General features: G+C 30.0%; 3 protein-coding genes and 1 pseudogene across 9 annotated transcripts; 1 reads left to right on the top strand and 3 right to left on the bottom strand.

Annotated features, from left to right (window-relative positions):
- Positions 1-5,878: 5,878 nt before the first annotated feature.
- Positions 5,879-57,683, bottom strand: LOC143083780 (uncharacterized). 5 transcript variants are annotated; one of them, XM_076260100.1, is made up of 21 exons: positions 57,556-57,683; positions 42,540-42,949; positions 42,001-42,158; positions 40,086-40,190; positions 39,144-39,254; positions 37,411-37,608; positions 36,578-36,675; positions 34,570-34,645; positions 33,706-33,780; positions 32,334-32,422; positions 30,888-31,044; positions 27,165-27,338; positions 25,969-26,090; positions 24,810-25,018; positions 22,484-23,770; positions 21,788-21,884; positions 20,898-21,034; positions 18,727-18,805; positions 15,937-16,005; positions 13,354-13,462; positions 5,879-6,993 (listed from the first exon to the last, which is right to left on the bottom strand). In XM_076260100.1, exons 2-20 carry the CDS (start codon positions 42,925-42,927, stop codon positions 13,390-13,392), a joined length of 3,702 nt encoding a protein of 1,233 aa, XP_076116215.1. In that variant the 5' UTR covers positions 42,928-42,949; positions 57,556-57,683; the 3' UTR covers positions 5,879-6,993; positions 13,354-13,389. The 5 variants fall into 5 exon arrangements, with proteins under 5 accessions (XP_076116215.1, XP_076116218.1, XP_076116214.1 ...); XM_076260103.1 differs by having other exon boundaries at positions 25,969-26,069; positions 57,523-57,683; XM_076260099.1 differs by having other exon boundaries at positions 57,523-57,683.
- On the bottom strand, positions 7,004-13,374 carry LOC143084085 (uncharacterized; annotated as a pseudogene).
- On the top strand, positions 14,570-64,430 carry LOC143083781 (BTB/POZ domain-containing protein 3-like). 3 transcript variants are annotated; one of them, XM_076260107.1, is made up of 5 exons: positions 14,570-14,709; positions 58,885-59,005; positions 59,651-59,691; positions 62,019-62,308; positions 63,195-64,430. In XM_076260107.1, exons 4-5 carry the CDS (start codon positions 62,052-62,054, stop codon positions 64,237-64,239), a joined length of 1,302 nt encoding a protein of 433 aa, XP_076116222.1. In that variant the 5' UTR covers positions 14,570-14,709; positions 58,885-59,005; positions 59,651-59,691; positions 62,019-62,051; the 3' UTR covers positions 64,240-64,430. The 3 variants fall into 3 exon arrangements, with proteins under 3 accessions (XP_076116222.1, XP_076116219.1, XP_076116221.1); XM_076260104.1 differs by lacking the exon at positions 59,651-59,691; XM_076260106.1 differs by lacking the exons at positions 14,570-14,709; positions 59,651-59,691 and adding an exon at positions 57,743-57,816 and having other exon boundaries at positions 58,895-59,005.
- A 2,419-nt stretch (positions 64,431-66,849) lies between these two features.
- Positions 66,850-99,368, bottom strand: LOC143084284 (uncharacterized). Its single transcript, XM_076260694.1, has 5 exons — positions 98,952-99,368; positions 72,471-72,628; positions 69,186-69,269; positions 68,019-68,165; positions 66,850-67,042 (listed from the first exon to the last, which is right to left on the bottom strand). The coding sequence occupies exons 1-5, from the start codon at positions 99,366-99,368 to the stop codon at positions 66,874-66,876; spliced, it is 975 nt and encodes a 324-aa protein (XP_076116809.1). The 3' UTR covers positions 66,850-66,873.
- Positions 99,369-144,179: the final 44,811 nt, after the last annotated feature.

Consider the following 144,179-nt stretch of genomic DNA (forward strand, 5'->3'; position numbering starts at 1 on the left):
GATATCACGTTTAGAAAATTGATCGTAAATGGCTACTCAAACAAATCTAACAAAAAAAGTTTCGATAAAACTTTTTTTATATAGATAATGGAAATTCGTTGTCAATTTGATTTGATTTCTAATATTTGCTCAACATTGAAATTACTTTTTTTATGTCTAAAAGTGTAAATCTTATGTAATAGTGAAATTAGGCCATTTTGTGCTATTCAGTTCTTTCAATTTATTGATATACAAAGTAATCCAGAACAAAACTAATATTTGAATTGATATATGATAAGCAAATTTTCATTCTGAGTATCAAGTTGACCCTTTTTTCATTTGTCCTTTACTGTTTACAAACACCATATCGATGTGGTCGATAGTGTCATTTATGACGACGGATTTGTTCCAATTGTTGCTACATTCCATACCTTTCTTCTTCGATAGTGACATCAAATGATGAATTTGATCATTGAATCTGATTTTAATTTGCCATTGTCCATTAGGTGTGCTTGGTTTGGGACTATTATACTAATAGTATAATAACCCCATGATTGGTGTCCTTCCGTGTCGTTTCAATGATTGTTGATATCATACTTAGTATTGGAGTGTCGTCGAGTTATTGACCAACCGATGATGACAAATAATGGACACTCGTTTACGACATTGTTCAGTCAAACCATGCATTTGATATGTATTAATTAGGTTTTCTTTCGCAAAAAACTTCCGCATGTGTTTCTGTCAGGGACTCTTTTAAATAAGAAAACAAATATTTCCTAAACGAACATGTCATACAAGTTTTATTTCGCTCATTTGTTTTTTATCATTTATCATTTTGTTTTTTAATTTTCATCTTTAAAGTTCAAGTTACCGACAAGTCGTCCGTTGTAATTAACAGCAGACAAAGATTTAAATGCAATAGTCAAGCTAACACCAACAAAATGAGAAATTCTTAACAATTAACAACAAAACTATATAAAGTTACAAAATACCTAGTATGGTTTGTACACCATAAACGCATTAAAAGAATACTTAGCATTGATGTTGCTAGAAACAACAAACAAGAAACCAAAATTTTTAAGAATTTGGACAGCGACTTTATCAGCTAAGGAATTCTTTAACATAAAGGTTTTTCTTTAGCGAAACTTACTAAACATCTTTTTATCACCGAATACCAGTAACCAGTGTTAGAGTAAACTATTCCGGTACTCAAATACTGAATGCAAGTAGTTATCAAAGGTACCAGGATTATAATTTTGTACGCCAGACGCGCGTTTCGTCTACATAAGACTCATCAGTGACGTTCATATTAAAATATTTATAAAGCCAAAACAAGTACAAAGTTGAAGAGCATTGAGGATCCAAAATTCCAAAACGTGGTGCCAAATACGGCTAAGGTACTCTATGCCTGGGATAAGAAAATCCTTAGTTTTTCATAAAATTCAAAGTTTTGTAAACAGGAAATTTATAAAAATGACCACCTTATTGATATTCATGTCAACACCGAAATCTGACTACTGGGCTGGTGATACCCTCGGGGACGAAACGTCCACGAGCAGGGGCATCGACCCAGTGGTGTAAATAGTTATCAAGGCTAGTTATCCTCAACATGTTTAATTCAATCAGCGACTAACAAATGTGTATTTGCTTATCTTTGAATGTCAACTGTGTCGTATGCTAATTTAATAAAATAACTAATGAAAACTGCGACAGCAGGGAATTAAATATGTGAGCTCTGTTCAAAAATAGTTTGGTTTTGTCGTTAAAAGAGCATGTTTGATGGATTGATTGTTGGTTGGCTATTTTTAAAACGGTAATAACTGTCCTTTTCCAGATTGAGATATTTCGGTTTTACATGGGAAACTCCATACTAAAATTTACGACAAAATGGACGATTATTCGTTCCCTATTGTTAAGTTTCCTTTTTTGGATGATGATGTTCCTTTGGCACCATCTTGCAAAGTTTATATTTCACAAGTCGTTCGCTATGCCCGTGTTTGTTGTGACGTTTTGATTTAAACGGACGTAATCTGTGTATTACTGGTAAATTATTTAGCGAGGGATTTAGTTACCACAAATTACTTAAAAGATTTGGTTTTGAAGTTTGGTTGTACTTGTAGAAAACTTGTTTCAAACGGGATGGCACATCCTCATTTTTACGGATATGCTTGTTACCGTGCTCGGAAATTTAGAAACGATCCTGGTAAACTTATCGAACCTTTAAATAAACTTATTCTAAAGGGTTACCAATTCAGTACTGTAATTAGATCATTGAATATTGTTTTTATTTGTATCAAAATTGATTTTGTTATCAATAAATTAAAAGCAAACTAAATATTATTGTTATATAATATAAACAATCTGTCGACACCTGTACCATGGGACAATGTCGGGTTTTTCTCTGACTGTTTATGACGTCTTTTATTTAAATCCATGTTGGATGTGTACTGATTGATAATTAGTCTTGGAGGCATGATTTTATTATCAGTTAGTAGTGGCTTTGAACTAGCTTTCAGTAACTTCGAATACTCTCAGATCTGTACTAAGTGTCTTTTTGTTGTTGGAATATACTTGTACCCGGCCACGTCCACTCTGTGTAGTATTTCTATTTGTATCCATTTGAGCCTGTTTCAACTGATTTTTATAGCTCGTTCTTATATTGTACTGTGACACCACTGTTCTAGGTTAGGTTGGGATCACGCTAATATGTTTAACCCCACCACATTCAGTATGTATGTGCATGTCCCAAGTCAGAAGCCTGTAATTCAGTGGTTGTTGTTTGTTGATGTGTTACATATTTGTTTTTCGTTAATTTTTTGTACATAAATTAGGCCGTTAGTTTTCTCGTTTTAATCATTTTACATTTGTCATTTTGGGGCCTTTTATAGCCGACTATGTGGTATGGGCTTTGCTCATTGTTGAAGGCCGTATGGTGACCTATAGTTGTTAATTTCTGTGTCATTTGATCTCTTGTTGAAATCATACCACATCTTCAAAGTGGCAAACATATAAAGCGTATTCAGATATCAGGAATACTAGTAGTAATATAATTTGTTACACCCGATCCCAAAACAGCAGTGGTTATCCATGTGATATACATAATGCGTCCTCTTGTTATTCATGTGATTTATATAATGCGTGCTCTGGTTATCGAACTATGAAGAAGCTCAACCTCTCAATTGACCCAAGGACTAAATAGAAATAATAACTACGAACCATATAAAGTGATCAACCGAATTACAAGTTCCATATGTAGATTCAATGCAAATCATTCATCAGGCGATACAAAAACCTATCAACCAGCAACAGAATGATTGAAAACATTCTAATAACTAATAGGTTGTCATGTTTTCAAACCACTCAGTAAAAGACGATTAATCCATAAATGCATGTTTTAAAAACAGCTAGATTATTGTGAGGTGTATGTTATGCATAAATGAACTTTGTGTCTTTTCTGCTTACTTTAATGTTAGTGCTAGGTACACACATATCATCTACATTTTTTTCTTTCAAATTGCTTTATCTAAACATTGATTTTCTCATTCTAATTAAAACTGGTGATAGCATAGCGTACAGAACTATTAGGCTGGTATCTTAAATGAGTTTTTATTTAGTGTTAGTGGTGTTAGTCACATACTAGACTTCAAATATACTATAAATTGTTTTGTCAGACACAAATATACAGATGTTAATCCTTTCAATCGGAGCATGAGGAGTCTTATACACTAGCTATTCATACAAGTCTGTTTAATCTCATGTTACAAAGTAAGCAGATTTAATCTGTTGTTAGGGAGAGCCGTTATATGTTGAAATGCTTTTAAAAGGTGCAAGAGTATTTTAACAGTTCTTTGTCATAGCTGGCACTTTCCTAAAGATAACCTTAGCTGAGTTAGGTACCTTTTGGTCATATGGATTTAAATGTTTTACTTCAATGATTTTCTTTTTTTTTTTATTATTAATTTGAATATTCCTGATGGAGGTTATTCCAGACGAGCACTTTAAGAACACCAAATTAATAAAACGTTATTTCTTATTTTCTGTGCAAGTGGCATTCATATGCTTAATAAGGATTGTCTTTTTCATCATTTTTCAATTTTACATATAAAGCATTTAACATGTTTGACATGACATTTCATATTTAAATTCATTTTCATCACTAAGCAAAACTACATCATACATAGGGCAGTTATTTCTAATACTAAATTATATAACAAATATAGAAACTTCTTGTGGAAACATTCATATGAATAATCTGCAAGAAACTAAATAAAGGTGATGTGTCATACCAAGCTTTTTACAGTAATGCTATTAATAAAGCTCCTACGTTTATAGGTTGTTTTTCAACTCTTTGTTTTTTTGTCTGACTAGACTAGTTGATTAAGTATTTCTTCTGGTCTTTGCACAAAATGGTTTATTCCTGTACTGCTCTAAATGGTGTTGTATGAAATCTTCTTAAAAGAAAAGCAGAGTGTAGATGATATTGTTAAGTTACATTCAGTAACAGTGACCATTCCTTGATACTGTGTAATACTGTTTTGTTTGTATTGGTGCTTTTGTCATCTATAATGTTGTTATTTTAGAGATTAATTTTTACTGTATCAATATTTATTTAATGTTCTTTCAAGTACCACTTGTTGCTTCGCATCACGGTGGGGAGTTATTAGTTTCAGTCGAAATACACGCCATCTTGAATAAATTACTTATCACATATAGATTCTGATTGGTTGCATTATAATGAGGATGAGATACAGCAACAGCTATTGGCTTAAATGAGATAAAGAATTACAGACTTTTATCCTCCAGGATAAGACACCAAATGCCGGAAAATTAATTATGTGTATTTCAGTTCCGATCAACTGTCATTAATTCATGTTCGTTTTATTATGCATACATTTCACAGATAAATTCAATATTGAAATATCAATCATTAATACATGTTTAATTGCTTTGTTACGCTGCAATTTGCACGATTTGCTTTGCTAAACAATGTTTACAAAAATGCATTATCGGTATTTTATAATTCTGACAATAAAGGCACACCTCTAGAAAGGCAAACCTCAAGAGTCGTGTCTAAATTTATAATTGATTTAATTTTCAACAAGAAATTAAAAATTTTTAAAAGCATGGGTGTATAACGCACACTCTTAAAGTACATCCATTTTATGTCAATCAATATCTGAAAATACCACATTTCCAATACTAATTTAACAACCACATGCACACATATAACCTTAAATTAGTGAAGAGCGAAGCAGTCAATAGCTTTTTAGAAAGCTAAAACTTGTTAGTCTTATGATCAAGATTGAAAGGTTTGAGATCTCAAAACTAGTTTAATCCAGTTTCATGTTAGTGTACCAGTTCAAAGTCATGAACCTTCGTCATGAAAGTGACAATATTTTGTCATTTCAAGTGTTAATTGTATTTTTTTGTTCTTTTGGGGTAATTAAGTGTTGGCAGATATTTGATAGTCTCTTTCAAATTTATTCTCAACTTAATTTATATCTTGTAATATTGAATTGACCTGTATATTGTCGAAGACCACATGTTGACCTTTTATAATAAATGCCTTCTTTTTTTGTTGTTAAAATACTGTCATAAACAATACATCATCAGGGCGCACATGAATGACAGAGTTTTTTCTGGTGACGGACAAACTCGAAAGTGGTCTATTGCTTTTATTTGAAAATATCAATTTATTTTTAAAAAGCAGTATCTCAACAGATAAATTAGTGTTAAATAATTTCACAGACATAATTTCAAAATTTTAAAACAAGTTCAAACCTTCAATAAAATAATAAACGAATTTAGAAGACATTGTTTCTAAATTAAAATACTTGTAATATTTATTCTCACTCATATTTTGTATCAAGTTTTCAATGAGCATTGAAAATCATATATATCAATATAGTATTTTTATTTATAACTATACATTTTTTCAGGCAATAGACAAATCTTTAGACTGTAAATAACAACTAAAAAATCTTATTATATTTCTGACACAATTTTTACCTCTGTGATACAGTTATTTCTGACATTCGTGCAATGACTCAGAGGGTAAACTCCCAATAAATAAATCATACATGTTTCTTTTTGCGAGAAATATTCTTCTACATTTAAAGCATGAGGAGCAATCACATTCATTTATGTTTGCATCAATGTCTTTTACTGAAATGCTCAGTAATTGATAAACCCTTTAAACATATATCAAATTTTGAATATACAGTAACTATAATGAATGATCATATTAATTTTGTTTCAAATAAATTCTCATTTTTTTGCTGTGACAGTATATATTATACCTTAAAATAGTATGAAGTGAAAAAACTGCAATACATTATTTATAAAGCAAATTAAATCTAATCATGCACATAAATATTTTTTATATCCTTCACAAAATTAAAATTCTTTTCTAAAAGAATGAATCAATAAACTGCACACAATGGTTGACAAAGCTTAAATAAACAGTTACAGAACGTAATATAAATAATATTGATTTTCAATCATTAAATGAAACTGACATGCCATGGTGGATATTTTAAAATTTTGTAATTAAAATCTCTGCATAAATATCATTCAGAAAAAATAAATAGAACAAAAAACAAACAAATAACACTGTGTTAAACGTAAGACTACAATTTTGTGTACATAATCATTTTTTGTGGTTGGTGAAAACTGAAGTGAAATTCTATCTAGTAAATAATTTACATTGGTGGTTGGTGAAATGGAATTCTGAAAGATATTTGGAAACAGTTGTTTACCTCCACTGAGTAGTTATCCATAAAATATTTCTATTAATGTAACAAGTTCATGAAGTTTTCCTAATTCAAAGATCCTTAATCTATCAAAAATTGGTCAACTGGAATGAAATGCAATGATTTCAAAAAATAAATAATGTCCATTGTAAAATCTGGCATCTAGTTAATTTAAAAAAAAAAAAACAAAAACATGTGGATTCACTATCATATCTGCCAACCAGGTTTTACATTGGATACTGACTGACTTCTTTTAAAATTCCTGAAAAAAAAATAAAAGAGAAAAACATAATTACATATGGGTGTAAAATAGAAAAAGCACAACAAATTGAATACAATTTCAACAGTATGTGCAGGTAAATCTGCTGCAGCAGTCTATTCTTTGAAAGATCAACTCATTTAAAAAAAAACACATCTTGAAAATACCTTATTGTGTCATACTGCAACTAACTCTTATAATAACCACTTATGAATAAAAATAGATGTGGGGTAAAAGTGTCAATGAGACAACAATACAAAAACACAAAGAACCAATAGACAGTTAGAGGTCAATATCAAAGCTTAAACAATAGACTGGTAATTGAGATTTGGTAGATGGTTAAATGCCGTTCATCAGTTAATCAACTCTACAATATTACCTATCACATATAAACAAATGAATTTGTTTCTCTAAATAATGCCTCTATTTTAATTTTTCTTGAACTTGGAGTATTAAGTAGAAAAAAAATAACATATTAAAAGTAAAATGATGTTAAAAACTAGAGGCTCTGAAGAGCCTGTGTCGCTCACCTTGGTCCAAGTGCATATTAAACAAAGGACACAGATGGATTCATGACAAAATTGTGTTTTGGTGATGGTGATGTGTTTGTAGATCTTACTTTACTGAACATTCTTGCTGCTTACAATTATCTCTATCTATACTGATCTTGGCTCAGTCATGCCAGTAGTTACAGTGGAAAATATTTTGAAAACATTTACAAAATATTACAAAATTTATGAAAATTGTTAAAAATTGACTATGAAGGGCAATAACTCCTTAAGGGGTCAATTGACCATTTTGGTCATGTTGACTTATTTGTAGGTCAAACTTTGAGGTACATTATTGCTGTTTACAGTTTATCTCAATCTATAATAATATTGAACATAACCAAAAGCTGCAAAATTTTCTTAAAATTACCAATTCAGGGGCAGCAACCCAACAACAGGTTGCCTGATTGGTCTAACAATTTCAGGGCAGAAAGATCTTGACCTAATGACCATTTTCTCCTTGTTAGATTTGCTCTGAATGCTTTGGTTTCAGAGATATGAGTCAAAAACTGCATTTTACCCTATGCACTATTTTAAGCCATGTCAGCAATCTTGGTTTGTGGGAGGGGTCATCAGATACAATTTTTAAACTAGATACCCTAATAATGATTGTGGACCAGTTTGGTTAAATTTGTCTTAGCAGTTTCAGAGGAAAAGATTTTTGTAAAAGATAACAAAAATTTACGAAAAAAATTGTTAAAAATTGACTATAAAGGGCAATAACTGCTTAAGGGGTCAACTGACCATTTTGGTCATTGTGACTAATTAGTAGATTTAACTTTGCTGAACATTATTGCTGTTTACAGTTTATCTCTATTAATAAAATATTCAAGATAATAACCAAAGACAGCAAAATTTTATTAAAATTACCAATTAAGGGGCAGCAACCCAACAATGGGTTGTCTGATTCATCTTGAATTTTCAGGACAGACAGAAATTGACCTGATAAATAATTTATACCATGTCAGATTTGCTCTAAATTCTTTGGTTTCAGAGATATGAGCCAAATTCTACATTTTACGCCTATGTTCTATTTTTAGCCATCTTTGTTGGTGAGCCGGTTTACCAGACACATTTTTTAAACTAGATAGATACCCCAATGATGATTGTGGCCAAGTTTGGTTAAAGGAGTAGGGGCATTAAGGGTCATTTTTGGCCCATTTTAGAATCATGTTGATATTTACATATGTGTATCATGGTAACATGTACTGATGATATATACCCCAGTTTAAAATATGGTTGCCATGGTAACGGAGGTAGATACGATTTTAACAATAGGTCTAAAAAACGTTGAAATACCTTGAAATCATCAAATCATAATTCATGTGATCAGTAAAGTAGGTATGTATGCTGTGCATTTATTGTAAAATAATATTCCATCTATTAACATGAAACTATTTATTTTGATTTGGTTGCTATGGTAACCGCAAATGTATTTTTTTGGCAATTATAACAATTTCTTCATACGGCCATTTTGACTGAATTGTCATTTTTTTTATAAATATTTGATATTGATGCATAAAATATGTATTCAAATAAAAGAAGGCAATAAAGCTAATTTGTTTATCAGAAATATCACCATGACAACCAAATTCTATTCAAATATTCTTAAGGTGGTACCTAACACTACAGGGAGACAACTCTGTAAAATCAGCAGAACGTTTTAATGACGTTGTGTTCTCAAAGGAATATTAAGCTTCTCAATGATCAAAACAAGTTTTTGTCAAACTGCTATATAACCAGTGTATTTTTTCTGATTAAACGGTTGGTTCAAATTTTTTGAAATTTTTATATTTTTGTCAAAGGTTTAAAGTAAATACTTTATCAAAATTTTAAGAAAAATAAACGAGCCAAATTAATTTTAGTAAAGGTGTTAGGTACCACCTTAAAACAAGTTTAATATGTCTGCATCATGTACATAATAGTCATTCATTTTGTCCTATTATTTTGGTGAGATGTTTTGATAACACAAGGGCTTCATTGATGTGGACACATTAAAAAGTCATATTTGTTGAACTAAAGGAAGATGTATAACGGGTAATGCAAGAGTATGACTAAAACAATGCAATGAAATACGATGACCTATAGTTGCATAAAATATCTTCGTCATTTGTTGAACTCTGGTAGATAACTATCTCATTGACAACCATACCACATCTCCCTATTTTAAAAAAAATCACAAAACTTATCAATCTATATATTTCAGCTCATAAACATTTATAACAAACTTAGCTGAGCTTAAATATATATGAACTATATTTCTACAGGAGTTGGAAATATATGCTGTTAAACTGATGGAATTGATTTCACTGCTTCTTCACGGGAAAGGCGGAGAGTCAATCTACTGTTGTTCAAATTATTTATTTAAATAAACATTTTGTTATTTCTAAGTCAAGTTAACTCCAATCAGATAAGTTATTAAAATGTGTCTTAGTTTAAATATAAGTACATGTTCAGTTAACAATCATAATATTCATAGTCATTCTTCAGTAACTGTAGCTTCATCATCACTTGCATCAATTTCCTCTGGTTCGGGAATATTCTTGGCATCTAATAAATACTGACCCCAGTTGTTAATTCGAAATTGTTTGTCAGTATACCTGCTGAGACCCAAGTACCATATAACTGAAGCAATGTGAGGGCACATACCAACTACACGACTACCAATTTTACATTTACAGTACCAACCAAGTACAACGCACTCATTAAATGAAATCCATAATTGGTAACATTTTGCACTTATATGTCGGCTTTGAATTTTAGCAGAGAGTAGACACTGATCTTCAGCAGAGACCAAAACCTCATATTTTCCTTCAGAGTCAAAGTGTTCTTCAGTGTATGATTTTGCCATCGTCAGTTGATATGTTCCCAAAGTGAGGTTTCTTAGTTCTTCTTCGTTCAGACGTGGAAATTCAATATCAAAATCTGTTGAATCTATCTTGGACCATTTATAACTGCGTTTGTCCAAACCATCATTTTCAACTTTATTTTTCAACTCATTAATTTGTTTTGACAAAAAAAAGCATTTTTGCACCCAACAACTCATCTGCTTCAGGATCACCAATATTCATTGGTTTAAAATAACGATTAATTAAAGAACAAGCAATGTGTACATAGTCACGAATGTATGGAACTTGATTCGTAGGTAAAACTTTGTCCAAATATCGAAAAAAACTTTATCCTACCATTAATTGATTCCACAATCCAACGAAGTTTGGTTACGAGGCGTGTTGTATTACTTTCTTCTACAGAGTGTTGCTTTTCTCCCCTTCCAAGAAAAGATGGCATTTCAGACTTAATACCAGAGATGGGTCCGATTACTTTCAATGTAATTGATTAAATTACAATTACTTTGTCATTTGTACGATTAAATTAAATTAATGATTACATCATTTCTGAAAGTGTCTGATTAAATTAATCATTACATTAGCAAAGTAATCATGATTACATCTGATTACAATGAATTTAAAAAAACAAACATTTTGAATGATATGAATGAATTAACATTTGATACAACTAAAGCACATTTTAGAAAGGAATTTGTTTTATATATTAGAAAATGATAACTTCAAACTTCATCTATTTAATAAACCACAAAAGTTCACAACATACATACATGAACATTGTGTCACTGGTTATTACCCATTACACTTTATCAGCATTGATCTCTGAATTATTTTGACTTCAATTTAATATGGCATTATAAAGAGTTTGATGTTTGTCTCCTGACCTCTTTGAGACTTTATATGTATTTCAAGGTGCAGTTTATGGAAGTTAAAATATGGATGAAATAAAGTTACCAGTTACAAACTATGTAAAATTTTAATAGAATTGTTTAATCAAATTGTTAACAAAATACAAGTCCTACAAATCATTGCATTTTACATGTCCAGTTTAAGAAAATACAAAAATTTGCTTATCTTGAACAAGATATTTGTCCAACTTTTAATTTAGTTTGTGCTAATTAGATCAATTTTCACATGTCTGATTAATCTTTTATCATATACATTGTCCTACAGCTATACTCAATTGCAATAAAAACAAACCTAAATTGGTTTCCTACCTGTAAATTCAAAGTTGACAAAAATCACCATATTAACAAAAGATCATAATTCAGAATTAAAGAAAAGTATAATATTACTTGGATATAACAGTTATTATCAAATATATATATGTACATCTTTAATTGTGAATATATGTACAATATCTTTTACTAAGGCCAGTACAACATATTTTACTAATTGTATTATATGTCTTTTCTTAAAGTAAATGATGACTTTTCAATACTGTAACAGTTTATTTTTTACTGAAGTATACAAATCAATTAAATTGCTTTATAAAGTAAAGCAAACTATCTTAACATGTAAATATTTATTAAATAAGTATAACAAAATTGTTCATTTATTGACCGTAAACACAGTTTAAGATTTTTTTTCATTGTAATCAGAATGTAATCAAAAAGTAATCAGGATTACAGGGTATTTTGAAAAGTAATTGATTAAATTAAATTACATGTAATCAGATTTTTGGCTGATTAATGATTACAATGATTACTTGAAAAATTGTAATCAATTACAGCTGATTAACGATTACAATTACAATTACCCCAAGTCTGCTTAATACCTAACTCATTTAAAAGATCGAGAGAGTCTCGAAAACCACGGTCTACAATTAAAATGTCATCTTCCTGAAGCCAATCTCTTATTTTCTCTATATTTCTTTTCATGATATGAGTCATAATGTTTGCATCATTGTTTTTCCCGTCACCCATATATGGTCCCATCACACTCACTATATAGCCAGACGTAGTTACAAAAACCATAGGCTTTACCAATGGCCTGTGTTTGTGCATGCTAAACGATCTTCTTTGGAATTGAAAATTGCCACTTTTTTGTATATATATATATATATATATATATGTTCCATCTACAACAAGGATAGCAGGATTTGTAATATCACCAAAGAGGGACTGTGCTAATGGACGAGTGTGGTTATTGATTACATTATTCCGTGAAATATGCTCAAACCCAAGATTTTCTGGAACAAAGGTTTCAACTAGATATTTTCTGGCAGATGAAATAGCACGCCGTGTAGCGTCACGACCCAAGTTGAATAAGGTGGACAATAGCCTATTTGACATTCCACACTTAAGTTTAGTTAGAAAAATGCCAATACATTGCCGAATAGTACGGCAGTGTGAATCTCTCATGGGTGAGTCTTGGATCTTTGAACACACATCATCAAAATTAGCCTTTGTCAGCCCAGTTAAATTATAAATATCACTTTCTGAAAGTGAAGTTGGAGAGTCAAAGTCTATACGCTTTTTACTATTTTTTAGAGCTATGTCCCTTATTTGTTTCAATAAATTGGTGATTTCAGTACGATTAAAATCGCTTGATAATTTTTTCTCAACAATTTGTTCACATGAAAAGCCTGAAAAAATTTCGTCTGAGAGATGTCCAGGGCAGCATCTTGCACCTTGTGGTAAAATAATAAATCTTTGTAAGAATAAGTCATATCTAGCAGAATTTGGAACAGTTACAAGTTTTGGCCCATGGCGTTTGCAGACTACACATTGTGCGTGGCTGGCTGTTGTAGATGGAAACTTAAGCTGAATACTTGGGGGTGAACGACAATCAACATAATTTTTACTGGAGCTTCTTACAACTGGAAGAAAATCGGGATCTTTGTCTAAATACTCAGCTTTTCTTTTAGTACTTGGTTTCTTTTGTATTTCTTTTCCACAAAACAATCTACATTTATTATACGTGACACCTTCAATTACTTCTTGCGGACGAATAAATAATTTATTTACAAGATATTTCCTGATTTCTTTATTTTTTTCACCACTTCAATTTCTCCTTTCAGCCGTTTTTGTACGTTTACAACAGACAACACATGGATAACACTTAAGAGGAGGCATGCTGAAAGTAGAAATTAAAACTTTTTTACAAGTCGTCACGAGGGAGAAAAATATATTCATACATTAATTTTTATTGAGGCATAATTTATGTATATATATATATATATATATATATATATATAATCTATTTAGGATTATCGGGGAAATAATTTTGATTTGCTTTTTTTTTTAATGCTTCGTCTTTTATCTTTTGTATGTCCATTAATAAGTTGGTGAACCTGGTTGCTGGTTGGTGTATATATGTATGGTAACCAACAAGTCTACCGTCAATTCCGATCTGTCAGTAATTGTAACATTTGTCATTGAAATGGGCACCCTAATACTTGTGCGGGATGTTTGAATACGCAGTCACGTCTGGTCGAAATCGGGATGAAGCCTCGTCTAAAGAGAGGGTCCAGTATCATACTCTCAATATTGTTAGATTTTAGTTTAACATGATTCTGAGACAACAAACCCGCATTGTTTCTATGTCGCGATTTAAAATCCGCCAGTTCATTTATTCCATCTTCCCTCCATCGGCCGTGACTGATTAAAGAAACTATTTTGAATTCCAGCGGTCTAACTTGAACAGCCTTTTAAAAATATACCTGCTGTGGTTTTTGTCTTGAATATACATGAAATAATTCCTGTGGGACATGAAGCAAGTAACAATCATTGCAATTATTTGCTTTTTGCTAAATCATCAAACTTCTTTATCTTTAAACATTATAAATATAAACGTTTTAGCCTGAATTTAAGACTTTTTTTTTACATGGAAACGACCTCGAGTGACCATCTGAACATGAATCTAAAAATGTTATTAACTTAATCTTAATTGTTAATAACGCTAAATTGAGAAAATCTGTCTTTGATATTCGTATATATATTGATCAATTAGTGCTCCTCTATTTTAAAAGGTTTACAATATTTGCATATATTTTTTGGTGATTGCAATTATTTCTTAATTTGTATAATTTTTCAATATATTATATTGTCAAAATGTTAAGACAAACACCAAGATATGTTATATATATATTGATATTCTTGAAAATAATAAAATAATTATATTTTTTATAACATTCCTTTCGCAAAGATCGATAGGGGAGATAATCGTCATTTGTTTACTGTCTATACAAAGAACAGAAACAGGATGGTTTTTACCAAAGTATATGATATATAATACTTGTTTTGTTATTTTACATACACGAGTGAAATGTAAACCAGATAATGATTTTAACAGAGTGGATCTTATGGTGTAATAATGAAAATGTAAGTCGTGAAATCTCACTGTCACACTGGAGTTGATGTGTTCTGAACTTCTGTACTCGGATCTGTTCTAAACAGCTTTGCACACCTATTAAACGTGGTTTCCTTCTACTTTGAATGAAATAATTAAAAAAACATAGATAATCGACCGTGAATTGTCTCCATAGCAAAATAATTGAAACAGTAAAACGGTATGACTTGTATAACTTTCGAGGCACCAGTTCTATAAATATTCTGAGCATTTGTTTACATGAGATAAATATAGAAAGGGAGATTCCGCGATTTTAACTTTTATTTCAATGTGAAAAAAAACAAGTTTTAAGGACTGTGCTTACCTGCTTTTGTGGTTTGTGCTTCATTTTTTCAACAATATACACATTTTTAATGAAAGAAATATTTCTCAACACAATCTGGCTGCTATCGTCTGCTCTCATGGAACTTTTCAAAAACTCTATGGAGTACGTATTCCGATCTCGCATTCGATCTTGTTTATCAACGACATGCGGACGCAGAGACACAATCATGCAGCAATAAATGTGATTATATTCTTACTACAAATATTATTAAACTAATTTCCGGGCCATTTTTTATTAAATTCATACTGTTTCTATGTTAAGAAATAGGCTAACCTGTTCGTGAATTGACGACAACGTTTAAGAAGTGCAATTGTCCTTTGAAATCAGCTCACATTCCGTTAAATTTCATACCATGCGCATGCAAGAAACAAAAAGATATTTGAGTATGTTATGTGTTTATTCGTTTGAAAGATTGTGTATAAATATGAAGTTGTTTCTTGCATGCGCACATAGTTTATTTAATGTAAATTTGACAAATTTTCATAAATTTTGCGGGAAAACGTCTTAAATAGGCACGAAAACGTTGTTATTGTGACGTCATTGACGCAAAATGTTGGAAAAATAATATCAAAACTTGAAGCTTTCATCCTAAAGTATTCAAAAAGTACAAGTTTTTAATTTTTCATGTGTTTTAAAATTTCCGAAAAAAATAGGCCAAAAAGGGGTCTTAACGCCCCTACTCCTTTGGTTTCACAGGAGAAGATTTTTGTAAAAGTTATCGACAAAGGACTACGACTGAAGATGACGGAACGGACGCCAAGTGATGAGAAAAAATCACAATGCCATTTGGGCCAAGGTAAGCTAAAAAAGGCTGATGGCCTTTAATAATGAATCCAATTTAGATTTTTTTTTACAAAAACATAAATATTCATACCTGTTTTTAATGCACTGGTTGCCTGCAGTTGGTACTCTTGAAGGCTCAAGATTTTCATTATTCAAATGTCTAGAAAAAAACATTTTAATGTATAATTTTATGACAGCACTCATAAAAAATTCTAAATTAGAAACAATCATAATTTGAATACTGTCAAAATGGAGTTTCATTAATGCCAGAGTGTGTATGTTTAAACTGGACAATTTCTTCATTGGTTTTCTTCTGATCATGATCATTTTGTTATCTTCCAACACATTTTTCTTACAGTGAATTATGGTTGTGGCAAGATGTCGCTTGTTTTTCTTGTGTGCGCATCATCTTCCTAACCATTAAAGATTACAACAAAATATTTCACCCATTTGCTCGTTATATACTCAGGATCCTAAGAATAAATTTGACCAAAGCAGGCCCGAGACTCCACATGAAATTTATTTCCCCTTTTGTATTCTAAATAAGAAAAATGTAATTGTAACTGGTAAACCATAAGTGATAGTCTTGAGTCTTTTGAATTGAGGTCTTTGGTCCCCATAAAGAAAATTGGATCAAGATCAGATTCTGAATTTGTATTTTGGCTTAATATTGCTTCTTTTCAGAAGCCGTATAAGATTTCAACTAAATATTTTTACAAAACTGATATTTGCAACATATTTATGTTTCATGCATATTATGGATAAAATGGTGTGTTGACATTTGATTGGAGTTTTTCCCTTCTTATACTGTGGATTAATTATTATTGGTTGGGTACTAATTTTCATGGATTTCGTGGCTATGTATAAACCAAGAAATTAAATGTTCAACAATTGACAGATTTTCATAAGGCTTGTTTGCAGACATCAGCAAAACCACGAAATCAAATATCCACGAACATATAAGTTTTCCTCAATCCACGAAAATTGGTACCAAGGAAAATAAATGAATCCACAATACTCAAAATAAGCTGTGTTGGGAACTCATTTCAGTTACATAGTAGAGACTAAGGGTCATTTGATTTCAGATTCTTGCTCTATGACCCTAAAATTTAGTTCAAGGTCAAAGGTAAAATTGAAGTTCTAGGTTTTGACCTTTATTATAGATTCATTTTTATACATATAACATATAACCTTAAAAATGTCAACCAGAAGTGACCTTTTTAATCCAGAAGTAGCAATTTATCTCCCTTATTTTAAGCAAAAGTATATGGAAACTCTAAATTTGGAGAATCAGAGTAAAGTAAGCTATTTTTTGACACCAGAAGTAACTTTCATTTAACTGGAAACAGCTTATTATCTCCCTTATTTGATAAAAAAAGTTTCTCAAACATTGTATTTTCAAAATCAGTTTGTGTTGAGCTATCATTTAAGGCCATACATATTGTTTTCTTATCAAAATTTTCTTATGTTAACATGGTTAAGTTCATTTGAGTGGAAAGACCTTCAATTGTTCTTTGAACAATAGGTTTTTTGTTTGTTTTTTTATAAAATCTCTATTCAACATTGTTGTTGGCCTGTTTACTCAAATTTTGACTTATAAAGATTGGCATCATTTTAAATACATCCCACAATTTTAACCATCACACTTGATCCACAGAACATGTAAATGTCAAATGTCGTAACTCTATAAAACTTGATCATTCTAAGCCTAAGCTCACCAATTCTCTTTTCCAATATTTAATGATACAAGTTGTCATATGCTACTTGATGAATAGACTTCAATTGGCATGTTATTGAAAACATCAAAAGAAAATTCTATTGATTTGCACAGAATTTGAAATGTATTATTTAAAATTACATAAGTCATCTTTGAAGCAGTTGTTGCATCCAGTCATTAAAGTATTCTTAAAACCATGTCTTAGCATAACAATGAAATTTTACTTAAAACCCAATACATAATTAGTTATGTATTTCTAATGAACAATGAATGCACATTCTTTTAAGTACTGAGAAAATTCATGTAACAACTACTTGTTCTCATGAAATATCGGCTCTGGTCGTGGATGGTTAATTGATGTATTTACATAACCAAACACAATATTGCTTTGACATTTGATCATTTTCCATATGTTATGTAAATTCTGATCATTATCAATATTTGCCTTGATCTATATGTAAAAAAAAAAGAGTGAATGGTTAAAAAAAAGAACTCTTAACATTTATGTAAGAGAAAGAACAGGTTGTATTAGGACAACAAATCAATATGCACCACAACTGAAAAATAAAAACAAGAACAGCTGTTTTATTGCTATTATTTTCTTTATTTTTTTGGTAAAGGAGTTTTGGATAACAGTGATGCAAGTTTTCATGAATCTCTACCTTTTTGGACTTCATTGAAATATTTGTGTCAGAAATCTGTAACACTTCCTTAGTTGTTTCTGAAAAGTCTAAAGAAAAGGCATTCTGATTCTCTAAAATCTGCTAAATGAATTGAAATATTTTTTACAAAGCCTCTGTTGGAGTACATACATGCCATTATTGATTCTTATCCCCTCTGCCAGAAATCTAGAGGCTCGAAGGCGGTCACATTGCTAACCTTAACTCCATCATGCCTAATATAATCTCAAAAATGGCCAACTTCATTCAAAAAAGCTTATTTAGTCGTCTTGACTACTTCAAGTTAATACCATTGTCAGCATTACATGGACTTTTATAGCTGACTATGCTGTTTGGGCTCTGCTCATTGTTGAAGGCCGTACGGTGACCTATAGTTGTTAATTTCTGTGTCATTTTGGTCTAATGTGGAGAGTGGTCTCATTGGCAATCATACCACATCTTCTTTTTTATAATTACTCAGTATTAAGCTATGAATGAAAATTACCTTATTTTAGTTCTATATCTGGCAGCTTTTGTTGGTTGCATGTAGCTTGGCTGCTGTGTTTGTTGATTTCTTGTCTTTCCTGCAATAGAATTGTTTCAAAATTGTCACCACAGTAATTAATCATCTAAGCGATATTTAAAGATAAAGGTTAGGTTGTTCCTGTAAACGTGCATGTTTATATACTTTTTAATGATTCTATTTATACCAAGAAAGATTGTCCTATTACTTATAGTAACGAAAAAAATCATGTGGTAAAATCTAAACACATTTTTTAGGCAGTTATTGAACAGGAAGTTTTCTCATTTTATTTCTTTAACTTTTGTCATTTTTGGGGCCTTTTATTGCTGACTATGAGCCTATGAGGTTTTGCTTGATGTTGAATATAAGTTATATGGTTCGCTACTGACCCCATACGGATCCATAGAGGGTTAGTATAATTCATAGGAGGTGAGGCCGGGAGGCCAAATCCCCTATGGATTTTATTCACCCTCTATGGTCCGTAGGGGGCCAGTAGTTAACCCTATAACAAATTTATCGCACGCTGGACTTTTTCTGCTGCGTTTTGTTGAAAAATAAACAATGAAACACAACAACATTAATAGATGACGTCACCATTAACGCGTCATGAACCCCCTATGAAATTTACTAACCCCATACAGTCTCATAGGGGGTCACCACGTGATGGCGTTAAACCAATCACGTGATATTTTACTCGCGGTGTGATAATGCCATACAGTGATTTTATACCAGATAAAGATCTTCTACCTTCTGGAACAGGAAGCTTTATACAAAAAACTATTGTAATGACCTCGTCACTGCTTTATTAGCATCCTAAAATTTGTCGATCTGAGACAATTGTCACAGGAGACAAAAATTACAGACAAACAAATTGCACACAACATGTTCTGATTCACTTTTGACACTGTGTGTTACTCTTGCACAAATTCATTGAAAATTCAAGTTTGTTTATATGGCATTACACAGTAGCTGATTGGTACATGTAACAAATCTCTTTTAAAACAAATCTATAAACCATCAGTATATGTAAATTTATTAACCCTCATACCCTTCCTAAGGAAAACTATAATACTCAAGGAAACTATTTAAACGGGCACTAGCTACGAGATATATGAAAAATCTAATATATTATTTATTTTTGCTCTATCACCAATGAAACGCAAAATGTGAAATAATAATTCCCTTTTAGCAGCCAATATGGTTCTATTTTGTCAAAATAAGCAAAAAAACATTGATTATGAATTCACTTGCAAGTGAATGATTCGACCTCATTGAATCTGAATTCTTGTGAACTTCAATTTAACCCCTTAGCTTGAGATGTATAACATGTGAATTGTATGAGTAAAGTTATTTAAAGGAAAAGAATGTCAACATTGAAAGTGAAACAAAGGTAAATTATTTGATTGACTGATTCGATCCACACAAAAATATTCTTATACAGATAAAAACGAGGATAAACATTTATTTGTCATCTATAATATGATATTAAATAGACCTAGAATAATTCAACAGCACAATTTTGCTTAATCTATTTATATCTATATTTATGTTTACATCGCTTATATGGATTGGTCATCGGATGACTATAGAGGTCAACTCGATAATTAATTAGATGGCGTCTAGACTCAAATACACACAAAACAGAGCTATGTATGCCTGTGCCCTGTTTATTGCTTAATTTGGACTTTTAAAACTTTGGATAAATGTTTTACATTGTTATAAATCAAATATGAGAATTTGATTAAAATTAGTGAACATGAATTTGACAGCTAGTGCCCATTTAAGGAAAACTGTAATACCCTGGAATACTATAAAGGATAATAAGAAAACAAATAGATAAAAGCACACTTTATTGTAGGTGCATTATGCCATACGGTAGAGGATTTTCTGAAACTTTCTTGAAAAACTTAATAAGTGGTATTAGGCGGGAGATACATCAGTATCTCCCGCCTAATACCACTTATTCAAATTCATAATAATACTCCTAACTACCCATTATTCTGTCCCTTTGCTATGATGTGATTTTCTGTGGATGTGAGGGGGAACTTGGTGAGAGAGGCTTATGAGAGTGGCTGGCAGAGGAAGGTAAGCAAAATACATTCCCCTCTGATCAACATGATTAAATACCCCACAAATGTTATCATTATACTTACTTGGATCAGTATGCCATCTTTCCATTAGAGAAGGTAATCCAAACTCGTTCAGCTTCTTACACGTTTTCTTGATCTCTTCACTGTTATCTCCAAACAAATTCTCTTTCTTCATCATCATCTTACTGCCTACACTTTGTCTATAAATGTAAATGTAAGTAAAAGTAAAATGTATAATCAAATCTCTTTTTATTCACATTGTAAACATAATGACACAGAACCTTTTTTATTTTTTGTAATTGCATGTATCAATCTTAAAATTCAACACATATATTGTCAAAATCAAAAATAATCAAAATTCCAAGGAACATTAATGTTTGATAAAACTTAAGTTTGAACTTCCTCTAGCAAAGTTGCCCTATGATGGTTTTGTCTCTGTTTAGGCCTTATAGGTTTTCGTATTCTAGTGAAAAGTCATGATTTATTAATGTAGTAAACTTTGGTTTTCAAAGATAAAAGTATCAACTTTATATGAATTTTTACTGTGACAGTGCATTCATTAGTTACTCATTGTACATAAATTTTCGTACGTCTTTTGGGTACAAGTGAACCACAAATCTAAATGTTAAAAAAGGTACACATTTCTTAGGCTTGTATGAAGGCATTTGTTAAACCATGGAATCAAATATCGAAGAAAATATAGTTTTTCTTAATTAACGAAAATTTGTTACACATTCTACAATTTTTGTTTTGGGATTGCAAAATACCCGGCTGGCTAAAAAAAAAAAATTGGAAGCTGTGAATGAAATATTTATTGTTGTTTTAACATTCTCCTTAGTTAATGCTTCCATTAAGCAAGCTCCATCATGAATATTTGTCTATAAAATAATCAATGTTATAGCTTTCTGTAAAAAATATGCCTATATTTTTTAGTATGTAGTGTAAGTACTGACCTCAGATTTTGTTCACTTAGTGGTGTGTTGTTATTCATTTCTTTCAGTGGAGTCCTTACAACTTGTGGTGACTGAACGACTTCTGAATAGCTACGTGCTATAATGATAAAGAAAAGAATATACAGCAAAACCAAAAATAACAGTAGGAAATAGTTTCCTCTTACCATCAGGTCATATTTATTACATGTATTATTGGTATCTTATTAAAACCACAAAGATATGCTCTATTGGCAAGTGCTGAGTTATATGATTTTCATTTTACCCATACTCTTTGTTTTCATCTCTGTCAGAAGGGGAAAAAAGATATTGTAATATCAGAACACTCTGGTGAACAAGCTTAAAACGTATCTTTGTTGGTATGCGACATCAATGTTTTCTATTCTTACAATGAAAATAATGGTAAAAGTTTTTGTTTTCTGTATTGTGAATGGTTTGAAGATTACTGCTGGACATAAACTTCCTTCTTTTCATCATTTTCTCAAAAATTAAATACAAGAAAATAAAGAAAAAGCTCTAGGACATTGAAATTAAAGAAAAGGTGCTTCATGCCAAGCAAACAATTTTTTTTATTTGTTGTCACAAAACATTTTAGAAAAGAAAAGACATACTTAAACACAAAAATACATTTATAATTAATTGCGGCCACTGAGCTGTGTTAGCTGTGCTAGTAAATCAAAAAAGTTTTGAATGACTCACCTTTCCTTACAGAATCTGGTGTACAGGGCAAACCACCAAATGTTATGGATCTTACAGCATGACTTTTACTATCAGATGAGAATCCATCAGTTTGAAAGTCTGGTGTTTCCATGGTTACAGTCTGTGATGTTACATATCCTGCTGATTCTAAAGTATCTGTGTTAATGGTCTGGAATGTCAAATTATCATTACTTGACTGATTTGTTCTAGATAAAAAGACAGGTTCATCTGGTGTTTTTCTCACAGCATTGATTAAGTTAGAATGATGACTGGGAGACCTATTTTGTAGACTACATCTCTCTTGTGAGACGACAATATTTGATATTCGTAACCTATCATCAACATTGTTACTAGCTTGCAACACACATGTAGTTCCTGTTAAATTGTTCTGTGACTGGAGAGCAAAACTGTCACACACCGGTTGATACTGAGATTGCAATTCAGTCATTCCATTACTCTGAGATTGTAGTGCAGTCACACTAGCATTGGAGTGTGAATCGTTAACACTAAAAGGAGACTGCAATGTAGACAGCAGACAGCATTGATTATTTACAGAGACAGTGGAATCACAGCCGTTCAAAGCAGCAACATGTGGCTTCATATTTATAGCACTATCAGTATTCTGACACAGACTACTTTGTATATTAGTACTTGTATTATTTACAAACAGTTTTGTATTTCCATTTGGCACGCTAGAGTTACTTTGATCATAATTAAATGACCTTGAAAATTTGTCAGCAATAACTGGTGTCCTTGCTATGATTTCTGGATCCTTGTCACTGGTATCCATCAATGTGAATGTAGAGTTTTGTTCGTCTGATTTATTTTCCTCTAAAGTAAAAGTTGAATCAAGTGACTGACTAGTGTGAGGGACATCACTGTTTTTCACTAAACTACATGATTTATTTTCTAATCTTAAAGCATTTTGAAGCATATGATTGTTAAATGTTAAATTTTGTTTATTTACACTAGAATCTACTGTTAAAACAGAACATGTTGTAGAAGAGCAAGTTATTTCTGCACTTTTTGTACAAGGAACCAGTCTCTCTGGTATGACTGGTACAGTGTTTGCATCATTTGTCTGGTTACATATCACAGTTGTCTCCCTTGAAGGATGAGATTTATTTAGAAATGGTGTATGACCAGCTGTGGATGTTGACTTGTAGCTGTATGAATTTCCTTCACTTTCTGTATCAGTTGAATGTTTCAAAGAACTAATATGTCCAGTCTCTTTATTGCACAATAATGATTCAGATGCTGTACCTGTTTCTGATCCCATTATACACTCTGAAAGAAAGCATTTAAAACATTACAGTAACTTTTCTTTACAGAATATTTGTAATCACAGTACACAATCCTTACAGCGTATGCCAGTAATGATATTACCAAGCTTGTAAATTTTACAATCTATTATGAAAAATTCTGTCCAAAAATGTGTTAGACTTATGGACTATAATTGAGTTTCGGTGGACAGTTGTCTCTTAGGCAATCAAACCATATATTCTTATTTTCATAGTGTTTTTAACCATGGCTAAATATTCAATAATTTCTTGCTCGTTTTCTTTCAAATCTTGTGGATTAGGGTAAATATTTTCCCCCTTTTTTTTTGACAATATATTTAACCTATAAGTAATAATTATCTCTGGCAAACTTAAGAGAAGCTTTCTGTTGCTGTCATTAAGCTCATACAGATTTGCACTGCTAAAATTGGTCACTTTTTTTAGTACATGTACAACCATTACCAGCACTCATAATTCATTGACTAGTCCTGTACAGGACTAAACTACTGCCACAACTCCACAAAAATGTCAAATATTACATTTGATGTATTTGTGCAGTCAAATAAAACTTAAGCTTTAAAACATTAGTTTGTAAGTATTTTTTCTTCAAGAAAAATCATATATAATTAAACTGATGTCATAGAGGCTTAATATTTGTACTTCTATCATCTTTTATTCTATTGGTAAGTATCAAGTTTTCAAAAACCAGTTAGAACATCTGAAAAGAAATTATTACACAAGTCCTAGAAGAAAATATTCATATTTATACGCTAGAAAAGTTTTCTGTTTGCTGAGTGAAATGACAAATGTCAAAACATATTTTTTATCAAACATTTTGGTTATCAGTGACGCATAAACTGTTCTTCATAATTATTACAGATTTCTGAGAATTCTACATAGGACCATACAACATGACCATTTATAATTGTTAACAATTAAAATAGAAAATCTGTGTGCCTGGGTTTACATGAAATAGCAATTTCATCAATATTTCCTATCACACATTTTTATTAGCTCTGATTGATATATAAGTATATTGTTTCTACCTGAAGGAAAGCTTTTGAAGTCTAGGAGACCAGATAGACAGAATGACTGGTTACCAGCTGTGAATGTTTGATCAGCAAATGACACTTCCCTCCCTTCAGCCATGCTTTGGATCTGTTGATATTCCCCTTCCAGATCAGAGGTTAACATACCATATCCTTTGATAATTAAATGTTGCTGTTTCACCAGATGTAACAGGCTGGTAATCATTCTATACAAGTCAAATATTACTATTAGAAAATAAGAGATTTTACATTGATCATCTCAACTATAAAACACTGAAATTGATCATACAATATTTATCTTAACTTTCTCATAAATTTATCTCAGTCACAAGCATACTTCATAAATTTTAATCACATTTCAAAATCATAGATGCAGCAGAGCAACTTAAAGCTTTTAAAAGGAGTAGTTTCAGGTAGGTTCCATAAGGACATAAGGTCCTAAATTGTCTGTATAAAATTTAAAATTAGGTTTAATTGACCTATACCAAAATAAATCAGCACAATATCAAAACATTCTCTCTGTTCTTGACATCACAAATAGCACTCATTTTGATTTTCCAAGAAAATTCAATGAAAATGAATAAATTTCCATTGATTTCTTTAATAGTAAATATAGAGCGCAGGTGTTGACAAAAAAAAATCTGTTAACATAGTCTTAGTTATGGCATTTTACATATCTGACACAAATATTTATTTTGATTAACCCCCTAATTCTATGCTTCCTAGGCATTATTTGGTTGAAATCAATACAATTTTGTCAAATTTTGCAGAAAATCAATGTTTTGACAGAAAAAAATAACCAGCACTTCCGTGTAAAACATTGACAAAAAACTTCTATTTAGCTTCCTTACATGTCTTTTCATCAACTTAAAACATTTTTTATCCTGAGACATTGAACTTAATAATCAGAGCCAGATATGGCCCTTTCCGATTCTACTCCTTTAATCTTTAAAACCTTAAACCTGTGAAAACAAGAAAATCAAATTCATCCTACACTGTTATATTATATTGTTTTTTCTGGTTTGTTTTTTTATGATACCATTAATTGCTCTATGTTTCCTATCCAAGAAATCAATGGAAATGAATCCATTTTCATGGGAAATAAAAAATAATAACAATATACAAACTTTTTAAAGATATCTGAATTGTTATTTACCTTTCTGTTGACTGTATTTCTCTTTCCTGTGACTTCACCACCTTAGTCAGATATTTCACACAATACTGATTTTCTGTTAATGCCATACTTTTCTGATGTAGCTGTAAAGTTAACTTCAAATTCTGCCATAGGAAATAAAAATATCATACATAACAGAATAAAGTTCAGGAATATCTTTGCTAATGGCTGCCGCTTATTATTCAAAATTTGGAAAGCTAGTTCATGTTTGTGTTGTGTAAAAAAAAATCAAAGGTGGGAAAAAATCGTTTATCAACTTTTTTATGCATTGAAAGATATTTCACACAATACTGATTTTCTGTATTTGTGTTACCTGAACTTGTAAATCCTAAAGCACATCTGCAGAGCTTTAAGTTGATACAATTTCGATGACTTTAGAAACAACAAAAATACACTATAGTTGGATGCAATATATTGTGTAAGAAATTATGCAGGACTCTAAATCGCTTCTATGGGTGGCCACTCCCTGGGTACCATGTATGTTTGAATGGAATGCTATTTTGATCTCACATTCTTCAAAAAGTATAGTCAGTTGCAAAACAAATGTGGGTCCATGCACTCATTTGTGTAACAAGAAATAGAAGACTTTGATTTTTAAATGGTAGAGATCGCATTTCTCTTTATGCTTAATTCTTTGCAGTGTATTCTTAATGCAACATCATTCTGCAGCTTTTACCTGCAGTTCATTAAAAAAAGAATTACTGTCATATACAAACTCATTGATGATCTAAAAAGTAAGTCTTTATCTACAGTGGATTCATCATTATTTGTTGGATACCAATTTTTCATGGACTTTTTGGGTACAGGTAAACACGAAATTAAATGTTCAACGAATGACAAATTATATATAGGCTTGAATACAAACCTAGACAAAACATCGAAATTAGATATCCATGGACATGTAAGTTTTACTTTATCCACGAAAATTGGTACCCACGAAAAATGAATGAATCCACAGTACCTTTTATTATATGGGATTTTATTTAACCAATTTAAAGATGTTAGTGATATTTCCATAAGTTTTTTATGTTTATCATTAGCAACCTTCCAGATGCAACATGTTAAATTTGGATGCATTATTATCTGCCCTTTATACTTTAACTATTTATGATTTGTTGGGAAATTTTGATAAAAGTTTGATAGAAATTCTTCATTAACAACATACATGTATATCATACCTGCGTTTCTAGATTATCACCAGAACAGTTATGTTGTGATTTAACACTTTCTTCCATTTCTGCTACAGTTTTCCTATTTTCTAACAAACTTTTCATACATTTGTCCCTGTTGCCATGGAAATTATCCAAACGACTTCTTGATGAGGAAACCATCTTTTTAAGTTTATCTGCTAACTATAAAGAACCAAGAAGATAAACTTATTTTCCAATTTCATATATTAAAAATCATGGCAAGTATTTAGCAGGTGATCAGGTTTTCATCTACAAATGATACATCTTTAGGTTACAAGGAAGTCGTTTGATCTACAAATGATACATCTTTAGGTTACAAGGAAGTCATTTGATCTACAAATAACACATCTTAAGGTTACAAGAAAGTCATTTGATCTACAAATGATACATCTTTAGGTTACAAGGAAGTCATTTGATCTACAAATGATACATCTTTAGGTTACAAGGAAGTCATTTGATCTACAAATGATACATCTTTAGGTTACAAGGAAGTCATTTGATCTACAAATGATAGATCTTTAGGTTACAAGGAAGTCATTTGATCTACAAATGATACATCTTTAGGTTACAAGGAAGTCATTTGATCTAAAAATTATACATCTTTAGGTTACAAGGAAGTCATTTGATCTACAAATGATACATCTTTAGGTTACAAGGAAGTCATTTGATCTACAAATGATACATCTTTAGGCTACAAGGAAGTCATTTGATCTACAAATGATACATCTTTAGGTTACAAGGAAGACATTATTTACATAGGCGACAATGATAGCCTTTTTTGGTCCTGCGTTTTCACTATTAAAGATCCATTGAAAAAAAATTTAAAATCTGAATTATCAACACCTTTGGGTGTATTTGAAATGGAAAACACATCTGGTGCCGCAGCTTTTATGATAGAACTAGAGGCTCTAAAGAGCCTGTGTCGATCACCTTGGTATATGTGAATATTAAACAAAGGATTCATGACAAAATTGTGTTTTGGTGATGGTGATGTGTTTGTACATCTTACTTTACTGAACATTCTTGCTGCTTACAATTATCTCTATCTATAATGAACTTGGCCCAGTAATTTCAGTGGAAAATGTTAGTAAAAATTTACAAATTTTATGAAAATTGTTAAAAATTGACTATAAAGGACAATAACTCCTTAGGGGGTCAATTGACCATTTTGGTCATGTTGACTTATTTGCTGTTTACAGTTTATCTCTATCTATAATAATATTCAAGATAATAACATAAAACGGCAAAAATTTCTTAAAATTACCAATTTAGGGGCAGCAACCCAACAACCGGTTGTCCAATTCATCTCAAAATTTCAGGGCAGATAAATCTTGACCAGATAAACAATTTTACCCCCCATGTAAGATTTGCTCTAAATGCTTTGGTTTTTGAGTTATAAGCCAAAAGCTGCATTTTACCCCTTTGTTCTATTTTTAGCCGTGGCGGCCATCTTGGTTAGATAGCCGGGTCACCAGACACATTTTTTAAACTACATACCCCAAAGATGATGGTGGCAAAGTTTGGATTAATTTGGCCAAGTAGTTTCAGAGGAGAAGATTTTTGTAAAAGATAACTAAAGATTTACCAAAATTGACTATAAACATGATAAAGGGCAATAACTCCAGGGGTTAAGAAATTTTACTAAAGCTCACAAGCCCAGGGCTAATTGGTAGCAGGATTTTACTAGCCCTGTTGAAAGAATTAATAGCCCAACAAAACTGACCTACTAGCCCGAGTATGCCTTCCACATTCAGAGTTTCCTGCAATAAACAATGAATTCTATAAACTTGACAATTTTTATCCATTGTACAGTGGATTTTTTGCGAATTGGATACCCAAAACCCAAAATTAGCAGATATTATATTCAATTCGATAATTGAATACTCATTAAATATACTGTAATAATGACTTGCTCAACTCTCGACATGGTACAAGTCTTGACCACTTCTATACATGGTTATACAAAAGTATTATGCCTGGTATAAAAGGATTGGAGTAATTTTTATCAGATACATCATCATTTTTGTGTAAAAGAAATATCAGCTTGTTACATATAATGCTCATACTTGTTTTCAGTTTTAAAAATTCTATTTATTAAAACAAATCAAATGACCACAAATATATATGTGAATAAATATCACCTTCCATACTTTGTGTCTTTTATAATAGTTTTATAAACGAAGTACAGTAATATCCATATTTACATTTATTACAGGTAAGCTAATTATGCGCTATTAATAGATTCCAAACTGAGCAGTCTCTAAACTGAAATTGTATTTGTTATAAATTTTATTTCTTTAAAAATCAAATTCATTTGAATATCAACGAAGATAATCATAATCATAATGATGAAATATTATTGCATCAAGTTTAAGTTTTCTTAAGACTGTTAATGTATAGGTCATGGTTCTAGAGGCTTCTTCACAGTATGTAAACAAAAACAAAATGGCTACCATAACATGTGCACATGTAACAAATTTATATCTGACAAAGTCGGGTGTCTGCTGTTAAAAGGGGTTCACATTTATAATTCAATAAATTATTCAGAAGGAGGTACAATCTGGTTACATTATATTTCTCTGGTTGCATAAGCAATGTACAATACCCCTGTATTGAAAGTACGGGATCCTTCTACAAAATCAGTTCAAATTCTTGGAATCCCAGATGACGTAGTCGAATCTGATTGGCTCAGATATTATAGTGATGAGGGGATTTTCCACTTTATATTTTGACAACGCCAAGAATTTTTTGTTACTAGTCCGTCGTGCATATTGGGTTACAAGCTTTGGTTGCCCTAGGCCTAAATGTTGTAGTCCCGGGCGTCGGGCTAGTGGATTTTTTAACCCCTGAACTCCTAAAGGGGTCAACTGACCATTTTGGTCCTGTTGCCTTATTTGTAAATCTTACTTTGTTGAACATTTGTGCTTTTACAGTTTATCTCTATCTACAATAATAATTGCCTGCCACTTACTAGTTGTGCTACTTAATTGCCTGCCACTTACTAGTTGTGCTACTTAATTGCCTGCCACTTACTAGTTGTGTTACTTAATTGCCTGCCACTTACTAGTTGTGTTACTTAATTGCCTGCCTCTTACTAGTTGTGCTACTTAATTGCCTGCCACTTACTAGTTGTGTTACTTCATTGCCTGCCACTTACTAGTTGTGCTACTTAATTGCCTGCCACTTACTAGTTGTGCTACTAAACATATGTGTAGTGTATATCCTCAAGGTAATCATTTGTAGACAAATTCCAAGTAAGTATTGTACAGTTATCTCCCTCTTTGTTAGGTATTTTCATGTAGTTGGTTAGAATTTGAGACATGTTATTTTTTTTACATAATAGTATACTAGAAATTGCATGATACAGTTAATAAAGACATTTTGGTGATGCTTTCATTACTAAAAGAGTGATGGAATATGTTTCCCATTAGTAAGAAATAATATTTTTAAACATTCAATTGATTTGTTTAAATTCAGCAGTGCCTGAAACTGTCATAACACATGTCTTATTATTATTGTGCATTGTTAAACCATTCCAATCATAATTCTTTATGTTTTGAAACATTGGCTACCTATCTGAGAGTACCATGCATTACACACATGGGATACATTTATTATTTTTTTTCGTGAAAAGAAAGACTTATGATGCTAGAAATAATGGTTATGTTTACAATTGGTAAACATGTTGAGAATCTATATTATAACATTTACCCCTGAAGTATTATCACTAATTAAAGCCATTCTAGATAGACATTTTTCTTTCCTGTGGATTTTCCACTCCAAATCTCTACTCTTCAGCTCAGCATCTAAAAATTCTCTACAGAACTGTAGCCTAGTACAGAATACACCATCTAATTTTTCTTTCAGTCTGAAAAAAAAGAGATCTATGTTATAAACATTCTTAGAATTTGAATTTTAATACTAAAGAAGCGAATAAACTATTAATCTAATATATTATAAGCTGTCTAAACAATAACAAGGTAAAATTCTAGATGTATCTATATTTAGCTCAGACTCACAGATGTATCTATATTTAGCTCAGACTGACAGATGTACATGTCAATGGCTGTAAAAGTCTACCCACATACAAATTCTCCCTGTATCTATATTTAGCTCAGACTGACAGATGTGCATGTCAATGGCTGTAAAAGTCTACCCACATACAAATTCTCCCTGTATCTATATTTAGCTCAGACTCACAGATATACATGTCAATGGCTGTAAAAGTCTACCCACATACAAATTCTCCCTGTATCTATATTTAGCTCAGACTGACAGATGTACATGTCAATGGCTGTAAAAGTCTACCCACATACAAATTATATGTGTGAAAATTGAATTTAAAAAAATATACTAAACTTTTATTTCTACACTTACATGTATAAAAAAAATAATAAACACATCAGGAAAAAGGTTAAAGTTAAAAAAAAATATTACATTGGTTGCAATTAAATACATTGATTTCCCAGTTAAATAAAAACCCATTTGCCAATGTAATAAAAAGAATAACTAATAGAGGAATTCAAATATTGAAATATTATTCAACTCGTGACCAAATACACTGATAATTAACTCATGCCCTACCCCCATTCGTGAATTAATGTGTTGTTCAGTCACTCATTGAATATTTTTCTCTATTTGAATTCTTCGATTAGTTATTCTATAATTCTCTAAATGTTATGAATGATCTTGGCATATTGACATCATACAAAAGAAAATTCTCAAGCTGAAGGTTTTTCTGCTACTTGTATGCTTTAAATTTGGAAACAATCTACTGTAAATTCAGAAATCTTTGCATGCATCTGTTCTAGCAATTGTTCGTAAAATGGACTTAAATAGATTAATTATAGGGATTTCATGAAAATCTGCATCCAGTTATACAAGAATAATTTTTTATTATTACGATACTCATTCAGTCGCATTATAAAAAAAAACGTGCCATAATTTCTGAATCTACAGTAGTCAAAGAAAAGTTTTTTTGAGGTGGATGCTGATTATTAATCAATTTAATTTAAATGAATCACACATTTATGTTAAGTCAATATGGTGGCGCTCTCCTTATATACAGTTATTACATGTTTTACAGTCAGCAACATAACACTGGCAAGAGTTGGTTTCACAGCATCAGCTGAATGTTTACTATAATATGTAAAATACCTGCAGATTTCTACACTGCTTGTCTGAGTAACAGCTGCCACAAGCTTTCCTTCTTCATAAAATCGTAATTTCTCTTTAAGTTCTGTAATCTGTAATAGACAAAATATATTGCACTGTAGATTTAGATTTAGTTGTGGAACATAATATAAAGGTTTTGAGGTAATGCAACCTGGAAAACCATGAATTTCTAATTTATTTATTTATTTTACATTTTACTTTGGAACTGACATGATCTATAACATACATCACTGTTGATAAATAACGAAATTGTAAAAAGAAACTTCCTCAGGCAAAGTTTCTCTTTGATGAATAAAATTTTCTTTTTAATAATACAGCTATCAATGTTTCAACATATACTTAATTACATCTCTGGCTTTCCATTGTTTACGTTTGAGCATTCATAATGAATGTAAGTCATTGGTTATATAATATTCAAAGTAGATGGGGAGTCAAAATTAAAATCCATAGAATCTTTTTTATGATTTGTGATTTGAAGTTTATTTCATGCTTTTCCCCAAATGATAATTATTATGGGTCACTGGGAGGTTTTTTCACGCTACAGGTTGTGCAAAATTGTCACATTTTGTAGAGATTATGCATGGAAAACCCAATTTTGTGTGATAAAAAGAAAACTACACCATAGCATTTTAAGAGGAGTATATAGGTATATAGCTTTTATAATATGCTTTCAGATAAGCAAAAGACAAATGGGGTCACCTATTGCTACAAATTAAAATAGGATAATTCACAACACAATTATTATAGAAATTATAATAAAATGTTGAGTAATTTTCCTTTATTTCTAAGTTTGCAAAGTTGAAGAAAAAGAATCAAACAAATATATATTTTTTTTTTAAATACAGCAATAAATATGACAGTACACATAATTTTCTATATCAATACGAAGAGTCTTACATATGAGTTATAATACTTTCAAAATTTAAACATTTCATTAAAGCTAAACTGATTGTTATCTGCTATTTCAAAATCCAAAATGGAGGAAGACATCCCAGCTACCTAAGTTAAGTGTTTAATTTTACTTCAATGTTTTGATAAAATTAGATATTTTATATTTTAACAGAAATGAAAAACTAAAAACTGTTAAATACTTTTTACATGAAGTTATATAACAGAATTGGACTAATAACTTTTGTAGACTATAAGCCAGTAATTAAATTTAATGCCAAAATCAACACAACAAATTGTTCAGATGAAGATATGAAATAAGATTTGAAAAGGGACATCCTGTGAGCCAGATTCTATGAAATATTTAGACAACTCTGTCATGTTCTGGAGCAGTGAAAGATATAAAGTGGAACGTAATAAAAGACAGATGAACAGATTAATGTCTTTATATATAAGTTAATACTACCTCCTTCCTCAGCTCCTCTACTATCTCTCCATATCTCCCCACATGGAAATCAACATTTAGTACATTCTTCTTCAGCTGCCAAAAATGTTAAAATGCATTATTTAAAAATATAAAAAATAAAGCATAAACAATTAAACACTAGATTAAAAAATGTTTTTTTTTTTTCAATCTATAAAGCATAAAGGCTTTTTATGACTCTGAGGTACTGTAATTTAAGAAATTATTGTTTTTATTAATGGGAATAATGTGACCACTTGCACTGAGTATCACAGTAATAAGAATTTGCATTCTGATATCAGACATTTACATGCTTTCTTATAACCGCAATCATTAAACTCACCTTTTTTTTAATTTTTTGAAAACAGCAATAAATGCACACAAAAATTTCTGAATTAACAGTATTCAAAGTTTAACATTTTAAATGGATGTTTTTATATTGTTGAGGACTGAATTTTAATCCCTACATATTTTTTTGTTGTTGCTGGTTCTACTTTTTCGGCATATCCACAAATTTAATTTTATTCACATATCATTTCAATGTGACCATTCTTTATATAAGAAGATTAATACACAATACTATGTTTATGCATACCAGACAAAAAGCTTAGTGAGCCTCACTTTTTTTTTAGCCAATGCAAACAATGTTTACACATTTCCACCAAACTGTGCCCATTTTTTTCATAATAAAATTTTATGTAGAAGATCAATTTTAAAGTGTTTTTAAATCTCAACTGTCATCTCTGTCTTTTAAAGAAATTGGTCTCATATTGATTGCTCAGTAGGTTGATCACAAAAAAATAATTATGAGGGGTATATAGCATTTCATGTTTTTTTTACAATTTTCTAATTACTCCTACAACTTACCGTAGACTGAATATTCTTTGCTCTATCAGCATATTTGAGTGTGTTGTAAGTATCTTCATAAGTATGGCCAGATGGACTGAAATATCAAAAATTCTGGTTTTATTCACAAAATAAACATAGTTTATATGTGTTCCTTGGTTTTTTTATATAGATTAAACCCTTGGTTTTCCCGTTTGAATGGTTTTACACTAGTAATTTTAAGGTCCTTTATAGCTTCTTGTTCGGTGTGAGCCTAGGCTCCGTGTTGAAGGCCGTACATTGACCTATAATGGTCTACTTTTATAAATTGTTATTTGGATGGAGAGTTGTCTCATTTGCACTCATACCACATCTTCCTATATTTAATTACTTCAGTCAGAGACATTTTTCTATTATATCTGTAATTTATTGATGTATCTGTAAAAATTTAATGTATAAATGTTCTGGAAAAACCGGCAACTTCATAGAGTTTATGTATAGAAAACTCAATTACTTCTTGGAATTTTTTTCAATTTGACAAAACTGTAAAATTGTAGACATTTATCACAACTTTTATTTTCCTCACTTTTGCATTGTGAACATTCAGTTGGTTACTTTTAATTGGTAATTTTATTAACCATGTGACATAGTACTAACAAATAAAACAATCTACCAGGGATGATTCCAGGTGTTTTCAAATGGGTCCGTTGGACATCAAATTCGGAATTTTTATTCTAATTGGGAATTTTTTAAGCATAAAATCTAAGACGAAATAACATTATTTTCCTGCAAAAACGGCAAAAGAATATTATCAAGTTAAACCTGTACACTAATGTTCATGTAAGTTGTAACATTTTGAATAATTCTGGATGGGCTACTGTTATTACATGAATGTCATTGAACATGATGCACTAGTCTATTATCTTAGCTATAGTTACCTAGCATGCCTAAACCTATTACAAACACATATATTTCAGCTAACATAAACCACTGGAAAAAAATCATTCATCAGGTATTTTTTCAACAGCAGGTCATTACTACCTTGATTCAAATGGATTTCAAATTGAACTGGTCAATTGTCGAATTCAGAAAAGCAATTACAAAAGTTCATATACTTAATTGATAAGATATTTAAAGCATTGAACCAGTGTTCTTTAAAATTATTTGAATCATCTTTAAAACTTTTGAAATAGTTCCATAATGATGACATCGTATTTCATGAATAGTCTATCATCAACATTATTTTCAAAAATCGCTCAAACTTTTGTCTTTTGAGGAAATAATTTCTTTTACAAAACAAGTTTTCATCCTATTATATAACCAGCTCTGCTGGACGATCTGCTTTTACGAGATCGGCGCCCATTAAACTTTATCCATCAATGTTATATCAAAATTTGAATTTTCTCTCTGCCGAGGTCTGCTTTGACACCCATTTTTTATCAACCTGCTGGGCGATCTGCTTTTACAAGATCGAATACTCCTATAACATATTAATCAATTGAATTCGGCTGATAAAATTGTTTGCCACATTTTGACATAATGAAATCGTTGTTGTTGTCACAACTATAAATATGTAGTTTTATGACAACAAAGATTTGATTTGAATTGTTAATAAAATGCGATCGTAAACAGCATTCTTATCCGGATTTTAAAACGTTTTGACAACAAACCATGAAAAATTATAGTTGCCTTAATTGGAGACAGAAACTTTTCCGGAAATATCGATTTTTATTTATTTTTCCTGAATTGGGAATTCATTTTCATGTACATTTTTTTGGGGCCGCTAAGCGGCCCTAAACTATATAGTGGAATCATGCCTGTCTACAGTTATTAATGCACGAATTAAACTTAAAATAAAATGCACATATCATCAAATACTGATACCATAATCAGATTTTTTTTTTTAAATTTTCTCACTTTGTCATGAAGTGTTTTTTTTTTTAATAGCCGACTATATTGTATGAGTTTTTCTCATGATTGCCTAAATCCATGTCATTTGGACTCTGGTGGTTAGATAGTTTATAATGTAACCATAGAAACATGAACATACCTTACTGCAGCTATCATAACAGTTTGACAATTACCACCAAGTGAATCTTTTAACAGTCGGGTTAATTTACTATCTCTGTAGGGAACATGACCTTTATACTGAAAATGTAAGAATGTTAATATATCTGTAAAGTAACTACAATAAAAATGAAATAACTTGTGCTAAATGTCATGTGGATTTGAATTGTGGATTGCTTGAGCAGTACCTTTCACCACACACCTTGTTTTTATAATAATTTGAAAAAGTTTAAAAACGAAAAAAAACATAAAAAATATGTCTGTAAATTCTTATTCTATAAATACAAAAGCATGTACATGTATCATGTGTATTATGAATGGTATTCATTATTGTTCTTAATCTTGTTATATAGTTATCAATTTTGTGAATGCAAATTTTTATGTAAAATAACCCTTCTGAACAAAGTTTATCATAAAAAAATGAAATATTGGAATTACTCTGATTGTCTGGTACATTTAATTACATCATCCAGATACTTTGTAAATAAAAACTTTTTTAGTTTGTTGTTTTGTACATAAATCAGACTATTGTGTTTTGCTCAATGTTGAAGGCAGGAACACACAATATTTTGATAATTGTTTAGTATTAGTTGTAGTGAGATTGTTTAAATGTTAATCTTTGTTGTATCTATGCTATTCTTGACTTATGTTCATAACTGAGGGGTTTTTTTTTTAAATATTTCGTATTTAGTACTATTTCTTCCAATTTCTATTCTTAGAAACATTCACTGATCGTCTTATTGACATATACCAAACATCTCCTTTTATTCATGATCATATTTATATACAAAAAGGAGGATTTTTTAAGAAACAAACCTTTGGATCCGCTAAAGCATTTATAACATTCCCCAAGGCCAATAAAGATCTGTTAATATTAGCTCCCTCTCTGAATCTCTTTCCTCTATTTTTAGTAACAGAGCCTCTTTCTGAGCCTGCTAAATCTACCAGGCAAAGTTTAGCAACTTTGACCTCAGCTGAAATATTTGCTGTCCTGTCTTTCTGTCTGACAAAAACCTAAAAAATATTATATAAATACAAATGAGACAGTTTGGGTGTTGAAAGTTGTGAATTAAATAGTCAGTAGACTTTTTACTAAAAACTGAAAACTTATATAAATGTACTTAAAATTGCATTGATACTGGTTAACAACAATTACAACTTAACAGCATAAAAAGTTTTAACAACAACAAAAATTTGAAGATTAATCATTTGAATCAGTGATTGCTATTTTAAATAAATGTGACAACATCCATTAAACCTAAACTTTTATAGGAACCCTATGATAGTTTTCCATAGATTCACCTGCAAGTTACCTGTCGATTTAAACTTTTGGCAGTTCTATTGTCCCATCTAACAAATACAACAGGTATTGTTCTCTGTATAGTTTATTCACCAGGACCTTTAAATTTCTTCTAGGAGAAATATATCACTCATTGATTAATAAACCTGAACAAAAAATTGAACTGTCAATGATGAAAAAATACTTATACCAATACTAAAAAGGACTCACAAAACTGCATGTGGTGTTGTATTTATTCAATACCAAAAACTTGTTTTTAATGTGTTCAATATTAATAATGATTTAAAAATTAAAAGTTGATTTCTGATCAAATATTCAATAAATATTTTAGTGTGTTTGATAAATAAAAATTTGAATATTATTATTTTTAAATTAAGGTCTTCATAAACATAGTCTATAAATTAACAACAAAAAAAAACATGCAAATTCATTGGAAAATACTAAAAAATGTGTCTAAAATAAACTTTTTATTATTAAATCAGATTTTATATTGAACAGATTGAAAATATATTAATGATATATTGAATAAATACAATATTGCATACAGTTTATGTGAGTTTATAGAAGTATTTCAATAAAAAAACAGATAATTTTTTGGTCAGGTAAATTATAAATGAGTGATATATTTCTCCTAGAAGAAATTTAAAGGTCCTGGTGAATAAACTATACAGAGAACAATACCTGTTGTATTTGTTAGATGGGACAATAGAACTGCTAAAAGTTTAAATCGACAGGTAACTTGCAGGTGAATCTATGGAAAACTATCATAGGGTTCGCTATAAAATAATAAGTGAACCATAAAATCTGGGACAAAACCATAATTAGCATATATTTTTAGAACTGAGTTTCAAGTTTAAATCATGAAATTAAGTGCCTAATGAAATACTTAATTTCTAACAAGCAGATTCAGATTCAGATTCAATGATCAATTTTCACAGCTTCAAAACAATGTCACAATAAAAAATTATCACTTTTCACAGCAAAAATAAAATGGTAATCTCATAATGCTCATTCATGCCAGGCTGAGTGCTGAAAAAAAATTAAAATGTCACATTAAAAATGATAACTTTTCACAGCTTCAAAACATGCCAGGAAATGCTCAGATTGCAGAATTTTGCACGATTTTTCGCCGGCTAGACCCCCAGCCTGAAAAAATCATTAGATATTGTACATAGTATGTATATATAATATATATTTGCTTATGATATCCCTTGGAATTTTCAGGTAAAAATGCTTTAGGACCAATTACCTGAAAAACAGCATGTGATCGTGATGATTCAGCATTAGCATCAGTTGGATGTTGTGTTCTGTTTTTATTTCCATAGTGTAACATGTGTAATAACTCATCGGCATCTTTTGGCTAGAAGTATATAAACACATGTATAAGTGATTACTTCATCTACATCATTTAACTAGAATTACATTAAAGGTACATATTTATTACACTAGATAGGCATTTCTGCAATTAATGTCTCATTGCTGATACTTGAGGCCAAAATAATTGAAAGTCCAAAATATTATACAAACGTTGGTGTTTTCAATGATTTTTTTATGAAAAATGTGTCAACAATTTTTTTTAAAACATCATGTGAAAACTGATCACTTCTTCATGAATTAATTATGCCTGTTTTACTCCAGACCTTCTTTTCGTGCAGAATAAAGTTGAGATTGGCTTAATCAGAAAAAAAAACCACCTATATACAAATAGAATACAATTTTGCATGTTAAAATGTTTTACACTGTTCTATTTCTTTTTATTGTTATAAGGTGTATAGAACATCAACACTTCACATTTAATAAACAAGGGATTTCCCACAACATGAACAAGTGTGCTATATATACCAGACATGTTAAAATCATGTGACTGATCAAAATTCCTAATGCCATTTTTAACCGAGGTACATTGTATGACAAATTGTAAAGGAAGGGTTCTTATCGCTGAGACATTCAATAAATCCTTTGATTTAGTACAGAGCTCTGCAGGTCTGACATTAAAACATACAAATTTATAGTTATTGCGTTTCATTTTACTTACACATAGTTTACATGTTCTGAGATTTATTTTGATATTGATATTAAGTTTTCTATAAAATTCATAAAAACTTTTATTGTCCCCTTTCATTCATATCTATCATTGTCTATCATCATGATCATGTGTTATGATTTTCTTACTATCCACCAGTTTTTTTACCTTATGCAATGACAAACCAGGAATAACAACTCCATTTTTTGCATCTTCACGAACAGGTAAAGTTTTACCTCCCATTAGTAAATCTCGAATCTGTTCATTGTAAACCTGTAATATATAAAACAAAATATTTATGTTGTGACAAAACAGAAACAACAACTTGATGATCTTATCTGTTGATGTAACATTACAACAAAAAACTTACATCATGTAAATACAAATATACTAAGCTAATTGTTTCAGATAAGGGAGAAGGTTTGGTATCATTAAAACGTTTAATCCCGCTGCAATTGTATGCACCTGTCCTAATTCAGGAATCTGATGTATAGAAGTTGTCGTTTTTTTATGTGGTTCATAAGTGTTTCTTGTTTTTTATATAGATTAGTTGAATGGTTTTACACTAGTATTTTTTTGGGGCCTTTTATAGCTTGCTGTACAGTGTGAGCTAAGGCTCCATGTTGAAGACTGCACCTTGACCTTGACCTATAATGGTTTACTTTATAAATTGTGACTTTGATGGAGAGTTGTCTCATTGGCACTCCTATATCTATAAGCTGTCTATTTTGGATATCATATGGGTTGTTCTGTAGGATCAATACCATATTATTGAAAATCACATTCATACTCAGTTATCATGGTTATATCATTAATTGAAAACAGGTTTATAACCTATAATGATTTACTTTTACAAATTATGACTTGGATGAAGAGTTGTTTCATTGTACCAAACCAGGGTTGGCAAAAACCCGGGTTTTAAGAGTATTGCCCAGCCCAGTGGGAAATACTGGGAAAACCCAGGTTTTACTGGGTTTTAGTGGGTAATACTGGACAATACTGGGTATTATAAATTATTTGTCTGAATTTTTAAGAGGATTCAGTGATGAACACAAATGCAATACATTTAATAAGATATTTATACCCTATTTTGTTTGTTTAGCATTTGTCTAGATTGGCAAACTGCAAATAGAAAGCAAATAAATCATTTTTTATCAAATGAATATAGCTCCTATTAAGAATTAACAATTACATGTATTAAAGAAACATCACATTTAAATAATGTATATGTACTGTCACTAATTAATAAGTAATTATTCAGATTAGAACACAGATTTGTATGTAGTTTATTATTAAAGTAAATTTATGTAACAATTATGTAACAATAATCAGTCCTTGCAATTTTATAAGTGTTAACGGCATGACCCTGTAGGGTGTTTACTTAGCAATAGGAATGTATAACAATTAAAATTAACAATTCACTGAAACACTGCAATAAAATGCATTTTTCAAAGTTTGGATTATTGAAACAATACTTGATAATTAAAAAGTATCTTTAAATGTGCACTATTATACCTACATATAAAATTAATAGAGAAGATATGCATGAAATGTATGTTCTATGTCTTTTATGTTTTAATATTTGTATTGTGTATGTTTGTTATGTAAATGTATGCATTTGTCGGTTATAAAAGCTCAGAGAGCTTATGTTTATTTGTTATGTAACATGCCGACTATAAATAAAGCTTTGAATTGAATTGAGAAGAGAATGAAATTGAATTTTCTTGAAATGACTGTCAATGGTTATCTGTATAAAAGTATATATTTAGGTGTTATACTATGAAACTATAACATGTCTTTACTATTTTGTGTTAAAATAAGCTTAAAAAATCCTTTTGCCCAGTAATGCCCACTATTCCCCATTTCTGGGAGTATTGCCCAGCCCGGGAAAACCCGGGTTTTCCCGCCTGGGAATTCCCGGGTGGGTAATACTTTGCCAACCCTGTACCAAACCGTCTTTTATCTATATTTATGATATTAGGTAACCATGGTAACATTCCTTCTGAGTTCTCATGAAATGATATTTTGAAATTAAACAAAAAGGTACATACATTTGTACAGGTTAACACTGAAGCCAATTTACCTCAAGATAAGAGACAGCAATATCACAAGTCTTTTGTCCTTCCACAGCACCAATCCTGTTATATAAATCCATCATAGTTAGGTACATAACTCCTGGCATTGTTGGGTTACCCAACATTGTATGAGTTTTCCCAGCACCTGTTGCTCCATAGGCAAATACTGAAAAAATCATACAAAACTGGTTATATTATCCAAGTTATTCAACTATTTAGCTGTAGAAACTAATGTAATAAAAACATCCAGACCTGTCAGCTGGAAGTAATTTTTGTTATGGTTGACATTTTATATTTGCTTCCATGATTTTTAACTCCCAAAAAGAGGTGGATGATTCCAAAAAGTCCATGATAACCCAACAAAATAATGGAAAAATCCTTACACATTCCAAAATACAGTCTGCAGAACACTTTAAATACATCTGACAGTCAAAATTTAGAAAGAAAAAATAAATTGTGCAATGTATTTATCATGTTAATAGTAAATTTTGGAAGGTTGAATTGCTTTATCAATTTGAGATCAATAATTTTACAAATCAATCATTACCTGAACAGTTGTAACCTTCCATGAAGGAATCTAAGATTTTCTTTGTTGTCTGTTGATAAACTTCATGGTTTGCTGACACGGGATCAAATACATAATCGAAAGCAAATTTCAAGTCTTTATTTTGTCGTTTACGAATGTCCCTTCTGTGATGCCTGTGTCTGTATCCATACTCTGGGGAATTTTGCTCATTTGGGTCAAAAACAAGAACATGTTCATTCATGGCTCTGACAACAATTCTGTGATTCCCACTTTGTTCCATACCATTTTCTGGTCTGATTCGGACAACAACCTTGACATTACTTTTGTTTTCTGTATCATCTCTCTGATCTTTTCTTGGTGTTGCAACAGCAGCATAGCTTGGTCTTCTCTGTCTCATTGCCAGTGTCATACTGTTTCACTTTTGTTTGGACCTGTAAATATCATGAATATTATCAAAATATGTTAAAAGTTATAACTTATATTCATTAATTTATTTCCTACCTTTCAAACTGTAAATGTAAAATATGAACATGTATAATGTGTCTGTAAGGCAGACTTGGGGTCAATTACATTGGAATGTAATTAATTAAATTACACATTACATTGCAAAAATGGTCAATTACACTAATTACACATTACACAGTTTTTGAAATGTAATTAATTAAATTACAATTACTTTACTAAAGTAATTAATTAAATTACACATTACATTTCATCATAATATTTGTTAACCAATATTATACATGTATGTATAATGTATGTGTAAAATATTCATGTAAACATAGTTTAAGCGTTGCATTTGATAATCATGAGTAATTTTAATGTTTTGTCATTTAGTCTGCATCTCTCTGGTCTGTACACTTTGACAGCCATTTTCAAAGGTATTTCTATAGGAGCTAATGTGGCATATATCACTTGATTAGAACATGGAGGTATTATACTTCCATAATCAATAGATGTGTTGATAGAAGGGGAAATTAGTTTCTATTAACTTGCATTAAGGGGTATTTTGACATCTCAGGAGTGAAGTTATTTAAATAAAACATAGCATGAATAAATAAATTATAAATAAATTAAAAAAAAATCACTTTAAAATAATTATTAAAAGGTATGCTTGTCACAACATTGAAAATAATTTTAAGTACTAACAATGTATATAATGTCTATAATTTAGCAATATTTTGCTAATTAGATAAAATACAAGTAATAGTGGCATTGCCCCTGGACGTTTTAATCTGATAAATTGCTGTTTGTTTTTACAGCTGTTATAATCCTTTTGTGTATACTAATTTAACAAAATGATTGTGTGCAGTGATTTTAAATTCTAAATGAACTCTCATAAAGATTTTTCACACATTTTTTTGTTTTGGTTTAACATGGTGATTTATTACTTTTCAATCTATTTAGTTAAAGATCTTTCTTAAAAACATATGTATTTTTTTCAAATCATAAGACTATTCAGAAAAAAAATCTTTTGGTCAAATAAGTTATATAAAAACTTTAGTATAAATTACAGAAAGTACGTGATATCAATATTTGAAAAATAAATATAATTTTACAATTTATATTATTAAACATAAATCCTTATCAATAACACCATAAAAGTACATGTAATTGAAATGTAATTCAAAAGTAATTGAGCATTACATGCTTTTTTCATTGTAATTAATTAAATTACCATTACAAGTAATTCAAAAAATGCTCAATTACACATTACATTCAATTACATGGAAAATTGTAATGCATTACACTTAATTACCATTACATTTTCAATAACCCCATCCCTGCTGTAAGGCTTATTCAATATATCATGATTTTATAAGATATCTTATTGTTCAGGCCTCAACCTTTAAGACAATAATGTGCAAGATTTCAACTTTAAATACACAGTTTGGTGTGATGCCTTAAGCTTCTTGCAACGGTTTCAATAAAAATATCAAAATAGCTTATTATTCTATAAGTCATTTTTCAATATATATATGTTCTAGGATTTAAATATTGTGTATTAAAAGAGAGGGGTGGGGGGGGGGGGGGGGGGGGGTTGTCGTCAAATTTCAGAAATTTATCTTTTGTGACAGAATAATATGCAGGTCAAATTTTCACTTTACATGTATATAATTTTTTGCTCAATGGAAAAATAGTCATAGACATGAAAAAAACACTGTATTGTATTGGTAAAGCTTTAAAGTAAAAGACAAATGTAAATGACTGACAGATAATCAATTACAAATAATATGTGTACTAAATCTAAAATACACATACAGTTCAATTACAAATAATATGTGTACTAAATCTAAAATACACATACAGTTCCATTACAAATAATATGTGTACTAAATCTAAAATACACATACAGTTCCATTACAAATAATATGTGTACTAAATCTAAAATACACATACAGTTCCATTACAAATAATATGTGTACTAAATCTAAAATACACATACAGTTCCATTACAAATAATATGTGTACTAAATCTAAAATACACATACAGTTCGATTACAAATAATATGTGTACTAAATCTAAAATACACATACAGTTCCATTACAAATAATATGTGTACTAAATCTAAAATACACATACAGTTCGATTACAAATAATATGTGTACTAAATCTAAAATACACATACAGTTCCATTACAAATAATATGTGTACTAAATCTAAAATACACATACAGTTCGATTACAAATAATATGTGTACTAAATCTAAAATACACATACAGTTCCATTACAAATAATATGTGTACTAAATCTAAAATACACATACAGTTCCATTACAAATAATATGTGTATGAAATCTAAAATACACATACAGTTCGATTACAAATAATGTGTGTACTAAATCTAAAATACACATACAGTTCCATTACAAATAATATGTGTACTAAATCTAAAATACACATACAGTTCCATTACAAATAATATGTGTACTAAATCTAAAATACACATACAGTTCGATTACAAATAATGCGTGTACTAAATCTAAAATACACATATACATGTATGGAGATCTTTCAATGATCGTTTAACATGTTTAAATGTTCGTTATGGCATGCTAAACTAAAGGCTCTAAAGAGCCTGTGTCGCTCACCTTGGTCTATGTGAATATTAAACAAAGGAATCAGATGGATTCATGACAAAATTAAGTTTTGGTGAGGCCACAATTAAAAATATTTTGGTTTGCCCAAACCCTACCCAAAGGTTGAGACAGTGGGTAGGTAGGTAGGCATTTTCTTTTCTTTTTTTCAAAAAAAGAAATTGAGGTATCAGGTGTTTATTAGTCTTCATGCCTATCTGATTAAAAAAAAACTTCTTCAAATCAGGACGATAAAAGAATTTGAGTAGGCAGCTTTTTTCTGGATACATTTTTAGGTAGGGTTTGGGCAAACAAACCTATTCTTTTTTATGGCCTGATGGTGATGTGTTTGTACATCTTACTTTACTGAACATTCTTGCTGTTTACAATTATCTCAATCTATAATGAACTTGGCCCAGTAGTTTCAGTGGAAAATGTTAGTGAAAATTTACAAAGGAGTAGGTTCAGTAAGACCCCTTTTTGGCCTCAAAATATAGCAGTTTTAGAAAATTGTGAAAATGTAATCGTTTAGATATTTATTGCAAAGTAGAATGCTTCTGCTACATAAATATGGGCTGTTTTTGACAAAACAATGCACATATATATCGGGTACTAGCATCATTAAGTCATGCTAAATTACTGAAATCTTCACAATTGTAGCATTTTAGTTAAATTTTAAACGGTTTCCGTCTGAAATGAAAGTGGCCGCATTCGTGTTCATACATAATCTTGAAATGTAAGTTGTATTTGATGATAATACATAATATATATAAAGGTTGAGGATGAACATTTTCATTTTTGCCAAAAATCATCTGAAAAGTGATGATTTTTGGCATATTTGATAGATTTTTCATATTCAAGCTTGAATCGGGGCGTTTTAAATGACTTATTCAGTTAAAATCTTCCCCATTAACTAATTGAATCAATTGAAATAGACACTTAAGTGTTAAGAAAGTGTCTAAAATCTTTCGTTAGATGAACTTGAAAATTGAGGCTGAAATCGGCCCTTACCGGACCTACTCCTTTTATAAAAATTGTTAAATGACTATAAAGGACAAAACCTCCTTAGGGGTCAATTGACCATTTTGGTCATGTTAACTTATTTTTAGGTCTTACTTTGCTGTACATTATTGCTGTTTACAGTTTATCTCTATCTATAATAAAATTTCCTTAAAATTACCAATTCAGGGACAGCAACCAAACAACCAATTTATTATTAGCCTTGGCGGCCATCTTGGTTGGTTGGCCGGGTCACGCCACACATTTTTTGAACTAGATACCCCAATAATGATTGTGGCCAAGTTTGGTTAAATTTGGCCCAGTAGTTTCAGAGGAGAAGATTTTTGTAAAAGTTAACGACGACGGACGCCATGTGATGAGAAAAGCTCACTTGGCCCTTCGGCCAGGTGAGCTAAAAATGAAGTTTTTATTCAAGTTTGTGCTAGTATAACAGATCATTTTGCGAGCACATGTGTGCAAGTATCCATTAAAATGTCATTTGTTTTGCTTTAATGTTCACATTAAACGCAAAATGGCTTGAATTGTTAAATGCTCGGGTTACCAATCAATAGACGTTAGTAATTAACATTTTTGAACATGTACATTGTAACTAACTGACTTCTGTTTTGTCAAAAGATATGGAATGTTTGATTAGCAATTTAAATATTATAAAAAAAGATATCTTAATTAATTATACACACTCTTTTGATCAAACAATCAACACAAAAGACTCATGATTATACATAAAAATGTAAGCTCACCTTAAGGTTAAAATGAGCATGATGCGTGTACATAAATTTTTTATGTAAACTCCATAATTAGCAGTTTCATCTATGAAATGTTTAACCCTTTCGCTGCCACAGCAAAATTTCAAAATTCTATGTTCAGTGCCAAGGCTTGTTTTGGAAGTCGTTGCGAAGGTAAAAGTGCTTTGTGAAGTCAACAATAGTAGAAAGTTCTATTGAGAAATGAATGATGGTTTCCATTTCTACAGCATGTAATATGGCAATTCCGATATTTCCGGAATAATGCAATATTGTACTTGTCAAAATTAATATCTATATATATAATGTTTATTCAATAACAAATTATATACCCACAGAAACATAAATCAAAATAACACCATATATTATAAACATACAATCATTAAGCAAAGAAAACTTTGTTCAGGGGTCCACCCTGTGCAAAATGTTATTTTCACCAGAAAAACTTAAGGCTATTAAACGCCGAGGTCTAAGAAAATAGACAAGAGTTTCTTGATATTTCATAATATATTTACAAAAACTAACAACTCAGAATACATAAATGTATTTACAACAAAAAGCCCAGCTTCCTTCCCTAAAGAGATGCAATTTTGTGTGTCTCTATAAATGTGTAGCATATCAAGTGCTGAGAGTCTGAGTGTCATCTTGGTTCTCAAGTAGGTTTTAGTTCTGTTTATTGTTCTAAAAGATCAAAGTCTCAAATAGGTGGTGCATACATGTACATGTCAACATGTAAAAGATGATTTTCTATAAGTATTTCATTAAAATTCATTCAGCATTTATGAAGCAATCATTTAATTTTCAAGATGGGGTATTTGGATCAAATTATGGATCCTGATTATTTTTTAGGCAAAATTTTGACCGTGGCATTGTCTTTCAGCACGCTGGTGCGCGCAATTTTTTTTCTGAATTAAAATAATCTTTAATTGTGTGCCCCTTTTGTGTTACGGCTGTTTTATTTAAACCAATTGCTCATCCTTGATATTTTCACAAAGAAACCCTGTCCTGCATTTGACCTCAAACAGACCTCCCCCCCCCCCCCCCCCCCATTTTGCCCCCCAGAATAAAAGTTGACAAAAATTGTTACTTACTGAGGAGATGTGGATACAAAAATAAAATGAAATGGGAAAATCACGGTAGGGTGAAGAACCACCTCTTAAAATATGATTTCCAAATTATTGTTTTGGCCGGTGGAGTTCTAGTCCAATTACCAAAATGCACCATTTTTTGGAGAAAAAATATTTTGATGGCCTAGCTGGTGACCGAAAAATAATAAGATTTTGCATTGTAGCGTGAACAAATTTTGATGCTGTCACCTGCTTGATGTTTTTCTTTTTCACATGATAGGGAAAAAAATGTTGCTTTCCTTCTCATACATGTAAGAAAAAAAAATATCGGCAGAAGGTTCGGAAAAAAATATGAACACAATGAAAATCCTAGCCCCCAGAGTAGTAGATCTACACTGTAGCTGATGAGCTAGTCAGCGCATATGTCGATAAAAGAAAAACTATATGATAGTATGGAAAATAAAATGCTTCGCTGAGCGCAGCCGGATACCACCGCAGTGGTCAAACCCTGAACAGTTGGGGAAAATTTGGTCACAATATTCAAGCTTGATACTTTCTGAATTTGGATTGTAATCAAATTTATGACATAATATAGGTTTTTGACAAAAAATAAATGTGGTCAAAGATCTTACAAATCTATTGCGCAATTGAGGATTTCTTCTTGAAACTTTCCAAAAATCGGAATTTGAAAAATTTTGAAAAAAATTATGAATCCCTTAAAAAATTGTAACCCCCACCCCAACTTATTGAAACCCCCCTTGGAGTAATAATTCCAACATTTCCTTTGTTGTATGAACCCTTGTAGTACAATTTCAGAGAGATCCATACACTTAACCACAAGTTATTGTCTGGAAACTAGAAACATGCTTCTTTTTGGCCCCTAATTCCTACATGTTTTGGGTAATTAACCCAGCCACCCCTTTGTTACATGGAACATTGTGGTACAATTTCAGAAAGATCCATACAATTACACACAAAAAAATGCTTGTTTTTGGCCCCTTAATTCCTTAAATGTTGGCACCATAAACCCTAAAAAAAATGTCATAATGATCTATTTACTTAAACTAAAATTATTGTCCGGAAACCAATTTATCTTCAGACAACGCAGACGACGACATCATACCATTATTCGATCCCAAATTTTTTTTTGTGGTCGTATAAAAATTATATTCAATCTTCTACAAAGAATGGTAACAAATTAAATGCTTATATGTACTTTATAAACAAAATAGTGATGCACCATGTCTCTCTAGGTTTATATCATTTCTGCAAAGTATAATTGAGGATCTCGCAAAAGAGCATCTTTTATCAACGATCAAGTCAGCAAAGACTCCCTAATCGTGAACTAAATAATGCGCACATACAACTCTGTTAGGTCCCCGACGGAAAAGAAAAAGATTGTAGCGGTTGTTCAGACCGAAACGGGTGGAATGGGAGAAAGAAAGAACTGTTTGTGTTAGACGTGGAAATGGACTTCATAAAAAATGCAAATATAATCATTTATCTTACCTCCTAAACATTTCTAGGGATGTGATTGGTTAAAAGTGCTTCTTGCAAAGACAACAGACGTGGAGACCGTGTATATTTGATTTTAGGTGAGTAGGGAGACGGGGCTCATCTCATACACGGTTAATAGTGGTGTTACATCTTAGTTGCTTCAGAATTGTTAGCAGGTCCTGCTTCTTGCAAAGACAACAGACGTGTCAATAGGAAATTGAATGGAAATTTAAATGGGTAATAAAAAACATCCAGCGGAACCACTCACAAGTCTTCTTTGTACAGTGAGAAACAGTGAGGTAATTTTCGAGACAAACAAATATAATCTGAACGAAAAATTAGTCATACGTTATTTTTGAAATGCAACGGCAAGTGCGCTCTTAGGCAGCCGGAAATCGACATTACAATTCTGTTTTGTTGACGGCAATGGTAACGTCGCTAAAATAACATCGGCCTAGAATCAGCCCTCTGGCACTAAACATAGTATGTTTGGATCTGCCCAAAATTGGTCCTCTGGCATACAATGGGTTAAGAACAGCTGTAAACCTTGGAATGGGCAGGGAATTTTACGTAAGTCCAATTTTTGTGTGTAGGTTCCACTAACAAACATGACAATTCAAAATTTAAACAGACGCAAAAAAAATAAAAAATTTTGGTGAAATAAACAGTGAGAAACAGTGAGGTAATTTTCGAGACAAACAAATATAATCTGAACGAAAAATTCGTGATATTAACCATACTGGTACACCAACTACAGGAGATCAAAGATAACATAATTTATCTTTCATTAAATTTTGTTTGAACCTTCAAGTTCAAAAATAAATCAACCATGGTGGCATGGTCACTCCAAATATTATCCATGCATTCATTTATAGAGTCATTTAGAAATCCTAACACTTAATTTATTTTCCTGACGCTGAATAAGCTTTCTTGTCGTAGGTATGGCAAACCAATGGGAGATAACTCCAAACTACCCTAAATAATTCCCAGATGTGTGTAAAAATAAAATCTTAGTGTGACCTCCGATTACCATGATTACGGCCTTCTATTAACTTGTTAAGTCTCAGAAGGTTCTGATTGCTTTTGATAGATATTATATGAATATTCATGCTTCTGTATATTATAATTTTCGGGAATACGGTGAAATATTTGAAGTACAAACAAGGGTTTGCAAGTTACATTCGTTTCATAAAAATACAAGGGAACGTTATACAGCCATAAAATGTACTTTTTTATTAAGTTTAATATATTAATTAAATAATTAGGTCCAATAAATAAATCTAGATAGCTGTGTTCAAATCAAAATTATTTTTTATAAATAACCCTCCTTTTTGTGTATACAGAGTTATTTCCCTTGCATGGACAACTTTTGGTTTAGTTTTGATTGAAAATCAAAGATTTAAAGATAGTTCAACCACTTGTCATTGTACACGAGATTGTAAGGATACTGAATAATGTGGTTTTAACAACAATCAATATATGTATTTTCAACATGTTCAACTAAAAACCTACATAGGAATCCATGCAGTAGCGGCAGTTAACTTCGAATGCTATTCACATTCAATGCATTTTGAATTTCAGTCCTGAGGCCTAAATTAAAATATTGTTTGTTTGCCCTTTTCCGACCCTATGTTTTGAAACGGGGTAGGTAGGTAGGTAAAATATTTTATTTTTTTCCCAAAAAAAATAACTTGGCTCGGTATATTATTTGTCATGGGTAGGCAGGTAGGTAAAATATTTTATTTTATAGATACAAAATCTGCATAATGTCATTTTTTTGTCCGTTTTGCAAATAAGTTTTCCGCTGGGACTATTAGTTTTGAAAAAAAATATATTAGAGATAACTTTGTACTGGTAAGATAATGTCCGGGCAGACATATATTACTAGTAGAAAAAGTCCCTAGAGTGTTACAAATTTCGTGTGTGCCTTTTTTCCCAATAAAAATGCTATAAGACTTAAAACTCAATTGTCACGTATTTTGCATCACATTTATAAATGATCTGTATGGAAAACTTGGCGATTTTACTGCCAGATTTTCTCCACTTTACAGGGTTTTGTCACTTTTGGTTCATGTCAGATATAAATAATTTAGCGGCATCGTTAACATAATCATTCTGATAATCATATGCGGATCACAAAAGGCCATCCCTACATAGAATACAACGTCCGTTTACAAATTAGTTTGTACACACGTTAATACTTTTGTATCAAACAAACTTTTTTGTAAATGAACCCAAGGTACAGAGTAACGTACTTCATATCATGATTTCAGAAAGCGTTCAACATCGATTTCAAACAAATGCTTTGAAACTTCAAATGGAAGTGTTCATGTCAAACGCTCAGGTGATACCAAACGGACTGGACCTTATACGTAAAGATAAAACCCGAGGATTCCGGTAAAAAAAGTTTTGAGCGGGAAATACAAATATAAGATTTTTGGTAGGAACGAAAATATAAAATAAAATAAAATCTTGCTGGTAAATGCAAATAAAAGATTTTCAGGCGGAACGAATTGATAGGGTCGGTCGGTAAAGGGCAAACAAACAATATTTTAATTTAAGCCTGAATGAGATTGGTTTACAGATTTCACTGTATAAATATTATAACTGATATACAGATATGAATTTATTTTACTTTTATACATACAAGTATTTACAGTGATCTGACATAATTATTTTGTTAAATTTCTCGAATAAAAATAATGTTATATTATTTTCATTGTTTTTCAGTGCAACAGGTATTTCAGTCCTGTAGAATAATTGTTAGTTCTAAGGTTGTTGTTTATTTTTATTTATAAGCATTCACTATATATGCTATATAAGAATAAGAATATTTCATTAAATAGAATTTTAATGAAAAAGGAACATTCTAAAACTATCATGACTATACAAAGACAGATGACATATTTCAAAACTTTTCTTGTCTCTCATGGTACAACTGATTTTTATAGTTAGTTCTTATGTTGTACTGTCACAGGTGAGGTCAGGGGGAGGATTGGGCGCCCACTAACATGTTAAATCCCACCACATTCTGTACATGTATGTACAATGTACGTGCATGTCCAAAGTCAGGAGCCTGTAATTCAGTGGTTTTCGTTTGTTGATGTGTTAAATATTTGTTTTTCATTCATTTTTTTTTTACATAAATTAGGCCGTTAGTTTTCTGGTTTGAATTGTTTTACATTTGTCATTTCGGGTTGTTGAAGGCCGTATGGTGACCTATAGTTGTTAATTTCTGTGTCATTTGGTCTCTTGTGGAGAGTTGTCTCATTGGCAATCATACCACATCTTCTTTTTTATACACACACACAAACATATACATTTGTATATAAAGAGTAATATTCATATTTATATTTTGTTTCTTGACATTCAAATGTTTATAAAGTTTTACTTTTCATTTTCAATATACCAACTGATGCTCGGAAAAAAGGAATGTATAAAGGTATCGTCATGTTATATGACTTTGGACGATAGAATTTCATGAGAGTGGTTGACATTTTCATGCTTTATGCTTCTATTTTGACCAAAAAACTAATATGGAGGATTGAAATTGACTAACAAGATGTAAAAGAAGCAAAATAAACAAAGATATAACCCAAATGATTAAAAAAAAATATATTTTATTATTTTTTAAAGAGAGGAAACAGTTTTTCCAGAATAGTAAAAAAATACCATTTTGAAAATTTGCTATTTCTTCGTTGTTATTATGTGTATTGATAAAAGTGAAACTGTTTTGAAAATGTCTTCACAATGCCTTTAAAATGAGGTCAAGTTTTCTTAGATCAGTTGATTTAAAAACAAGAGGCTCTCAAGAGCCTGAATCGCTCACCTTAATTTTTTTGGTTAAATCTCTTATCAATGATTATTTTGGCTTTTCAATTTATTTAAATGTTCTTTGAATCGTCCTATTTTCTTCAAAAGCAAAAAAAAAAATCATTTTCTCCTATGTTCTATTTTAGCCATAGGAGCTATGTTTCTGACATACAAGGAAATGAAATATAAAATTTATACTAGATACTCTGAAACTCATTTAGCCTAAGTTTGGCTGAAATTGATACAACAGTTTCAAAGGAGAAGATTTTTTAAAGTAAGTCAACATGAACAAATTGTGAAAAAAGTCTTTAAAGGGCAATAACTCCTTAAGGGGTCAATTGACAATTTAGGTCAAATTGACTTATTTGTTGATCTTACTTTGCTTAACATTTTTGCTATTAACAGTTTATCTGTATCTACAATAATATTCAAGATAATAACCAAAAACTGCAAAATTTCTTTAAAATCATCAATTCAGGGGCATTATACCTGAAAAACCAGTTACCCAATTCAGCTGAAAATTTCAGGACAGGTAGACCATGACCTAATAAATACTTGAACTTCTTGTCTTATTTGCTCTAAACATGCTAAATGCTGGAGTTTTTGAGATATAAGCCAAAAACTGCATTTTACCCTGTGTTCTATTTTTAGCCATGAAGGCCATGTTTTTTGACGAAATAAAAAATAAAGCACAAACTTTATTTTATACACCCTACTGATCATTCAGTTGAAGTTTGGTTGAATTTGGTTTAGTAGTTTTAGAGGAGAAGATTTTTTAAAGTTAGCAAATATGATGAACAAATTGTGAAAAATTGTCATTAAAGGACAATAACCCCTTAAGGGGTCAATTGACAATTTTGGTCATATTAACTTATTTGTAGATCTTACTTTGATGATCATTTAAGCTGTTTACAGTTTATCTTTATCTATAATAATATTCAAGATAATGACCAAAAACTGCAAAATTTCCTTAAAATTACCAATTAAGTGGCAGCAACCCAACCCAACAATGGTTTGTTTGATTCATCTGAAAATTTCAGGGCTGATACATTTAGATCTTGACCTAATGAACATTTTTACCCCTGTCAGATTTGCTCTAAATGCTTTTGTTTTTGAGATATAAGCCAAAAACTGCATTTGACCCCTATGTTCTATTTTAAGTAACGGCGGCCATGTTTTTTGACGGATCAAAAATCGAAGCACACACTTTGTGCAGGATAATCTAAGGAACAATCATATTAAGTTTCATCTAAATCCATTCAGTAGTTTCAGAGGAGAAGATTTTTTAAAGTTAGCAAATATGATGAACAAATTGTGAAAAATTGTCATTAAAGGACAATAACCCCTTAAGGAGTCAATTGACAATTTTGGTCATATAAACTTATTTGTAGATCTTACTTTGCTGATCATTTTTGTTGTTTACAGTTTATCTTTATCTATAATAATATTCAAGATAATGACCAAAAACTGCAAAATTTCCTTAAAATTACCAATTAAGTGGCAGCAACCCAACAATGGTTTGTTTGATTCATCTGAAAATTTCAGGGCTGATAGATCTTGACCTAATGAACATATTTACCCCATGTCAGATTTGCTCTAAATGCTTTCGTTTTTGAGATATAAGCCAAAAACTGCTTTGACCCCTATGTTCTATTTTAAGTAACGGCGGCCATGTTTTTTGACGGATCAAAAATCGAAGCACACACTTTGTGCAGGATAATCTAAGGAACAATCATGCTAAGTTTCATTCAAATCCATTCAGTAGTTTCAGAGGAGAAGATGTTTAAAAAATTGTTAACGACGACAGAGGACGACGACGGACGCCAAGTGATGAGAAAAGCTCACATGGACTTTTAGGCCAGGTGAGCTAAAAATCACTTTCTGTACCTTCTTGTCGCTAATTAGTGAGACCCCCACAGGCCTCAGACATGACAAAACTTTAGCAGGTCAGGAATAACCACCAATTGGTGGATTATACCTCAATTGACGTATAATCCACCAATTGGGGTATATTGGTATAGACCAGGGCTTTCCATTGAAATTGAAGTAGAAGGCTCAATTAAAATTATAGGCGGCTGTTACATGCGTTCGGCGAAGCCGGACGCCCACCAAGCTGTAAGCTTGGTGCCTTACGGCAGGGGGTCTGGGGGCCGCTCAAGGCCCCCAGAAGCTCTGGAATAAATAGAGCAAAATCCTGCATTCTCGCAATCTCCTGGCACCTAATTTCATCTTTCAAATGACTATTTTTTATGTATGAAATTAAAGAAAAAAAAAATCTCAAAGAAATTTCATTTTTTTTTAATGTTATAGTTTTGTTTATTTTTATTACCTAATGCTTAAAATTCAGTTACTTTTAAAGGAGTTTTATTTATAAAATAATCCGGTTTGTTAGAAAACTTGATCGATTTATTTTGCATAACTAATTCTATACGTGCTTTTGTAAACAAATGACCCCCCTTTTCTCTCTAAAGACTGTTACGCGTATTTAAATCATACAATTATTTCTCAAGCATTGATATATCCTCTGATTTTCTCTTTTTTGTAAACTGTTCAATAAGTCGGATACATAAATCATTTGGAAATGTTATTCATTTGAGGTCGAGTCGACAATATTCTACTTTCGTTTTTCACCTTGATTCTCTGAACACCACGTGGGCTTTGAAAAATGAACTTCAATAGATACTGTGTCCCAGATTCTGAACAATATGATCTACTACACTTTCTTTAATTTGACTGATATTATTCCATAACATAAGATTGTCATCCTATCTGATTGTCTTCACGTTTTAAACGCCCAAAAAAAGCCAACGAGTTAATGACCATCGGAACGTCTCTATTGTTATCGTTCAATGACCACCGGAACGTCTCTCTTGTTATCTTTGAAAAGAAACGATGCATTCTGACTTTAAATAGACAACCAATCAGTGACTGAATTCATGTGAACTATATTTAGCCCAAGGTAAACACTGACTTGTCATCCCTTGTTTATCGTGACCGCGACTTTGCGACAATACGTCTCTTGGCTGCCTGTAAACATTTGAAAAAGTTATTTTTTTCTTTTTGAATTTATATTTTTGTAAGTGAAGTAGCCGGCACTTGAGGCCACCGCAAACGGCGGATTTCCGCCGGCTACCGGCTTCAATGGAAAGCCCTGATAGACCAATTGATGTATAATGCAAGTTTTTTGTAATTAAATGCTAGTGTGAGATAAGAGCATGATTTTGCAACTTGCAACCTATTTCATGACCCTTATTGAGTCCTCTCCGACTCCTCTGAAAGTTTCAGTTTTGTCAAAGCCTGCTGCATCTCTTGAGAATGCATGTGTACAACAATTCTTTTGTTGAAACATTTGTGCTATTGACCATGATTGACTTTTGATAATGAAAGTTAAGTATTAACAAAGAGCTCCATTCACCTCTGGAGTTGTACTGTGATCATATGACTGCAGACAGGTAAATTTGCCAATCAAAAATTGACAAGATAACAATAGAAGAAACTTCAAATATAATTATTGATTAAATGCAATATGTTATGTTACAATACTAAACTAGGAATGTTTGTCAAGTTTTCATACTATAATTTGGTTTTAAGAAAAATGCTCCATTTTGGTGGAATAATTTGTTTTGAAAAAACAAAGAATTATACACCAATTGGTCTATACCATTATATGTCAATTGGTGGATATTTTTTATACGTCAATTGAGGTATAATCCACCAATTGGTGGTTATTCCTGACCTGTTCAGAACGACAGAAGAACAAAATTATGTTTTATCTGCAAATTATAACCTTTTAGATTACTCCGATCCTCTTATAACTCACGTATTGTTCACATCTATGATTGCATACACTATTTATCTTTACAATAAATGTACTCGGGTATTATTATTCGTAAACTGGGGGAAATATGTTTGTTGACATCTTTAGCATCTTCCGTTTAAAAAACCCACGCCTCATGAAACGAGTAATCTGATTGGCTTATTTCAAAACTAAAACAAAATCAATTTCGACACTACCTAGAATATTCGGAATTATTTTTTTGAGGCATTTACATTGCTTACTGCAAGTTGGCTAATTGTGAAAGTAAAAATACCCTGATAGTGCTGTTTTATAAATGAACGATTTAAGCCTGTATATTTCAAAACTTGTACCGAGTTTTACCCAGAATGTTTTATGATAAAGCCGACTTTACCATGAAAATTGAATTAATCAATATGTGTACTGAATATATTACATGAAGCTCCATGAATATACTTTATTTTCATAGAGTTACATATAACAATTTTACGACAGGGATAAAAATAGAGGCGTATTTCATTCTCTGTATTCAATTCAATTCAATGTTTGATCGTGTTTTATTAAAGTCTCATCTCTCTACAAGTACAATCAATCTTTATACATTGTAAAATAACACTAGATAAAACGAGAGCCATTCTATACAGAATTATAAGAGACTATTAAAACAATATGAAATAAATACTATTTAAAATATATAAAATCTCTACGTATTTTTTAAAATCAAATGACAGGTTTTGACACACACATACGTATCATATTTACATCTGAGAATAAAAACACTAACTTTTGATTATCATCTAAAGTATTAAAATTATCATTAAAAGTTTCAGCAACATAATATAAATGGTTTCTAAAATCGTCATAAAGGGGACATCTTAATAAAACATGCGCTTCATCTTCAATAAAAACGTCACATATATGGCACACTCTACTTTCTAAAACAATATTTTCATATCTCCCTGTTTCAATTCTTAGGGGAGCAAAACCACATCTAAATTTGGCGAAAGCACTTCTGTGACTGAAGGGTAAAGCTATTTGGAGTATTCTCCTGGTTCAAATTTTTCCTGAAAAAGTCTTTAAGTTCGTAGCTTATTGCCACCTCTGTCCGATACAGATTTATCAGAATGTAAAAACAGCTTGCCAATTATCAACATGTTTTTCGTGTAATTTTGACATAAAACAATTTATAACATAGTTAGTGTCCATATTACAGTTAACAAAGAATAAGACAAACGATCAAGGCACGAGTTAAGACATCACCCCTACCATTCCAGTGTTGATACATTATCCAAAAAAATCTTGGTAAATTAGAAAAAGTGTATTAGCCTTTTATAATTTTTCAAACACTTTCAGCTCTTTTCAGCTAAGAGACGGCTAGCTTTTTAGAAAAGCTATTACTTGTTGGTGATGAAGGTACTGTTAATCAGCCGAATGAATCTAAGAACACATTTTAACTACTTCTACTCGACAAAAGGTAAGTCGTTCTTTTTTATTCAATTGAGGTTTTACTAATTTATATAACATGTATAAAGCTGAGTGTTGTTTGTAAATCAGTCATTTGTGTATTATTGATTTGTGTTTTACAAAGCTATACATAGATCCAATATACACATGAAGAAATACATAGATCCAATATACACATGAAGAAATTTACATATTTTATATAATTTACACATGCAGAAGGTTTAAATGTCTGGTTGGGTTCTTGTCAGTTTTTTTCGACTGAATATTGATCTTTCTTAGTTTTCGAGTGTGACAACATTTTTTCGCGAAAAATTTATTTAAAATTTGAACTATAACAAGTTTCTTTAATCATGTTAATCTTGAAATGGAAAACGTTAAATTGGAAAATAGAATATTTATAATTTGAGAAATAAGGCAAATTATGTAAAATGCTTTCATTCCAAAATATAGAATAAATCCCATGCATTTCAGCACATTTTGAATGCCAAATTGAAATTGAATTAAGTCACAAAATATATATTTCACAGCAGTTACAAACACATTACTTTCATTAACACTATGGATTAATGTACTTTTTGATTTAAAATAACCTGATGTAATGTTTTCATTTACTATGTGTCTAGGATATAATTAGCTCTCTTTTTTAATATTTCAGCAGGAAATTCAAACGACTTTGAGTAACTATTGTAAGGCAAGGTATGATGAACGATCTAGCAAATGTAATAATTTTAGCATGCTTACATTATTTAGTAATAATCATTTACAGTGGCGGATCAAGGGGGGGGGGGGGTCCGGGGGTTTGAACCCCCTTTTTTGGAGGATCCGCCCCTGATTTATTAAAAAAAAAGTAATAGACATTGGAGAAACCTAATATACAATATGCTTCCAAATTCTATCTATGGGTCTCAAAAAGGACAAAGACAGCATCAGTTTTGTTGGATATCTTTAAACGTTTTTTTTTTAATTTTTTTTTATATAAAACATGATTGTATAATGTTTCTATGAATTAATACCGGCATCACACATTAGCGTAAAGCTCCGACGAACGCCGGGCGTGGTAAAAAAAATCATGTACGATGACAATACGTACGCTTGTAATTTTGTATATTAACCAGTGTAATTTTCTGACAAAACGGTTGGTTCAAATTTTTTAAAATTTTTATCTTTTTGTCAAAGGGTTAGAGTAAATACTTTGTCAAAATTTTATTAAAATTAAACGAGCCAAATTAATTTAAGTGAAAGCGTTGGGTACCACCTTAACGTTTTTGAAACGCGTCCCGGTCGTATCTGGGACGATAATCCTTGCTTTCGGCGTGTCTGGAACGTTTAATTATGGGGTGTTTGTTACAAACATACCCGCATAAAGCCGAACTATCTTGTATACAACGTGCCCTAAATGTGTCTCAAACTTATCTGTAGCGTTGAAACGCGTTTGTGGCGTACATGTATTAACGCTTGGCAAACGCTTGAGCTGATTTCTTGGAGTTTTAGCGTTGAACCAAGTGTATATCTCTGCATTTCGACGTACTTCAAACGTATGCAACGCGCGTTTAACGATTGCTAAAGCGTTCCCCTGACGTGCAACTAAGGTAAACGGACTTTATCAATTTTCTCTGTACGCAATTTATTTTGTATACTATGTATTATTATTTCATTCTTTGTACCAATGTGTATACAGTGGTTTTAAAGATTAAAATTGTTTTGTCTTGTCTTGTCTTGTCTTTGTGCACGCCGGTCTATACGCCAATGTGTGGGTAAACGTCAATTAGACAGCAACAAGTGACAAAGCCAACATACATCCAATATAGAGCATCACTTCAAGTCAGGTGTCTATGCAATGTGTCAAGCTCTGCATTGTCTCAGAGTTCATTAAAGATGTAAACCATTTACAGCATTTTCAATACCAGACCTGGAAATAACTGCTCCAGTATTGATATTCAAGAATTGTTACACCCATCAATCAATTTAACTATACTACAGTTAATATGTATTTTAAAGCTAATATAAGGAAATACTTCCGCAATAATTTGGTTTTGGTAAAAAAAAGTCCTAATTCGTTTTTGAATAATTACTCAAAAGTTTTGAATTCAAAGTTGCAAACCATCTATTGGTACATTTTTAATAACACTATATGTTAATGTAGTAAGTATTCAGAAATACACCAATTGTGTTTTTTTTTTAGGAAATATTGTTATTATTGTTTCTATGTTAGTAATGTTTAGTACAATCAGCAATCCTCATATTTTAAAAATCTTGATATACCAATTTTTACGAGCAGATATTGATTAATTAGTATAAATCAGAGCTCCGCTTTCTACTGTAGCAGATAATGATTCATTACCAATTTGCACTATTAGGATGCTTGATACTATATGTACTGAATTCCGATTTTTACTGTAATTTTTACACTTTTAAAAATTTAATTCACAACTTTAGAAAATTATGGAATCCATGATGTCAGAAATATTCATATAAGGTGCTTATAGTTGCAAAGACGTACCCAGCTGTGTTTTACCGTTGTTTATTCCGCAAACAACACCTGAGACTGCTATAGTTAACACATGTGCTATTGTAATTTCAGATTATACCGTTCTGATCCTTTTGTTTTCTTGGTTATCAATAATTACTGGGTTTTTTTTCAATACCAAATGTTGTGATATCTCCGATTGTTATATGAATCACAAAATATTTGATTTGATTTAACAAGTTTAAGTGGTAAATTCATGTAAACAGAAATTATGAAAATCATTAAAGAACCACTCGGCTGTATTCACAAATTTATATTTAGAATGTCCTTCATTTTAAAATATAGGGGTTGCCACGCATAGGAAAAACAAAATGTTAGTAAAAGTTGAAAACAGGAGCGACAAACATCTGTAGCAAAATTAACACGATCGCACCTTTTCTATATAGTAGACAGAAACGTAGTTAGTGACCTTCAATGTCTTAAAATGCTTAAACGTAGAATTCGGACAGAACATTATCCAAGGATTAATTACATGTAAAAAATATCTATTTTACAGTGTGTGATCAGTACAAGTCTTTTGAAGTTGAAGATGAATGGTGAAGCTGATATAAAGGACTGGCAAGACGGGAAGACCTTATCAGAATGTATGATATATATGTTAGAGAAGGAAATAATGTGTGATGTCACACTGAGGGTAGGCGATGAAGAAAGACCAATAAAAGCACACAAGTACATGATGTCAAGTCGAAGTCCTGTATTTTATACGATGTTTGAAGGTTCGATGCCTGAAACAGGGGACATACTTATACCGGACATTGACTTAAAGACATTTCGTGAAATATTAAAGTAAGTTTATGTTTATTAAATGTTAAAACAGATAATAAGAAGCTCCAACAGAACTGAATGCAGGAAGTCTTATGTTAAATCCACGAGAGAGTTTGCATCTGCTGATTCTCCGTACAAGTACGCCGAATTTAAAAGAAAGACTAGCATATTTTTTTGTCATTTGGTTCAAGCAATTTCTTTGGTGATGCTCTCTGGGCCAATATTTGAAATAAAAAACATAATACAAGCGTCGGAGAACTGATACAGCATAATAATACCAAAAGTATACTTAAACAAAAACAAAGAAACAAAGCTTTGAAAGAGATACGTACACATTCTTTAATTAAAAATGATTTCCGAAATTCCGAAAGTGGAATGTAGGCTGTACAGTTTCAAACAAAATATGCCCGTGACAAACGGTAGCACATTTCAATGAAAAAAGCATAAGCTTGGTTTACTTCATTGAATATTAATAGAAAAAAAACCCAACATTGTCTCAAATCACTGTGGTATTTTGCAAAAAATGGTAAAACATCAGCAAAGGATGAAAGCCGAATGCGGCCAATTTGCGTTTAACGAATCAAATCGAAGAGCTCTGAAAACCCGCAAAAATTGTTAAGTAAAATACGTCTAAGGTAATCTGTTTCTGGATTAGAAGATCTATAGTATTTCGAAAATTCGAAGATTGTAAATAATTTATTCATAGATACGACCATAGCAATGATAATCCATGTCAACACAGATGTGCTGAATACTGGGCTGGTGATATCCTCTTGGAGGAAACCTCTACCGCAGTGGCATATACCCGTTTAGAAACCACATTCGCCCACACTACCCACTCATTCTAAAAGCTAGCATATTGCAGATTTGATTTAACAAACATAAATGTCACGGCATTCTGTTTCAGGTACATATATACTGACCAAGTAAAGGTTTCGAATGACAACGTGAAAGAAATGCTTTATGCTTCGGATAAATACATGCTTTCAAAAGTGAAAAGGGAATGTGAGACTCTTCTCAAGAAATCTGCAGTGTCCGAACATGCTACTAAATCTCTACAGACAGCCTGTGAATTTCATCTTGACGATCTTAAAGAACAAAGTATGGAATACATAGAACAAAACACAAAGAAATGCCTTTTATCAGAACATGCTATATCACTGTCTCGAATCTGTGTAGAGGAGATTCTAAAGTCAGAGAAACTCAATTGCTCAGAAAATGACGTCTGTGCTTTCCTGTTAAAATGGGGAATCGGCCAGTGCGAGATTGCTAAGTTAGAACTAACAGCCGAAAGTATACGAGAAACTGTTGGCGATTTGATATTTTTGATACGATTTCCAGTCGTTGATATGGAATTTTTCTCAAAAGAGATTGCTGAGTCCGGGTTACTTACAGAAGCAGAAGTCATTGACGTATACCAGTCTCATTTTGGTGTCAAGAAAAAAACTTTCATCAGCGGTCCTCGAGAACCTGTATCAAAGAAAAAAATCTACACCGTTGGAAGACATTCGTCGATTTCACATCCTTGGGGACGTGATGGTGTGCATGCATTAACCTTCAAACCAGATGTAGATATTTGGTTAAGAGGGGTCCATATATTCAATCCGGTCCCCAGTAATTCTGGCCACAACGAGTCCATTACTGTGTTTATATATGTATTGGATACTTATGATGATGAAGTGTTGTTGTATACTGCAGAGACTTGTTATGGTGAAGGCTATGGTTCTACAAGCAAGATAACTTTTCCTAAACCAGCTCGTATTCTAGCTGAAAGAGACTACACAATAAAAATGCACGGAATCATGGCTCTTTCATATTATGGATCAAATTGTAGAACTAAAGCTGTAGTGCCATCATGTGGGGTCACAATAACATTCGGGAATTCTCCGCATTGTACCAGTGGCACGAACGTACACCAAGGACAATTTGCTAGTTTAGTGTTTAGTTTATAAATTTAACAGACATGTATACCAATTACTTTGAAGAGGCAACGACGTCCTCAACATAGACCGTTACTTCTCAAAAATGCATCTACCACGCAAGAGAAGAAATAAATCATATTTACATAATAAAACTTTGGTAAACTTTGATGCCAGTATGACGTTGACTGTAAAATGAATCAATTCATGTAAAATATAGAGTTCTTTGTTATAAAAAAGTTTCTGTAAAATTTTCATAAAAATTCCATGAAGATTTAACAAAGTTTCATAAAATTCAATGACAATTAACAAACTTTAATTTCATTATGTATAAACAATATCCGTGCATTAGTAAAATTCGGGGGGAAAAAATGTTTTTAACTTTCGCTCTTAATTGTCTTTGGTCACAAACAAGCTTCTGTTTAAATTTCAATAAATTCTTTGAAAGTTTGTATAAGTCATTGATCACTGAAAAACTTTAACCTTAGACTGAACCTGAAAACTGTAAAAAAAAATAAACATTTATCAGTATAATACGGAAATAGTTTAAAATTTTGCTCAATATACTAATTAAGGTTTCTACGTCTAAAAGGAATACGACTAGAGTAGTCAAGCCCTTTCCAACTGATTTTAGCTCACCTGGTCGAAAGATTTTCTCATCATTTGGGATCTGTCGTACTTCGTTTTTTTTCATTTTTACAAAAATCTTCCCCTATTCATTGTCTAGGCCAAAACTAACAAAACTTGCGCAAAATCATCATTTTAGTATCACGTCAAAATAAAAGAAGTATGTGACTGAGGACACGAATGCCCTCGCTAAAGCTTGGCAATTTTAAGAAAAAAATAAGAAAGGGACATAACTCTAGAACGGTAAGTCACTCACTGTCAAAATTCGAATTATCTCTGCTAGTGTTGGCTCGTAGTATTTTGTATGAGTTTCATCAAATTTAGATGACTCAAATTTCATTATGTTAAGTGGCCAGAAACAAAATGGGACGGACGGAAAGGTGGAAGGCCGATCAAGGGTAGCACTTATTGCCCCTTGTCTTGTGGATGGGGCATAAGAATATATCCGATGATTCCACCTGCATACACACATGACTGACATGGCGAAAATAAAATCAACGGTATTAAACTACAAGTTTTGTCTACTATCTCGAAAAACGCTATTATAAGAGAAAATCTGAGACAATTCTCAGATAAATATGTTCAGAATGTTTGAATCCTTCTTTCCATTTACGACTTCTAATAGGAGTTATTGCCCTTAATTGTAAATTTTTTATCATTTTTAACTGGATTTCCATAGGGGAAAAACAGTTATTGATTTGATGATGTACGGCGGGCGGGATGGCTTTTGTCAAACTGTGTTTGTGTATTTACTCATGAACTGTTCAACCTAAGCATTTAAAAAATTAATATGTTGTTACTGCTGACAAAATGAAAATCAAGTTCAACATTGGAGTTATTGTCCATGTAAAAGTGAAAAATGGCAGGACAGAAATAAATCTTGAAAAATCACTTAGCTGTCACTCGGACAGCCTCTTGTTTTTCATTTTTGATGATTATTTTGAAACTTTAATAGAAAAAAAATCTTAAACATTGATCAGACGACAATAATGCCTTCATCAATTAACACGTGACGGGGTACAGATACTGACAGTCTGTCAGGTTTTAAGTGTGATTCTGAGTTCTATAACTGATGACACGTGACGGGGTACAGATACTGTCATGTTTTAAGTCTATAACTGATGTCATGTGACGGGGTACAGATACTGTCATGTTTCAAGTGCGATTCTGAATTCTATAACTGATGACACGTGACGAGGTACAGATACTGTCATTTTTCAAGTGTGATTCTGAGTTCTATAGCTGATGACACGTGACGAGGTACAGATACTGTCGGGTTTCAAGTGTGATTCTGAGTTCTATAACTGATGATACGTGACGGGGTCCAGATACAGTCATTTTTCAAGTGTGATTCTGAGTTCTATATATGATAACACGTGACGGGGTACAGATACTGTCAGGTTTTAAGTGTGATTCTGAGTTCTATAGCTGATGACACGTGACGAGGTACAGATACTGTCGGGTTTCCAGTGTGATTCCGAGTTATACTACTGGTGATGTGTGTCGGTCACAGATGCTGACAATATATATCTTGTTATGAAGTATTGGTTTTGCTCATTGTTGAAGTTCGCTCCATGACGTAAACAATTTCTTCGTCATTTGCATATGGTATCTCGTATGGAATAATGTCACACCTTTTTTTTCCAGAAACAGGTGCAGTTAATACACGATCGAGGTATACGGGTATCGTTCTTTAACCATTTATAACATAAGACTTCTATCTTTCTAGTTATATTAGCCTAAGTTCTTTTTCATTATCACCTGCACTGTGTGAACATTATGGCCATGAAAACATTGTAAAAGGTATGAATTTTGTTCAAATATCAATCCGATAAAAAGAGAATCAATAAAAGACCGTTAAAACCAACATTCAAATTGAAAGGTATATCAACATGACCTTCTATCTAAAATTGTGGTGATATCCTGTTGTTGTTTTGAATTGAGCAGCAATGTCAGTATTCTATCTGAAAGCCGGATTGCTTGGCAACATGAGTGGCGTATATTAAAAAGAAGAGAACCAGAATAAATATTTTATTCATGTCAACAATATACTCTACAACCACAACATGTCGGCAACCTAAAGGACACTTTCCTGTACTTCCAATGGGACCCTTCCCAGCAAAGTAAATATATGAACACTGTCTTGTACTGTGTATTCACACACCATGAATTACCGAAACGGGGTTTAACATGGCTGCATCGATTATAGCTGAAAACAAAAAATAAAATAAAAGTTAAAAAAATTAAAAGTAAGATTTGTGTGAACTTTGATTCTTCAGATTTTATCGCTTATAATGCTGATATGATGTTTATAAAATATGGCTTATCTTAAAGACTCCGCCGACATTGTCGTTGGGTATTTTTTTTTATTGTACATTACACAAAGATCTCACATCAACCAACCTTGCAATTTATAAGTCGTGAGATCAATAGTTGTTCGCAAGACAATACTTTGAGACTGTTTACTGGATTAAAAAGTAAAATAAAAAATACCGAACTCCGAGTGAAATTCAAAACGGAAAGTCCATAATCAAACGGCAAATCAAAAGTTCAAAGACAACAATCTAATGAATAACAACTGTCATATTACTGACTTGGAACATGTATTTTCTTTCGTATGGTGGATTAAAAACTGGTTTTATAGCTTAATTACTTGTATGTTTCATAAAATTAAAAAAATTATATATAATGTAATGCACAATTTAAAAAATATTTTGTCGATGTCTATATAGATAACAATAAATGACAAACTATTTTTTTGAAATACCGCTTACAAACGTCTTTGTGACCGAAAATGGGGAAGCCCTAATGAACAGAAGAATTTCTAGTTTGTTTGAACATTTTTAAACCAAGTTATATCATTTTTAAAATATCTAAATAATGAGTACATAGAAGTTTTTCCAGTTTTGAGAAAAAAATCGTGAATTATGGCATGCAACACATTTTTAATTTATATTTATAAATAACGAGGAATTTCAGTTATCACATATTTAACATGCATCTAAAAGATATATATATATACTGCCTTTTTTCACAATTATAAATGTATATGCGTATATTTACGTGTTCAAACATCTATTTTAAAAATGCCCTCTTTACTCATTTCTTATTTGTTGACATATTATGAAACAGTACATACTCTGTTTTTCACCGCTATATTTTCATAACTGACCAGATAAACTTACTTAACACATCTTGTCCATGGACAGTGATGACGTCTAAATGGCCAGTCTACCCAGCACCTTCCAAACCACGAGCCTGTTGTAAAAATGGCTGTTTTTGCTGGACACACATCCAAATAATTTGGCTGAATTTTAGTAACGTCTGCAATGCTTCAAAATAAACATGTGACTGTTAGAAGAAATATCATTTAAACATGAATATAATATATGTTTTCCTTATTGAAATTAAGTTCAGATTTTAACTTTATTATCATTTTTCTCCTCTCTTTAAAAAAATACCATTCCTGTCGGTATTTCAAAGCGTACTCCGAAAAGAAATATGTCTTTGTGATAATCTACTTGCACTATCTTGGTTCCCAAGTTCTAATTATGCTGAGTTCACACGTAATTCGAATTCGATTCGCATTAACTAATTCGAATTAGTTTAATGCCTCGTTCATACGAACATTTAATTCAAATTGAATTCGAATCGAATGCAAATCGAATTCGCTAATCGCGTTCACACACTCTTCTTTTCTAATTCTAATTGATTCGAATTGGCTAATTCTCATTATCCAATTCGCATTAGAAATACGCTTTAGTTAATACGAACTAAAAGTTTACGTCGTTTGGACAGTAAGCGAATTTGACGCTCATTGTAATTCGAATTAGAATTGAAGTTAGGACGTACAACGTTTCGAATGCGAATTAAACGCGAATCGAATTGGAGTTACGTGTGAACTCAGCATTAGTCACATTCGAAACGTTTTACGTCCTAACGTCAATTCTAATTCGAATTACAATGCGCGTCAAATTCGCTTTACTGTCCAAACGACGTTAACTTTTTTAAAATTCGTATTAACAAAAACATATTTCTGATTCGATTTGGGTAATTCGAATTAAACAATTCGAATTAAATAAAAAAGAGTGTGTGAACGCGATTAGCGAATTCGATTCGCATTCGATTCGAATTCAATTCGAATTAAATGTCCGTGTGAACGAGGCATTAGTTTAACCCCGAGATTCAAAAGAAAAACCTCTGACGTGAAAAAATAAGTTTTTAGGAAGATCGCAGAGTGCTTACTTAAACTGATTATTAATAATCATAATTAGTTAAATCAATACTCAAGGTTTTGTATATCTCCATTAGAACTTGAATAGACATATACGTGTACATATGATAAAACATACTTTTTATGACAATGGCATTTGAACTGTCTCAGAGTCTCCGAGTAGTCTGATGGTCTTTTAGATTTAATTGAACTTCTAGCCACCCTGAAAATAAAACAAATACACAAACGAATTATTAGTGTTGTTTTGTAATTTATATGGCAAGTCGTTCTCGTCAAATTTATGTTTAAACTAGGGATGGCAACGAGTACTTTAGTACTCGGGTACTCGCTCGAAAGGTCGAGTACTCTAGTACTGTTTTAGTACTCGGATACTCGTTTGTGTTATACACCTTCAGATATTTCTCTTCACATTTCCACTCACTTTAGTTCAGATGAAATATCCCCTTCGTTATACTAAAAAAACAATTAAGGATGTACTTCGCTGATCTAAGGTAAAATTACAAAAATCAAGAATTCAAAACAGATACTTTAAGCTGGAAGAGTATTGGAAATGGATCAAAATAAGCTAACAATATTGATAGGTCATGGAGCTCCTTTTCGAGATATTTGATTTATAAAATATGGCGGGAAAAGGCTGACTCGGACTTTAACCTTAACTTTGCATTGGTAGTATTTGGGTTTCAAATCAAAAGAAAGAAAATCAAGAATCTGCTTAAATTTTGTTAAATGACCTTTTATGAATTATAAAGTCTTTTGTTAAGGTGTTATGGGGCAAAATATTTTACATTGTATCGTATGAAAAACACCGAGGAGTCCGAACTTATTCCAAAACCTCACCTCTTCGAAAAATAAACTGACAATGGCTAAAAAAAGGGAAATAAGACAAACGATAGTGCCAAAAAAAAAAAAAAAAAAAAACACAGAAAAAGTAAGACTAAGCGACACGAAAAAGCACAAATAATTTGAAGTCCAATACTGTTGTTGACAAATTAATGGACAAGTCGTAATATAAAAAAATACCGACTCCTCAGGAACAGATGATAAAAATGTAGTCTTCTTTGTCGGACTTTGTATGCAAATATTTTAAATCTTAATGGAATTTTGTTCATTCATAATATTGTATTATATATCCCTGGGTTCATGAACAGGTAAACAAACAATAATTGCTATTATCATAGGTTATTTGTAGAAACGGGGTCGGTAATTCATTAATTGACACAAAAAAACATAAGAGCAATCTATGTTTGTTATAAATTTATCTTATGTTTATGAAAGGTAATAACAAAAACACTGCATTCCACCTAAAATCTCAACTTTTCAATAGACGTTTAAGATTCATCCGAGTACTCGCGAGTACTCGAGTATCATGACCGAGTATCCGAGTATTACATTTCAGATCTTTTGTCCCTAGTTTAAACCATTTTCCGAAAAGTGTACACACTGAGAATTAAAACAAAACACCATGAGATTTAAAAACTTCAAACCAAACACTGAGAATTTAAAATTACACACTGAGATTTTATAAAGACGCACTGAGATTACAAAAAGTTAAAAACATACATTGGGATTGAAAATTAATGAAAAAAACCAGTTTAATTCATATTTCATCTTGTAATGAAAGTAACCAGTTTTATTCATATTTCATCTTGTGATAAAGGTTACCAGTTTAATTCATGTTTCATCTTGTAATGAAAGTAGAACCATTTATTTTTAAGTTTAGAAAATGGTGATATTAGCAAACAATACAATCAAAACGATAAGGGGCAATCAACTGCCGTAAATGTTGCAAATACAAGGACGCGATTGGAAATCATCATACCAAAGAGGGAACCAGTCTTTGGTATCAGTCACCAAAAGTGGTGAAATATAAATATGTTAAAAAACCATAAGACACAACGACATCAAGAATACAACGAAAAAACATAAGTTGCTAAGAAAACAAAGGAGCCCATCAGATACCATAAGTGGCGAAGATACCTAGAAGATAAAATAAAAACAACAAACGACAACGAATGCAAGGATACAATAAAACATTAGTGGCGAAGAAACCAAAAAGTTGATTCAAAAACAATTTTAGTGACAACGAACCCAAGGATGCAATAAAAACATAAGTGGCGAAGAAATCAAGAAGACAACCAGTGCGTACTTGGTGCTTACTTACCTCAGTGGTTTATCTGGCTTGTCACCTGTACTTGGAGCTAACTTACCTCAGTCGTTTGTCTGGCTTGTCAACTTTGTATTTATTTGGCTTTTTTAACTATTTTGATCTGAGCGTCACTGATGAGTCTTATGTAGACGAAACGCGCGTCTGGCGTATAAAATTATAATCCTGGTACTTTTGATAACTATTAACACTACTGGGTCGATGCCACTGCTGGTGGACGTTTCGTCCCCGAGGGTATCACCAGCCCAGTAGTCAGCACTTCGGTGTTGACATGAATATCAATTATATGGTCATTTTTATAAATTTTCTGTTTACAAAACTTTGAATTTTTCGAAAAACTAAGGATTTTCTTACCCCAGGAGTAGATTACCTTAGTCGTATTTGGCACAACTTTTTGGAATTTTGGAATTTTGGGTTCTCAATGCTCTTCAACTTTGTATTTATTTGGCGTTTTTTAACTATTTTGATCTGAGCGTCACTGATGAGTCTCATGTAGACGAAACGCGCGTCTGGCGTATAAACTTATAATCCTGGTACTTTTGATAACTATTTACACCACTGGGTCGATGCCACTGCTGGTGGACGTTTCGTCCCCGATATCACCAGCCCAGTAGTCAGCACTTCGGTGTTGACATGAATATCAATTAAGGATTGTCTTACCCCAGGAGTAGATTACCTTAGCCGTATTTGGCACAACTTTTGGAATTTTGGGTTCTCAATGCTCTTCAACTTTGTATATATTTGTCTTTTTTAACTATTTTGATCTGAGCGTTACTGATGAGTCTTATGTAGACGATACGCGCGTCTGGCGTATAAAATTATAATCCTGGTACTTTTGATAACTATTGTCACCGGGACTTGGAGCTTACTTACTTCAGTGGTTTGTCTGGCTTGTCACCCGGACTTGGAGCTTATTAACACCAATGTTTTGTCAGGCTTGTCATCTGGACTTTTGGTGCCTACTTACCTTAGTGCTGTGTCAGGCTGGTCACTCAGACTTTGAGCTTACTTACCTCAGTGGTTTGTCAGGCTTGTCAACCGGACTAGGAGCTTACTAACCTCAGTGCTTTGTTATGCTTGTCATCCGGACTTGTAGTTTACTCTGTTCTTTGTCAGGCTTGTCATCTGGACTTGGAGCCTACTTACCTCAGTGCTGTGTCAGGATGTTCATCCGGACTTGGAGCTTACTAACCTCAGTGGTTTATCTGGCTCCTCACCCGGAACTTGGAGCTTACTTACCTCAGTGGTTTGTCTGGCTTGTCACCCGGACTTGGAGCTGCTTCTGTATCGTTTGTTCTGTTAGCATTAGAAGCAGATCTTGGACATGATTTTAACTTTTGTGCCTCTGCCAGTGTTAGCACATAGAACACCAGAACTATTGCAAAGACAATCAACTTCTACAGAAGAAAAAAAAATTGAATCGATATTTCAGCAGTTTAATATTACGTGATGTCAACTTTAAAGGAGGTTTTCAGATCATAAACGATAATCGAATATGGAATAAAAGTATTTTGCTAAACGCAGAAAAGCAACAATTAACAAATCTTTAAACAAAAAAAATAGCAAGTAACAAAATTATTTATCTGAAAAGGGTAAAATTATGTTCTATATATAATGATGTAAAATAGTAATATAGACTTCTTTTAGATAAAAAAAATACAACACAACGTCGAAATAAGCATAATGGACAAATCAGGCCATGAGAATTGCGGGCAGGAATAAGTGAACGTGTGCTGTTCCTAGAAAATTTCACGTCCGAAACTCCGCTGTTCTAACAACTTACAGACTAATTTTTCACTTACATGATTTGTGGATGATCAACCATGACCAGATCTATGTGTAGTGATAACACCACGTCAATAAAATTGCGAGACATATTTACGGCTGCAAGTGCCTATATACCAAGTCGTCGAATACCTTGGCAGACAGATCTACGCAATGAATGCAATGCCAAAACAAAGACTACAGAAAGTATTTTAAGAGCTTACGTTTCAACGGTTTAAATTCTAATACACGCTGTGAAGGATCATGGGATGGAGACCGAATCAGAAGGTAAAAAACAGAATTTAAATGATCTTAAATCATGCGCAAAAGAACTGGTTGACTTTTATGTCAAGCATTTAGACCTTTGACAAGCGACATATCCATTGATAAAATGGAAACCAGAGTTTCAGTGCATATCACGTGATTTAAACCTTAATCTTGGCGATTTTTTTTTTATACAATAAAGTAATGAAAATGTTTTTACATTTAATTTACAAGAAATGCATGTTTGAAAATAGAATTAAATTGAATAATCTAGCTTCGCGTTTTTAAAGTACATCAGTTTAATTCAACGAGCTAAAGTGACAAACACAATTGAGAATGGAAATGGGGAATGTGTCAAAGGTACTAAAGAGCAGAAAACAGCCGAAGGTCACAATGGGTCTTCAACCCAGGGAAAAAACCCGCATCCTCATCCCATCCAATTAACAATTTCAAAGGAACCCAGGATAGGTCAAAGTACAATCTTCAACACGTAGCCATGGCTCTCATCCAACAGCAAGCAATTTTAAACATAGCGAGTGAAACAACACTTAAAACACATTAATTTAGTTCAAACGATGATTTATTCCTACTAGTGATTCTTATCATTTGTTATCTATATATGCTGGTCTACGACGCAAAACTTATTTTGTAGCATCATCTTTTTGAGTATTCTGCTTCAGCACTACTTTTGTACGGATCAGTAACTGGCCCTATAGAATTGCATAAAAACACAATTTTGACTTAAACATTTGAAAAACAAAAGGCATTGACGCATCAAGAAAAAAAATGTCTATTGATAGCCAATACTCACTTTTGATAAACTTTTCTAGCAAGATAAGCTATTTTGTTCCGAAATTTAGTATAAAATACTAATACAAAAAGTAATAATATAGGGTTATTGCATGAATATTGGGGAATATTGTCCCGAGTAGAATTTTATATTGCACGAGCTTGCGAGTGCAATATATGTTCTACGAGGGACAATATTCCCCAATATTCATGCAATAACCCTTTTATTGTATAGCAATATAATATTTGAAAGTAAAAATTGGTTTAAACTAAGATTTTGTCGTTAATGACGTCATGAATTTTGAAGATTTATTGCACTAGTGCAATATTAGAATTTATTGCACGCTAACTTTTGGTTACGTTCTGTGGGAAATATTATATTGCTATACAATAAAATGTGATCTCTATTAAATAAATTTTCAACTATACTTACAAAATATTTCTCCATGCTTCCAAAAATTTAAGCAGGTTACCACACACAGTGAATGTTCCTTATATACTCCTGTGACATATTGCTTGCTTATCCCTTCATTGTACATGCATGTGTAACAGTCCATTTGAAAGAGTTTTTTGTACTTTTAAATGCATAAATTTGCAAATAACAAAACAAAAACTGTTACATCTTAAGCTTTTTTATTAAAAAAAAAATAGTCGTACAATATTAGATATGAATACTAAGCTTGTTAGTTGTATTATAAAAATCACATCAAGTAGATGCATAATATAAGTTACGACAAGAAAACACATTTTTTTTTTAGAAAATTGTGCTATTTTAAATGAAACAAAATTATTTTTTGAACGAACATATACCACTATAGAAGGAATTGTAGTATAATTGTATTGTTAACTATTGGTAGACTGTATTTTCAATAAGGTGTCTTAGCAAACCTTCAAGTCAATGCTTTAGCAGATGCTACACACTAAAGAAAAACCAGGCAAAGCAGTCTTCAATACAATGTTTGAGCAATTACTATACTGTAGTATGACAAAATTGACTAGAGTCTTTGTATTGCTTGATTTGTTAGTTTTTGTTTCCCATACAAAAAGAGGTGCTGTGCAGAGATTACAGGACAACAAATTGTTTGGGTTTTAATCTACTACACTTTACCTATTAGTACGATATTGGATAGTAATATTGTTGCGTAATTGCTATATTCTGATATCTTGTAAATTTGCAATTTCTATGTCAATTTAATTAAAATATCGATCTAGATTGTTGTTGCTATGTAATATAAAAATAAAAAGATGTTTCTATACTTATTTTACTTAACAAGGTCTAGCTTATAAACTATGTAAATTAAAGTCATCCTATCTAAAAAGATAAATACATGATTCTTATGTTTATGTATTCATATAGAATTTTGACCTACCTATTCTACTGCAACAGTTTGTCATCGCAACTCCTCTGAAACCACAAAACTGAATTTCATGAAACTTTGTAATAATATGGACATACTACCGGTATGTTAATGTGCTTATCGACAGGAAATTACGATTCGATATGCCCCTTCGAACGTAGAATATTGTCCTAAATATACTACTGCAACCGTGTTTCATTGCACCTCCTCTGAAACCACACAACATAATTTCATGAAGTTTAATGTTAATGGGGACATAATAATTTGATATAAATGTGCATATTCACAAGAAAAAAAATATCAGTTGACTTTTGTAGCGTTATAAGTATTTGAACTTATGAATCTGGTGAGATTTTGTTTCTCCAGTGACAATGTGAGGGTATGTGATCGTGCTCATTTCGGTTATTTAATTGTGTTCTCAGTCATAAAATAACAACAATGAGGTATAAGAACCAAAACACTTTAAGAGCTTATGACCAAAAACGACATAAAAATAATAGCCATCTAAAGTTTCATTTTTTTTTACAACAACTTTGAAATGCAAACGGACAATTTTAGACAGGTATATTAGGAACCATGTCACACAGGTATGAACCAGAACATCATTTCACATCACCAGTAAGGAAATGTTATTATTTACATATTAAAGTTATATATTCATATCTTTAATCCTATTGGTTCTAAATATTTAAGCAGCTCATTCAACGTCAATTTCCTTATCATTATTAGATTTTACGCAACAATAATCTATTTTAGCATTTGACATACAATATGTATTTATATGCACAAAGATACATATGTTACAAGCAGTACATAAAGATTTTTGAAAAGCTTGAGATTTTCATTGAATTTTCTTCACCCAGTTATATAGTACCGAAGCATATGGCATAATTTTTTGGTCATTTTCTTCACTGATTGATCTGATGTAGGTAAGATATATCAATTCATAAGCCTATTAATCTTGATTTGTTTATGAATTAAGGAAAGTGAGACGACGATTATTGTTAACAATCCTTAAATATTTGACTGGGATATTTAGAGTTAAAAAAAAAGAAGAAAAAAACCAAAGACCAAGACAATGAAGCAACTAGGGAGTAGAAGACAAATGTTGAAATATGTTTGATCAGGAAACAACCCAAACTGTCAAACAATATTCGAAAGCATTACTTTTATCAATTTTGACGAGTCCGCCAAAGTTTCGTTAGGGTGTGACAGAGCGATCCTAATTCCATCGTCGGCGTCGGCGGCGTCAATATTAAGGTTAAGTATGTGGTTAAAGTTATTTATACATCAATAACTTTTTCACACCTTTAGGGAATTTTATGAAATTTAAACAGTCGCTTATTTATTACAAAAATACAGTATTAAGAGCAAAATTTCGAAAATAATTATTGATACATGGACATTTTTTAAAGTTGATATTCAGATTCAGTCTGAGGTTAAAGTTTTTCTGTCCAGGTGAAAATAATGTGTATGTAAGCATGGCCTCTAGAAGAGAACAAAACCCATATCGTATAGTCATCCATAAAAAGTCAATCGACTTGTCAAAACGAAAAAAATCTTTGGTATGATCATGAAAGTATTATATTGACATTTTTTAATATTTCCATGGTTTGATTTTATGACAAAACAGTATACAAAAAACAAATATGACAGACAGCAACCTTAACGATATCAACCAAATGTTCGACCTTTCATTCGTTTATCTTTTTCTCAATATTTTATTGAAATAAGAAAGATATCTTAGACTAGCATGGTTAGGTTTGCTCTTTTATTGAAGTCTACCCTAAATTCCTTTTTCATGAAACTTGAGGGTGACTGTAGAATAGAAAAATGTTCAGCTCTGAAGTTTGCTGTTTGAAGTCAACGGTCGTTGGAAAAATCCTTACAAAAGTGCCAGTATATATATATATATATATATTCTTTATTGCCTCCAGGAGGAGAGTGAAAATAATGAACATGATAAACACAATAATTAAACAATTGAACAAAATAAACAATTAAAGTAAATCAGAAAATGTCATGATCAGTTGAAGTGAGTAAATTGTCAGTAGCGGATATTGCAGTTATATTAATATTGTAGTAAAGTCCCAAATTTATGGATATATCGAATGCATATAGCTTGGAATGTCTCTAGTTGGTCGGTTTCTAGTAGAAAATTGTCCGAATTACAAGAAAGTAAATAATAAAATAGTTCTTCATCCGACATGTTTGATAGGAAGATACTAAAAGTAATTGGATCGATGTTTATAATTTCACACCAAAAGTTCTCACGTGTTTCGTCAAGATAGTCACACGAAGAAATAGTATGAACTATTGGATCTAAAAACATTTTACCACATCTGTCACATAGAATGTATTGCCTATTGTCATTGTCTTTTACTATACAACAGACAGAAATCAAGAAGTGTGCTTGTTTTCTTAGGTTAGGACGCTTCAATGCTATAGTCCATGCAGGGTGAGGTGTATAATCTTTTTTGATCATTTTAAAAGCAATAAAATCATCATCAATGTTAATACGTCTTGTCCAATTAACAATTTCGAAAGCGGCCACTGCAGTTTTGACAATGCGCTTCCATATTAGAGGTGTTGGAAAAAGTCCGGTTTCACAGAAATCGTTAAAATATGATGATAACTCATACTTCCTCAAGATGTTTATTATATCAACAGTAAATCCCAAATTTGAATAGCTTCCGTCGTTGTATTTAAAGTCGTTAACTCTACGAATTAATATACGGAAAGATATACTTTCGCACGGAAGATTACATATCCGTCCTAGGAAATAAAGTTTCTTTTCGTCCACATAACTTTCAATGCTAAACCAACCGATCATCGGAAGGCACATATCACTTCGTGTGCGCCGTGGTAAACCTTGAATGTTTTTGAAAATGTAGTGCTGAGTTCTTTCCAACATTAACCATTCAGTAGAAGTAAGTTTACCCCATAGTTCACATCCGTACAACGCCTTCGGATAACACACTTGTTTTACGAATTTTGAACAAACAATAGGGTTTAAAATACCTAGACGGATTAAAGATATGACGGTTGCACGTAGTGTTCTGCAAACGTCTATTGTACGATCCATCGTCTTAAGGAACGTATACAGATTAATTCCACAATGTTTCGCCATCTTAACTGTCGATATTGGTTCATTATATAGAAGCACATCGGTTCCAGTTGTAGGTTTACCAAAATGTAAGAGCTGACTTTTTCCTGCTGAGAACGAAAAGCTCCAACGGATGCTGTACTCTTCGCAAATTTTTACCATAACTTGTGAAGATTGGCGATCAGTTGCGATTATTGAAATATCGTCAGCTTGAACAGGCGTGCTGGCGTTGAGGTCATGTATAAAAGCACCTTGTTGGCTGGACTCTAATTTGTCAATGAGGTCGTTGATAAAAATTAAGTACAGTTTTGCTGAAAGTACACTTCCTTGCCTAACACCACGATGCAACTTGAACCAATTTGACAACTTTCCACCAGAGAATACCGCACTCGTGAGATCAGAATACATATTATCAAGAAGACACCATAATTTTGCGGGAATGCCATATTCGTACAATTTGATGCGCAATCCGTCGTGTGGGACAGTGTCAAACGCCTTAGTACTGTCTAATAGAACGATTTTGACGGGTCCGCCTTTTTCAATGTGATGAAATTTAACTTCTTGTAAATTGTATGATGCATTCATGCTACTCAGTTGTTTTTGATAAGCAACTTGCTGGTGATTCGGAAAATCGGGTCTCAATTTTGTAAGTTCGTTCTCAAGCAGTTTTTCAAATATTTTAGCGATACTTGGCACTAGAGATATCCCACGATATGAGTTAGTATCAGTGCGAGGTTTTTTTCCACCCTTAAAAAGGAGGAAAATAATGCTTTTTCGCCACTCACCAGGTATATATCCGCATTGTATTATCATGTTGAACAAATGATGTAGATGTTTCAAGAGTAATTTTCCTCCGTATTTGATGTGTTCATATGCGATACGATCATGGCCACACGCCTTGTTGTTTTTTCAAATGCGAACAAATGTTAATGACATCAGAGTAACTAAATTGTAAATCATCCTTCTCGTTGAGAGTTCTATTTGTTTTACGAATGGTTGATACGCGGTCTGATATGTAGGTTTCACGGTCTGGTTCACTGTACACAGATTGCGAAAAAACGTTTTGAAAATGGTCATACCATATATTCATTAGATCGTTACTATCCGTAAATAAAGTGCCATCTTTCTTTAGAGCTGTACAGGTGTGTGGCTTCTGTTTCCGCTTATTAAGAATGATCCATACTGACTTTTGGTCAACGTCAATGTCATTTTCAATTTTCTGAGCAATAGCACTTTCATATTCGTCAATTGCGGATCTTTGAGCATCACGAAAAGCCTTTTTGGCCTGCTTGTAATGATTGAACGCATCGCATTTTAAATCATGGCAGTTACAGTTGTTTAACCATTCGATTCTTTTCAAACGCATCATGTCGCGCAAATGAGTAAGACTTTTATTCCAATATGGCTTTTGATAAGGTTTGAATATAGAGTACGGCAATGTCTCTTGTTCGGCTTGCTTAATTGCTGACACTATCTTATCGTAGTAATCCTCAATAATCAGTTTATTAATTTCGTGTCTTGGAAATTCGGACGTCCACAAGTGTTGTGATAATGCGAACGAATAGTCATTTATGTAACCAAACTTGCGTGCACGATCCCAAGAAACGGAACGAGTTGATTGTTCACCTTCAGTATGAGTGAGAACTGAGTTTTCTATTGTTATTGAACATAATATTGGTCGATGGTCAGATACTGAAAAAGGTTGACTGTCTATAACTTTTGCATTTGACACTTTTCCAATTTCTGATAGTGGCATAAGAATATGATCGATACAAGTAGACGGACCATTATCGTATGATTGAAACGTTGTTACTGGTCCATGGCAAAACCTTTGCGTATTTACTGAAAACAATTCGTACTCTTGTATTAAGGAATACATAAGCCTACTTCTTTCGTCGGGGTTAAATTTATAACGCGGGCCTTGAATCTTTGTATTGAAGTCGCCCATTAGTATGATAGATCCCATATCTTTATATACAGAACAAATTTCATGCAAAAGTTCAACATTATACTGGTACAGTTGATGAGGTTGAGTTGTAGCTGGTAAATAAATTGATAGAATAATGAAAGTTTGTACGTTAGGTAAATTAACTTGGATGCCTATGATTCTGTCACTATCAATGTCTATTTCAGTAACAAATGAAACAATGTCTTTTGACACTAAGAAGGCTACCCCACACCGACTGTTGCATGACATTGATTCAGGATTATGCATGTCCACACCTTTTGCTATGGAGACAAATTTATTATCTATAGTGTTAAGTGGTCCGAGACCACAATTGTCGTCCCTTGATTTTCGTTGTTCACGAATATAGTCCCTAGTGTTAACAGTGGGTTACTTGCCAATAATTTTTATACCCCTTCCAAATTTATTTCTCCATGTTTAATGCCTCAAATTGTAAGTAGGGGGTGAAACTACACTGTAAAAAAATTTGGGTCCAGAATTTTACAGGAAAGTAGTGATTTGGTCCAGCTGAAAAAGGTTAAAAATTAGCACTTCGGAAGCTGTCAAAAGATTTCAAGACACCCTAAACACAAAATTGTCCATATTTTGAGTTAGAGGCGATGAAGTTTTCTATATTTTTGATATAATTTGTCCCAAAAGTAGTTCAACACACTGTAAAAATTTCATTGAGAAAGCGCAGGTGGGATTTTTTTTATTTTCATTTATGTTCTAAAAGAAATGCACTACGAATTAATTGTGTTCTCGGACCAAGTACATGAAGCTGGTATGTACGTAACCAATGCTCGGAAATAGCACAAATGTTAACTTTGTATTCAGCTAATAAATCGGAGAGACATGATATACTAGAAAAAAGTCCCCTACAGTTCCAGAACATCAAATTTAGATTGTTACATGCCATTGCGTCTGTAAGATGATATCGAATGCTCACTCACAAATTGTTGCCAGGAAAGCCATGGTTTATTAAAAATTCCACTTGGCCAGAAATATGGATCACAAATATACGGTTCGTCATCTGATATGACGTTTAGCTGTGCGGAAGCTGTCCTTTTATTATGTCTGTCAAAATAGCGAATGAAAGTTACTTTTACGTTTCGATCTTCTAAATACTTCCGCATAAGTTTCTCAGATCCGTTACGCTTATCGATACCACCGACATAAAACCGACTGACTTTTTTCTTATGGACAACTCCTTTGAATGTTGAGCATACTGAACTCGGAAAGTGAACCGGAATTTTATGTTGACTATTATTAGTGTTTTCAAGTGGTTGATCCTTATTGAGTACATTTTCAACAGAGTCTGGTGTAATGTTTGAAGACACAATGACCGATGCAAATGACTTTTTATGTAAGAAGCCTTTTTCAACGTTTTTCTTAGGGTGATTGACATAAACAGGTTTAACAATTGAGTCTCTCAAAAGTGAAGAGTCAGTTTCATTGTTTTCTTTGACATATCAACATTAATCTCTGTATTTGTCGTCAAATCAGTAGGTACAGGCTTTGAAGTAGCAAGTGCATAAGACATTTGGTTGGAACATGTTAGTTGCTTGACGTTTTTCTCCAACGCGTTCATACGTTTTCGGAGTTCTGTTACAGTGGTTGTTGGACAACGTATTGTTATTAAAACTAAGAATGGAAGTATTTATCTCTTTAAGTTCATTAGACATAATAGATACTTTAGACTTGAGGTTACATAATCCAGATGCACGACTGTCGCTAATCTTTGTAATTCTGATTATTTCAGAATCAAGTCTGGATTTTGTTTCATTGGATAATGTAGTAGTTTTATCTAGTTTGGTTTTTATGTTGTTGATCTTATTTTCATTTTGACCAACAACTGACTTAAGATTGTTCATTGACTCGATGGTGCCACGCATAGTGCTTTCGTTGTTTTTTTGATATTGGGATAATTCTGTTAGATTATCAATATTTGTTTTCTGTGTCTTTTCAAAATTGGCAACAGCGTCATTCAACATACTGTTTTTTGAGCGAATTATATTCAGCTGACTTTGAATGTTTATGTGGCGTTCCTTTTGCTTATTCAACTCGGTATGTAGCTTTTTGTTCTCAGTGTACAATCCGTCTATTCGGTTAGTAAGGTTTGAGACAGTTTTAGAGTTAGATGCTTTTATTTCGAGGACAGTACTTTCTAATTGGATAAGTTTTTCACGGAGGATGGTGTCGAAGTTTGGTGCTGAAGTAGTAACATCAACGTCGATATTTGACAAATTGGTCGACACGGATCTAGAGCTAAAAGTTTCTTTAAGATCATCGCAAAATTCACCCCTTGATGCTAGCCGTAGTGCGTAACAGTCGCGCCCAAGTTTATTTACTAGTGGTTCACCAGTTTTTCCTCTCGGATTAACTCTCCGTTTCAAGACTGGACATTGAATAGGGAAGTCTTCTCTACATTTTGCAACTTTGAAATAGTATAATCTAAGTTGTTCAAGCGTATCAGTGTCATTTTGGCATATTTCAAGTAAGGAAGCAATAAACGAATCTTTGGGTAGACCATTACATTCAGAGTCAATACGATCAGTAATGATTTGAGATGGATCTGATAAGGAGACTAAGTTTGTATCACTTGCGTCGTTAAGGAAGTATTTCACTAACTGTTGTGATTCATTTATCAGACCAGATTGCGAATCATGACAAATGTATGTAAGCATGGCCTCTAGAAGAGAACAAAACCCATATCGTATAGTCATCCATAAAAAGTCAATCGACTTGTCAAAACGAAAAAAATCTTTGGTATGATCATGAAAGTATTATATTGACATTTTTTAATATTTCCATGGTTTGATTTTATGACAAAACAGTATACAAAAAACAAATATGACAGACAGCAACCTTAACGATATCAACCAAATGTTCGACCTTTCATTCGTTTATCTTTTTCTCAATATTTTATTGAAATAAGAAAGATATCTTAGACTAGCATGGGGTTAGGTTTGCTCTTTTATTGAAGTCTACCCTAAATTCCTTTTTCATGAAACTTGAGGGTGACTGTAGAATAGAAAAATGTTCAGCTCTGAAGTTTGCTGTCTGAAGTCAACGGTCGTTGGAAAAATCCTTACAAAAGTGCCAGTGGTAGGTCCGTTTATTGTGCGAAAAGCATAAATTTAATTCGCAATTACATCCGTCATTCACCCTTTATTAGATGTTGATTATACTTAGATGAGAGAATACTAGTACCAAAAGTCAGGTCTGATGACGGCCTTTAGACTAAGTAAAGGAAAATATCATCAACTGAAGCATAAATCTATCAATCATAATATACGGTCTGTAACTTTAACTTGTCTTTTTTTGTAATATCGATTCATCGATATCAATAAATTAAAGGTCGGGTCAAAATTACTGTACATTACTGTTGATCAATACCAGAATCATTTCGAAATGTAGTCACATGCATATTCAATTTAAATGTGTGCCAATAAAAAAAACCTCGAGAATAATATATACCTACACCACAGGGGTTTGTTACAATTGCCGGGTTTACTATCCATACAAACCCCTAAAAAAACAGGGGTTTGTATGGATAGTAAACCCGGCAATTGTAACAAACCATTGCCGGGTTTACTATCCATACAAACCCCTAAAAAAACAGGGGTTTGTATGGATAGTAAACCCGGCAATTGTAACAAACCCCTGTGCCTACACCAGGCTGAATCTAGCGAACAATAGCTAGCGAACAATAAGCCAGCGAACTGGTCTATTTTATTAGCGAATCGTTGAATTTCAATCGTTACTACTCGGCCACTCTCGCTATGCAGTACAATAGCTTCTTGCAACCAGAAAGGCCGAGTAGTTCCGATTGCGTTGAATTTGTAAGACTCGTCCAATTATAGGCTGGTCCTCTCCCTTGCAAAAGACGGGTATACAAGCCAAACAGATAAAGGACAGAGCACCAGTCTAGTCCAATTAATGCCAATGTGACAATGGTTCCAACCCGTTCCTTTGGTGCGAAGCTATAGATAGAACGGAGGACCAGTTTATAGTATAAATTGTCTACTGTAAAACTCGTCCGGAGGTCGGTGGTTCTCTCGGGGAACTCCGTCCTCTCCCTTCACCACATATTAGTCGCCATCACTAAAGCCAAAAGTTTTGTAAGAGGCGTTCACACAAATATATCTATAATTGTAATATGATATAAAAAGTTATGCAAAATGAAGGCAACAATCAAACAAAAAAATGAATAAACCTGTTTTAAGGAACTCTGTCTATGTATAACTGTTTCCCTGGAGCTGATATGAATGCACTTGAACAGAAGTTGATATCATTCATACATTATGAAAATTTTAAGACCACGGCATATGATGTTCAGCCAAAATCATCTTATAAGGACTGGACGGTGTGTAAGTACTGTTTATGTAAATTACACCAATACCGTATTTTTGATTTGTACAAAACATTATAAACTATTGAGTCAATGTTACAACTGTTAGTGGACTTAGTGATGATAATGACAATTGGGAATACGTCGGAAAATCCAAGGTAGGAAAACGCGTTATCAAATAAAAATGATGTCTCTAGACTTCTGACTAACGATAGTATCTTTATTTCCTTTTGGTGTTGGTTTCAATTTGAAACGCGGTAATTTCAATTAATATATTATAAAAAAAAATATTACACAGTGCGCAGCTTTATACGACCGCAGAGGCCGAACCCTGAGACGTTACGCACGTTATTGCGTCAATACACATGTATTCAACAAGTCCACACTAATAAACAGCTTTTTTATAAAATCATAACAGTTAAGATATATAAAATTTATATCCATAGGACTAGACATCTAAATACTATTTCGAAAAAAAGTGCAAATTGTTTTATCATACTTTACTATAGTCTAAAATAAGGACAACATATTGACAAAATGTCAAAAATATGCGTGTCAGACGTAACAGACTATACGCATAATAACTTAAGCAGGGATGTTTGTGTTCTTCAAAACAGTGTTATATCCACGAAAATTGGAATGAATGATATGCTTTATTTATAAAGTATTACAATATTACTGAATATGCGTTCCTGTAACGATCAACGCTATTTTTTTGGTAAAAACAAATAGTGGTCATTATGGTCAGATTTTGGAAAATGTTAAGTTATCAAAATTTATAGGTTTTAAAATATAAGATTATATAATATTTCGTTTGTGTAAATTGGGTACATACATAGACCATATCAGAATCGAATTTTTGCAGCACTCACACTTCATATGAAAATGCAACGGCTTCTGGCAAGATGTCCAACGTCGGATTTTACCGCTTTTTACAAATAAATTGGCATTTGCGACGCTATTCATTGGAAAATTAGATTATTTGCATGCTACATAGTGCTTTTCTGTAATTGTGCTTTAACTTTGCAAAACAGCTACATAGTTTTTAATAATTTGCGAAGTCAAAACGACTTCGTTTTCAAAGAAATAAAATATCTTGCAAGTTTGTCCACTGGACGATTTTCATACGTTTTCAACGTTGTCTATTCGGGGTACGCTATTTATGGTGGATCATCTGTATATTTCCTCAGACAGAATCTTCTTGATGGATGGTCAGATACTATCAACAAGACCACAAAGTATTAAAAAAAAATCCGATGACTGGGGTTGTTCGTTTAGATGATGTTCTTAAGTTGTGAAACAGTATCATGACAGGATGAAAAAAAATCCTCTTTTTCAAATTTGGGAAGCGAAAAACTTCGATTTTTTTTTATTTCTCTGCAATAAGATTCATATGTATAGAACATGAAAGTAAAAACGAAATTGGGCCCAAAGCGTGCCATTGGCTATATACACCTCTCCACATCACACAAAGCTATAAAATATATGAGATGAATTATAATTAACCTTTTATTTCTGACAATCGTTTCATTTCTTAATCTAATTGTACCGCTATTAGTAAATTGAATTTTATAAGCAAGACCCGTTTATCTTGTAATTCCCGACAAACTTTTTATAGTAAATCAAAATATATATCGTCTTCCTTTTTGGATCTAAATGGGGAAACATGGCATTTTATTACGTTTTATGTCAATTGGTCTCTGGTAGAGAGATGTCTCATTGGAACCCATCATACCGTATATATCTTCTCATTTCATATAGATTTATGCATTACCCAAATACGATATACTTTGTTGTTTGTTGCGTACGTTACTTTCAGTGGGAAATATTTCATGCATATTCAGTACAACTATTCACTTTAAGAAGTATCCATATTGATATGCAAAACAAAAATTATAAGCGAAATAAAAAAAACTTATCCCAAATAATCATTAATCGCCGTAAAACGTAAGAAATTGACGTTGCCATATCATGCTTAAAACGTCTGAACAGTTAGGACAAGTATGGACACAACATTCAAACTTGATACAGCTCTGAATTTGGTTTATGCTAAAGTTCTTGACACAATACGAGTTTCTGACACAAAACAAATGTTAAAAAATCTATTATTTTGGGCCACTATATTTTCAAAAATTTTGAATTTGAGAAATTTGGGGGGAAAAATTAGAAAACTACTACCACCTCCCTTTTTCCAAAACCTGACATTTCTTTACACATAATTTACAAGTAGTGTAATGGAAGTAAATCCGAACATACCCAACATTGTATGATAACTGTTTTTGAATAACCTTCCTCAGTACACTGTTTTTAAATTGTCTTAATTGTCCATTGACCAGAAAAACTTTCATGATATGGAAACTTGTGGTATAATTTCGGCGAGATTCACAAGTTATTGTTTGAATGCTAAATTTGGACCCTTTTTTTTATCCATTATTACTAAACTATTAGGACAATAACCCCCAAAATCAATCCCAATCTTCCTTTAGTGGTATTGAACCTTCTGGTGAAAAATTATAGAGATCCATTCGCTAAATCTAAAGTAATTGTCCAGAAAACTTATCCCCTCTCCTTTTTGCCCCCAATTCCCTTTTCTAGCCCCTAGTTCCAAAACATTTTGAGACATAACACTCCATAGTCAGTACTAACCATCCCTTCATGGTATGGAAACTTGTGGTATCATTTCAGAGAGATTCATACACTTAAACACAAGTTGTCGTTTGAAAACTACAAAAAAGCCTATTTTGTGCCCATTTTTGGACCGTAATTCCTAAACAATTAGGACCATAACCCCCAAAATCAACCACAACCTTCCATTAGTGGTATTGAACCTTCTGGTAAAAAATTATAGAGATCCATTCACTATATCTAAAGTTATTATCCAGAAAACCTATCCCCCCTCCTTTTTGCCTTTAATTCCAAAACATTTTGAGCCATAACAACCCAAAGTCAGTATTAACCATACCTTTATGGTGTGGATACTTGTGGTATAATTTCAGAGAGATTCATACACTTAAACACAAGTTATCGTTTGAAAACTACAAAAATGCTTTGGGCCACTTTTTGGCCTCTAATGCCTGAACATAACCCCCAAAATCCATCACAACCTTCCTTTAGTGGTATTAAACCTCCTGGTAAAAATTTATTCTCTAAATCCTAAGTTATTGTCCGAAAACTAAATGTCTTCGGACGAAGCAGACGACGCATACGATGCGAACCACAAACTCGGGTGATTTCCGTTGCTTTAAAATGACCTTGCTCCACACAAATAATCCCTTGCTATATAGAATACTGGCCTCGTAGAATACATGATAACTTTCACAGTATATGTTATGTAGGATGTTCGAGGGATAACTTGCACAGTATATGTTATGTAGGATGTTCGAGGGATAACTTGCACAGTATATGTTATGTAGGATGTTCGAGGGATAACTTGCACAGTATATGTTATGTAGGATGTTCGAGGGAATACGAGCACATGTCTCCTTTGGAATCCGAATAAATAATTAAATTATACTAGAGTGTTCATATTTCAACTTTAATTACCATGTGTGTGTTAGTGTGTAGTGTTGTGTTGTTGTTCTCCACTTATATTTATGCGTTTCCCTCAGTTTTAGATTGTTACCCCGATTTTGTTTTTCGTCCATGGCTTTATGAGTTTGAACAGCGGTATACTACTGTTGCCTTTATCTATTGATAAACTGTCAAAGCATCAGACATAAACGATCAGAATTAAACGAAAGCGTTGAATACATAAAACCTGATGTTATCATAGGGTGTGAATCATGGTTAGCAAATGAGCACCGAACTGCAGAAATCTTTCCAAATGGGTACAACAAAAATGTTTTTCGCAAGGACAGAAACAAAAACGGGGGAGGCGTATTCATTGCAGTACATGATAAATTCACTACTTCCGCAGTCGACAACAGTGAAAATGATTGCGAACTTCAATGGACAGAAATTCAAACAAAGACCAAATCCGTCATAATAGGTTTTTACTACCGTCCACCAAATGCAAGCATAGACGCACTGAATAATCTCAAAACATCAGTACTAAATGTGAGTGAAAACAGATAAACTTATTATACTTGCAGGAGATTTCAACCTTCCTCATATTGACTGGAATAACAACACGGTCAAATCAGGAAAACCACAAGTAAAACACCACCAAGAACTTCTTGAATTCATTGAGGAATTTGGCATGGAACATGTACAACTAAAACCAAGCCGGGAAAACAGCATCCTTGATTTATTTCTTACAAACCATCCAAGTCTTGTAAAGTCATGTAACACACTACCTGGAATTTCAGATCACTACATGATTGTTCTTACCTTTTTGGCGATACATAAAGTCTAAACGTACTGACAATATAGGTGTAGCTGGAATTAAAAAAATGGAATTTTACATCAGGACAGCAAATCCAAGGCTGAATTACTCAACGACCAATTTAAGTCGGTCTTCACCAAAAAACGCATCAGACCAACTACCACAGATCCATGAATCAAAATACCCAAGTATGAATAACATTAACATCGAAGTACAAGGAGTAGAAAAACTGCTTAGAAACCTAAACATCAACAAAGCTAGTGGACCAAACGGCATTGCAAACAAAGTATTAAAACTTTGCTCAATGGAACTAGCACCAGTAGTGAGTCACATATTCCAACTTAGTTTAGATTGGGGTGACTGGAGAAACGCCAACATCAGTCCAATATTTAAAAAAGGAGATAGACATACAGCGGCAAATTACCGACCTGTATCACTCACCTGTGTTTGCTGTAACTCCTCGAACATATAGTCTGCAAGCATATACTGAAACACCTGGAAGCACACAACATACTCACCTCACTCCAACATGGCTTCCGTAGTGGTCATTCCTGTGAAAGTCAACTTCTTATTACTATGCATGACATCATGAAATCTTTTGATGCCAAGAAGCAAATTGATCTAACCATACTGGACTTTAGTAAGGCATTTGACACTGTGCATCATCGAAAACTCCTACACAAATTAACTATGGAATCGATGGTAATACAAATGCATGGATTAAATCATTCCTAATGCAAAGACACCAGCGAGTTATTGTCGAAGGAGAATTTTCTTCATCTTGTTCCGTCGACTCAGGGGTGCCCCAAGGAACTGTCTTCGGTCCCCTTCTTTTTCTATGTCATATTAATGACTTGCCGCTCTGTGTAAAATCACAAGTACGTCTGTTTGCTGACGACTGCCTCCTGTATAATACCAGCGAGACACCACAGGACCTACTCCAAATACAGAAAGATCTAGACTCATTAGACAACTGGGCAAAGGACTGGGGTATGCGTTTTAATGCCAGAAAATGCTATGTCATGTCAATTCACCGTAGCTCACATACAGCTATAATCACATCTTAGAGCAAGTCAGTGAAAATCCATACCTAGGTGTAATCATTAGCGGTAATTTGAAATGGTCATCTCACATTAACAAATTCTGCAACAAAGCTAATTCTATACTGGGATTTATCAGAAGGAATCTTAAACACTGCAACAAACATTTTAAGGAAACCGCCTACATCTCGCTTGTTCGCTCAGTATTAGATTACTCAGGCACAGTATGGGACCCATATCTACAAAAAGAGATAAACCGCATAGAGAACATACAAAGACGAGCAGCTAGATTCGTTTTTAAAGACTATAGACGTACGAGAAGTGTCACCTCTATGATGAAGGACCTTTGATGGAAACCTCTTGTGGAAAGAAGACGCGAAAAACGACTGGTACTACTGTACAAAATAGTGAACGACTTGGTAGCCATCCCCACTGAACACCACATAGAATTTAATACTAGACCATCCGGAACTTCAAACGTCAAACAAATAAAACTCAAATACTGACATATATAAACATTCATTTTTTCCACAAACTATCATCGACAGGAACTTACTACCAAATACTGCCGTGAACTGTAAAACTGTGGAAAGTTTGAAGGCAGTAATATCGCGCGACTAGTTACATCAGTGACGCACACACTTCCTGGATAAGTTTTACTCAGTATTTTGAGTTCATTTCCAGTATTATACAGATACAGATAGTATTCATAAAAACATGTATTGGTATAAATTCGGTACAAATAAATGATAAATGTTGGATAAACAAATATGTTAATCTAATTAAAATATTGATCTCTGATTACGTTATACTACTCATATGTAGTATAAAGTATTTAATTAGATTGACAAATATGTATGACAATATATATACAATTACAATCAATCGGGGAAAAACAAATCCAATAAAATAGAACTGGTCCCTGCTTTGCATTTGAAGATGGTAAGCCGGTCAATTTTGAAGACAGATATAAGGAGTGGTATATCACAACACCCCTGAAATATGTCCTCACAAACTTCCGACACACAATTTACTCCAGTTAGATGTTCCAGTTCGTTCTTCCATGAACAAAATGATCCATTGTATTTTCTGAAACAAACAATTAATATTGAGCGAAAGAGATTAAATATGATCAAAACCAAAGATACGTTAATACCAATTATGACTCAAAATATTGAAAATCAAACAAAAAAATAAACGGTCGACACTCGGCTACCCGAGAGATTGGTCGGTTAATCTATATTGAGTATGCAGCTATATGGGCGATTGGTCTGTTAATCGTGTTGGTTTAAGTTAAACTCTATTAAATATACAGATTTTTGGCATATCATAAGAACCAAATCAAAAAAAGAAAAGTGTCAGACAAAATGATATTTATCATAGAATAGTTTCCACCTATAAAAACATTTCATAGTCTGCGCAGTTTTCAGTAAAACTAAAAGGCGTCGCGCAAGTATGTATAATTTATGCTTATACGCATAGCAATTTTTTAATAAAAGGCAAAACAAATAATTTTAGATATCATTAAAAGGACACAAAATAGTACTTTGGTTCTAAAAAATAAATTGACAGTAAATATTTCATAATTTTAACATAACGTGAAAATTATGGGAATAAAGTCTGTTAATGAGTTGGACAATTGAAATTGTGTCAGTTAAGAGTTATTTAGCCACGTCAATAGTTTTGCTACATTTATATTTTCCCATTGAAAAAAGTAAAGAATGAGATGTTCTTGAGTAAAAACAAAATGACAATACGGTGCAACAGTATCGTTCTAGTAAGAGCATTTTTATTTTGACTTTCTTTGTATTTTATTGTCACTTCAATATAGAATGATATGGATTGGCCGCTGGAATATGCATGAATTTAATATCAACGTTTTCAATCAGCCTAAATTTTTGAATCTGTTCAAAGTAGCACGTTCTCAAATCCCACTGAAAGTGTCTTTATTATACAACACAGGGGTACATATAACGTGTTGTCGTTCTCATGCACATGATATTTGTCACTGGACGTTAACCCCTAATTAATCAGCATCATCCAATTATTTCTTTTCTATTACTTAATCATATGTTGTTTTCAAATATTCTAAAGAAGTAAATGGAAAGGAGCGAATGCAGCTACATTTTGTTAACTTAAGTTTTAATTCATTTTATTCCGTTTAGTTCCTTTCTACATAAGTGTAGAGGAGAACTGCAGTTGTCCGCATGTAAACTTCTAGCATTCGTCACCAATATGAGTACATCGCAATCCGTTACTGTTTCAACACCCTGGGGTGTTTCATGTCTGTGTTTCTTAAACAATTATTATTTTTTCTCTCTTTTTTAGCAATGCATATCAATCTCTACTGTCCTTATCTACTATTCTATATTCTGCGTCTCCATCCATATTCTCGTGTTATACCATAATGGTTCCCGATTGGGAGGAGGTGTTTATTTCTGTATTCCTTTAATTGTTATGTCACTTTTCTCTACATTTTATGTATCTCACTCAGTAAATTTAATAATATAACAATTATAGCCTATGCACTTCGTCCTCAGTCAATATACTTCTTTCAGGTCAATATATCTTGTATTGCCCTCATACAAAGGCTATAATTGTATATTATTCCACTGTTTATAATTATTGATAATCAATATCTGATTGATTGAGACTATCCCACGTGTCATTGAACAAATCTCCCTGAGGCACGGGAAATAAATATTTATTATTCTTTCCCTATTCTTTATATTTTAGCATCCCAATATATTTTACTTACTGATGTTTAGTTACATTACGACGTTTATCTCTGATTTATATACTGGTTACCAATGAAGATGACAAATTGGTGTCATTCATTATGTAAACAAAATCCATACGATATATGCTAGCTACCATTCTTGGATGGAATTAATATTACTTTAATATAACACTTTTTGAAACCATTTTTATCAATTTTCAATTTCCATTGTCTAAATTGTTAATTGTCCATGTGTTGCTATCGTATATTTTATGTTTCATTGCTCATGCGTGTTGTTTCCGTATATTTTAGCTGCTCGTCTTGATCCTATCCATTTGATCCGATAACACCTCATATAGCAATAAAATTATATTTTTATTGCCATTCATAACTCTTAACAGACCGGGTTTTATACATCCGACCCATTAACAGACCAGGTTTTAAATAAAGATTGATTTATGTCACCAAAATACAGATTTTCGTGTAGATTTTTCACACAAAGATATCAATATGGTAAACAAACATAATGCCTGTGGTTTTTCGAAATATTGCATGCAAGTCAAATCAACCAACGTGTCATTTTGTGTACATTTTGTGTGTGTAAAATGTGTATAAATTTATTGATGAGTAACCCGCCTTTTCATTTTATAGATCGTTCATCGAAGCTAGAAAAATAATAGTTACACCACTGGATTCAGTTTCTTGAATTGTTTTGTTAGACATGAATAATGTTTATAATAAAAATATATTTAAAAAAGTTATACAATGAAACATGCTAAACTTTCAATGATTTTCTCGATAACACCTGATTAACAGACTTTAGCCAACCCGATTAACAGACCAATCGCCGATATAGCCGCATACTCAACTTAAAAATTAACCGACCAATCTCTCGGTTAGCCGAGTGTCGACCGTGTCTATGGTACCACTCACAATAAACGTTTTAAAGCTTTTAATTTGTTTAGTGTATCTGAAATTAGTTTGTTACTCGAGTCGTCGATCATGTATTTATTTCATATAGTACGGTGACCAAGTATGGAAAAGTCGCTTATTTAAGGAGTTTAATCGTCATTCGGACTATACGGCTATAAATCACAGTATTGGTAGTTCAAAGGTTACGCCTCACATTTTGACTTGTCGTCAAAAAATCGTATGGTGCAATTTTTGTAAAATGGGCTTTAAAGTTCGTTCCCTTACTTTAAAGAAAAAATTACTTTCAACAAAATTTAGGCCTACATTCTAAAAGCACATTCGTGATATGCTTTTTGTTATTATATACATTGTTGTAAAACCTTATTTTAACAATTTCAAACAAAGTCAAGCAAAATAAATCTGTTATTGAAGAGTTTTTGTAAAAATTGAACACACCGAATATTTTGCATTTAATAGAGTACGTTTCAATTCATTTTCGTCATTTATTTTTACGCAAAATGTAAAATAATCAACATTTATATGATATGTCAAACCGTTATTAAACAACAATTTCAAAATCATTTATCTCAGAAGCATTATTTCGACTTGTGCATTGAAACAAAATATACACTACAATAGAAGATACAGGTTACAAGTTTTTCTCTAGAAATTTGACTTGTACAAAAATATTGAACCGGACCGATACTATTATTTTAATCTATAAATGATATTCCGTATAACAACGATTTTTCGTTGCCAAAATTTGTTCATTTCGATCTTTTTTGTCAGTTCATAGTCCTATTTCGTGTTGGTTGTCGTATCTTTTTATGTATTTTTAAAAGATTTCTTATTTTCGTATGTTTATTTGATATGTTTTTTTTTCTTTTTGATATATTTTAAAAAGTAAGAACCAAGTCTGAATTTGGACATGTACTTATCTTGAAAACGATTGAATTATAAAGTCCTTTACGATTAGATCCAAGTAGTTAAAAAAAGCAACACATGCGTTTTAATTTTGAAAAGTGTATCATCTGCCAGAGAAGAAGTACTGAATCACTTCCTTTACTGTACAGAGTAAACGTTTCTTCTTAAGTTCTGTTGAAAGACTTACTGATGGAATCTGCTAGCAATTTGTTAAAGAGTATGGGTCGTTTGATGAAATTCCTGATTTGGTGATCCAATTCGATTCTAAAGTCTCTTGTGCACTCTCTCTACCTTCATTTGTCCTATCACTCACAACTTACACCAGTCTGAAAGGTGGTATGGCATTGCTTAAATGTATTGATGATAACAGAAAAGTAAAAAAATTGGTGACCTTGCAGCTGACTATTATAAGAATATGGAACACTGATTTTTTCTAGCGCTCACAGTAGCAGACATTCTTTTACCGCTACGACATGAAAACTCAATAAAGTTGTCTGCTCCAAAGTAAAGCCGCACAAAGATTTCAGCTTCCACCAAAGTGTATCATATAATTGAAGGGAGAAGGATTCCTTTCCCTAATTTCTTTGGTAGTTTTTCTTCTTCAAAACTATAACAAATCCCCTAAAATTCCACCTTATAGTGAGCTTTACTTAGCCGGAACGGTTGTAAATCCGAAATTGTCGAAATTATGTCAGACAATAGTGTTAATAACTGTCGTAACTTGGTAAGCACTCAACAAGGGCCAATACTCGTATAATAACTAATGCCTTATACATGGACATGAAGTTAACAGAAAAGAACCAGGAAAAAGCGACAGAATAATCATACGGACCTCTGATACGGGTGTGATTGTTCTGTGTGTTCACTACTACAAACAGATGAGATATGTATGCGAGTTATAGGTGCAGATGGGGAACATTAGCCGTGTAAAGAATAGTTGAAGAATTTTATTCCTTCACCAACTATGTGCTTGCTTTTCCCAAAAAATTTATAAACTGATTCCTACTGTACACACTCTTACCGGATGCGACACAATTTCGTCTCCGGGGTAGTGAGAAAATTGTATACAGGACTTTGAAGGACACGCACGACTATTGTAGTTACAGAGCTTTGGGAGTACTGACGAAGATGAAGCCCTTGTTTGTGCAAGAATTTAGTTTCGAAGATTCATGATCTGAAGAATATCTTTAAACCATTTAATCATGATATGAAAAAAATGCACGTCAAGCTTGCCACCAGTAAAGATGTATGTTTAGTCTGGTTACCTCTCTTTGAATCGGCAATTTTGACCCCATCACACATTGCTAAAACCCCCTGTTCCGTCATCTTTAGAATAAGGTTGGCGAAAATTAATTAATTATTTACACACCGTTTATTTTGAAGGGCATATTTCAGCAGAATTCTTGCAGGATCTTGTGTGTTCATGTGAGGGAAAATCTCCACGTGAAAAGTGTTTGTTCACAACAATTAAAACCTTACATGTACGAAGCTTTGCTCCTGTCAAGGGTCAGAATTATGTAGAAATTCCTTGACAGACGAATCGGAAGATATTTCTGAAAATAATCTGCTTTATGGATCATTTTGATTGGATTTTTTAATTGTAACTGTTTTTGAGAGGTAATAAGTGGTTTTTGGTTGCAATGAATTACATGCATGAGCTTTTGCAAAATAAACGTTCGGGATAGAAGCTTAAATCGAAAACAACATTTATCATTATTGCTGAGGTTGAATGTCACCCGGCAAGGTAACGGAATTTTTATTGATCTTGTATAATAGAATGGGCTCATAGAACAAGTGTTTGAAAAACGCCAATTTTCAGAAATAATCGATTATTAAAAGTAATAAGATCCTTCTTTTTTTTTTTTTTTACATTTTAGAGATAATTCATAGTCAATTGATTTGAAATTTAATACAAAATGCTGCTGATATCTTTCAATTTTGAAAATGTAAAAAGAAAAAAGAAAACAGTTTGTTGATCTTTGACCTTAATTTATGCAAAACTGTTACCACATTTCTTTTTGACGACATCAATTTTCCAAAAGTACTCATTTTTCCGAATCCAATGATATATAATATAGCCATATAGTATGTTTGACGATTAAATTTTAAAAATATTGGGTTTGGTCACCGTACTAATATGTGTTAAATGTATTATTTAAAACGAGTTAACAAGCGTCTTAAATGGAAGACCATTTACAAAAAATTAGATCATTTTCGTTGGTCTATATTTAAAGTACACTGACACTTTTAACTATGTACAGACGGCTTTAAATATCCTGACGTGTTTTTCAAATGCTAGACTTGTTCTATTCCATTTGTTATCCTAGTAACTTGCCAACCCTTACCCATGAGGCAAAGCTAATTGCTTTTCAGTAACCATATTTTTTATCAAAATGCTGACCCAATCTTTTATTCGTCCATAATAGCACCAACTATCAAATTTGTAGCACGTGTAGGTCACATTTATTGGTATATATATATATATATATATATATATATATATATATATATAGATTGCCTAACAATGTAATTTTAACACACTATTTAGTATGTAAATATAAGAATGTTTAAAATATTTACAAAATGATGAAAATAAACGCAATATTTCGCTAGACCAACTAGCTTTATCAAGCGTGCATCTATCCAGGTGAAATAGGATGTAGATGATAAGAAACTTTTGCAGCTCAACGTCTGTGTTGCACTGAACTGCCTTCAAAATAAGAAAATTTTGCAGCTCAATGTATATGACCTCTTGCATTTAGCTGCTTTGAAAATAAGAAAATTTTGCAGCTCAATGTACATGACCTCTTGCATTTAGCTGCTTTGAAAATAAGAAAATTTTGCAGCTCAATGTACATGTTGCACATGGATTTAGCTACCTTGAAAATACATAATTGGTAGTTGAAGTTAGCAACGTCCATTGGCCAATATTACGGGATAAAAAGGACGATGCTTTGTTTTAAATTATTCTTTATCTTTCCTGTATCTTTTTTCGTCTTTTTCGTTAAGACCATCAGGTTCTAAAGTGTGGAGTTGGTGGATCCAAAAGTTTTCTCTTCTCCTTCTCGCCGTGGTGTCCCATTCGGTGTTGACTTCTATAATTTGGAAAGTGACATTATCAAAAGGATGTTTCGTTGAACGAAGATGTCTTGTGAGAGGACAGTTTTTGTTGGTTTTGTACGATGAACGATGGTTATTGAGCCGAATATTAAATTTGTCCATTGTTTCTCCCACATACTGAATGCCACAAGTGTCACATGTTAATATATAAATTGAGTTCTCCGTTTTACAGTTGGAATTAGAGTAGATGGTATAATTTTGTTTAGTAACGGAGCTGATGAAAGAACTGCTTGTATTGGCAGCTTTACAACACAAACAATTCCTTCGACCACATTGTTTGTAGCAACCGGGCGATGGATTAGGCTGCTTGGTTAATACAGATGTCACTAATTTGTCACGGATGTTTTTAGGTCTTCTGAAGGCCATGACTGGTGGTGAAGAAAATACTTTTTTTAGATTTAAATCATTTTCTATAATTTTCCAATGCTTCTGAACAATGGATGACACATTTTTTAAATCAGGATGGTAAGTGAGTACAAGGGGTGTTCTGTTAGCTGCTTTATTCTTATCTTTGTACTCAAGAAGTTCTTGGCGACTAGTTTTGTTTGCTCTTTCGAAAGCGCTATCAATAATGTTGTTATTGTATCCTCGAACAACTAGATGTTTACGAAGTTGTCCAAGTCTAGCATTTTTCGTATTTTCAGTAGAGCATATTCTCTTGATTCGCAATGCCTGGCTGAATGGGATACCACGGGAGCAGTGTTTAGGATGGCAGCTTTTAGGAGAAAGGAATTGATGTTTGTCCGTTTGTTTGGTATGAAGGTCCGTTATAATGGTTCCGTTCTTGATGTAACTCGTAGTATCGAGGAAGTTTATTTTCTCCATAGATGATTCATATGTAAATTTTATTGAATGGCGGAAAGAGTTGCAGTGTTCTAGAAATTCATTAAGATGTTCTTGTGAATCTGTCCATTTGAAATCAATATCGTCAATGAATCGGAACCATGATAAGGGCTGATATGGAGCACTAGCCAAGAGGCGTTTTTCAAGTTGGCCCATAAATATGTTGGCATATGACGGGGCCATTTTTGTGCCCATACTAGTACCGTCTATCTGGAGATAGTGTTTTTCATTGAAAGAGAAGTTGTTATTCTCCAGTACTAGTTTCAGAAGTGTAACAAGGCACTCAGTAGGAGGATTTTTTTCACTACGAGTGTTCCATGCCTCTTCACAGGCTGCTATTCCTTCGTCTTGTGGAATGTTGGTATATAAAGAAGACACGTCCATGGATGCAAGTATAGTATTGCTTGGTAAAGGATTGAGGCTTTCCATTTTCTTGAGATAATCAGTTGTATCTTGAATGAATGATGGTAGTTCTTTCACATGAGGTCTTAGATGATGGTCTACAAATTCTGATATCTTTTCAGTTGGATGACTATTCGCTGACACAATTGGTCGACCTGGATTGCCCGTTTTATGTATTTTAGGCAACATATAGAATCGTCCGGCCTTTGCTTCGTTCTCAAGAGGTCGGAGATAATCAAAGGTGTCATTGTCTATATGCTTTTTGTCGAACATCTCTTGAAGGATGGTGTTGATCTTTCGAATAGTATTAAGCGTTGGATCTGTGGTTAATTGTTTATAAAAAATGGAGTTAGAAAGTTGTCGATTCCCCTCTGCTATATAATCTGTTTTATCCATGACAACCACAGCGCCCCCTTTGTCGGCAGGTTTTATTACAATATCATCTTGGTCTTTTAACGCTTTCAAAGCTATACTTTCTGACTTGGATAAATTATAATTTCTTGTATTTGTTATACAGGACTTTATATCAGACCTCACGTAGTTAATGAATGACTCCAAGTTATCATTTTTGCTCTTTGGTGGTTTCCATGAACTTTTTTTCCTAAATTTTGGGATGGGCGTGACTTCTTCATTGGTGTCAGTATCTGAATCTGTTAATCCGGCTTCTTCAAGGTTTTTCTTGCCCCTATTGTAGAAAAAATCTTTCAAGCGTAAACGTCTAGCGAATTGGTCTAGGTCTTCGTCTAGCTGAAAGTTATCAGAGCTCCAGATAAGCTGCGTATTTGCGTGATCACGCAATACAAATAATAGAAAACCCAATGCAATTGTCCATTGAAGGGTTCAACAACCCAATTAATTCAACGGAAAACCCAATTATATGCCAAAACCATGAGTTCTCAACCCTTTTATTGGCTACCGTTTGTGTTATTTACCCTTATCTGTTTACAGTCGTCGCGTAAACTATTTTTATAATATTTATAATTGGAAATTTCCTGTCGTTCTAAAAATAGATCCCTGCATCAAGTAGCTGTAATGGGTCCCTGTTTGAGTTTTCCGTTGCTCGATAGGTACACGTGTTTTTGTAAATATTTCGATCTTCTCTGTGTTTATCCAATTAGCGTGTGTCATGTAGTCATATTTTCTTTCGCATTGCTCGGGATTTTTCATAACATACATCGAATTAAAACGAAAGTGAATGTCCGGTTAAAATATTGAATAGAAGCATGTTTTCGATTTATTTTGGAAAATTGAGGGAAAGTTATGATAACAAGACTCAGCCAGTGTCTTTAGGAACAGTCCATCGAACGCACAGGCGTGTGTGCGTACCATAACGAAAACATTGCTAATAAACACAGGGTTTCATCAAAGTCGAATTCAGTTGGAAAAAGTGAAAGGCCCAATCAATTATGAAATGATAAAGCATCAGAAATCAAAAGTTCTAATAAAAGACAACTAAACCCAGATTTATGTAAATTGAATAAAAGAAAATCATTCAAGTATAATTAGTTTATATATTATTTTTTATTCATTTTACGGTTAATTAATGAATACACACACCATGCACACAGCCACTGATCAGGCACTGGTCTCAGAATTTATCATATAAAGGTATAAGACGAGTGCCTGTGAATACACATATCCTTTTTTTGAAAAAAAACTGTTTGAAACGGGACACAAATTTAACCTACAATTGCTTCTCAGTGAATAAACCAAATAAAACAGCTAGCAAATAACCCTAACCAAAACCCTAAACCAAATAAAAGAGCTAAACAAAGACAGAAACATATTACATGTATTAATTTAAGATGGAAAAAAATTGGGGTTGATATTGCCTAAATATTCAATATTGTGTCGATGAAAAAACCCAATACATTAAGGAGCTTGGTGGTGAAAAACCCAATTTGATATTAACCTGAGGGGTGAATTGGAATTGATAATGCAATTAAAAAACTTTATCACCCAATTAAATAAGAAAATGGTGGGTAAAAACCCCAATTTATGAATTCTTATCTGGAGCTCTGCAGTTATTTACAGTTGATGGGATAGGACAGAAGTTTAAACCTTTACTTAAAAGAGATTCCTCAGCACGTGTAAGTTCTTTAGATGACAAATTTACAACAATGCTTTCAGTTTTTTGTTTCCGTCTTTTAAATTTTCTTTTTCTAGGGTTCTTATGGTTTGTTATATTAATATCATTCATATGCTGATTTAAATGGACAGTATGAATTTTATCTCTTTGAAATTTATTCCTTTGTTTTTCTTTATTTATAGGCACTTATATATATATATATATATATATATGATCTTTATACATCTCTACGCCAGTACTATTTTTTATCAGTATCTCTAAAATTCAATAGTATACAGTAGTGTTATGTAAAAAATCTTTGACTTGATCAAGTTAATTTTGACCCGAACGTATCAAGCTTAACCCTTGCTTGCGTGTAAAACAACAATAATGTGTTTTAATGCAAAACAGACGTCATCTGAGAAAAACACGACCTTGTGGAATGCCAAACTATATGCATCGACAAGTTACATAGGAATGTGAAGATACACGAGTGTAAAACAATAATATTTAGTCGGGTTTCAATTTATTAAAAACAAAATCAATATTTATACCGATAAAACAGTATTCAAATTTCTAGTTTCAGTCGGTTGAATTTGTAACTCTAAAAAAATAATATAGAAAGTTTATTTAAAGGATCAACAAGTTTGCCTGAATCGTAGCTTGATTAAAGGACTCTTAAAGAAAGATAATAATAATTAAACTGTCAATTGTTCTTGAACAATTGAGAGGTCTTTCCTTTTGTAATGTAAAATACATGTTCAAATAGACGTAGAATGTATTGAAAAGCTTTATTACACACTAAAATCACTTTCAATAAGGTCAAAAACACATAATCCGCTATTTGGGACATGACCTTGACCTTTGACCTGTTGACCTTTATCAAGGTCAATAGTCCCCAATGTCCTGAACATTTTGCACTATTTACTATTTCTGTAAGTATAATAGTTTTGAGATATCCAATAAAAAGTGAAAGGTCAAAGGTCAAGGTCAACCTTAAAAAGCTTTAAAACACACTAAAAATCCTTCATATAAGGTTTAAAACACTAAATTCGCTATCTGGGACATGACCTTGACCTTTGACCTTTTGACCTTTGTCAAGGTCATTAGTCCCCAATGTTATTGATGAAGACCCCATGTGTCTAGGACCTTTGGTTATATGGGTCAGGATCCCTAATAGACCTTGCGATGAGGAACTCAGATGACGTAATTAAAAAAAATATTAGTCCGCCATACAATTGTGGATGCTGTGATTTTAAAAATGGACATAAATGAACAATAAGAACTGTTTTATAGAGCTGGTGTGATGAGAAAAGAAAGATGTAGATTTGACCTGAAATAAATTATTAGAAAGGACAATTTTTTTATTGAATTTTATGATCAGAATTTTGGGATTATTTCATGAGGAGACTGACATTTTTCACCATCTTCCGGGGTCCATCAATTTGCGAAAAAAGTAATCTCACTTGCCACCCCGAAAATTTAACCAGACATGTATAAATGTATCAGCTTCGATATGAGCCATCATACATGTTCAAGTAAACGATATGGACTGAGCAACGGAGGAAAACGTTACCATTACGGCCTATGGAGAATTAATTGTAAATGTATACCCAAATTAGAAGCTTAATTCCAGAAGTTTTCAGGCTGATTTATGGATGATTTCACCTTGTACACCACCGAAAATGATGGTTAGTAGTTTTTTATTTATACCTAGTTATTATAAATGGTTTAAGATAAATATTATTGATAAAGATCAGCAAAAACTCAATGAAACTTTGCTTTTAAAATGCATTACTGGCACGGGGCTGAACACTTTTTTTAGGCACAATCATCACTTTGATTACTTCCGAGAGATCCGAAAGGAATTTGTTTACTATATTGAAAAAGGCAAGAAACAACTTTTAAATATTATTAAATTGTAAGTAAACATGACACAATATAGTCTTTGTTATGTAATTATCACTTCGGTCTACAGGAATACCTGATAATCAAGGGAGATAACACACTTCATACGAGTAAAGTGAGATACATCATCGCATGTGCTTTTATCCAATGATTTGACCCCTGGTCAGTAGATATCATATGCAAAAAAACAGAAAAAACATGTACATGTTTTAAGAAAATCATGAACTAATATTTTTAATGCGCTTGAGCAAAACAATAGATATTGTCATTTCTCAGTGAAAAAGGGGGAGGGTCAAACCTTTTTGAAAACAATATTTCTGCACCTATTCAACTATTAAGCTAGTTAGCTACTACCCATTGCTTCTAAAATAAAAGGTTTAAATGAAGGTGACTAAGCCACAAGGGAGAAGCATTTGTCTTTCTTTGTGATTAAACTTTCAAGAATTAGATTTTTCTCTCTCAATAGTACTTATGTATTTAAATCAAATGATAACACAGCCTGAGTAATTTTTTTGTCTTATTTCAGTTCCAGACATATCATTACTTTTTAACCTGAGATGGCAAACTAGAGGTTTTAAAAAGTCCTGAATAACTGGTAAGCATTTTGCTTTATTAGGCAAGCTCTAAATTGTTTATTTATGGTATTTATGCAATTGAAATTACAGTCGGTATGTTAAAAATATGCAAATATGAAAACTGTTGCTATGGTCTTGGTATTAAATGAAAAGGCTTAGTTACAGATCGTTTCGACTCAATATTTCGAGTTAAATCTTGCGGCAACTGTTTCTCACGTAACACTGCAAACTATATTTAGCTCTATTTTGATCTGTCGTTATTTAATGACGCCATAATACATGTGATGTCACAATGTTTCCTTTAAAACCTCATGTGGATTTCTCACTAATAAAAGGTTTTCACTGAAATACATGTTAAAAACATTTTTTCTCAAATAGAATTATGTGAAAGGACAAGTTTTGAAAATTTGCACTATATTGCACTCTAATTATATGATAAAGATGACTTTCCAAGTAGTTAAGAGTGCTTTCCACAGTTTTAAATACCAGATTTCCACTAGTAAGAATAATTATTTTGGTGTTGTTTTTTTTATAAAATCTTCATTTTTGCATAATTTCTCTGTCAAAATGCACTTTAAGGCACAAGAAAATTTTATAGAATGCTTTAACAGGGTCTGTGTATTGTAATTAAAGGTTATAATCAGAAGTTTTGTCCTTGTTTTGACTAGTGAAGGTATTCTGGAAGAAATTAATTATACAAACACATTGTATTCAAAATAAATGAATATAGCGACGAAAGTGTCATTGCCTTATAGTGCTAAAACAACTTTATTTTTTTTCAGAAATGGACAAAAATACACAGATTGATTCAGAATGTTATACCGATGAAGATCACATAAAAATATTTGGAAAAATCAGAAGTATGAATTTCAATATGGGTCAGGATCCCTAATAGACCTTGCGATGAGGAACTCAGATGACGTAATTAAAAAAAATATTAGTCCGCCATACAATTGTGGATGCTGTGATTTTAAAAATGGACATAAATGAACAATAAGAACTGTTTTATAGAGCTGGTGTGATGAGAAAAGAAAGATGTAGATTTGACCTGAAATAAATTATTAGAAAGGACAATTTTTTTATTGAATTTTATGATCAGAATTTTGGGATTATTTCATGAGGAGACTGACATTTTTCACCATCTTCCGGGGTCCATCAATTTGCGAAAAAAGTAATCTCACTTGCCACCCCGAAAATTTAACCAGACATGTATAAATGTATCAGCTTCGATATGAGCCATCATACATGTTCAAGTAAACGATATGGACTGAGCAACGGAGGAAAACGTTACCATTACGGCCTATGGAGAATTAATTGTAAATGTATACCCATATAGTAAAACCTGATTTTGTCTTACCAGAAACCTAAAACAGGGGTTATGCCCCTTAAAAAAAGGTCAAATCTCTTCGGTCAAAATGTAACAAAGTTGCGCCGTAATGACCCAAACATTTTCCACTATTTAAAATTTCTGTATATATAATGGTTTCTGAGATTATCCCATAACAAGGTGTTAGGTCAAAGGTCAAGGTCAATATACAAATTTGACCTTGAGGTATTTTACAAAGATACATCAATTGATGATGAATGGTGAAGATCCTAGGTGTCTACGACTTACGGTTTCTGAGTTTTGGTGGTCAACCGACACCGGTTAATTTTCATAGGGGCATAACCCTACCAATGAGTCGTTGAATCTTTTCGATCCAAATGTAACGAAGAACGGGGGTCTGGTCCTGAACAAATTTCACCTTTTGTTTTTTTTCTACCTATTATGGTTACGGTGTTGGAACGATAACAAGGTTTTTTGGTTTCGGAGGGATTACTCCGAACCGACAAAATATTTCGACTAACAGGGTGAGTTCCAGATAGGTATTCATGACACCGATACAAAGTGTGAACATGAAAGCGACACGTCTTACGGTTTAGGCTGCTAACTTCGTCAAAGTTTGGCGGAAGAATAATAATAATAATTGAACTGTCAATTGTTCTTGAACAATTGAGAGGTCTTTCCTTTTTCAATGTAAAATACATGTTCCAACAGACGTAGAATGTATTGAAAAGGTCAAGGTCAACCTTAAAAAGCTCGAAACACACACTAAAAATCCTTTAAATAAGGTTAAAAACACTAAATTCGCTATCTGGGACATGACCTTGACCTTTGACCTTTTGACCTTTGTAAAGGTCATTGGTCCCCAATGCCATTACTGAAGACCCCAAGGGTCTACACCTTTGGTTATATAGTAAAAGCTGATTTTGTCTTTTCAAAAACCTAAAACAGGGGTTATGCCCCTTATAGAAAGGTCAAATCTCTTTGATCAAAATGTAACAAAGTTGCGCCATAATGACCCAAACATTTTCCACCATTTAAAACTTCTGTAAGTATAATGGTTTCTGAGATTATCCCATAACAAGCTGTTAGGTCAGAGGTCAAGGTCAACATACAAATTTGACCTTGAGATATTTTTTAAAGATACATGAAATGATGATGATTGGTGAAGATCCTATGTGTCTACGACTTACGGTTTCTGAGTTTTGGTGGCCAACCGACACCGGTTAATTTTCATAGGGGCATAACCCTACCAATGAGTCGTTGAATCTTTTCGATCCAAATGTAACGAAGAACCCGGGTCTGGTCCTGAACAAATTTCACCCTTCATTTTTTTTCTACCTATTACGGTTACGGTGTTGGAACGATAACAAGGTTTTTGGGTTTCGGAGGGATTACTCCGAACCGACAAAATATTTCGACTCACAGGGTGAGTTCCGGATAGGTATTCATGACACCAATACAAAGTGTGAACATGAAAGCGACATGGTTTACGGTTACGGAGGGAAATTTTGTCAAAGTTTGGCGGAACAAGAAGAATAATAATAATCAGAAGAAATACAGTAGGGTCTTTCCCTTTAGTAAAAGGAAAGACCTTAATAATAATAAACAGAAGAAATACAGTAAGGTCTTTCCCTTTTGTAAAAGGAAAGACCTTAATAAAAAAAATATAACTAGAGCCTGTTTCGCTCACTTTGGTCTATGTGCATATATAACAAAGGACACACAGAAACTCGTGACAAAATTGTATTTTGGTGATGGTGATGTGTTAGTAGATGTTACTTTACTGCACATTCCTGTTGCTAGCAATTATCTCTATTATCTATAATGAACTTGGCCCGGTAGTTTCAGAGGAAATTTTTCAAAATTTACGAAAATTGTTAAAAAATAACTCCTGAAGGGTCAATTGACCATTTTGATCATGTTAACTTATCTGTTGATTTACTTTACATTGAGCAATTTTACCCTTTTTTTTGCTGTAAATTCGTTGGTTTCGGAGATATGAACTCAAAACGGCATTTTTTGTCTATTTTTAGCCATGTCGGCCATCTTGGTTAACGGACGGGGTCATCAGACACATTTTTCAAACTAGATACCCTAATGATTATTGTGGCAACTTTGGTTAAATTTGTCTCTGTAGTGTCAGAGGAGATGATTTTTGTAAAAGATTACAAATAAACAGCTGCGCCCGACGTCTTGTGTGGAAGCTTTATGCAATAATCATAAATAGTTTCTGAGAAAGTTTTAAGCAATAATCACAATTTGTTTTCGAGATACGGCGCGATATGTAAAAAAAACCTCCTCCTTTTATACAAAATACTCAATAACTCAAAAATAAAATTTTGAATCATCACCAAAATGTATACAGATCTTAAGATTAATATAACTAAGAAGTGTGTAAAGTTTTAAGCAATAATCAAAAATCGTTTTTGAGATACAGTGCGACATGTGAAAAAAAAACACACCCCTGTTTTAGTTACAAAATGCCGTAACTCAAAAAGTTTTAATCTTATTTTCACCAAAAAGTATACAGATCATTTGACCATCATAAGAAACAACTATATTAAGTTTCATGAAATTTGGATAAGTCGTTCTCAAGTTACGGTGCGACATGTTTACGCCGGACAGACAGACGGACAGACGGACGGACACCGGACATTTGTATACCATAATACGTCCCGTCAAAATTTTGACGGGCGTATACAAATTACAACCAGGTGCTACGCAGGTAGCAGCTTTATACGTCCGCAGAAGTTGAACCCTGAACAGTTGGAGCAAGTATGGGCACAACATTCAAGCTTGATACAGCTCTGAATTTGGATTGTTATTAAATAGTTGACACACCATAGGTTTCTGACACAGAATGAATATGGACTAAGAAATTAAACTTAAAAACTTTTAAATTGGACATTTACCTATTATGGTCCAAGGCTCCGTGTTGAAGGGCGTTAGAGACCTATAATGGTTTACTTTTATAAATTGTTATTTGGATGGAGAGTTATCTTATTGGCACTCACACCACATCTTCCTATATTAATATCCAAAATCAAAATACATGGTTAGATTCAGCATTTATTGTATTAAAGAACCACATGTGTTGTAAAATACTTTTACATTCTTTTATTATAGACATTTTCGTTTAATTGGTAAACGTCTTAACGTCGTTTACCGCGGTAATTACGTAACTGTATATTCGACGTCGCTACTTAGCGACGTTATTGTATTCCTACATGTAGTTTAGGTAGCAATAAACAGTTAGGAAAAAATACTAAAATTTGCCCTTATGAATTTTACCATCCCCTTTTCATTGCTTTCTTGAAACTAATTTTGACTGTTTGAAACTAATTTTGTATGGTTTAAAACTAATTTTGTATGGTTTGAAACTAATTTTGACTGTTTGAAACTAATTTTGTATGGTTTGAAACTAATTTTGTATGGTTTAAAACTAATTTTGACTGTTTGAAACTAATTTCGTATGGTTTGAAACTAATTTTGACTGTTTGAAACTAATTTTGTATGCTTTGAAACTAATTTTGACTGTTTGAAACTAATTTTGTATGGTTTGAAACTAATTTTGTATGGTTTGAAACTAATTTTCAATTTTGAAAACGAATGTTGAATGATGAAAATTGAATGTTGAAAAGAACTGTTAGATTATAAAAACAAATTTTGAATGTTGAAAATCGAATGTTGAAAGTTGAAAATTAATTGTTGAAATTAAATGTAGAATTTTGAAAAATGTAGTTGCAAGTTAAAAATCGAATGTTAATAATGTGTGAAAATATATGTTAAATTTGAAAACCTTTGTTAAAAATTGAGAATTAAATGTTGAAAACTAATTTTTAATGTTTCAGGTTGAAAACAAATCTTCCATGTTAAAAAAATGAATGTTGAAAACAAATGTTGAATTTTGAAACCAATTGTTGAAAATTGAAATTCGAATGTTGAAAACTAATTTTGAATGTTGGAAACTAATTTTGAATGTTTGAAACTTATTTTGAATGTTTGAAACTAATTTTTTTATGGTTTGAAACTAATTTTGTATGGTTTGAAACTAATTTTGACTGTTTGAAACTAATTTTGTATGGTTTGAAACTAATTTTGTATGGTTTGAAACTAATTTTGACTGTTTGAAACTAATTTCGTATGCTTTGAAACTAATTTTGACTGTTTGAAACTAATTTTGTATGGTTTGAAACTAATTTTGTATGGTTTGAAACTAATTTTTCAATTTTGAAAACGAATGTTGAATGATGAAAATTGAATGTTGAAAAGGACTGTCAGATGATAAAAACAAATTTTGAAAGTTGAAAACTAATTTTGAATGTTTGAAACTAATTTTGAATGTTTGAAACTAATTTTGTATGGTTTGAAACTAATTTTGTATGGTTTGAAACTAATTTTGACCTTTTGAAACTAATTTTGTATGGTTTGAAACTAATTTTGACTGTTTGAAACTAATTTTGTATAGTTTGAAACTAATTTTGACTGTTTGAAACTAATTTTGTATGGTTTGAAACTAATTTTGTATGGTTTGAAACTAATTTTCAAGTTTGAAAACGAATGTTGAATGATGAAAATTGAATGTTGAAAAGGACTGTTAGATGATAAAAACAAATTTTGAAAGTTGAAAATCGAATGTTGAAAGTTGAAAATTAATTGTTGAAATCGAATGTAGAATTTTGAAAAATGTAGTTGCAAGTTAAAAATCGAATGTTAATAATGTGTGAAAATATATGTCAAAATTTGAAAACCTTTGTTAAAAATTGAGAATTAAATGTTGAAAACTAATTTTTAATGTTTCAGGTTGAAAACAAATCTTCCATGTTAAAAAAATGAATGTTGAAAACAAATGTTGAATTTTGAAGCATTGTTGAAAATTGAAATTCGAATGTTGAAAACTAATTTTGAATGTTGGAAACTAATTTTGAATGTTTGAAACTAATTTTGAATGTTTGAAACTAATTTTTTATGGTTTGAAACTAATTTTGTATGGTTTGACACTAATTTTGACTGTTTGAAACTAATTTTGTATGGTTTGAAACTAATTTTGACTGTTTGAAACTAATTTCGTATGCTTTGAAACTAATTTTGACTGTTTGAAACTAATTTTGTATGGTTTGAAACTATTTTTTCAATTTTGAAAACGAATGTTGAATGATGAAAATTGAATGTTGAAAAGGACTGTCAGATGATAAAAACAAATTTTGAAAGTTGAAAACTAATTTTGAATGTTTGAAACTAATTTTGAATGTTTGAAACTAATTTTGTATGGTTTGAAACTAATTTTGTATGGTTTGAAACTAATTTTGACCTTTTGAAACTAATTTTGTATGGTTTGAAACTAATTTTGACTGTTTGAAACTAATTTTGTATGGTTTGAAACTAATTTTGTATGGTTTGAAACTAATTTTGACTGTTTGAAACTAATTTTGTATGGTTTGAAACTAATTTTGACTGTTTGAAACTAATTTTGTATGGTTTGAAACTAATTTTGACTGTTTGAAACTAATTTTGTATGGTTTGAAACTAATTTTGTATGGTTTGAAACTAATTTTGACTGTTTGAAACTAATTTTGTATGGTTTGAAACTAATTTTGACTGTTTGAAACTAATTTTGTATGGTTTGAAACTAATGTTGAAAATTAATTGTTGAAATCGAATGTAGAATTTTGAAAAATGTAGTTGCAAGTTAAAAATCGAATGTTAATAATGTGTGAAAATATATGTCAAAATTTGAAAACCTTTGATAAAAATTGAAAATTAAATGTTGAAAACTAATTTTTTATGTTTCAGGTTGAAAACATATCTTCCATGTTAAAAAAATGAATGTTGAAAACAAATGTTGAATTTTGAAAACCATTGTTGAAAATTGAAATTCGAATGTTAAAAACAAATTTTGAATGTTGGAAACTAATTTTGAATGTTTGAAACTAATTTTGACTGTTTGAAACTAATTTTGTATGGTTTGAAACTAATTTTGTATGGTTTGAAACTAATTTTCAATTTTGAAAACGAATGTTGAATGATGAAAATTGAATGTTGAAAACGAATGTTGAATGATAAAAACAAATTTAGAAAGTTGAAAATCGAATGTTGAAAGTTGAAAATTAATTGTTGAAATCGAATGTACAATTTTGAAAAATGTAGTTAAAAGTTAAAAATCGAATGTTAATAATGTGTGAAAATATATGTCAAAATTTGAAAACCTTTGTTAAAAATTGAGAATTAAATGTTGAAAACTAATTTTTAATGTTTCAGGTTGAAAACAAATCTTCCATGTTAAAAAAATGAATGTTGAAAACAAATGTTGAATTTTGAAACCAATTGTTGAAAATTGAAATTCGAATGTTGAAAACTAATTTTGAACGTTGGAAACTAATTTTGAATGTTTGAAACTAATTTTGAATGTTTGAAACTAATTTTGTTGAAACTAATTTTGTATGGTTTGAAACTAATTTTGACTGTTTGAAACTAATTTTGTATGGTTTGAAACTTATTTTGTATGGTTTGAAACTAATTTTGTTGAAACTAATTTTGTATGGTTTGAAACTAATTTTGACTGTTTGAAACTAATTTTGTATGGTTTGAAACTAATTTTGTATGGTTTGAAACTAATTTTGACTGTTGGAAACTAATTTTGTATGGTTTGAAACTAATTTTGACTGTTTGAAACTAATTTTGTATGGTTTGAAACTAATTTTGACTGCTTGAAACTAATTTTGTATGGTTTGAAACTAATTTTGTATGGTTTGAAACTAATTTTGACTGTTTGAAACTAATTTTGTATGGTTTGAAACTAATTTTGACTGTTTGAAACTAATTTTGTATGGTTTGAAACTAATTTTGTATGGTTTGAAACTAATTTTCAATTTTGAAAACGAATGTTGAATGATGAAAATTGAATGTTGAAAAGGACTGTTAGATGATAAAAACAAATTTTGAAAGTTGAAAATCGAATGTTGAAAGTTGAAAATTAATTGTTCAAATCGAATGTAGAATTTTGAAAAATGTAGTTGCAAGTTAAAAATCGAATGTTAATAATGTGTGAAAATATATGTTAAATTTGAAAACCTTTGTTAAAAATTGAGAATTAAATGTTGAAAACTAATATTTAATGTTTCAGGTTGAAAACAAATCTTCCATGTTAAAAAAATGAATGTTGAAAACAAATGTTGAATTTTGAAACCAATTGTTGAAAATTGAAATTCGAATGTTGAAAACTAATTTTGAATGTTGGAAACTAATTTTGAATGTTTGAAACTAATTTTGAATGTTTGAAACTAATTTTGTATGGTTTGAAACTAATTTTCAATTTTGAAAACTAATGTTGAATGATGAAAATTGAATGTTGAAAACGAATGTTGAATGATAAAAACAAATTTTGAAAGTTGAAAATCGAATGTTGAAAGTTGAAAATTAATTGTTGAAATCGAATGTAGAATTTTGAAAAATGTGGTTGCAAGTTAAAAATCGAATGTTAATAATGTGTAAAAATATATGTTAAATTTGAAAACCTTTGTTAAAAATTGAGAATTAAATGTTGAAAACTCATTTTTAATGTTTCAGGTTGAAAACAAATCTTCCATGTTAAAAAAATGAATGTTGAAAACAAATGTTGAATTTTGAAACCAATTGTTGAAAATTGAAATTCGAATGTTGAAAACTAATTTTGAATGTTGGAAACTAATTTTGAATGTTTGAAACTAATTTTGAATGTTTGAAACTAATTTTGTATGGTTTGAAACTAATTTTCAATTTTGAAAACGAATGTTGAATGATGAAAATTGAATGTTGAAAAGGACTGTTAGATGATAAAAACAAATTTTGAAAGTTGAAAATGGAATGTTGAAAGTTGAAAATTAATTGTTGAAATCGAATGTAGAATTTTGAAAAATGTAGTTGCAAGTTAAAAATCGAATGTTAATAATGTGTGAAAATATATGTTAAATTTGAAAACCTTTGTTAAAAATTGAGACTTAAATGTTGAAAACTAATTTTTAATGTTTCAGGTTGAAAACAAATCTTCCATGTTAAAAAAATGAATGTTGAAAACAAATGTTGAATTTTGAAACCAATTGTTGAAAATTGAAATTCGAATGTTGAAAACTAATTTTGAATGTTGGAAACTAATTTTGAATGTTTGAAACTAATTTTGAATGTTTGAAACTAATTTTGTATGGTTTGAAACTAATTTTGTATGGTTTGAAACTAATTTTGACTGTTTGAAACTAATTTTGTATGGTTTGAAACTAATTTTGACTGTTTGAAACTAATTTTGTATGGTTTGAAACTAATTTTGACTGTTTGATACTAATTTTGTATGGTTTGAAACTAATTTTGTATGGTTTGAAACTAATTTTGTATGGTTTGAAACTAATTTTGACTGTTTGAAACTAATTTTGTAGGGTTTGAAACTAATTTTGACTGTTTGAAACTAATTTTGTATGGTTTGAAACTAATTTTGTATGGTTTGAAACTAATTTTGACTGTTTGAAACTAATTTTGTATGGTTTGAAACGAATTTTGACTGTTTGAAACTAATTTTGTATGGTTTGAAACTAATTTTGTATGGTTTGAAACTAATTTTCAATTTTGAAAACGAATGTTGAATGATGAAAATTGAATGTTGAAAACGAATGTTGAATGATAAAAACAAATTTAGAAAGTTGAAAATCGAATGTTGAAAGTTGAAAATTAATTGTTGAAATCGAATGTACAATTTTGAAAAATGTAGTTAAAAGTTAAAAATCGAATGTTAATAATGTGTGAAAATATATGTCAAAATTTGAAAACCTTTGTTAAAAATTGAGAATTAAATGTTGAAAACTAATTTTTAATGTTTCAGGTTGAAAACAAATCTTCCATGTTAAAAAAATGAATGTTGAAAACAAATGTTGAATTTTGAAACCAATTGTTGAAAATTGAAATTCGAATGTTGAAAACTAATTTTGAACGTTGGAAACTAATTTTGAATGTTTGAAACTAATTTTGAATGTTTGAAACTAATTTTGTTGAAACTAATTTTGTATGGTTTGAAACTAATTTTGACTGTTTGAAACTAATTTTGTATGGTTTGAAACTAATTTTGTATGGTTTGAAACTAATTTTGTTGAAACTAATTTTGTATGGTTTGAAACTAATTTTGACTGTTTGAAACTAATTTTGTATGGTTTGAAACTAATTTTGACTGCTTGAAACTAATTTTGTATGGTTTGAAACTAATTTTGTATGGTTTGAAACTAATTTTGACTGTTTGAAACTAATTTTGTATGGTTTGAAACTAATTTTGACTGTTTGAAACTAATTTTGTATGGTTTGAAACTAATTTTGTATGGTTTGAAACTAATTTTCAATTTTGAAAACGAATGTTGAATGATGAAAATTGAATGTTGAAAAGGACTGTTAGATGATAAAAACAAATTTTGAAAGTTGAAAATCGAATGTTGAAAGTTGAAAATTAATTGTTGAAATCGAATGTAGAATTTTGAAAAATGTAGTTGCAAGTTAAAAATCGAATGTTAATAATGTGTGAAAATATATGTTAAATTTGAAAACCTTTGTTAAAAATTGAGAATTAAATGTTGAAAACTAATATTTAATGTTTCAGGTTGAAAACAAATCTTCCATGTTAAAAAAATGAATGTTGAAAACAAATGTTGAATTTTGAAACCAATTGTTGAAAATTGAAATTCGAATGTTGAAAACTAATTTTGAATGTTGGAAACTAATTTTGAATGTTTGAAACTAATTTTGAATGTTTGAAACTAATTTTGTATGGTTTGAAACTAATTTTCAATTTTGAAAACTAATGTTGAATGATGAAAATTGAATGTTGAAAACGAATGTTGAATGATAAAAACAAATTTTGAAAGTTGAAAATCGAATGTTGAAAGTTGAAAATTAATTGTTGAAATCGAATGTAGAATTTTGAAAAATGTGGTTGCAAGTTAAAAATCGAATGTTAATAATGTGTAAAAATATATGTTAAATTTGAAAACCTTTGTTAAAAATTGAGAATTAAATGTTGAAAACTCATTTTTAATGTTTCAGGTTGAAAACAAATCTTCCATGTTAAAAAAATGAATGTTGAAAACAAATGTTGAATTTTGAAACCAATTGTTGAAAATTGAAATTCGAATGTTGAAAACTAATTTTGAATGTTGGAAACTAATTTTGAATGTTTGAAACTAATTTTGAATGTTTGAAACTAATTTTGTATGGTTTGAAACTAATTTTCAATTTTGAAAACGAATGTTGAATGATGAAAATTGAATGTTGAAAAGGACTGTTAGATGATAAAAACAAATTTTGAAAGTTGAAAATGGAATGTTGAAAGTTGAAAATTAATTGTTGAAATCGAATGTAGAATTTTGAAAAATGTAGTTGCAAGTTAAAAATCGAATGTTAATAATGTGTGAAAATATATGTTAAATTTGAAAACCTTTGTTAAAAATTGAGACTTAAATGTTGAAAACTAATTTTTAATGTTTCAGGTTGAAAACAAATCTTCCATGTTAAAAAAATGAATGTTGAAAACAAATGTTGAATTTTGAAACCAATTGTTGAAAATTGAAATTCGAATGTTGAAAACTAATTTTGAATGTTGGAAACTAATTTTGAATGTTTGAAACTAATTTTGAATGTTTGAAACTAATTTTGTATGGTTTTAAACTAATTTTGACTGTTTGAAACTAATTTTGTATGGTTTGAAACTAATTTTGACTGTTTGAAACTAATTTTGTATGGTTTGAAACTAATTTTGACTGTTTGATACTAATTTTGTATGGTTTGAAACTAATTTTGTATGGTTTGAAACTAATTTTGACTGTTTGAAACTAATTTTGTATGGTTTGAAACTAATTTTGACTGTTTGAAACTAATTTTGTATGGTTTGAAACTAATTTTGACTGTTTGATACTAATTTTGTATGGTTTGAAACTAATTTTGTATGGTTTGAAACTAATTTTCAATTTTGAAAACGAATGTTGAATGATGAAAATTGAATGTTGAAAACGAATGTTGAATGATAAAAACAAATTTAGAAAGTTGAAAATCGAATGTTGAAAGTTGAAAATTAATTGTTGAAATCGAATGTAGAATTTTGAAAAATGTGGTTGCAAGTTAAAAATCGAATGTTAATAATGTGTAAAAATATATGTTAAATTTGAAAACCTTTGTTAAAAATTGAGAATTAAATGTTGAAAACTAATTTTTAATGTTTCAGGTTGAAAACAAATCTTCCATGTTAAAAAAATGAATGTTGAAAACAAATGTTGAATTTTGAAACCAATTGTTGAAAATTGAAATTCGAATGTTGAAAAATAATTTTGAATGTTGGAAACTAATTTTGAATGTTTGAAACTAATTTTGAATGTTTGAAACTAATTTTCAATTTTGAAAACGAATGTTGAATGATGAAAATTGAATGTTGAAAAGGACTGTTAGATGATAAAAACAAATTTTGAAAGTTGAAAATCGAATGTTGAAAGTTGAAAATTAATTGTTGAAATCGAATGTAGAATTTTGAAAAATGTAGTTGCAAGTTAAAAATCGAATGTTAATAATGTGTGAAAATATATGTTAAATTTGAAAACCTTTGTTAAAAATTGAGACTTAAATGTTGAAAACTAATTTTTAATGTTTCAGGTTGAAAACAAATCTTCCATGTTAAAAAAATGAATGTTGAAAACAAATGTTGAATTTTGAAACCAATTGTTGAAAATTGAAATTCGAATGTTGAAAACTAATTTTGAATGTTGGAAACTAATTTTGAATGTTTGAAACTAATTTTGAATGTTTGAAACTAATTTTGTATGGTTTGAAACTAATTTTGTATGGTTTGAAACTAATTTTGACTGTTTGAAACTAATTTTGTATGGTTTGAAACTAATTTTGACTGTTTGAAACTAATTTTGTATGGTTTGAAACTAATTTTGACTGTTTGATACTAATTTTGTATGGTTTGAAACTAATTTTGTATGGTTTGAAACTAATTTTGTATGGTTTGAAACTAATTTTGACTGTTTGAAACTAATTTTGTAGGGTTTGAAACTAATTTTGACTGTTTGAAACTAATTTTGTATGGTTTGAAACTAATTTTGTATGGTTTGAAACTAATTTTGACTGTTTGAAACTAATTTTGTATGGTTTGAAACGAATTTTGACTGTTTGAAACTAATTTTGTATGGTTTGAAACTAATTTTGTATGGTTTGAAACTAATTTTCAATTTTGAAAACGAATGTTGAATGATGAAAATTGAATGTTGAAAACGAATGTTGAATGATAAAAACAAATTTAGAAAGTTGAAAATCGAATGTTGAAAGTTGAAAATTAATTGTTGAAATCGAATGTACAATTTTGAAAAATGTAGTTAAAAGTTAAAAATCGAATGTTAATAATGTGTGAAAATATATGTCAAAATTTGAAAACCTTTGTTAAAAATTGAGAATTAAATGTTGAAAACTAATTTTTAATGTTTCAGGTTGAAAACAAATCTTCCATGTTAAAAAAATGAATGTTGAAAACAAATGTTGAATTTTGAAACCAATTGTTGAAAATTGAAATTCGAATGTTGAAAACTAATTTTGAACGTTGGAAACTAATTTTGAATGTTTGAAACTAATTTTGAATGTTTGAAACTAATTTTGTTGAAACTAATTTTGTATGGTTTGAAACTAATTTTGACTGTTTGAAACTAATTTTGTATGGTTTGAAACTAATTTTGTATGGTTTGAAACTAATTTTGTTGAAACTAATTTTGTATGGTTTGAAACTAATTTTGACTGTTTGAAACTAATTTTGTATGGTTTGAAACTAATTTTGACTGCTTGAAACTAATTTTGTATGGTTTGAAACTAATTTTGTATGGTTTGAAACTAATTTTGACTGTTTGAAACTAATTTTGTATGGTTTGAAACTAATTTTGTATGGTTTGAAACTAATTTTGACTGTTTGAAACTAATTTTGTATGGTTTGAAACTAATTTTGTATGGTTTGAAACTAATTTTCAATTTTGAAAACGAATGTTGAATGATGAAAATTGAATGTTGAAAAGGACTGTTAGATGATAAAAACAAATTTTGAAAGTTGAAAATCGAATGTTGAAAGTTGAAAATTAATTGTTGAAATCGAATGTAGAATTTTGAAAAATGTAGTTGCAAGTTAAAAATCGAATGTTAATAATGTGTGAAAATATATGTTAAATTTGAAAACCTTTGTTAAAAATTGAGACTTAAATGTTGAAAACTAATTTTTAATGTTTCAGGTTGAAAACAAATCTTCCATGTTAAAAAAATGAATGTCGAAAACAAATGTTGAATTTTGAAACCAATTGTTGAAAATTGAAATTCGAATGTTGAAAACTAATTTTGAATGTTGGAAACTAATTTTGAATGTTTGAAACTAATTTTGAATGTTTGAAACTAATTTTGTATGGTTTTAAACTAATTTTGACTGTTTGAAACTAATTTTGTATGGTTTGAAACTAATTTTGACTGTTTGAAACTAATTTTGTATGGTTTGAAACTAATTTTGACTGTTTGATACTAATTTTGTATGGTTTGAAACTAATTTTGTATGGTTTGAAACTAATTTTGACTGTTTGAAACTAATTTTGTATGGTTTGAAACTAATTTTGACTGTTTGAAACTAATTTTGTATGGTTTGAAACTAATTTTGACTGTTTGATACTAATTTTGTATGGTTTGAAACTAATTTTGTATGGTTTGAAACTAATTTTGACTGTTTGAAACTAATTTTGTATGGTTTGAAACTAATTTTGTATGGTTTGAAACTAATTTTGTATGGTTTGAAACGAATTTTGACTGTTTGAAACTAATTTTGTATGGTTTGAAACTAATTTTGTATGGTTTGAAACTAATTTTCAATTTTGAAAACGAATGTTGAATGATGAAAATTGAATGTTGAAAACGAATGTTGAATGATAAAAACAAATTTAGAAAGTTGAAAATCGAATGTTGAAAGTTGAAAATTAATTGTTGAAATCGAATGTACAATTTTGAAAAATGTAGTTGCAAGTTAAAAATCGAATGTTAATAATGTGTGAAAATATATGTCAAAATTTGAAAACCTTTGTTAAAAATTGAGAATTAAATGTTGAAAACTAATTTTTAATGTTTCAGGTTGAAAACAAATCTTCCATGTTAAAAAAATGAATGTTGAAAACAAATGTTGAATTTTGAAACCAATTGTTGAAAATTGAAATTCGAATGTTGAAAACTAATTTTGAACGTTGGAAACTAATTTTGAATGTTTGAAACTAATTTTGAATGTTTGAAACTAATTTTGAATGTTTGAAACTAAATTTGTTGAAACTAATTTTGTATGGTTTGAAACTAATTTTGACTGTTTGAAACTAATTTTGTATGGTTTGAAACTAATTTTGTATGGTTTGAAACTAATTTTCAATTTTGAAAACGAATGTTGAATGATGAAAATTGAATGTTGAAAACGAATGTTGAATGATAAAAACAAATTTTGAAAGTTGAAAATCGAATGTTGAAAGTTGAAAATTAATTGTTGAAATCGAATGTAGAATTTTGAAAAATGTAGTTGCAAGTTAAAAATCGAATGTTAATAATGTGTGAAAATATATGTCAAAATTTGAAAACCTTTAATAAAAATTGAGAATTAAATGTTGAAAACTAATTTTTAATGTTTCAGGTTGAAAACATATCTTCCATGTTAAAAAAATGAATGTTGAAAACAAATGTTGAATTTTGAAAACCATTGTTGAAAATTGAAATTCGAATGTTAAAAACAAATTTTGAATGTTGGAAACTAATTTTGAATGTTTGAAACTAATTTTGACTGTTTGAAACTAATTTTGTATGGTTTGAAACTAATTTTGTATGGTTTGAAACTAATTTTCAATTTTGAAAACTAATGTTGAATGATGAAAATTGAATGTTGAAAACGAATGTTGAATGATAAAAACAAATTTTGAAAGTTGAAAATCGAATGTTGAAAGTTGAAAATTAATTGTTGAAATCGAATGTAGAATTTTGAAAAATGTGGTTGCAAGTTAAAAATCGAATGTTAATAATGTGTAAAAATATATGTTAAATTTGAAAACCTTTGTTAAAAATTGAGAATTAAATGTTGAAAACTAATTTTTAATGTTTCAGGTTGAAAACAAATCTTCCATGTTAAAAAAATGAATGTTGAAAACAAATGTTGAATTTTGAAACCAAGTGTTGAAAATTGAAATTCGAATGTTGAAAACTAATTTTGAATGTTGGAAACTAATTTTGAATGTTTGAAACTAATTTTGAATGTTTGAAACTAATTTTGTATGGTTTGAAACTAATTTTGTATGGTTTGAAACTAATTTTGACTGTTTGAAACTAATTTTGTATGGTTTGAAACTAATTTTGACTGTTTGAAACTAATTTTGTATGGTTTGAAACTAATTTTGACTGTTTGATACTAATTTTGTATGGTTTGAAACTAATTTTGTATGGTTTGAAACTAATTTTGTATGGTTTGAAACTAATTTTGACTGTTTGAAACTAATTTTGTATGGTTTGAAACGAATTTTGACTGTTTGAAACTAATTTTGTATGGTTTGAAACTAATTTTGTATGGTTTGAAACTAATTTTCAATTTTGAAAACGAATGTTGAATGATGAAAATTGAATGTTGAAAACGAATGTTGAATGATAAAAACAAATTTAGAAAGTTGAAAATCGAATGTTGAAAGTTGAAAATTAATTGTTGAAATCGAATGTACAATTTTGAAAAATGTAGTTAAAAGTTAAAAATCGAATGTTAATAATGTGTGAAAATATATGTCAAAATTTGAAAACCTTTGTTAAAAATTGAGAATTAAATGTTGAAAACTAATTTTTAATGTTTCAGGTTGAAAACAAATCTTCCATGTTAAAAAAATGAATGTTGAAAACAAATGTTGAATTTTGAAACCAATTGTTGAAAATTGAAATTCGAATGTTGAAAACTAATTTTGAACGTTGGAAACTAATTTTGAATGTTTGAAACTAATTTTGAATGTTTGAAACTAATTTTGTTGAAACTAATTTTGTATGGTTTGAAACTAATTTTGACTGTTTGAAACTAATTTTGTATGGTTTGAAACTAATTTTGTATGGTTTGAAACTAATTTTGTTGAAACTAATTTTGTATGGTTTGAAACTAATTTTGACTGTTTGAAACTAATTTTGTATGGTTTGAAACTAATTTTGACTGCTTGAAACTAATTTTGTATGGTTTGAAACTAATTTTGTATGGTTTGAAACTAATTTTGACTGTTTGAAACTAATTTTGTATGGTTTGAAACTAATTTTGACTGTTTGAAACTAATTTTGTATGGTTTGAAACTAATTTTGTATGGTTTGAAACTAATTTTCAATTTTGAAAACGAATGTTGAATGATGAAAATTGAATGTTGAAAAGGACTGTTAGATGATAAAAACAAATTTTGAAAGTTGAAAATCGAATGTTGAAAGTTGAAAATTAATTGTTGAAATCGAATGTAGAATTTTGAAAAATGTAGTTGCAAGTTAAAAATCGAATGTTAATAATGTGTGAAAATATATGTTAAATTTGAAAACCTTTGTTAAAAATTGAGACTTAAATGTTGAAAACTAATTTTTAATGTTTCAGGTTGAAAACAAATCTTCCATGTTAAAAAAATGAATGTCGAAAACAAATGTTGAATTTTGAAACCAATTGTTGAAAATTGAAATTCGAATGTTGAAAACTAATTTTGAATGTTGGAAACTAATTTTGAATGTTTGAAACTAATTTTGAATGTTTGAAACTAATTTTGTATGGTTTTAAACTAATTTTGACTGTTTGAAACTAATTTTGTATGGTTTGAAACTAATTTTGACTGTTTGAAACTAATTTTGTATGGTTTGAAACTAATTTTGACTGTTTGATACTAATTTTGTATGGTTTGAAACTAATTTTGTATGGTTTGAAACTAATTTTGACTGTTTGAAACTAATTTTGTATGGTTTGAAACTAATTTTGACTGTTTGAAACTAATTTTGTATGGTTTGAAACTAATTTTGACTGTTTGATACTAATTTTGTATGGTTTGAAACTAATTTTGTATGGTTTGAAACTAATTTTGACTGTTTGAAACTAATTTTGTATGGTTTGAAACTAATTTTGTATGGTTTGAAACTAATTTTGTATGGTTTGAAACGAATTTTGACTGTTTGAAACTAATTTTGTATGGTTTGAAACTAATTTTGTATGGTTTGAAACTAATTTTCAATTTTGAAAACGAATGTTGAATGATGAAAATTGAATGTTGAAAACGAATGTTGAATGATAAAAACAAATTTAGAAAGTTGAAAATCGAATGTTGAAAGTTGAAAATTAATTGTTGAAATCGAATGTACAATTTTGAAAAATGTAGTTGCAAGTTAAAAATCGAATGTTAATAATGTGTGAAAATATATGTCAAAATTTGAAAACCTTTGTTAAAAATTGAGAATTAAATGTTGAAAACTAATTTTTAATGTTTCAGGTTGAAAACAAATCTTCCATGTTAAAAAAATGAATGTTGAAAACAAATGTTGAATTTTGAAACCAATTGTTGAAAATTGAAATTCGAATGTTGAAAACTAATTTTGAACGTTGGAAACTAATTTTGAATGTTTGAAACTAATTTTGAATGTTTGAAACTAATTTTGAATGTTTGAAACTAAATTTGTTGAAACTAATTTTGTATGGTTTGAAACTAATTTTGACTGTTTGAAACTAATTTTGTATGGTTTGAAACTAATTTTGTATGGTTTGAAACTAATTTTCAATTTTGAAAACGAATGTTGAATGATGAAAATTGAATGTTGAAAACGAATGTTGAATGATAAAAACAAATTTTGAAAGTTGAAAATCGAATGTTGAAAGTTGAAAATTAATTGTTGAAATCGAATGTAGAATTTTGAAAAATGTAGTTGCAAGTTAAAAATCGAATGTTAATAATGTGTGAAAATATATGTCAAAATTTGAAAACCTTTAATAAAAATTGAGAATTAAATGTTGAAAACTAATTTTTAATGTTTCAGGTTGAAAACATATCTTCCATGTTAAAAAAATGAATGTTGAAAACAAATGTTGAATTTTGAAAACCATTGTTGAAAATTGAAATTCGAATGTTAAAAACAAATTTTGAATGTTGGAAACTAATTTTGAATGTTTGAAACTAATTTTGACTGTTTGAAACTAATTTTGTATGGTTTGAAACTAATTTTGTATGGTTTGAAACTAATTTTCAATTTTGAAAACTAATGTTGAATGATGAAAATTGAATGTTGAAAACGAATGTTGAATGATAAAAACAAATTTTGAAAGTTGAAAATCGAATGTTGAAAGTTGAAAATTAATTGTTGAAATCGAATGTAGAATTTTGAAAAATGTGGTTGCAAGTTAAAAATCGAATGTTAATAATGTGTAAAAATATATGTTAAATTTGAAAACCTTTGTTAAAAATTGAGAATTAAATGTTGAAAACTAATTTTTAATGTTTCAGGTTGAAAACAAATCTTCCATGTTAAAAAAATGAATGTTGAAAACAAATGTTGAATTTTGAAACCAAGTGTTGAAAATTGAAATTCGAATGTTGAAAAATAATTTTGAATGTTGGAAACTAATTTTGAATGTTTGAAACTAATTTTGAATGTTTGAAACTAATTTTCAATTTTGAAAACGAATGTTGAATGATGAAAATTGAATGTTGAAAAGGACTGTTAGATGATAAAAACAAATTTTGAAAGTTGAAAATCGAATGTTGAAAGTTGAAAATTAATTGTTGAAATCGAATGTAGAATTTTGAAAAATGTAGTTGCAAGTTAAAAATCGAATGTTAATAATGTGTGAAAATATATGTTAAATTTGAAAACCTTTGTTAAAAATTGAGACTTAAATGTTGAAAACTAATTTTTAATGTTTCAGGTTGAAAACAAATCTTCCATGTTAAAAAAATGAATGTTGAAAACAAATGTTGAATTTTGAAACCAATTGTTGAAAATTGAAATTCGAATGTTGAAAACTAATTTTGAATGTTGGAAACTAATTTTGAATGTTTGAAACTAATTTTGAATGTTTGAAACTAATTTTGTATGGTTTGAAACTAATTTTGTATGGTTTGAAACTAATTTTGACTGTTTGAAACTAATTTTGTATGGTTTGAAACTAATTTTGACTGTTTGAAACTAATTTTGTATGGTTTTAAACTAATTTTGACTGTTTGAAACTAATTTTGTATGGTTTGAAACTAATTTTGACTGTTTGATACTAATTTTGTATGGTTTGAAACTAACTTTGTATGGTTTGAAACTAATTTTGTATGGTTTGAAACTAATTTTGACTGTTTGAAACTAATTTTGTAGGGTTTGAAACTAATTTTGACTGTTTGAAACTAATTTTGTATGGTTTGAAACTAATTTTGTATGGTTTGAAACTAATTTTGTATGGTTTGAAACTAATTTTCAATTTTGAAAACGAATGTTGAATGATGAAAATTGAATGTTGAAAACGAATGTTGAATGATAAAAACAAATTTAGAAAGTTGAAAATCGAATGTTGAAAGTTGAAAATTAATTGTTGAAATCGAATGTACAATTTTGAAAAATGTAGTTAAAAGTTAAAAATCGAATGTTAATAATGTGTGAAAATATATGTCAAAATTTGAAAACCTTTGTTAAAAATTGAGAATTAAATGTTGAAAACTAATTTTTAATGTTTCAGGTTGAAAACAAATCTTCCATGTTAAAAAAATGAATGTTGAAAACAAATGTTGAATTTTGAAACCAATTGTTGAAAATTGAAATTCGAATGTTGAAAACTAATTTTGAACGTTGGAAACTAATTTTGAATGTTTGAAACTAATTTTGAATGTTTGAAACTAATTTTGTTGAAACTAATTTTGTATGGTTTGAAACTAATTTTGTATGGTTTGAAACTAATTTTGTTGAAACTAATTTTGTATGGTTTGAAACTAATTTTGACTGTTTGAAACTAATTTTGTATGGTTTGAAACTAATTTTGACTGCTTGAAACTAATTTTGTATGGTTTGAAACTAATTTTGTATGGTTTGAAACTAATTTTGTATGGTTTGAAACTAATTTTGACTGTTTGAAACTAATTTTGTATGGTTTGAAACTAATTTTGTATGGTTTGAAACTAATTTTGTATGGTTTGAAACTAATTTTCAATTTTGAAAACGAATGTTGAATGATGAAGATTGAATGTTGAAAAGGACTGTTAGATGATAAAAACAAATTTTGAAAGTTGAAAATCGAATGTTGAAAGTTGAAAATTAATTGTTGAAATCGAATGTAGAATTTTGAAAAATGTAGTTGCAAGTTAAAAATCGAATGTTAATAATGTGTGAAAATATATGTTAAATTTGAAAACCTTTGTTAAAAATTGAGAATTAAATGTTGAAAACTAATATTTAATGTTTCAGGTTGAAAACAAATCTTCCATGTTAAAAAAATGAATGTTGAAAACAAATGTTGAATTTTGAAACCAATTGTTGAAAATTGAAATTCGAATGTTGAAAACTAATTTTGAATGTTGGAAACTAATTTTGAATGTTTGAAACTAATTTTGAATGTTTGAAACTAATTTTGTATGGTTTGAAACTAATTTTCAATTTTGAAAACTAATGTTGAATGATGAAAATTGAATGTTGAAAACGAATGTTGAATGATAAAAACAAATTTTGAAAGTTGAAAATCGAATGTTGAAAGTTGAAAATTAATTGTTGAAATCGAATGTAGAATTTTGAAAAATGTGGTTGCAAGTTAAAAATCGAATGTTAATAATGTGTAAAAATATATGTTAAATTTGAAAACCTTTGTTAAAAATTGAGAATTAAATGTTGAAAACTCATTTTTAATGTTTCAGGTTGAAAACAAATCTTCCATGTTAAAAAAATGAATGTTGAAAACAAATGTTGAATTTTGAAACCAATTGTTGAAAATTGAAATTCGAATGTTGAAAACTAATTTTGAATGTTGGAAACTAATTTTGAATGTTTGAAACTAATTTTGAATGTTTGAAACTAATTTTGTATGGTTTGAAACTAATTTTCAATTTTGAAAACGAATGTTGAATGATGAAAATTGAATGTTGAAAAGGACTGTTAGATGATAAAAACAAATTTTGAAAGTTGAAAATGGAATGTTGAAAGTTGAAAATTAATTGTTGAAATCGAATGTAGAATTTTGAAAAATGTAGTTGCAAGTTAAAAATCGAATGTTAATAATGTGTGAAAATATATGTTAAATTTGAAAACCTTTGTTAAAAATTGAGACTTAAATGTTGAAAACTAATTTTTAATGTTTCAGGTTGAAAACAAATCTTCCATGTTAAAAAAATGAATGTCGAAAACAAATGTTGAATTTTGAAACCAATTGTTGAAAATTGAAATTCGAATGTTGAAAACTAATTTTGAATGTTGGAAACTAATTTTGAATGTTTGAAACTAATTTTGAATGTTTGAAACTAATTTTGTATGGTTTTAAACTAATTTTGACTGTTTGAAACTAATTTTGTATGGTTTGAAACTAATTTTGACTGTTTGAAACTAATTTTGTATGGTTTGAAACTAATTTTGACTGTTTGATACTAATTTTGTATGGTTTGAAACTAATTTTGTATGGTTTGAAACTAATTTTGACTGTTTGAAACTAATTTTGTATGGTTTGAAACTAATTTTGACTGTTTGAAACTAATTTTGTATGGTTTGAAACTAATTTTGACTGTTTGATACTAATTTTGTATGGTTTGAAACTAATTTTGTATGGTTTGAAACTAATTTTGACTGTTTGAAACTAATTTTGTATGGTTTGAAACTAATTTTGTATGGTTTGAAACTAATTTTGTATGGTTTGAAACGAATTTTGACTGTTTGAAACTAATTTTGTATGGTTTGAAACTAATTTTGTATGGTTTGAAACTAATTTTCAATTTTGAAAACGAATGTTGAATGATGAAAATTGAATGTTGAAAACGAATGTTGAATGATAAAAACAAATTTAGAAAGTTGAAAATCGAATGTTGAAAGTTGAAAATTAATTGTTGAAATCGAATGTACAATTTTGAAAAATGTAGTTGCAAGTTAAAAATCGAATGTTAATAATGTGTGAAAATATATGTCAAAATTTGAAAACCTTTGTTAAAAATTGAGAATTAAATGTTGAAAACTAATTTTTAATGTTTCAGGTTGAAAACAAATCTTCCATGTTAAAAAAATGAATGTTGAAAACAAATGTTGAATTTTGAAACCAATTGTTGAAAATTGAAATTCGAATGTTGAAAACTAATTTTGAACGTTGGAAACTAATTTTGAATGTTTGAAACTAATTTTGAATGTTTGAAACTAATTTTGAATGTTTGAAACTAAATTTGTTGAAACTAATTTTGTATGGTTTGAAACTAATTTTGACTGTTTGAAACTAATTTTGTATGGTTTGAAACTAATTTTGTATGGTTTGAAACTAATTTTCAATTTTGAAAACGAATGTTGAATGATGAAAATTGAATGTTGAAAACGAATGTTGAATGATAAAAACAAATTTTGAAAGTTGAAAATCGAATGTTGAAAGTTGAAAATTAATTGTTGAAATCGAATGTAGAATTTTGAAAAATGTAGTTGCAAGTTAAAAATCGAATGTTAATAATGTGTGAAAATATATGTCAAAATTTGAAAACCTTTAATAAAAATTGAGAATTAAATGTTGAAAACTAATTTTTAATGTTTCAGGTTGAAAACATATCTTCCATGTTAAAAAAATGAATGTTGAAAACAAATGTTGAATTTTGAAAACCATTGTTGAAAATTGAAATTCGAATGTTAAAAACAAATTTTGAATGTTGGAAACTAATTTTGAATGTTTGAAACTAATTTTGACTGTTTGAAACTAATTTTGTATGGTTTGAAACTAATTTTGTATGGTTTGAAACTAATTTTCAATTTTGAAAACTAATGTTGAATGATGAAAATTGAATGTTGAAAACGAATGTTGAATGATAAAAACAAATTTTGAAAGTTGAAAATCGAATGTTGAAAGTTGAAAATTAATTGTTGAAATCGAATGTAGAATTTTGAAAAATGTGGTTGCAAGTTAAAAATCGAATGTTAATAATGTGTAAAAATATATGTTAAATTTGAAAACCTTTGTTAAAAATTGAGAATTAAATGTTGAAAACTAATTTTTAATGTTTCAGGTTGAAAACAAATCTTCCATGTTAAAAAAATGAATGTTGAAAACAAATGTTGAATTTTGAAACCAAGTGTTGAAAATTGAAATTCGAATGTTGAAAAATAATTTTGAATGTTGGAAACTAATTTTGAATGTTTGAAACTAATTTTGAATGTTTGAAACTAATTTTCAATTTTGAAAACGAATGTTGAATGATGAAAATTGAATGTTGAAAAGGACTGTTAGATGATAAAAACAAATTTTGAAAGTTGAAAATCGAATGTTGAAAGTTGAAAATTAATTGTTGAAATCGAATGTAGAATTTTGAAAAATGTAGTTGCAAGTTAAAAATCGAATGTTAATAATGTGTGAAAATATATGTTAAATTTGAAAACCTTTGTTAAAAATTGAGACTTAAATGTTGAAAACTAATTTTTAATGTTTCAGGTTGAAAACAAATCTTCCATGTTAAAAAAATGAATGTTGAAAACAAATGTTGAATTTTGAAACCAATTGTTGAAAATTGAAATTCGAATGTTGAAAACTAATTTTGAATGTTGGAAACTAATTTTGAATGTTTGAAACTAATTTTGAATGTTTGAAACTAATTTTGTATGGTTTGAAACTAATTTTGTATGGTTTGAAACTAATTTTGACTGTTTGAAACTAATTTTGTATGGTTTGAAACTAATTTTGACTGTTTGAAACTAATTTTGTATGGTTTTAAACTAATTTTGACTGTTTGAAACTAATTTTGTATGGTTTGAAACTAATTTTGACTGTTTGATACTAATTTTGTATGGTTTGAAACTAACTTTGTATGGTTTGAAACTAATTTTGTATGGTTTGAAACTAATTTTGACTGTTTGAAACTAATTTTGTAGGGTTTGAAACTAATTTTGACTGTTTGAAACTAATTTTGTATGGTTTGAAACTAATTTTGTATGGTTTGAAACTAATTTTGTATGGTTTGAAACTAATTTTCAATTTTGAAAACGAATGTTGAATGATGAAAATTGAATGTTGAAAACGAATGTTGAATGATAAAAACAAATTTAGAAAGTTGAAAATCGAATGTTGAAAGTTGAAAATTAATTGTTGAAATCGAATGTACAATTTTGAAAAATGTAGTTAAAAGTTAAAAATCGAATGTTAATAATGTGTGAAAATATATGTCAAAATTTGAAAACCTTTGTTAAAAATTGAGAATTAAATGTTGAAAACTAATTTTTAATGTTTCAGGTTGAAAACAAATCTTCCATGTTAAAAAAATGAATGTTGAAAACAAATGTTGAATTTTGAAACCAATTGTTGAAAATTGAAATTCGAATGTTGAAAACTAATTTTGAACGTTGGAAACTAATTTTGAATGTTTGAAACTAATTTTGAATGTTTGAAACTAATTTTGTTGAAACTAATTTTGTATGGTTTGAAACTAATTTTGTATGGTTTGAAACTAATTTTGTTGAAACTAATTTTGTATGGTTTGAAACTAATTTTGACTGTTTGAAACTAATTTTGTATGGTTTGAAACTAATTTTGACTGCTTGAAACTAATTTTGTATGGTTTGAAACTAATTTTGTATGGTTTGAAACTAATTTTGTATGGTTTGAAACTAATTTTGACTGTTTGAAACTAATTTTGTATGGTTTGAAACTAATTTTGTATGGTTTGAAACTAATTTTGTATGGTTTGAAACTAATTTTCAATTTTGAAAACGAATGTTGAATGATGAAGATTGAATGTTGAAAAGGACTGTTAGATGATAAAAACAAATTTTGAAAGTTGAAAATCGAATGTTGAAAGTTGAAAATTAATTGTTGAAATCGAATGTAGAATTTTGAAAAATGTAGTTGCAAGTTAAAAATCGAATGTTAATAATGTGTGAAAATATATGTTAAATTTGAAAACCTTTGTTAAAAATTGAGAATTAAATGTTGAAAACTAATATTTAATGTTTCAGGTTGAAAACAAATCTTCCATGTTAAAAAAATGAATGTTGAAAACAAATGTTGAATTTTGAAACCAATTGTTGAAAATTGAAATTCGAATGTTGAAAACTAATTTTGAATGTTGGAAACTAATTTTGAATGTTTGAAACTAATTTTGAATGTTTGAAACTAATTTTGTATGGTTTGAAACTAATTTTCAATTTTGAAAACTAATGTTGAATGATGAAAATTGAATGTTGAAAACGAATGTTGAATGATAAAAACAAATTTTGAAAGTTGAAAATCGAATGTTGAAAGTTGAAAATTAATTGTTGAAATCGAATGTAGAATTTTGAAAAATGTGGTTGCAAGTTAAAAATCGAATGTTAATAATGTGTAAAAATATATGTTAAATTTGAAAACCTTTGTTAAAAATTGAGAATTAAATGTTGAAAACTCATTTTTAATGTTTCAGGTTGAAAACAAATCTTCCATGTTAAAAAAATGAATGTTGAAAACAAATGTTGAATTTTGAAACCAATTGTTGAAAATTGAAATTCGAATGTTGAAAACTAATTTTGAATGTTGGAAACTAATTTTGAATGTTTGAAACTAATTTTGAATGTTTGAAACTAATTTTGTATGGTTTGAAACTAATTTTCAATTTTGAAAACGAATGTTGAATGATGAAAATTGAATGTTGAAAAGGACTGTTAGATGATAAAAACAAATTTTGAAAGTTGAAAATGGAATGTTGAAAGTTGAAAATTAATTGTTGAAATCGAATGTAGAATTTTGAAAAATGTAGTTGCAAGTTAAAAATCGAATGTTAATAATGTGTGAAAATATATGTTAAATTTGAAAACCTTTGTTAAAAATTGAGACTTAAATGTTGAAAACTAATTTTTAATGTTTCAGGTTGAAAACAAATCTTCCATGTTAAAAAAATGAATGTCGAAAACAAATGTTGAATTTTGAAACCAATTGTTGAAAATTGAAATTCGAATGTTGAAAACTAATTTTGAATGTTGGAAACTAATTTTGAATGTTTGAAACTAATTTTGAATGTTTGAAACTAATTTTGTATGGTTTTAAACTAATTTTGACTGTTTGAAACTAATTTTGTATGGTTTGAAACTAATTTTGACTGTTTGAAACTAATTTTGTATGGTTTGAAACTAATTTTGACTGTTTGATACTAATTTTGTATGGTTTGAAACTAATTTTGTATGGTTTGAAACTAATTTTGACTGTTTGAAACTAATTTTGTATGGTTTGAAACTAATTTTGACTGTTTGAAACTAATTTTGTATGGTTTGAAACTAATTTTGACTGTTTGATACTAATTTTGTATGGTTTGAAACTAATTTTGTATGGTTTGAAACTAATTTTGACTGTTTGAAACTAATTTTGTATGGTTTGAAACTAATTTTGTATGGTTTGAAACGAATTTTGACTGTTTGAAACTAATTTTGTATGGTTTGAAACTAATTTTGTATGGTTTGAAACTAATTTTCAATTTTGAAAACGAATGTTGAATGATGAAAATTGAATGTTGAAAACGAATGTTGAATGATAAAAACAAATTTAGAAAGTTGAAAATCGAATGTTGAAAGTTGAAAATTAATTGTTGAAATCGAATGTACAATTTTGAAAAATGTAGTTGCAAGTTAAAAATCGAATGTTAATAATGTGTGAAAATATATGTCAAAATTTGAAAACCTTTGTTAAAAATTGAGAATTAAATGTTGAAAACTAATTTTTAATGTTTCAGGTTGAAAACAAATCTTCCATGTTAAAAAAATGAATGTTGAAAACAAATGTTGAATTTTGAAACCAATTGTTGAAAATTGAAATTCGAATGTTGAAAACTAATTTTGAACGTTGGAAACTAATTTTGAATGTTTGAAACTAATTTTGAATGTTTGAAACTAATTTTGAATGTTTGAAACTAAATTTGTTGAAACTAATTTTGTATGGTTTGAAACTAATTTTGACTGTTTGAAACTAATTTTGTATGGTTTGAAACTAATTTTGTATGGTTTGAAACTAATTTTCAATTTTGAAAACGAATGTTGAATGATGAAAATTGAATGTTGAAAACGAATGTTGAATGATAAAAACAAATTTTGAAAGTTGAAAATCGAATGTTGAAAGTTGAAAATTAATTGTTGAAATCGAATGTAGAATTTTGAAAAATGTAGTTGCAAGTTAAAAATCGAATGTTAATAATGTGTGAAAATATATGTCAAAATTTGAAAACCTTTAATAAAAATTGAGAATTAAATGTTGAAAACTAATTTTTAATGTTTCAGGTTGAAAACATATCTTCCATGTTAAAAAAATGAATGTTGAAAACAAATGTTGAATTTTGAAAACCATTGTTGAAAATTGAAATTCGAATGTTAAAAACAAATTTTGAATGTTGGAAACTAATTTTGAATGTTTGAAACTAATTTTGACTGTTTGAAACTAATTTTGTATGGTTTGAAACTAATTTTGTATGGTTTGAAACTAATTTTCAATTTTGAAAACTAATGTTGAATGATGAAAATTGAATGTTGAAAACGAATGTTGAATGATAAAAACAAATTTTGAAAGTTGAAAATCGAATGTTGAAAGTTGAAAATTAATTGTTGAAATCGAATGTAGAATTTTGAAAAATGTGGTTGCAAGTTAAAAATCGAATGTTAATAATGTGTAAAAATATATGTTAAATTTGAAAACCTTTGTTAAAAATTGAGAATTAAATGTTGAAAACTAATTTTTAATGTTTCAGGTTGAAAACAAATCTTCCATGTTAAAAAAATGAATGTTGAAAACAAATGTTGAATTTTGAAACCAAGTGTTGAAAATTGAAATTCGAATGTTGAAAACTAATTTTGAATGTTGGAAACTAATTTTGAATGTTTGAAACTAATTTTGAATGTTTGAAACTAATTTTGTATGGTTTGAAACTAATTTTCAATTTTGAAAACGAATGTTGAATGATGAAAATTGAATGTTGAAAAGGACTGTTAGATGATAAAAACAAATTTTGAAAGTTGAAAATGGAATGTTGAAAGTTGAAAATTAATTGTTGAAATCGAATGTAGAATTTTGAAAAATGTAGTTGCAAGTTAAAAATCGAATGTTAATAATGTGTGAAAATATATGTTAAATTTGAAAACCTTTGTTAAAAATTGAGACTTAAATGTTGAAAACTAATTTTTAATGTTTCAGGTTGAAAACAAATCTTCCATGTTAAAAAAATGAATGTCGAAAACAAATGTTGAATTTTGAAACCAATTGTTGAAAATTGAAATTCGAATGTTGAAAACTAATTTTGAATGTTGGAAACTAATTTTGAATGTTTGAAACTAATTTTGAATGTTTGAAACTAATTTTGTATGGTTTTAAACTAATTTTGACTGTTTGAAACTAATTTTGTATGGTTTGAAACTAATTTTGACTGTTTGAAACTAATTTTGTATGGTTTGAAACTAATTTTGACTGTTTGATACTAATTTTGTATGGTTTGAAACTAATTTTGTATGGTTTGAAACTAATTTTGACTGTTTGAAACTAATTTTGTATGGTTTGAAACTAATTTTGACTGTTTGAAACTAATTTTGTATGGTTTGAAACTAATTTTGACTGTTTGATACTAATTTTGTATGGTTTGAAACTAATTTTGTATGGTTTGAAACTAATTTTGACTGTTTGAAACTAATTTTGTATGGTTTGAAACTAATTTTGTATGGTTTGAAACGAATTTTGACTGTTTGAAACTAATTTTGTATGGTTTGAAACTAATTTTGTATGGTTTGAAACTAATTTTCAATTTTGAAAACGAATGTTGAATGATGAAAATTGAATGTTGAAAACGAATGTTGAATGATAAAAACAAATTTAGAAAGTTGAAAATCGAATGTTGAAAGTTGAAAATTAATTGTTGAAATCGAATGTACAATTTTGAAAAATGTAGTTGCAAGTTAAAAATCGAATGTTAATAATGTGTGAAAATATATGTCAAAATTTGAAAACCTTTGTTAAAAATTGAGAATTAAATGTTGAAAACTAATTTTTAATGTTTCAGGTTGAAAACAAATCTTCCATGTTAAAAAAATGAATGTTGAAAACAAATGTTGAATTTTGAAACCAATTGTTGAAAATTGAAATTCGAATGTTGAAAACTAATTTTGAACGTTGGAAACTAATTTTGAATGTTTGAAACTAATTTTGAATGTTTGAAACTAATTTTGAATGTTTGAAACTAAATTTGTTGAAACTAATTTTGTATGGTTTGAAACTAATTTTGACTGTTTGAAACTAATTTTGTATGGTTTGAAACTAATTTTGTATGGTTTGAAACTAATTTTCAATTTTGAAAACGAATGTTGAATGATGAAAATTGAATGTTGAAAACGAATGTTGAATGATAAAAACAAATTTTGAAAGTTGAAAATCGAATGTTGAAAGTTGAAAATTAATTGTTGAAATCGAATGTAGAATTTTGAAAAATGTAGTTGCAAGTTAAAAATCGAATGTTAATAATGTGTGAAAATATATGTCAAAATTTGAAAACCTTTAATAAAAATTGAGAATTAAATGTTGAAAACTAATTTTTAATGTTTCAGGTTGAAAACATATCTTCCATGTTAAAAAAATGAATGTTGAAAACAAATGTTGAATTTTGAAAACCATTGTTGAAAATTGAAATTCGAATGTTAAAAACAAATTTTGAATGTTGGAAACTAATTTTGAATGTTTGAAACTAATTTTGACTGTTTGAAACTAATTTTGTATGGTTTGAAACTAATTTTGTATGGTTTGAAACTAATTTTCAATTTTGAAAACTAATGTTGAATGATGAAAATTGAATGTTGAAAACGAATGTTGAATGATAAAAACAAATTTTGAAAGTTGAAAATCGAATGTTGAAAGTTGAAAATTAATTGTTGAAATCGAATGTAGAATTTTGAAAAATGTGGTTGCAAGTTAAAAATCGAATGTTAATAATGTGTAAAAATATATGTTAAATTTGAAAACCTTTGTTAAAAATTGAGAATTAAATGTTGAAAACTAATTTTTAATGTTTCAGGTTGAAAACAAATCTTCCATGTTAAAAAAATGAATGTTGAAAACAAATGTTGAATTTTGAAACCAAGTGTTGAAAATTGAAATTCGAATGTTGAAAACTAATTTTGAATGTTGGAAACTAATTTTGAATGTTTGAAACTAATTTTGAATGTTTGAAACTAATTTTGTATGGTTTGAAACTAATTTTCAATTTTGAAAACGAATGTTGAATGATGAAAATTGAATGTTGAAAAGGACTGTTAGATGATAAAAACAAATTTTGAAAGTTGAAAATGGAATGTTGAAAGTTGAAAATTAATTGTTGAAATCGAATGTAGAATTTTGAAAAATGTAGTTGCAAGTTAAAAATCGAATGTTAATAATGTGTGAAAATATATGTTAAATTTGAAAACCTTTGTTAAAAATTGAGACTTAAATGTTGAAAACTAATTTTTAATGTTTCAGGTTGAAAACAAATCTTCCATGTTAAAAAAATGAATGTCGAAAACAAATGTTGAATTTTGAAACCAATTGTTGAAAATTGAAATTCGAATGTTGAAAACTAATTTTGAATGTTGGAAACTAATTTTGAATGTTTGAAACTAATTTTGAATGTTTGAAACTAATTTTGTATGGTTTTAAACTAATTTTGACTGTTTGAAACTAATTTTGTATGGTTTGAAACTAATTTTGACTGTTTGAAACTAATTTTGTATGGTTTGAAACTAATTTTGACTGTTTGATACTAATTTTGTATGGTTTGAAACTAATTTTGTATGGTTTGAAACTAATTTTGACTGTTTGAAACTAATTTTGTATGGTTTGAAACTAATTTTGACTGTTTGAAACTAATTTTGTATGGTTTGAAACTAATTTTGACTGTTTGATACTAATTTTGTATGGTTTGAAACTAATTTTGTATGGTTTGAAACTAATTTTGACTGTTTGAAACTAATTTTGTATGGTTTGAAACTAATTTTGTATGGTTTGAAACGAATTTTGACTGTTTGAAACTAATTTTGTATGGTTTGAAACTAATTTTGTATGGTTTGAAACTAATTTTCAATTTTGAAAACGAATGTTGAATGATGAAAATTGAATGTTGAAAACGAATGTTGAATGATAAAAACAAATTTAGAAAGTTGAAAATCGAATGTTGAAAGTTGAAAATTAATTGTTGAAATCGAATGTACAATTTTGAAAAATGTAGTTGCAAGTTAAAAATCGAATGTTAATAATGTGTGAAAATATATGTCAAAATTTGAAAACCTTTGTTAAAAATTGAGAATTAAATGTTGAAAACTAATTTTTAATGTTTCAGGTTGAAAACAAATCTTCCATGTTAAAAAAATGAATGTTGAAAACAAATGTTGAATTTTGAAACCAATTGTTGAAAATTGAAATTCGAATGTTGAAAACTAATTTTGAACGTTGGAAACTAATTTTGAATGTTTGAAACTAATTTTGAATGTTTGAAACTAATTTTGAATGTTTGAAACTAAATTTGTTGAAACTAATTTTGTATGGTTTGAAACTAATTTTGACTGTTTGAAACTAATTTTGTATGGTTTGAAACTAATTTTGTATGGTTTGAAACTAATTTTCAATTTTGAAAACGAATGTTGAATGATGAAAATTGAATGTTGAAAACGAATGTTGAATGATAAAAACAAATTTTGAAAGTTGAAAATCGAATGTTGAAAGTTGAAAATTAATTGTTGAAATCGAATGTAGAATTTTGAAAAATGTAGTTGCAAGTTAAAAATCGAATGTTAATAATGTGTGAAAATATATGTCAAAATTTGAAAACCTTTAATAAAAATTGAGAATTAAATGTTGAAAACTAATTTTTAATGTTTCAGGTTGAAAACATATCTTCCATGTTAAAAAAATGAATGTTGAAAACAAATGTTGAATTTTGAAAACCATTGTTGAAAATTGAAATTCGAATGTTAAAAACAAATTTTGAATGTTGGAAACTAATTTTGAATGTTTGAAACTAATTTTGACTGTTTGAAACTAATTTTGTATGGTTTGAAACTAATTTTGTATGGTTTGAAACTAATTTTCAATTTTGAAAACTAATGTTGAATGATGAAAATTGAATGTTGAAAACGAATGTTGAATGATAAAAACAAATTTTGAAAGTTGAAAATCGAATGTTGAAAGTTGAAAATTAATTGTTGAAATCGAATGTAGAATTTTGAAAAATGTGGTTGCAAGTTAAAAATCGAATGTTAATAATGTGTAAAAATATATGTTAAATTTGAAAACCTTTGTTAAAAATTGAGAATTAAATGTTGAAAACTAATTTTTAATGTTTCAGGTTGAAAACAAATCTTCCATGTTAAAAAAATGAATGTTGAAAACAAATGTTGAATTTTGAAACCAAGTGTTGAAAATTGAAATTCGAATGTTGAAAAATAATTTTGAATGTTGGAAACTAATTTTGAATGTTTGAAACTAATTTTGAATGTTTGAAACTAATTTTCAATTTTGAAAACGAATGTTGAATGATGAAAATTGAATGTTGAAAAGGACTGTTAGATGATAAAAACAAATTTTGAAAGTTGAAAATCGAATGTTGAAAGTTGAAAATTAATTGTTGAAATCGAATGTAGAATTTTGAAAAATGTAGTTGCAAGTTAAAAATCGAATGTTAATAATGTGTGAAAATATATGTTAAATTTGAAAACCTTTGTTAAAAATTGAGACTTAAATGTTGAAAACTAATTTTTAATGTTTCAGGTTGAAAACAAATCTTCCATGTTAAAAAAATGAATGTTGAAAACAAATGTTGAATTTTGAAACCAATTGTTGAAAATTGAAATTCGAATGTTGAAAACTAATTTTGAATGTTGGAAACTAATTTTGAATGTTTGAAACTAATTTTGAATGTTTGAAACTAATTTTGTATGGTTTGAAACTAATTTTGTATGGTTTGAAACTAATTTTGACTGTTTGAAACTAATTTTGTATGGTTTGAAACTAATTTTGACTGTTTGAAACTAATTTTGTATGGTTTGAAACTAATTTTGACTGTTTGAAACTAATTTTGTATGGTTTGAAATTAATTTTGACTGTTTGATACTAATTTTGTATGGTTTGAAACTAATTTTGTATGGTTTGAAACTAATTTTGTATGGTTTGAAACTAATTTTGACTGTTTGAAACTAATTTTGTAGGGTTTGAAACTAATTTTGACTGTTTGAAACTAATTTTGTATGGTTTGAAACTAATTTTGTATGGTTTGAAACTAATTTTGTATGGTTTGAAACTAATTTTCAATTTTGAAAACGAATGTTGAATGATGAAAATTGAATGTTGAAAACGAATGTTGAATGATAAAAACAAATTTAGAAAGTTGAAAATCGAATGTTGAAAGTTGAAAATTAATTGTTGAAATCGAATGTACAATTTTGAAAAATGTAGTTAAAAGTTAAAAATCGAATGTTAATAATGTGTGAAAATATATGTCAAAATTTGAAAACCTTTGTTAAAAATTGAGAATTAAATGTTGAAAACTAATTTTTAATGTTTCAGGTTGAAAACAAATCTTCCATGTTAAAAAAATGAATGTTGAAAACAAATGTTGAATTTTGAAACCAATTGTTGAAAATTGAAATTCGAATGTTGAAAACTAATTTTGAACGTTGGAAACTAATTTTGAATGTTTGAAACTAATTTTGAATGTTTGAAACTAATTTTGTTGAAACTAATTTTGTATGGTTTGAAACTAATTTTGTATGGTTTGAAACTAATTTTGTTGAAACTAATTTTGTATGGTTTGAAACTAATTTTGACTGTTTGAAACTAATTTTGTATGGTTTGAAACTAATTTTGACTGCTTGAAACTAATTTTGTATGGTTTGAAACTAATTTTGTATGGTTTGAAACTAATTTTGTATGGTTTGAAACTAATTTTGACTGTTTGAAACTAATTTTGACTGTTTGAAACTAATTTTGTAGGGTTTGAAACTAATTTTGACTGTTTGAAACTAATTTTGTATGGTTTGAAACTAATTTTGTATGGTTTGAAACTAATTTTGTATGGTTTGAAACTAATTTTCAATTTTGAAAACGAATGTTGAATGATGAAAATTGAATGTTGAAAACGAATGTTGAATGATAAAAACAAATTTAGAAAGTTGAAAATCGAATGTTGAAAGTTGAAAATTAATTGTTGAAATCGAATGTACAATTTTGAAAAATGTAGTTGCAAGTTAAAAATCGAATGTTAATAATGTGTGAAAATATATGTCAAAATTTGAAAACCTTTGTTAAAAATTGAGAATTAAATGTTGAAAACTAATTTTTAATGTTTCAGGTTGAAAACAAATCTTCCATGTTAAAAAAATGAATGTTGAAAACAAATGTTGAATTTTGAAACCAATTGTTGAAAATTGAAATTCGAATGTTGAAAACTAATTTTGAACGTTGGAAACTAATTTTGAATGTTTGAAACTAATTTTGAATGTTTGAAACTAATTTTGAATGTTTGAAACTAAATTTGTTGAAACTAATTTTGTATGGTTTGAAACTAATTTTGACTGTTTGAAACTAATTTTGTATGGTTTGAAACTAATTTTGTATGGTTTGAAACTAATTTTCAATTTTGAAAACGAATGTTGAATGATGAAAATTGAATGTTGAAAACGAATGTTGAATGATAAAAACAAATTTTGAAAGTTGAAAATCGAATGTTGAAAGTTGAAAATTAATTGTTGAAATCGAATGTAGAATTTTGAAAAATGTAGTTGCAAGTTAAAAATCGAATGTTAATAATGTGTGAAAATATATGTCAAAATTTGAAAACCTTTAATAAAAATTGAGAATTAAATGTTGAAAACTAATTTTTAATGTTTCAGGTTGAAAACATATCTTCCATGTTAAAAAAATGAATGTTGAAAACAAATGTTGAATTTTGAAAACCATTGTTGAAAATTGAAATTCGAATGTTAAAAACAAATTTTGAATGTTGGAAACTAATTTTGAATGTTTGAAACTAATTTTGACTGTTTGAAACTAATTTTGTATGGTTTGAAACTAATTTTGTATGGTTTGAAACTAATTTTCAATTTTGAAAACTAATGTTGAATGATGAAAATTGAATGTTGAAAACGAATGTTGAATGATAAAAACAAATTTTGAAAGTTGAAAATCGAATGTTGAAAGTTGAAAATTAATTGTTGAAATCGAATGTAGAATTTTGAAAAATGTGGTTGCAAGTTAAAAATCGAATGTTAATAATGTGTAAAAATATATGTTAAATTTGAAAACCTTTGTTAAAAATTGAGAATTAAATGTTGAAAACTAATTTTTAATGTTTCAGGTTGAAAACAAATCTTCCATGTTAAAAAAATGAATGTTGAAAACAAATGTTGAATTTTGAAACCAAGTGTTGAAAATTGAAATTCGAATGTTGAAAAATAATTTTGAATGTTGGAAACTAATTTTGAATGTTTGAAACTAATTTTGAATGTTTGAAACTAATTTTCAATTTTGAAAACGAATGTTGAATGATGAAAATTGAATGTTGAAAAGGACTGTTAGATGATAAAAACAAATTTTGAAAGTTGAAAATCGAATGTTGAAAGTTGAAAATTAATTGTTGAAATCGAATGTAGAATTTTGAAAAATGTAGTTGCAAGTTAAAAATCGAATGTTAATAATGTGTGAAAATATATGTTAAATTTGAAAACCTTTGTTAAAAATTGAGACTTAAATGTTGAAAACTAATTTTTAATGTTTCAGGTTGAAAACAAATCTTCCATGTTAAAAAAATGAATGTTGAAAACAAATGTTGAATTTTGAAACCAATTGTTGAAAATTGAAATTCGAATGTTGAAAACTAATTTTGAATGTTGGAAACTAATTTTGAATGTTTGAAACTAATTTTGAATGTTTGAAACTAATTTTGTATGGTTTGAAACTAATTTTGTATGGTTTGAAACTAATTTTGACTGTTTGAAACTAATTTTGTATGGTTTGAAACTAATTTTGACTGTTTGAAACTAATTTTGTATGGTTTGAAACTAATTTTGACTGTTTGAAACTAATTTTGTATGGTTTGAAATTAATTTTGACTGTTTGATACTAATTTTGTATGGTTTGAAACTAATTTTGTATGGTTTGAAACTAATTTTGTATGGTTTGAAACTAATTTTGACTGTTTGAAACTAATTTTGTAGGGTTTGAAACTAATTTTGACTGTTTGAAACTAATTTTGTATGGTTTGAAACTAATTTTGTATGGTTTGAAACTAATTTTGTATGGTTTGAAACTAATTTTCAATTTTGAAAACGAATGTTGAATGATGAAAATTGAATGTTGAAAACGAATGTTGAATGATAAAAACAAATTTAGAAAGTTGAAAATCGAATGTTGAAAGTTGAAAATTAATTGTTGAAATCGAATGTACAATTTTGAAAAATGTAGTTAAAAGTTAAAAATCGAATGTTAATAATGTGTGAAAATATATGTCAAAATTTGAAAACCTTTGTTAAAAATTGAGAATTAAATGTTGAAAACTAATTTTTAATGTTTCAGGTTGAAAACAAATCTTCCATGTTAAAAAAATGAATGTTGAAAACAAATGTTGAATTTTGAAACCAATTGTTGAAAATTGAAATTCGAATGTTGAAAACTAATTTTGAACGTTGGAAACTAATTTTGAATGTTTGAAACTAATTTTGAATGTTTGAAACTAATTTTGTTGAAACTAATTTTGTATGGTTTGAAACTAATTTTGTATGGTTTGAAACTAATTTTGTTGAAACTAATTTTGTATGGTTTGAAACTAATTTTGACTGTTTGAAACTAATTTTGTATGGTTTGAAACTAATTTTGACTGCTTGAAACTAATTTTGTATGGTTTGAAACTAATTTTGTATGGTTTGAAACTAATTTTGTATGGTTTGAAACTAATTTTGACTGTTTGAAACTAATTTTGTATGGTTTGAAACTAATTTTGTATGGTTTGAAACTAATTTTGTATGGTTTGAAACTAATTTTCAATTTTGAAAACGAATGTTGAATGATGAAGATTGAATGTTGAAAAGGACTGTTAGATGATAAAAACAAATTTTGAAAGTTGAAAATCGAATGTTGAAAGTTGAAAATTAATTGTTGAAATCGAATGTAGAATTTTGAAAAATGTAGTTGCAAGTTAAAAATCGAATGTTAATAATGTGTGAAAATATATGTTAAATTTGAAAACCTTTGTTAAAAATTGAGAATTAAATGTTGAAAACTAATATTTAATGTTTCAGGTTGAAAACAAATCTTCCATGTTAAAAAAATGAATGTTGAAAACAAATGTTGAATTTTGAAACCAATTGTTGAAAATTGAAATTCGAATGTTGAAAACTAATTTTGAATGTTGGAAACTAATTTTGAATGTTTGAAACTAATTTTGAATGTTTGAAACTAATTTTGTATGGTTTGAAACTAATTTTCAATTTTGAAAACTAATGTTGAATGATGAAAATTGAATGTTGAAAACGAATGTTGAATGATAAAAACAAATTTTGAAAGTTGAAAATCGAATGTTGAAAGTTGAAAATTAATTGTTGAAATCGAATGTAGAATTTTGAAAAATGTGGTTGCAAGTTAAAAATCGAATGTTAATAATGTGTAAAAATATATGTTAAATTTGAAAACCTTTGTTAAAAATTGAGAATTAAATGTTGAAAACTCATTTTTAATGTTTCAGGTTGAAAACAAATCTTCCATGTTAAAAAAATGAATGTTGAAAACAAATGTTGAATTTTGAAACCAATTGTTGAAAATTGAAATTCGAATGTTGAAAACTAATTTTGAATGTTGGAAACTAATTTTGAATGTTTGAAACTAATTTTGAATGTTTGAAACTAATTTTGTATGGTTTGAAACTAATTTTCAATTTTGAAAACGAATGTTGAATGATGAAAATTGAATGTTGAAAAGGACTGTTAGATGATAAAAACAAATTTTGAAAGTTGAAAATGGAATGTTGAAAGTTGAAAATTAATTGTTGAAATCGAATGTAGAATTTTGAAAAATGTAGTTGCAAGTTAAAAATCGAATGTTAATAATGTGTGAAAATATATGTTAAATTTGAAAACCTTTGTTAAAAATTGAGACTTAAATGTTGAAAACTAATTTTTAATGTTTCAGGTTGAAAACAAATCTTCCATGTTAAAAAAATGAATGTCGAAAACAAATGTTGAATTTTGAAACCAATTGTTGAAAATTGAAATTCGAATGTTGAAAACTAATTTTGAATGTTGGAAACTAATTTTGAATGTTTGAAACTAATTTTGAATGTTTGAAACTAATTTTGTATGGTTTTAAACTAATTTTGACTGTTTGAAACTAATTTTGTATGGTTTGAAACTAATTTTGACTGTTTGAAACTAATTTTGTATGGTTTGAAACTAATTTTGACTGTTTGATACTAATTTTGTATGGTTTGAAACTAATTTTGTATGGTTTGAAACTAATTTTGACTGTTTGAAACTAATTTTGTATGGTTTGAAACTAATTTTGACTGTTTGAAACTAATTTTGTATGGTTTGAAACTAATTTTGACTGTTTGATACTAATTTTGTATGGTTTGAAACTAATTTTGTATGGTTTGAAACTAATTTTGACTGTTTGAAACTAATTTTGTATGGTTTGAAACTAATTTTGTATGGTTTGAAACGAATTTTGACTGTTTGAAACTAATTTTGTATGGTTTGAAACTAATTTTGTATGGTTTGAAACTAATTTTCAATTTTGAAAACGAATGTTGAATGATGAAAATTGAATGTTGAAAACGAATGTTGAATGATAAAAACAAATTTAGAAAGTTGAAAATCGAATGTTGAAAGTTGAAAATTAATTGTTGAAATCGAATGTACAATTTTGAAAAATGTAGTTGCAAGTTAAAAATCGAATGTTAATAATGTGTGAAAATATATGTCAAAATTTGAAAACCTTTGTTAAAAATTGAGAATTAAATGTTGAAAACTAATTTTTAATG

This window comes from Mytilus galloprovincialis, chromosome 7 (assembly GCF_965363235.1).
Source record: "Mytilus galloprovincialis chromosome 7, xbMytGall1.hap1.1, whole genome shotgun sequence".
In the NCBI taxonomy this organism is placed as follows: domain Eukaryota; kingdom Metazoa; phylum Mollusca; class Bivalvia; order Mytilida; family Mytilidae; genus Mytilus; species Mytilus galloprovincialis.

Excerpts from the sequence above, each read along its gene's own strand:
- LOC143083781 (XM_076260107.1), top strand. The coding sequence starts at position 62,052 with ATGAATGGTGAAGCTGATATAAAGGACTGGCAAGACGGGAAGACCTTA. Across the intron at positions 62,309-63,194 it reads ACATTTCGTGAAATATTAAA|GTACATATATACTGACCAAG; the intron begins GTAAGTTTATGT and ends ATTCTGTTTCAG.
- LOC143083780 (XM_076260100.1), bottom strand. The coding sequence starts at position 42,927 with ATGACACTGGCAATGAGACAGAGAAGACCAAGCTATGCTGCTGTTGCA. Across the intron at positions 21,885-22,483 it reads ACCAGATTCTGTAAGGAAAG|CACGTAGCTATTCAGAAGTC; the intron begins GTGAGTCATTCA and ends TTATCATTATAG. Across the intron at positions 18,806-20,897 it reads AAGATGGCATACTGATCCAA|GAAAGACAAGAAATCAACAA; the intron begins GTAAGTATAATG and ends ATTCTATTGCAG.
- LOC143084284 (XM_076260694.1), bottom strand. The coding sequence starts at position 99,368 with ATGTTCGACAAAAAGCATATAGACAATGACACCTTTGATTATCTCCGA. Across the intron at positions 72,629-98,951 it reads TTGTTACACTTCTGAAACTA|AAGTTGATTGTCTTTGCAAT; the intron begins GTACTGGAGAAT and ends TTTCTTCTGTAG. Across the intron at positions 68,166-69,185 it reads AAATGCCATTGTCATAAAAA|CATTGCAGACGTTACTAAAA; the intron begins GTATGTTTTATC and ends TTTATTTTGAAG.